The sequence below is a fragment of the Schistocerca serialis genome, chromosome 12 (assembly GCF_023864345.2).
Source record: "Schistocerca serialis cubense isolate TAMUIC-IGC-003099 chromosome 12, iqSchSeri2.2, whole genome shotgun sequence".
Taxonomy (NCBI): domain Eukaryota; kingdom Metazoa; phylum Arthropoda; class Insecta; order Orthoptera; family Acrididae; genus Schistocerca; species Schistocerca serialis.
Window position 1 is genome coordinate 46109551 of NC_064649.1, and position 144179 is coordinate 46253729.

Genomic DNA, 144179 nt, shown 5'->3' on the forward strand with positions numbered 1-144179 from the left:
CACACACACACTAATGACAAACTGCAAGAAGGTACCTGATGAGTAAAAGCTATAGAAAGAACACTGTCATGTTATCTTTCTGCTCTAAAAGCAGAAACACTCTTCAAAAACACTTCCCAATATCTACTGCTCCCAATCTTTTCAATTTTATTTTATTTTTAGGTCAATTTGACCTAATGCTGAGCCGCTATTTAAATATTTCTTGTGAATGTTTCCCAAATTAATCCATTTATTGAAGTGCATCAATATATCATCTGACCACATTCTGTATATCTTGTGTGATGTCAACTATTTTTGCTTTTCCCCCACAAGCAAACCAATTTGTTCTGTAAAGCTGTCTTACTGGTGCCATTTTTATACATTCTATTTTTTTATCAAATAGCTGAGATAACTGAGTATGGATAACCTCAAAAGTTTATTCCTTAACGAAACAATTAATTGGCATTTTTGTTTCATTTACGATGCACCACACAGCATTCAGTGCCATAAATATGAGGAGAATTCAATATGTAGTGCAACAAACATTTCTTTCTCCACAAATTTTGGTCGAGATGTGCGCAATTTGTTGTGGGAAATTGTGGAATATTACCACTTCTGCCACCATAGCTCATCAAGTTTGATAGGTGGCAGTACTGTGTGTAGTCTTCAAAATGGTGTCTGTAACAGAGGAGTATTCCGAGCAGGGAGCTGTCACTGCGTTTCTTGTGGCCGGATGTCTACAGAGACCTGTTAGTGAACAAAAGCACGGTGAGTCATTGGGCAGGCATTCGTCACCATCGCAACAAGGTTAAGCAAACCTATCTAATCTCCCACGTGCCAGCAGCTGCACACAGCTAGGACTCCTACAATCTAGGAACTTGCACTCTCAGTCGAGTTGGGTGACTGTTCACAATCAAAACATTTCACTGTTCAACTGGACATCTGTTGAAGTGATGTCACAGTCATCCACTAGATGGGTTACTCAAAGATGTGTGCCCACTGGATTCCACACCACCTAACAGAAGACCATAAAGAGCAAGGAAGGACCATCTGTGGAGAACTGCTTGCGTGTTACGAGGCTGATGACAATTTTTTGTCAAACATCATCACAGGCGATGAAACATGGGTTCGTCACTCTAAACCGGAAACAAAACTGCATTCCACAGAGTCGTCCCATGCCACTTCTCCGAGGAAAAAGATCAAAGCCGTACACCCGGCCATTAAAGTCACGGCGACAATGTTCTGGAATTCTGAAGGGATTATTCTGTTTCATGTCCTCCCTTGCGGTGCAACAATTAACTGACATTTATTGCGCTACACTCAGGAAATTGAAGAAACGACTTTAGGGTGTTCGTCGCCACAAAAATGCAAACAAAATTCTCCTTCTCCATGACAATCCAAGACCTAAAACAAGCCTATATCCAAGAGGAGCTGCTCACGAAACTGCATTGGACTATTGTTCCTTATACAGCCTACTGACAATCTCACACATTCCGACTTCCATCTGTTTGGCTCAATGCGGCTTGCACTCCGCAGGAAGTATGTGGAAGATGGTGCAGTTATTGGTGCAACAGGATATTCACTCCGATGTCAACCAGCAGAGTGGTACACGCAGGCATACAGGCGCTCCCAGTAAACTGGCATAAGCCCATCGCATTGCCCATAGATTATTTTGAGAAACATGGTTTTACGGAGAAACATGTTTTTACAACCAAGAGAATGGGAAACAATATCGTTACTGGCATCTTAAATAAGAAAGTTGCTTCCAGAAAAAATTTTGTTGCTTTACTTATTGAATGCCCCTCATATTTCCAGTACAGTAACACTTTTTGTTAAGTAAATAAAAACTTTTCTTTAACTATTGTACATAGCACAATCATTAAATCTTAGCATGAAATACACTGGCTGTGCAAGTAAGTTTTAATTGTGTGATAAAAATTGAACTGCTGTTCTTTAAACATTTTTGTTGTTTAAATGTTCAGTGTATTTTTCTTCTTATTTTCTTGCATGTACGAGTACGTGTTAGCAGTGCGTGAGGAAGCACAATGGAAAACAACATTGTAAAACTTTATACATACTTTTGAAGACTTTCACAAGGGCTGGATTGGGTTGGAAGGGGGCAAGTGAAGACTAGGTTAGTCGAACACTTTTTTATTCAGAACACACATTTGAAGAAAAGAAATGTGAGTAGGGATCTTGGCTAGAATCAGACAGCCACTGCTCTGAAATTGCAGTAATATTTGACTAATGGTGTATGGAGCATTTGTTTAAGTGCATCTAAGGAAAATATTTAGCCAACATAGTCTGTACACTGAAACCTTAGCAGGGTTTTTCCTTTAATATAGTAAAGTTGTGTCACAATCATGGCTGAATAGGAAATACAGATAACTGCTGATCATTAGAATGTACCACTCGCTCTCTTTAAATGTGTTTCTGTACTGTGTTACAATCAACATTGTGTTCTGAACTTATTTTGTGTGTAAGTGTCGTTAATATGAAACCACAGGTCGTTAAACCGGCCCCAACAATTATGATCTGTTAACTGAATGCATCATGTGCCGATGTACAACATTCAATGCTCATACAACAGCCATGCACAATTACTAATCTGATGTGGCACTAAAATCATCATTGCACTGCCGTGGTATAGTATTAATAAAGGCTGCTTGAAATGGGTAAGGTTTTATTGTACATGGGAGTGGCAACTCATTAAATAGTGAAGGTGCAAATGCGCAATGTGGATATGCAGATTGCCTTAACTGAAAGTGTCTAAATTATGGTTTGAAGTTTTCTTTCCAAGTTACATCAGAAATATCTCTTCAGTGTTGACCAACCCTAGAATCACAGTGCCATTCTATAGCATCACATCTCCAGTTTATTAGTACACATTGTAACTGCATCTTTTATACGTGTTTGAACAAACAATAAGCTAATAAGTATCACAATAAATTCTGCATCAGTAAGCAGTATGTGCATTATTATTGAAACAGCTATGAGCCCTAATGCAAATGTTTTGTGCATTATATACTCATTGTTATGGGTGTAGTCGAATTAAGTCGAGTGATGCTGAGGGAATTAGATTAGGAAATGAGACACTTAAAGTAGTAAAGGAGTTTTGCTATTTGAGGAGCAAAATAACTGATGATGGTCGAAGTAGAGAGGATATAAAATGGAGACTGGCAATGGCAAGGAACGTTTCTGAAGAAGAGAAATTTGATAACATCGACTATAGATTCAAGTGTCAGAAAAACAATTCTGAAAGTATTTGTATGGAGTGTAGCCATGTATGGAAGTGAAACATGGACGATAAATAGTTTGGACAAGAAGAGAATAGAAGCTTTCGAAAAGTGGTGCTACAAAAGAATGCTGAAGATTAGATGGGTAGATCACATAACTAATGAGGAAGTATTGAATAGGATTGGGGAGAAGAGACGTTCGTGGCACAAAGTGACCAGAAGAAGGGATCGGTTGGTAGGACATGTTCTGAGGCATCAAGGGATCACCAATTTAGTATTGGAGGGCAGCGTGGAGGGTAAAAATCGTATTGGGAGACCAAGAGATGATTCCACTTAGCAGATTCAGAAGGATGTAGGTTGCACAGGATATAGTAGCATGGAGAACTGCATCAAACCAGTCTCAGGACTGAAGACCACAACAACAGTTATGGGTACTTATTAACAGTGTTACTAGGCACATATCATCCTTGTATTTGACTTCACAACAGTGCATGCTGATAGCCAACATACAAATCTTGCTTTTTTGATTAATTTTCATGGTACATAATGTTTTCATCTGTTTAGGGTTGTATGTATTTTATGTACACGAAAATACGTGTGTATTATGGAGCTACTGAGTGCACTTAGGCTCCCATACTGTGTAACACACTATTAACAAGTTGTCAGCTTTTTTCATGTTCCATGTTACCTCATTAATTATTTACAGTGCAGGCATATACTAACTGCTCAACAATTATTCAAGATTGTCATGTTTTGTATTCTACATGCCAAATTCTCACAGATCCAATAAATGTGTGTTCTGTTCGAGCTAATGATGGTGGCGGCTGAGTATGCATAAAGTGTGCTTGCTTGTGTCAATGTGTGCATTTTCTTTGATGAAAAAGCCTTTCGCCAACAGCTGCATGTGTAACAGTCTCTTCATTGGTCTTTATGTTGTGCCTGACCGCAACTCAATGGATCATCTTTACATGTCCTGTAAACAATTCTTTTACGTTTTGTAATAAATGTGCAGAGTCGTTTAAGTTAATTCCACAATGCTTAAAACTTGTGGCAAGAATTGAACATTATTTTATCCAGATTTAAGCTGTGTGTGTGTGTGTGAAAAAAAGGCACGAAAACATTACGTTGTAATTCTCACTATTGTGAACTATGTTGTGCACAATGAAGACGCACATAATTCAGTGCTTGTAATAATCTATGGGCACAATTATCTCGTAACTATTACTATCAATATTTTTCAAATCACACACTAAGAAAAGTTCATGACGAAAACATTATCTGACACTTAAAGTAAATCACATAATCAGGACCTCACAAGTGATTCCAAAGACTCAGAAGAACTCCAAACAGCATATGCAGTACAACAAGAATGATTGCAATTTTCATCTTTGAAAAATTCATGAAGATGATTTTATTTTCAGCCACCTGAAATGGAAGGAATGTATGTATGTATATTTAGATTTACTTCATACACAGAACAATGATTTTTCCTCTTACTATTAATAGAATGTAATCTAGCTATCCATACAGCAGCATCATTCTGCAATCAGCTTCAAACGCTGGTTCTCGAAATTGTCTCAATAGTGTTCTTCAGAAACAATGTCATCTTTCCTTCAGCGATTCCCATTTGAATTCCAAAAGCGCATCTATAATCGACGTAATGCTTTTCTCTCTGAAACGGTTACATTATCGTCTGCAAGCCCTTGTCGCGTGCTGCAATATGCGGAGGGCAAAGAGCTCAGCTGTGAAGACAGAACAATGGCCATGGAATCCGGTATTTGAAACTTTGTGCCTCGACAATAAAGGAACACCCGACCCCGTCATTGGTCTTAGAGCCATCTGTATAAATGAAAGTCATGTCGATGAACTTCGAACGAAGTTCCAAAAAACGGGAGTGGTAGACGGAACCGGGGGTGACCTCTTTTGGGAGCGATTTAGGTCAAGGTGAACGCGGACCTGAGCCTGGAGCCAAGGTGGCGTGCGGCTCTCGCCCACTCGAAAGGTTGCAGGGAGTGAAAAATTAAGGTGTTGAAGGAGGCGACGAAAGCGAACTCCAGGGGGTAGCAGGGCAGAGACATACAACCCGTATTGACGGTCAAGAGAGTCGTCAAAAAAGGAACGATAAGACGGATGGTCGGGCATTGACAGTAGCCGACAGGCATACCGACAAAGCAGTATATCGCGCCGGTAGGTGAGTGGCAATTCGCCAGCGTCAGCGTGAAGACTCTCTACGGGACTGGTATAAAATGCTCCGATCGCAAGTCGTAAACCCCGATGTTGTATGGAGCTGAGGCGGCGTAAGATGGATGGCCGTGCAGAGGAGTATACGAAGCTCCCATAATCCAGCTTGGAGCGGACGATCGACCGATATAGACGAAGTAGGACGGTTCGATCCGCTCCCCACGACAGACCACTGAGAACACGGAGGACATTTAAAGAACGGGTACAACGGGCGGCCAAATATGACACATGTGGAGACCAGCTAAGTTTCCTGTCAAATGTAAGGCCTAAAAATTTGGTTGTCTCCACGATTGGGAGAGCAACGGGACCGAGTCGTAAGGACGGTGGGAGAAACTCTTTGTAGCGCCAGAAGTTAATACAGACCGTCTTCTCGGCAGAAAAACGGAAGCCATTGGCGACACTCCAGGAGTAAAGACGGTCAAGAGAACGCTGAAGACAGCGCTCCAGGACACGTGTACACTGCGCGCTGCAATAGATGGTAAAATCGTCCACGAAAAGGGAGCCTGATACATCAGCTGGGAGGCAATCCATTATTGGCATCCCATTCTCCTGGCGAAAGGTGTCGGACAGGACAGAACCCACACGTACCCTGAACTGTCGATCCATTAAAAAGGAACGAATAAAAAGAGGGAGGCGACCGCGAAGGCCCCATGTATGCATGGTGCGGAGAATGCCCGCCTTCCAACAGGTGTCGTAAGCCTTCTCCAAATCAAAGAGCACAGCCGCGGTCGGGCGCTTCCGCAAGAAGTTATTCATAATGAAGGTCGACAAGGTAACCAGATGGTCAACAGCAGAGCGGCGCCTACGAAATCCACATTGTACATTGGTAAGTAGGCGTCGAGACTCGAGCAGCCAAACCAATCGAGAGTTAACCATTCGCTCCATCACTTTACAGACACAGCTGGTAAGCGAGATAGGTCGATAACTGGAAGGCAAGTGCTTGTCCTTCCCCGGCTTAGGAATCGGGACAACAATAGACTCGCGCCAGCATGCGGGAACATGTCCCTCAATCCAGATGCGATTGTATGTACGAAGAAGAAAACCTTTACCCGCAGGAGAAAGGTTCTTCAGCATCTGAATATGAATAGAATCTGGCCCTGGAGCAGAGGACCGTGATCGGCCAAGTGCGTTTTCGAGTTCCCGCATGGTGAATGGGGCATTATAACTTTCACTATTCGAGGAGCGGAAGTTAGGTGGCCTAGCCTCCTCTGCCTGTTTGCGGGGGAGGAAGGCAGGGTGGTAATGAGCGGAGCTCGAAACCTCTGCGAAAAAGCGGCCGAAGGCATTGGAGACAGCCTCAGGGGCTACAAGGACGTCATTCGCGACCTTCAAGCCAGAAACTGGTGAGTGGACCTTAGTGCCAGATAGCCGGCGCAGGCTACCCCAGACAACAGAAGAAGGAGTAAAACTGTTGAAGGTGCTTGTGAAAGCAGCCCAGCTGGCTTTCTTGCTTTCTTTGATAATACGACGACACTGAGCACGTAATCGTTTATAATTGATACAATTCGCCACTGTAGGGTGGCGTTTAAATGTGCGTAAAGCACGTCGACGAGCACGTAAAGCGTCTCTACATGCCGCGGTCCACCAGGGGACCGGTACGCGACGTGGAGAAGGAGGAGGGTGAGGGATGGAATATTCAGCAGCAGCGAGAATGACTTCCGTGAGGTGTGCGACCTGACGATCGCAGCTTGTAAAGGTTTGATCCTGAAAGGTCGCCCTGGAAGAGAAGAGCCCCCAGTCTGCCTTGGAGATGGTCCAATTAGAGAAGCACGGAGAGGGGGTATGCTGCAGGAGATGGATAACACACGGGAAGTGGTCGCTCGAATATGTATCAGAAAGTGCATACCACTCAAACCGGCGTGCAAGTTGGGGAGTACATATAGAGAGGTCTAAATGGGAATAGGTGTGAGATGTGTCCGAAAGAAAAGTAGGGGCGCCAGTATTGAGGCAGACAAGATCGAGCTGGTTGAAAAGGTCTGCTAACAAGGAGCCCCTCGGGCAGGATGCTGGAGAGCCCCAAAGGGGATGGTGGGCATTGAAGTCTCCTGTTAACAAAAATGGTGCAGGTAGCTGAGCAATAAGTTGCATCACGTCTGCCCTGGTAACGGCAGATGACGATGGAGTGTAAACGGTACAAAAGGAAAACGTAAAAGTGGGGAGAGTAATGCGGATGGCAACTGCCTGCAGGCCGGTGTGCAACGTGATGGGATCGTAGTAAATATCATCCCGGACCAGCAACATAACCCCTCCATGAGCTGGGATACCTACCACAGGGGGTAGGTCAAAACGCACAGAGGTGTAGTGTGCCAAGGCAATTTGATCGCATGGGCGTAGCTTCGTTTCCTGGAGGGCCACGACGAGCGGACGGTGTAAGCGGAGCAGCAACTTCAAGTCCTCTCGGTTGGAGCGAATGCTGCGAATATTCCAGTGAATAAGTGCCATCGTAAGAAAAGGAAGATGAGAGAAGTGGTCACCTCGAAGGCCGCTTAGGGCCTGGCTTCGAGCGAGCACTGCCGCCGCTATCAGTAGGCGGACAGTCATCGTCCATGTGGTCTATAGGGTCATCGGCCATCTCGGGAGGATGGCCGGGAGGGGGAGCTTCCTCCGCCAGTGAACGGCCAGATGTACGGCTACCAGCGGTGCGGCCAGGCGAAACAGATGACGGCCTGGGGCGGCAACCGCTGGGTGGCGCAGGAGAAGGAATGCGCCGTGGCGGAGAAGGAGAACTGTGCTTCCTATGCGCCTTTTTGGAAGGACGTGTAGTGGAAGTACCGGTCGAAGGCTGGGAGGTCGAGGTACGGAGGAAGTCTGCACGGGATGGTTCCTTCTTGAAGGCCCGTGCATCTGACTTCGATGTCTTCGTCTTAGCAGAAGCTGAGGAAGGTGCTCGTGTCTGTGGGGTGATGGGAGGAAGAGTAGACTTCGACCGCGCGATCTTAGCACTGGCCGAACGGACGACCGTGGTGCTGAAGGTCAGATCGCATGTCTGGGTTGCTACCTCCCGGGTAGTCCGAGGAGAGGCGAGGACAGTACTGTATTTCCCCGCTGGGAGCAGCGTGGGCTTCCTACTAGCCAATAGCTTGCGAGCAGCCGAGGTGGACACTTTCTCTTTGACCCGAATTTCTTGGATACAGCGTTCTTCCTTATAGACAGGACAGTCGCGGGAGGATGCGGCATGGTCACCCTGACAGTTCACACAACGAGGAGACGGAGGTGGACAGTCACCCTCATGGGCATCCCTGCCACAAGTGACACATTTAGCCGCATTTGAACAAGACTGTCTAGTGTGATTGAAACGCTGACACTGGTAGCAGCGCGTAGGTGTCGGGACATAGGGGCGAACAGAGATAACCTCGTAGCCCGCCTTGATGCGCGATGGCAGCTTAACACTATCGAAGGTCAAGAAAATTGTCCGGGTCGGTACAAGGTCATTGTTGACCTTTTTCATGACCCTATGGACAGCCGTCACGCCCTGCTCAGCGAGGAATGATTGAAGCTCCTCATCAGTCAATCCGTCGAGGCAGCTAGTATAGACTACACCACGAGACGAGTTCAAAGTTCGGTGGGCCTCCACCCGGACAGGGAACGTGTACAGGAGGGTGGCCCGAAGCAGTTTTTGTGCCTGAAAGGCACTCTCAGTTTCTAGTAATAAGGTGCCGTTTCGCAACCTGGTACAAGATTTGACAGATCCGGCTATGGCATCTACGCCTTTCTGAATAACGAAAGGGTTGACAGAGGAAAAATCCTTTCCGTCCTCAGATCGAGAAACTACGAGGAACTGTGGGGCAGGCGGTAGTACTTTTGTCACTGTTGGCTGGTCACGTTTCCGTTTTTGAGTCGAAGTCGAAAGAGATGGAGTAGAATCCATTGCGGAGGAATCCCCCATGATTGCCAGCGTCTCCGATGGCGCGCTCCATCCTTGTGGGGACCCTCTCAGAGGGCACTCCCGCCTTAGGTGAATGTTTACACCTCAGGTCACACCTCCCGAGAAACAGACGGAGGGACCAATCGGCATGGTCAGAAGGTATCAGCTCAGGCAATCACCCCTCCCCGGGCCTGGCCTTTACCAGGGGGTACGGGCGTGCCTTACATGTCTACCCAGGGCGGGGAATTACGCGTTACCCCGTCACCGGCTACGCGTGCGAACGCATGGGTCGGCCTTCAGGCACGCACAGGGAGGAAGGAAGAAGAGGAAAAAGAAGAGAGAGAGGGAGAAAGAGGACAGACTGTCTCAAACGCCGACGCGGAGACCAGAGAAGGCAAGGAGAAGAAGGTAATGAGAAGGCAAGGAGAAGAAGGTAATGAGAAGGCAAGGAGAAAAGGCAAGGAGAAGGCAAGGAAAAAAAGGCAAGGAGAAGGCAAGGAAAAAAAGGCAATGAGAAGGCAAGGAGAAAAAGGCAATGAGAAGGCAAGGAGAAAAATGCAATGAGAAGGCAAGGAGAAAAAGGCAATGAGAAGGCAAGGAGAAGTCAAGGGAAAGAGTAAGGAAGACAGTGAGGTCGAGAAGAGCAAGGAAAGGAACCAACAAAAGGAAGGAAGAAACGAGAAGTGAAAAACCAAAAAGACCACGATTATAGGTCGTGGAACCGTCCGTCTCAGGACGCAGGCGCTAACTACCCCCGTGAGGGGGATGGACTCCTTTTAGTCGCCTCTTACGACAGGCAGGAATACCGCGGGCTATTCTAATCCCCGGACCCGCAGGGGAAGTTTTTACTACGTATTACCACTTCTCGCACTTTCTCGTGTAATGTGGCAGCCAGGGTCCGGTTCATGCAAAATCTTAAGGTCCTAGGTCAACTACAAGGCAGCAAGAGCGGCCAAAAAACTGAATTTTCAAAAACTAAAACTTGAATTTCTGTGCTCCTTTCTTGGTAACTGCAATAACTTAGAAGTTTCTACTTCATACAGAGTGGTGCGACCGCAAGCCTCGTCACGCGGCATTAGTTGCCAGACGACAAATGTAAACGTTTCCGAGAGAAATGCGTCTAATGTGACGATTTTCAGTTTCGTCATTTCGAAAACAAATGTAGAAAACGTTAGGTTTTCTGCGCTTTTTACTACGCATTACCACTTCTCGCTCTTTCTCGTGTAATGTGGCTGCCAGGGTTCGGTTCATCCAAATCTTAAGGTCCTAGGTCAACTACAAGCAAGCAAGAGCGGCCAAAAACTGAATTTTCAAAAACTAAAACTTGAATTTCTGTGCTCCTTTCTTGGTGACTGCAACAATTTAGAAGCTTCTACTTCGTACAGAGTGGTGCGACCGCAAACCTCATCACGCGGCATTAGTTAACGGACGATAAATGTAAACGTTTCCGAGAGTAATGCGTCCATTGCGACGATTTTCAGTTACGTCGTTTCGAAAACAAATGTAGAAAACGTTAGGTTTTCTGCGGTTTTTACTACGCGTTACCACTTCTCGCTTCTCGCTTTTTCTCGTGTGATGTGGCAGCCAGAGTTCGGTTCATACCAAATCTTAAGGTCCTAGGTCAACTACAAGGCAGCAAAACAGGCCAAAAATTGAATTTTCTAAAACTGAAACTTTAATTTCTGTTCCCCTTTCTTGGTGACTGCAACAACTTAGAAGCTTCTCCTTCGTACAGAGTGGTGCGACCGCAAACCTCGTCACGAGGCATTAGTTGCCAGACGATAAATGTAAACGTTTCCGAGAGAAAAGCATCCAATGTGACGAAATTCAGTTACGTCATTCCGAAAACAAATGTAGAAAACGTTAGGTTTTCTGCGGTTTTTACTACGCATTACCACTTCTCGCTTTTTCTCGTGTAATGTGGCTGCCAGAGTTCAGTTCATGCAATATCTTAAGGTCCAAGGTCAACTACAAGGCAGCAAAAGCAGCCAAAAACTGAATTTTCAAAAACTAAAAGTTGAATTTCTGTGCCCCTTTCTTGGTGACTGCAACTACTTAGAAGTTTCTACTACCTACAGAGTGGTGCGACCGCAAACCTCGTCACGCGCCACTAGTTGCCAGACGATAAATGTAAACGTTTCCGAGAGAAATGCGTTCAACGCGACGATTTCCAGTTACGTCATTTCGAAAACAAATGTAAAAAACGTTCGGTTTTCTGCGGTCTTTACAACGCATTACCACTTCTCGCTTTGTCTCGTGTTATGTGGCTGCCAGGGTTCGGTTCAAGCAAAATTGTAAGGTCCTAGGTCAACTACAAGGCAGCAAAACCGGCCAAAAATTGAATTTTCAAAAACTAAAACTTGAATTTCTGTGCCCCTTTCTTGGTGAATGCAACAACTGAGAAGCTTCAACTTTGTACAGAGTGGTGCAACCGCAAACCTCGTCACGCGGCATTAGTTGCCAGACGATAAATGTAAACGTTTCCGAGAGAAATGCGTCCATTGTAACGATTTTCAGTTACGTCATTTCGAAAACAAATGTAGAGAACGTTAGGTTTTCAGCGGTTTTTACTACGCATTACCACTTCCCGCTTTTTCTCGTGTAATGTGGCTGCCAGGGTTCAGTTCATGCAAAATCTTAAGGTCCTAGGTCAACTACAAGCCAGCAAAAGCGGCCAAAAACTGAATTTAAAAAAACAAACTTGAATTTCTGTGCCCCTTTCTTGGTGACTGCGACAAGTTAGAAGCTTCTACTTCGTACAGAGTGGTGCGACCGCAAACCTCGTCACGCGGCATAAGTTGCCAGACGATAAATGTGAACGTTTCCGAGAGAAATGCGACCAATGTGCCTATTTCCAGTTACATCATTACGAAAACAAATGTAGGAAACGTTAGGTTTTCTGCGGTTTTTACTACGCATTACCACTTCTCGCTTTTTATCGTGTAATGTGGCTGCCAGAGTTCGGTTCATGCAAATTCTTAAGGTCATATGTCAACTACAAGGCAGCAAAAGCGGCCAAAAACTGAATTTTTATAAACTGAAACTTGAATTTCTGATGTGTCGGTAGCTGGGCAAACACCTTGTAGTTCGAGATGGCTGAAAATGCACGCTAGACTAACGCAGACGGGCGTGAAGTACTGGAACAGGCTACGTAATTAATGGTAAGAAGAATAGTACGTAGCTGGATTAATACTTATCTTTAATCAATCATTGTGGTACATCGCTCTTGACTATACACAGGAGACTTTAATTACAATCACTGTAAGGCTAATGGCGCCTTGCTAGTACGTAGCCATTAACTTAGCTGAAGGCTATTCTGTCTCTCGGCTAATGAGAGAGAAAGGCTTCGTACATCTAGTCGCTAGCTAGGTTGTCCGTACAACTGGGGCGAGTGCTGTCACGTATCTCGAGACCTGCCTTGGTGGTGGCGCTAGGTCTGCGATTACACAGTGGCGACACGCGGGTCCGACATGTACTAAATGGACCGCGGCCGATTTAAGCTACCACCTAGCAAGTGTGGTGTCAGGCGGTGACACCACAATTTCTGTGCCTCTTGCTTGGTGACTGCAACAACTTAGAAGCTTCTACTTCGTACAGAGTGGTGCGACCGCAAACCTCGTCACGCGGCATTAGTTGCCAGACGATAAATGTAAACGTTTCCGAGAGAAATGCGTCCAATTTGAAGATTTTCAGTTACGTCATTATGAAAACAAATGTAGAAAACGTTAGGTTTTCTGCGGTTCTTACTACACATTGCCACTTCTCGCTTTTTCTCGTGGAATGTGACTGCCAGAGTTCGGTTCATGCAAAATCTTAAGGTCCTAGGTCAACGACAAGGCAACAAAGTCGGCCAAAAACTGAATTTTCAAAACTAAAACTAGAATTTCTGTGCTCGTTTCTTGGTGACTGCAACAACTTAGAAGCCTCTACTTCGTACAGAGTGGTGCGACCGCAGACCTCGTCACGCGGCAATAGTTGCCGCACGATAAATGTAAACGTTTCCGAGAGAAATGCGTCCATTGTGACGATTTTTAGTTACGTCATTTCGAAAACAAATGTAGAAAACGTTAGGTTTTCTGCGGTTTTTACTACGCATTACCACTTCTCGCTTTTTCTCGTGTAATGTGGCTGCCAGGGTACGGTTCATGCAAAATTTTAAGGCCGTAGGTCAACTACAAGCTAGCAAAACCGGCCAAAAACTGAAATTTCAAAAACTAAAACTTGAATTTCTGTGCTCCTTTCTTGGTGACTGCAACAACTTAGAAGCTTCGACTTCGTACAGTGTCTTGCGACCGCAAACCTCGACACGCGGCATTAGTTGCCAGACGATAAATGTAAACGTTTCCGAGAGAAATGCGTTTAATGTGACGATTTCCAGTTACGTCATTTCGAAAACAAATGTATAAAACGTTAGGGTTTCTGAGGTTTTTACTACGCATTACCATTTCTCGCTTTATCTCGTGCAATGTGGCTGCCAGAGTTCGGTTCATGCAAATTCTTAAGGTCATATGTCAACTACAAGACAGCAAAAGCGGCCAAAAACTGAATTTTTATAAACTGAAACTTGAATTTCTGTGCCCCTTGCTTGGTGACTGCAACAACTTAGAAGCTTCTACTTCGTACGGAGTGGTGCGACCGCAAACCTCGTCACGTGGCATTAGTTGCCAGACGATAAATGTAAACGTTTCCGAGAGAAATGCGTCCAATATGACTATTTTCAGTTACGTCATTATGAAAACAAATGTAGAAAACGTTAGGTTTTCTGCGGTTCTTAATACACATTACCACTTCTCGCTTTTTCTCGTGTAATGTGGCTGCCAGTGTTCGGTTCATGTCAAATTTTAAGGTCTTAGGTCAACTACAAAGCAGCAAAACCGGCCAAAAATTGTTCAAAAACTAAAACTTGAATTTCTGTGCACCTTTCTTGGTGACTGCAACAACTTAGAAGCTTCTACATCGTACAGAATGGTGCGACCGCAAACCTCGTCACGCGGCATTAGTTGCCAGACGATAAATGTAAATGTTTCCGAGAGAAATGCGTCCGATGTGAAGATATTCAGTTACGTCATTTCGAAAACAAATGTAGAAAACGTCAGGATTTCTGCGGTTTTTACTAGGCATTACCACTTCTCGCTTTTTCTCGTGTAATGTGGCTGCCAGGGTTCCGTTCATGCAAAATTATAAGGTCCTAGGTCAACTACAAAGCAGCAAAACTGGCCAAAAATTGAATTTTCAAAAACTAAAACTTGAATTTCTGTGCTCCTTTCTTGGTGACTGCAACAACTTACGAACTTCTACATCGTACAGAGTGGTGCGACCGAAGACCTCGTCACGCAGCATTACTTGCCAGACGATAAATGTAAACGGATCTGACAGTAATACGTCCATTGCGAAGATTTTCACTTATGTCATTTCGAAAACAAATGTAGAAAACGTTAGGTTTTTTGCTGTTTTTACTACACATTACCCCTTCTCGCTTTTTCTCGTGTAATGTGGCTGCCAGAGTTCGGTTCATGCAAAGTCCTAGGTCAACTACAAGGTAGCAAAACCGGCCAAAAATTGTTAAAAAACTAAAACTTGAATTTCTGTGCTTCTTTCTTGGTAACTGCAACAACTTAGAAGCTTCTACTTCGTACAGAGTGGTGCGACCGCAAACCTCGTCACGCGGCATTAGTAGCCAGACGATAAATGTAAACGTTTCCGAGAGAAATGCGTCGGATGTGAAGATATTCAGTTACGTCATTTCGAAAACAAATGTAGAAACCGTCAGGATTTCTGCGGTTTTTACGAGGCATTACCACTTCTCGTTTTTTCTCGTGTAATGTGGCTGCCAGAGTTCGGTTCATGCGAAATCTTAAGGTCCTAGGTCAACTACAATGCAGCAATATCGGCCAAATATTGAATTTTCAAAAACTAAAACTAGAATTTCTGGCTCCTTTGTTGCTGACTGCAACAACTTAGAAGTTTCTACTTCGTACAGAGTGGTGCGACCGCAAAACTCATTACGCGGCATTAGTTGCCAGACGATAAATGTAAACGTTTCCGAGAGAAATGCGTCCATTGTGACGATTTTTAGTTACGTCATTTCAAAACAAATGTAGAAAACGTTAGGTTTTCTGTGGTTTTTACTACGCATTACCACTTCTCGCTTTTTCTCGTGTAATGTGGCTGCCAGAGTTCGGTTCATGCAAATTCTTAAGGTCATATGTCAACTAGAAGACAGCAAAAGCGGCCAAAAACTGAATTTTTATAAACTGAAACTTGAATTTCTGTGCCCCTTGCTTGGTGACTGCAACAACTTAGAAGGTTCTACTTCGTACAGAGTGGTGCGACCGCAAACCTCGTCACGCGGCATTAGTTGCCAGACGATAAATGTAAACGTTTCCGAGAGAAATGCGTCCAATATGACGATTTTCAGTTACGTCATTAGGAAAATAAATGTAGAAAACGTTAGAAATTCTGCGGTTTTTGCTACGCATTACCACTTCTCCCTTTTTCTCGTGTAATGTGGCTGCCATGATTCGGTTCATGCAAAATCTTAAAGTCCTAGGTCAACTACAAGGCAGCAAAATCGGCCAAAAATTGAATTTTCAAAAACTAAAACTTGAATTTCTTTGCTCCTTTCTTGGTGACTGCAACAACTTAGAAGTTACTACTTCGTACAGGGTGGTGAGACCGCAAACCTCGTCGCGCGGCAATAGTTGCCAGACGATAAATGTAAACGTTTCCGAGAGAAATGCGTCCAATGTGACGATTACCAGTTACGTCATTTCGAAAACAAATGTAGAAAACGTTAGGTTTTCTGCGGCTTTTACTACGCATTACCATTTCTCGCTTTTTCTCGTGTAATGTGGCTGCCAGAGTTCGGTTCATACAAAATCTTAAGGTCCGAGGTCAACTACAATGCAGCAATATCGGCCAAATATTGAATTTTCAAAAACTAAAACTAGAATTTCTGGCTCCTTTGTTGCTGACTGCAACAACTTAGAAGTTTCTACTTCGTACAGAGTGGTGCGACCGCAAAACTCATTACGCGGCATTAGTTGCCAGACGATAAATGTAAACGTTTCCGAGAGAAATGCGTCCATTGTGACGATTTTTAGTTACGTCATTTCAAAACAAATGTAGAAAAAGTTAGGTTTTCTGTGGTTTTTACTACGCATTACCACTTCTCGCTTTTTCTCGTGTAATGTGGCTGCCAGAGTTCGGTTCATGCAATTTCTTAAGGTCATATGTCAACTAGAAGACAGCAAAAGCGGCCAAAAACTGAATTTTTATAAACTGAAACTTGAATTTCTGTGCCCCTTGCTTGGTGACTGCAACAACTTAGAAGGTTCTACTTCGTACAGAGTGGTGCGACCGCAAACCTCGTCACGCGGCATTAGTTGCCAGACGATAAATGTAAACGTTTCCGAGAGAAATGCGTCCAATATGACGATTTTCAGTTACGTCATTAGGAAAATAAATGTAGAAAACGTTAGGAATTCTGCGGTTTTTGCTACGCATTACCACTTCTCCCTTTTTCTCGTGTAATGTGGCTGCCATGATTCGGTTCATGCAAAATCTTAAAGTCCTAGGTCAACTACAAGGCAGCAAAATCGGCCAAAAATTGAATTTTCAAAAACTAAAACTTGAATTTCTTTGCTCCTTTCTTGGTGACTGCAACAACTTAGAAGTTACTACTTCGTACAGGGTGGTGAGACCGCAAACCTCGTCGCGCGGCAATAGTTGCCAGACGATAAATGTAAACGTTTCCGAGAGAAATGCGTCCAATGTGACGATTACCAGTTACGTCATTTCGAAAACAAATGTAGAAAACGTTAGGTTTTCTGCGGCTTTTACTACGCATTACCATTTCTCGCTTTTTCTCGTGTAATGTGGCTGCCAGAGTTCGGTTCATACAAAATCTTAAGGTCCTAGGTCAACTACAAGGCTGCAAAAGCGTCCAAAAACTGAATTTTCAAAAACCTAAACTTGAATATCTGTGCCCCTTTCTTGGTGACTGAAACAACTTAGAAGCTTGTACTTCGTACAGAGTGGTGCGACCGCAAACAGTGTCACGCGGCATTAGTTGCCAGACGATAAATGTAAATGTTTCCGAGAGAAATGCGTCCATTGTAACGATCTCCAGTTACGGCATTTCGAAAAGAAGTGTAGAAAACGTTAGGTTTGCTGCGGTTTTTACTAGGCATTACCACTTATCGCTTTTTCTCGTTTAATGTGGCTGCCAGGGTTCGGTTCATGCAAAATCTTAAGGTCCTAGGTCAACTACAAGGCAGCAAAAGCGGCCAAAAACTGAATTTTCAAAAACTAAAAGTTGAATTTCTGTGCCACTTTCTTGGTGACTGCAACAATTTAGAACCTTTTACTTCGTAGAGAGTGGTGCGACAGCAAACATCGTCACGCGGCATTAGCTGCCAGACGATAATTGTAAACGTTTCCGAGAGAAATGCGTGCATTGTGAAGATTTCCAGGTGTGTCATTTCGAAAACAAATGTAGAAAACGTCAGGATTTCTGCGGTTTTTACTAGGCATTACCACTTCTCGCTTTTTCTCGTGTTATGTGGCTGCCAGGGTTCAGTTCATGCAAATTCATAAGGTCCTAGGTCAACTACAAGGCAACAAAAGGGGCCAAAAACTTAATTTTCCAAAACTATAACTTGAATTTCTGTGCCACTTTCTTGGTGACACATCGTACAGAGTGGTGCGACCGAAGACCTCGTCACTCAGCATTAGTTGCCAGACGATAAATGTAAACGTATCTGACAGTAATGCGTCCATTGCGAAGATTTTCACTTATGTCGTTTCGAAAACAAATGTAGAAAACGTTAGGTTTTTTGCTGTTTTTACTACACATTACCACTTCTCGCTTTTTCCCGTGTAATGTGGCTGCCAGAGTTCGGTTCATGCAAAATCCTAGGTCAACTACAAGGTAGCAAAACCGGCCAAAAATTGTTCAAAAACTAAAACTTGAATTTCTGTGTTTCTTTCTTGGTGACTGCAACAACTTAGAAGCTTCTACTTCGTACAGAGTGGTGCGACCGCAAACCTCGTCACGCGGCATTAGTAGCCAGACGATAAATGTAAACGTTTCCGAGGAAATGCGTCCAATGTGACGATTTTCAGTTACGTCATTTCGAAAATAAATGTGAAAAACGTTAGGTTTTCTGCGGTTTTTACTACGCATTACCACTTCTCGCTTTTTCTCGTGAAATGTGGCAGCCAGGGTTCGGTTCATGCAAAATCTTAATATCCTACGTCAACTACAAGGCAGCAAAACCGGCCAAAAATTGAATTTTCAAAAACTATAACTTGAATTTTTGTGCTCCTTTCTTGGTGACTGCAACAACTTTCAAGCTTCTACATCGTAAAGAGTGGTGCGACCGCAAACCTCGACACGTGGCATTAGTTGCCAGACGATAAATGTAAACGTATCTGACAGTAATGCTTCCATTGTGATGATTTTCACTTACGTCATTTCGAAAACAAATGTAGAAAACGTTAGTTTTTTTGCTGTTTTTACTACACATTACCACTTCTCGCTTTTCCTCGTGTAATGTGGCTGCCAGAGTTCGGTTCATGCTAAACCTTAAGGTCCTAGGTCAACTACAAGGCAGCAAAACCGGCCAAAAATTGAATTTTCAAAAACTAAAACTTGAATTTCTGTGCTCCTTTCTCGGTGACTGCAACAACTTAGAAGCTTCTACCTCGTACAGAGTGGTGCGACCCCAAACCTCATCACGCGGCATTAGTTGCCAGACGATAAATGTAATCGTTTCCGTGAGAAATGCGTCTATTGTGAAGATTCTCAGTTACGTCATTTCGAAAACAATTGTATAAAACGTTAGGTTTTCTGCGGTTTTTTCTGCGCATTACCACTTCTCGCTTTTTCTCGTGTAATGTGGTTGCCAGGGTTCGGATCATGCTAAATTATAAGGTCGTAGGTCAACAACAAGGAAGCAATAGCGGCCAAATATTGAATTTTCAAAAACAAAAACTTGAATTTCTGTGCACCTTTCTTGGTGACTGCAACAACTTACAAGCTTCTTCATCGTACAGAGTGGTGCGACCGCAAACCTCGTCACGCGGCGTTAGTTGCCAGACGATAAATGTAAACGTATCTGACAGTAATGCGTCCATTGTGAAGATTTTCACTTACGTCATTTCGAAAACAAATGTAGAAATCGTTAGGTTTTTTGCTGTTTTCACTACACATTACCACTTCTCGCATTTTCTCGTGTAATGTGGCTGCCAGAGTTCGGTTCATACAAAATCTTAAGGTCCTAGGTCAACTACAAGGCAGCAAAACCGTCCAAAAATTGTTCAAAAACTAAAACTTGAATTTCTGTGCTCCTTTCTTGGTGACTGCACAACTTAGAAGCTTCTACTTCGTACAGAGTGGTCCGATCGCAAACCTCATCACGCGGCATTAGTTGCCAGACGATAAATATAAACGTTTCCGAGAGAAATGCGTCCTATGTGAAGATTTTCAGTTACGTCATTTCGAAAAAAATGTAGAAAACGCTAGGTTTTCTGCGGTTTTTACTACGTGTTACCAGTTCTCGCTTTTTCTCGTGAAATGTGGCAGCCAGGGTTCGGTTCATGCAAAATCTTAATATCCTAGGTCAACTACAAGGCAGCAAAACCGGCCAAAAACTGAAATTTCAAAAACTAAAACTTGAATTTCTGTGCTCCTTTCTTGGTGACTGCAACAACTTAGAAGCTTCGACTTCGTACAATGTGTTGCGACCGCAAACCTCGACGCGCGGCATTAGTTGCCAGACGATAAATGTAAACGTTTCCGAGAGAAATGCGTCCAATGTGACGATTTCCAGTTACGTCATTTCGAAAACAAATGTATAAAACGTTAGGTTTTCTGCGGTTTTTACTACGCATTACCATTTCTCGCTTTTTCTCGTGTAATGTGGCTGCCAGAGTTCGGTTCATGCAAATTCTTAAGGTCATATGTCAACTACAAGGCAGCAAAAGCGGCCATAAACTGAATTTTTATAAACTGAAACTTGAATTTCTGTGCCCCTTGCTTGGTGACTGCAACAACTTAGAAGCTTCTACTTCGTTCAGAGTGGTGCGACCGCAAACCTCGTCACGCGGCATTAGTTGCCAGACGATAAATGTAAACGTTTCCGAGAGAAATGCGTCCAATATGACTATTTTCAGTTACGTCATTATGAAAACAAATGTAGAAAACGTTAGGTTTTCTGCGGTTCTTAATACACATTACAACTTCTCGCTTTTTCTCGTGTAATGTGGCTGCCAGAGTTCGGTTCGTGTCAAATTTTAAGGTCTTAGGTCAACTACAACGCAGCAAAACCGGCCAAAAACTGAATTTTCAAAAACTAAACCGTGAATTTCTGAGCCCCTTTCTTAGTGACTGTAACAAGTTAGAAGCTTCTACTTCGTACAGAGTGGTGCGACGGCAAACCTCTTCTCGCGGCATTAGTTGCCAGACGATAAATGTAAACGTTTCCGAGAGAAATGCGTCCAATGTGACGATTTCCAGTTGCGTCATTTCGAAAACAAATGTAGAAAACGTTAGGTTTTATGCGGTTTTTACTAAGCATTACCACTTCTCGCTTCTTCTCGTGTAATGTGGTTGCCAGGGTTCGCATCATGATAAATCTTAAGGTCCTAGGTCAACTACAAGGCAGCAATATCGGCCAAATATTGAATTTTCAAAAACTAAAACTAGAATTTCTGGCTCCTTTGTTGCTGACTGCAACAACTTAGAAGTTTCTACTTCGTACAGAGTGGTGCGACCGCAAACCTCATCACGCGGCATTAGTTGCCAGACGATAAATGTAAACGTTTCACAGAGTAAAGCGTCCAATGTGAATATTTCCAGTTACGTCATTTCGAAAACAAATGTAGAAAACGTTAGGTTTGCTGCGGGGTTTTTACTACGCATTACCACTTCTCGCTTTTTCTCGTGTAATGTGGCTGCCAGGGTTCGGTTCATGCAAAATCTTAAGGTCCTAGGTCAACAACAAGGAAGCAATACCGGCCAAATATTGAATTTTCAAAAACTAAAACTTGAATTTCTGTGCTCCTTTCTTGGTGACTGCAACGACTTAGAAGCTTCTACTTCGTACAGAGTGGTGCGACCGCAAACCTCATCACGCGGCATTAGTTGCCAGACGATAAATGTAAGCGTTTCCGTGAGAAATGCGTCCATTGTGAAGATTCTCAGTTACGTCATTTCGAAAACAATTGTATTAAACGTTAGGATTTCTGCGGTTTTTTCTACGCATTACCACTTCTCGCTTTTACTCGTGTAATGTGGTTGCCAGGGTTCGGATCATGCTAAATCTTAAGGTCGTAGGTCAACAACAAGGAAGCAATACCGGCCAAATATCGAATTTTCAAAAACTAAAACTTGAATTTCTGTGCTCCTTTCTTGGTGACTGCAACAACTTACAAGCTTCTACATCGTTCAGAGTGCTGCGACCGCAAACCTCGTCACGCGGCATTAGTTGCCAGACGATAAATGTAAACGTTTCCGAGAGAAATGCGTCCGATGTGAAGATATTCAGTTACGTCATTTCGAAAACAAATGTAGAAAACGTCATGATTTCTGCGGTTTTTACTAGGCGTTACCACTTCTCGCTTTTTCTCGTGTAATGTGGCTGCCAGGGTTCCGTTCATGCAAAATCTTAAGGTCCTAGGTCAACTACAAAGCAGCAAAACCGGCCAAAAATTTAATTTTCAAAAACTAAAACTGAAATTCTGTGCTCCTTGCTTGGTGACTGAAACAACTTAGAAGCTTCTACATCGTACAGAGTGGTGCGACCGCAAACCTCGTCACGCGGCATTAGTTGCCAGACGATAAACGTAAACGTTTCCGAGAGAAATGCGTCCAATTCGACGATTTTCAGTTACGTCATTTCAAAACAAATGTAGAAAATGTTAGGTTTTCTGCGGTTTTTACTACGCATTACCACTTCTCGCTTTTTCTCGTGAAATGTGGCAGCCAGGGTTCGGTTCATGCAAAATCTTAATATCCTAGGTCAACTACAAGGCAGCAAAACCGGCCAAAAACTGAAATTTCAAAAACTAAAACTTGAATTTCTGTGCTCCTTTCTTGGTGACTGCAACAACTTAGAAGCTTCGACTTCGTACAGTGTGTTGCGACCGCAAACCTCGACACGCGGCATTAGTTGCCAGACGATAAATGTAAACGTTTCCGAGAGAAATGCGTCCAATGTGACGATTTCCAGTTACGTCATTTCGAAAACAAATGTATAAAACGTTAGCTTTTCTGCGGTTTTTACTACGCATTACCATTTCTCGCTTTTTCTCGTGTAATGTGGCTGCCAGAGTTCGGTTCACGCAAATTCTTAAGGTCATATGTCAACTACAAGGCAGCAAAAGCGGCCAAAAACTGAATTTCTATAAACTGAAACTTGAATTTCTGTGCCCCTTGCTTGGTGACTGCAACAACTTAGAAGCTTCTACTTCGTACAGAGTGGTGCGACCGCAAACCTCGTCACGCGGCATTAGTTGCCAGACGATAAATGTAAACGTTTCCGAGAGAAATGCGTCCAATATGACTATTTTCAGTTACGTCATTATGAAAACAAATGTATAAAACGTTAGGTTTTCTGCGGTTCTTAATACACATTACCACTTCTCGCTTTTTCTCGTGTAATGTGGCTGCCAGAGTTCGGTTCATGTCAAATTTTAAGGTCTTAGGTCAACTACAACGCAGCAAAACCGGCCAAAAACTGAATTTTCAAAAACTAAACCGTGAATTTCTGAGCCCCTTTCTTAGTGACTGTAACAAGTCAGAAGCTTCTACTTCGTACAGAGTGGTGCGACCGCAAACCTCATCTCGTGGCATTAGTTGCCAGACGATAAATGTAAACGTTTCCGAGAGAAATGCGTACATTGTGACGATTTTTAGTTACGTCATTTCGAAAACAAATGTAGAAAACGTTAGGTTTTCTGTGGTTTTTACTACGCATTACCACTTCTCGCTTTTTCTCGTGTAATGTGGCTGCCAGAGTTGGGTTCATGCAAAATCTTAAGGGCCTAGGTCAACTACAAGTCAGCAAAACAGGGCCAAAAATTGAATTTTGAAAACTAAAACTTGAATTTCTGTGCTCCTTTCTTGGTTACGGCAACAACTTAGAAGCTTCTACTTCGTACAGAGTGATGCGATCTCAAACGTCGTCACGCACCATTAGTTGCCAGACGATAAATGTAAACGTTTCCGAGAGAAATGCGTCCAATGTGACGATTTCCAGTTACGGCATTTCGAAAAGAAGTGTAGAAAACGTTAGGTTTGCTGCCGTTTTTACTAAGCATTACCACTTATCGCTTTTTCCCGTTTAATGTGGCTGCCAGGGTTCGGTTCATGCAAAATCTTAAGGTCCTAGTCAACTACAAGGCAGCAAAAGCAGCCAAAAACTGAATTTTCAAAAACTAAAACTTGAATTTCTGTGCCTCTTTCTTGGTGACTGCACAACTTAGAAGCTTCTACTTCGTACAGAGTGGTGCGATCGCAAACCTCATCACGCGGCATTAGTTGCCAGACGATAAATATAAACGTTTCCGAGAGAAATGCCTCCTATGTGAAGATTTTCAGTTACGTCATTTCGAAAACAAATGTATAAAATGTTAGGTTCTCTGCGGTTTTTACTACGCATTACCACTTCTCGCTTTTTCTCGTGAAATGTGGCTGCCAGGGTTCGGTTCATGCAAAATCTTAATATCCTAGGTCAACAACAAGGCAGCAAAACTGGCCAAAAATTGAATTTTCAAAAACTAAAACTTGAATTTCTGTGCTCCTTTCTTGGTGACTGCAACAACTTACAAGCTTCTACATCGTACAGAGTGGTGCGACCGAAGACCTCGTCACGCAGCATTAGTTGCCAGACGATAAATGTAAACGTATCTGACAGTAATGCGTCCATTGCGAAGATTTTCACTTATGTCATTTCGAAAACAAATGTAGAAAACGTTAGGTTTTTTGTTGTTTTTACTACACATTACCACTTCTCGCTTTTTCTCGTGTAATGTGGCTGCCAGAGTTCGGTTCATGCAAAATCCTAGGTCAACTACAAGGTAGCAAAACCGGCCAAAAATTGTTCAAAAACTAAAACTTGAATTTCTGTGCTTCTTTCTTGGTGACTGCAACAACTTAGAAGCTTCTACTTCGTACAGAGTGGTGCGACCGCAAACCTCGTCACGCGGCATTAGTAGCCAGACGATAAATGTAAACGTTTCCGAGAGAAATGCGTCGGATGTGAACATATTCAGTTACGTCATTTCGAAAACAAATGTAGAAACCATCAGGATTTCTGCGGTTTTTACTAGGCATTACCACTTCTCGCTTTTTATCGTGTAATGTGGCTGCCAGGGTTCGGTTCATGCAAAATATTAAGGTCCTAGGTCAAATACAAAGCAGCAAAACCGGCCACAAATTGAATTTTCAAATACTAAAACTGAAATTCTGTTCTCCTTTCTTGGTGACTGAAACAACATAGAAACTTCTACATCGTACAGAGTGGTGCGACCGCAAACCTCGTCACGCGGCATTAGTTGCCAGACGATAAATGTAAACGTTTCCGAGAGAAATGGGTCCAATGTGACGATTTTCAGTTACGTCATTTCGAAAACAAATGTGGAAAACGTTAGGTTTTCCGCGGTTTTTACTACGCATTACCACTTCTCGCTTTTTCTCGTGAAATGTGGCAGCCAGGGTTCGGTTCATGCATAATTTTAATATCCTAGGTCAACTACAATGCAGCAAAACCGGCCAAAAATTGAATTTTCAAAAACGAAAACTTGAATTTCTGTGCTCCTTTCATGGTGACTGCAACAACTTTCGAGCTTCTACATCGTACAGAGTGGTGCGACCGCAAACCTCGTCACGCGGCATTAGTTGCCAGACGATAAATGTAAACGTATCTGACAGTAATGCTTCCATTGTGATGATTTTCACTTACGTCATTTCGAAAACAAATGTAGAAAACGTTAGGTTTTTTTCCGTTTTTACTACACATTACCACTTCTCGCATTTTATCGTGTAATAAGGCTGCCAGAGTTCGGTTCATGCAAAATCTTAAGGTCCTAGGTCAACTACAATGCAGCAATATCGGCCAAATATTGAATTTTCAAAAACTAAAACTAGAATTTCTGGCTCCTTTGTTGCTGACTGCAACAACTTAGAAGTTTCTACTTCGTACAGAGTGGTGCGACCGCAAACCTCGTCACGCGGCATTAGTTGCCAGACGATAAATGTAAACTTTTCTGAGAGTAAAGCGTCCAATGTGACGATTTCCAGTTACGTCATTTCGAAAACAAATGTAGAAAACGTTAGTTTTTTTGCTGTTTTTACTACACATTACCACTTCTCGCTTTTCCTCGTGTAATGTGGCTGCCAGAGTTCGGTTCATGCTAAACCTTAAGGTCCTAGGTCAACTACAAGGCAGCAAAACTGGCCAAAAATTGAATTTTCAAAAACTAAAACTTGAATTTCTGTGCTCCTCTCTCGGTGACTGCAACAACTTACAAGCTTCTACCTCGTACAGAGTGGTGCGACCGCAAACCTCATCACGCGGCAATAGTTGCCGCACGATAAATGTAAACGTTTCCGAGAGAAATGCGTCCAATGTGACGATTTCCAGTTACGTCATTTCGAAAATAAATGTAGAAAACGTTAGGTTTTCTGCGGTTTTTAATACGCATTACCACTTCTCGCTTTTTCTCGTGAAATGCGGTTGCCAGGGTTCGGTTCATGCAAAATCTTAATTTCCTAGGCCAATTACAAGGCAGCAAAACCGGCCAAAAATTGAATTTTCAAAAACTAAAACTTGGAATACTGTGCTCCTTTCTCGGTGACTGCAACAACTTAGAAGCTTCTACCTCGTACAGAGTGGTGCGACCGCAAACCTCATCACGCGGCATTAGTTGCCAGACGATAAATGTAAGCGTTTCCGTGAGAAATGCGTCCATTGTGAAGATTCTCAGTTACGTCATCTTGAAAACAATTGTATAAAACGTTAGGTTTCCTGCGGTTTTTTCTACGCATTACCACTTCTCGCTTTTTCTCGTGTAATGTGGTAGCCAGGGTTCGGATCATGCTAAATTATAAGGTCGTAGGTCAACAACCAGGAAGCAATAGCGGCCAAATATTGAATTTTCAAAAACTAAAACTTGAATTTCTGTGCTCTTTTCTTGGTGACTGCAACAACTTACAAGCTTCTTCATCGTACAGAGTGGTGCGACCGCAAAATTCGTCACGCGGCATTAGTTGCTAGACGATAAATGTAAACGTATCTGACAGTAATGCGTCCATTGTGAAGATTTTCACTTACGTCATTTCGAAAACAAATGTAGAAATCGTTAGGTTTTTTGCTGTTTTCACTACACATTACCACTTCTCGCATTTTCTCGTGTAATGTGGCTGCCAGAGGTCGGTTCATGCAAAATCTTAAGGTCCTAGGTCAACTACAAGGCAGCAAAACCGGCCAAAAATTGTTCAAAAACTAAAACTTGAATTTCTGTGCTCCTTTCTTGGTGACTGCAACAACTTCGTACAGAATGGTGCGACCGCAAGCCTCTTCACGCGGCATTAGTTGCCAGACGATAAATGTAAACGTTTCCGAGAGAAATGCGTCCGATGTGTAGAAATTTAGTTACGTCATTTCGAAAACAAATGTAGAAAACGTCAGGATTTCTGCGGTTTTTACTAGGCATTACCACTTCTCGCTTTTTCTCGTGTAATGTGGCTGCCAGGGTTCGGTTCATGCAAAATCTTAAGGTCCTAGGTCAACTAGAAGGCAGCAAAACCGGCCAAAAATTTAATTTTCAAAAACTAAAACTGAAATTCTGTGCTCCTTGCTTGGTGACTGAAACAACTTAGAAGCTTCTACATCGTACAGAGTGGTGCGACCGCAAACCTCGTCACGCGGCTTTAGTTGCCAGACGATAAATGTAAACGTTTCCGAGAGCAATGCGTCCAATTCGACGATTTTCAGTTACGTCATTTCGAAAACAAATGTAGAAAATGTTAGGTTTTCTGCGGTTTTTACTACGCATTACCACTTCTCGCTTTTTCTCGTGTTATGTGGCTGCCAGGGTTCAGTTCATGCAAATTCTTAGGGTCCTAGGTCAACTACAAGGCAACATAAGCGGCCAAAAACTGAATTTTCCATAACTATAACTTGAATTTCTGTGCCTCTTTCTTGGTGACTGCACAACTTAGAAGCATCTACTTCGTACAGAGTGGTCCGATCGCAAACCTCATAACGCGGCATTAGTTGCCAGACGATAAATATAAACGTTTCCGAGAGAAATGCGTCCTATGTGAAGATTTTCAGTTACGTCATTTCGAAAACAAATGTAGAAAACGTTAGGTTTTCTGCGGTTTTTAATACGCATTACCAGTTCTCGCTTTTTCTCGTGAAATGTGGCAGCCAGGGTTCGGTTCATGCAAAATCTTAATATCCTAGGTCAACTACAAGGCAGCAAAACCGGCCAAAAACTAAAATTTCAAAAACTAAAACTTGAATTTCTGTGGTCCTTTCTTGGTGACTGCAACAACTTAGAAGCTTCAACTTCGTACAGTGTGTTGAGACCGCAAACCTCGACACGCAGCATTAGTTGCCAGACGATAAATGTAAACGTTTCCGGGAGAAATGCGTCCAATGTGACGATTTCCAGTTACGTCATTTCGAAAACAAATGTATAAAACGTTAGGTTTTCTGCGGTTTTTACTACGCATTACCATTTCTCGCTTTTTCTCGTGTAATGTGGCTGCCAGAGTTCGGTTCATGCAAATTCTTAAGGTCATATGTCAACTACAAGGCAGCAAAAGCGGCGATAAACTGAATTTTTATAAACTGAAACTTGAATTTCTGTGCCCCTTGCTTGGTGACTGCAACAACTTAGAAGCTTCTACTTCGTACAGAGTGGTGCGACCGCAAACCTCGTCACGCGGCATTAGTTGGCAGACGATAAATGTAAACGTTTCCGAGAGAAATGCGTCCAATATGACTATTTTCAGTTACGTCATTATGAAAACAAATGTAGAAAACGTTAGGTTTTCTGCGGTTCTTAATACACATTACCACTTCTCGCTTTTTCTCGTGTAATGTGGCTGCCAGAGTTCGGTTCTTGTCAAATTTTAAGGTCTTAGGTCAACTACAACGCAGCAAAACCGGCCAAAAACTGAATTTTCAAAAACTAAACCGTGAATTTCTGAGCCCCTTTCTTAGTGACTGTAACAAGTTAGAGGCTTCTACTTCGTACAGAGTGGTGCGACCGCAAACCTCATCTCGCGGCATTAGTTGGCAGACGATAAATGTAAACGTTTCCGAGAGAAATGCGTCCAATATGACGATTTTCAGTTACGTCATTAGGAAAACAAATGTAGAAAACGTTAGGATTTCTGCGGTTTTTGCTACGCATAACCACTTCTCCCTTTTTCTCGTGTAATGTGGATGCCAGGATTCGGTTCATGCAAAATCTTAAAGTCCTAGGTCAACTACAAAGCAGCAAAACCGGCCAAAAATTGAATTTTCAAAAACTAAAACTTGAATTTCTGTGCTCCTTTCTTGGTGACTGCAACAACCTAGAAGCCTCTACTTCGTACAGAGTGGTGCGACCGCAGACCTCGTCACGCGGCAATAGTTGCCGCACGATAAATGTAAACGTTTCCGAGAGAAATGCGTCCATTGTGACGATTTTTAGTTACGTCATTTCGAAAACAAATGTAGAAAACGTTAGGTTTTCTGTGGTTTTTACTACGCATTACCACTTCTCGCTTTTTCACGTGTAATGTGGCTGCCAGAGTTGGGTTCATGCAAAATCTTAAGGGCCTAGGTCAACTACAAGTCAGCAAAACAGGGCCAAAAATTGAATTTTTGAAAAATTAAAACTTGAATTTCTGTGCTCCTTTCTTGGTTACTGCAACAACTTAGAAGCTTCTACTTCGTACAGAGTGATGCGACCTCAAACGTCGTCACGCACCATTAGTTGCCAGACGATAAATGTAAACGTTTCCGAGAAAAATGCGTCCATTGTGACGATTTTCAGTTACGTCATTTCGAAAACAAATGTAGAAAACGTTAGGTTTTTTGTTGTTTTTACTACACATTACCACTTCTCGCATTTTCTCGTTTAATGTGGCTGCCAGAGTTCGGTTCATGCAAAATCTTAATTTCCTAGGTCCATTACAAGGCAGCAAAACCGGCCAAAAATTGAATTTTCAGAAACTAAAACTTGGAATACTGTGCTCCTTTCTTGGTGACTGAAACAACTTAGAAGCTTCTACTTCGTACAGAGTGGTGCGACCGCAAACAGTGTCACGCGGCATTAGTTGCCAGACGATAAATGTAAATGTTTCCGAGAGATATGCGTCCAATGTGACGATTTCCAGTCACGGCATTTCGAAAAGAAGTGTAGAAAACGTTAGGTTTGCTGCGGTTTGTACTAGGCATTACCACTTATCGCTTTTTCTCGTTTAATGTGGCTGCCAGGGTTCGGTTCATGCAAAATCTTAAGGTCCTAGGTCAACTACAAGGCAGCAAAAGCGGCCAAAAACTGAATTTTCAAAAACTAAAACTTGAATTTCTGTGAAACTTTCTTGGTGACTGCAACAATTTAGAAGCTTTTACTTCGTAGAGAGTGGTGCGACCGCAAACATCGTCCCGCTGCATTCGCTGCCAGACGATAATTGTAAACGTTTCCGAGAGAAATGCGTCCATTGTGAAGATTTCCAGTTGCGTCATTTCGAAAACAAATGTAGAAAACGTTAGGTTTTCTGCGGTTTTTACTAAGCATTACCACTTCTCGCTTTTTCTCGTGTAATGTGGTTGCCAGGGTTCGCATCATGCTAAATCTTAAGGTCCTAGGTCAACTACAAGGCAGCAATATCGGCCAAATATTGAATTTTCAAAAACTAAAACTAGAATTTCTGGCTCCTTTGTTTCTGACTGCAACAACTTAGAAGTATCTACTTCGTACAGAGTGGTGCGACCGCAAACCTCATCACGCGGCATTAGTTGCCAGACGATAAATGTAAACGTTTCCCAGAGTAAAGCGTCCAATGTGAAGATATCCAGTTACGTCATTTCGAAAACAAATGTAGAAAACGTTAGGTTTGCTGCGGGGTTTTTACTACGCATTACCACTTCTCGCTTTTTCTCGTGTAATGTGGCTGCCAGGGTTCGGTTCATGCAAAATCTGAAGGTCCTAGGTCAACAACAAGGAAGCAATACCGGCCAAATATTGAATTTTCAAAAACTAAAACTTGAATTTCTGTGCTCCTTTCTTGGTGACTGCAACAACTTAGAAGCTTCTACTTCGTACAGAGTGGTGCGACCGCAAACCTCATCACGCGGCATTAGTTGCCAGACGATAAATGTAAGCGTTTCCGTGAGAAATGCGTCCATTGTGAAGATTCTCAGTTACGTCATTTCGAAAACAATTGTATTAAACGTTAGGTTTTCTGCCGTTTTTTCTACGCATTACCACTTCTCGCTTTTACTCGTGTAATGTGGTAGCCAGGGTTCGGATCATGCTAAATCTTAAGGTCGTAGGTCAACAACAAAGAAGCAATACCGGCCAAATATCGAATTTTCAAAAACTAAAACTTGAATTTCTGTGCTCCTTTCTTGGTGACTGCAACAACTTACAAGCTTCTACATCGTTCAGAGTGCTGCGACCGCAAACCTCGTCACGCGGCATTAGTTGCCAGACGATAAATGTAAACGTTTCCGAGAGAGATGCGTCCGATGTGAAGATATTCAGTTACGTCATTTCGAAAACAAATGTAGAAAACGTCAGGATTTCTGCGGTTTTTACTAGGCATTACCACTTCTCGCTTTTTCTCGTGTAATGTGGCTGTCAGGGTTCCGTTCATGCAAAATCTTAAGGTCCTAGGTCAACTACAAAGCAGCAAAACCGGCCAAAAATTTAATTTTCAAAAACTAAAACTGAAATTCTGTGCTCCTTGCTTGGTGACTGAAACAACTTAGAAGCTTCTACATCGTACAGAGTGGTGCGACCGCAAACCTCGTCACGCGGCATTAGTTGCCAGACGATAAATGTAAACGTTTCCGAGAGAAATGCGTCCAATTCGACGATTTTCAGTTACGTCATTTCGAAAACAAATGTAGAAAATGTTAGGTTTTCTGCGGTTTTTACTACGCATTACCACTTCTCGCTTTTTCTCGTGTTATGTGGCTGCCAGGATTCAGTTCATTCAAATTCTTAAGGTCCTAGGTCAACTACAAGGCAAAAAAAGCGGCCAAAAACTGAATTTTCCAAAACTATAACTTGAATTTCTGTGCCTCTTTCTTGGTGACTGCACAACTTAGAAGCTTCTACTTCGCACAGAGTGGTCCGACCGCAAACCTCATCACGCGGCATTAGTTGCCAGACGATAAATATAAACGTTTCCGAGAGAAATGCGTCCTATGTGAAGATTTTCAGTTGCGTCATTTCGAAAACAAATGTAGAAAACGTTAGGTTTTCTGCGGTTTTTACTACGCATTACCACGTCTCGCTTTTTGTCGTGAAATGTGGCAGCCAGGGTTCGGTTCATGCAAAATCTTAATATCCTAGGTCAACTACAAGGCAGCAAAACCGGCCAAAAACTGAAATTTCAAAAACTAAAACTTGAATTTCTGTGCTCCTTTCTTGGTGACTGCAACAACTTAGAAGCTTCGACTTCGTACAGTGTGTTGCGACCGCAAACCTCGACACGCGGCATTAGTTGCCAGACGATAAATGTAAACGTTTCCGAGAGAAATGCGTCCAATGTGACGATTTCCAGTTACGTCATTTCGAAAACAAATGTATAAAACGATAGGTTTTCTGCGGTTTTTACTACGCATTACCATTTCTCGCTTTTTCTCGTGTAATGTGGCTGCTAGAGTTCGATTCATGCAAATTCTTAAGGTCATATGTCAACTACAAGGCAGCAAAGGCGGCCAAAAACTGAATTTTTATAAACTGAAACTTGAATTTCTGTGCCCCTTGCTTGGTGACTGCAACAACTTAGAAGCTTCTACTTCGTACAGAGTGGTGCGACCGCAAACCTCGTCACGCGGCATTAGTTACCAGACGATAAATGTAAACGTTTCCGAGAGAAATGCGTCCAATATGACTATTTTCAGTTACGTCATTATGAAAACAAATGTAGAAAACGTTAGGTTTTCTGCGGTTCTTAATACACATTACCACTTCTCCCTTTTTCTCGTGTAATGTGGCTGCCAGGATTCGGTTCATGCAAAATCTTAAAGTCCTAGGTCAACTACAAGACAGCTAAACCGGCCAAAAATTGAATTTTCAAAAACTAAAACTTGAATTTCTGTGCTCCTTTCTTGGTGACTGCAACAACTTAGAAGCCTATACTTCGTACAGAGTGGTGCGACCGCAGACCTCGTCACGCGGCAAAAGTTGCCGCACGATAAATGTAAACGTTTCCGAGAGAAATGCGTCCATTGTGACGATTTTCAGTTATGTCATTTCGAAAACAAATGTAGAAATCGTTAGGTTTTTTGTTGTTTTTACTACACATTACCACTTCTCGCATTTTCTCGTGTAATGTGGCTGCCAGAGTTTGGTTCATGCAAAATCTTAATTTCCTAGGTCAATTACAAGGCAGAAAAACCGGCCAAAAATTGAATTTTCAGAAACTAAAACTTGGAATACTGTGCTCCTTTCTTGGTGACTGAAACAACTTAGAAGCTTCTACTTCGTACAGAGTGGTGCGACCGCAAAAAGTGTCACGCGGCATTAGTTGCCAGACGATAAATGTAAACGTTTCCGAGAGAAATGCGTCCAATGTGACGATTTCCAGTTACGGCATTTCGAAAAGAAGTGTAGAAAACGTTAGGTTTGCTGCGGTTTTTACTAGGCATTACCACTTATCGCTTTCTCCCGTTTAATGTGGCTGCCAGGGTTCGGTTCATGCAAAATCTTAAGGTCCTAGGTCAACTACAAGGCAGCAAAAGCGGCCAAAAACTGAATTTTCAAAAACTAAAACTTGAATTTCTGTGCCTCTTTCTTGGTGACTGCACAACTTAGAAGCTTCTACTTCGTACAGAGTGGTGCGATCGCAAACCTCATCACGCGGCATTAGTTGCCAGACGATAAATATAAACGTTTCCGAGAGAAAAGCGTCCTATGTGAAGATTTTCAGTTACGTCATTTCGAAAACAAATGTAGAAAACGTTAGGTTTTCTGCAGTTTTTACTACGCATTACCACTTCTCGCTTTTTCTCGTGAAATGTGGCTGCCAGGGTTCGGTTCATGCAAAATCTTAATATCCTAGGTCAACAACAAGGCAGCAAAACTGGCCAAAAATTGAATTTTCAAAAACTACAACTTGAATTTCTGTGCTCTTTTCTTGGTGACTGCAACAACTTACAAGCTTCTACATCGTACAGAGTGGTGCGACCAAAGACCTCGTCACGCAGCATTAGTTGCCAGGCGATAAATGTAAACGTATCTGACAGTAATGCGTCCGGTGCGAAGATTTTCACTTATGTCATTTGGAAAACAAATGTAGAAAATGTTAGGTTTTTTGCTGTTTTTACTACACATTACCACTTCTCGCTTTTTCTCGTGTAATGTGGCTGCCAGAGTTCGGTTCATGCAAAATCCTAGGTCAACTACAAGGTAGCAAAACCGGCCAAAAATTGTTCAAAAACTAAAACTTGAATTTCTGTGCTTCTTTCTTGGTGACTGCAACAACTTAGAAGCTTCTACTTCGTACAGAGTGGTGCGACCGCAAACCTCGTCACGCGGCATTAGTAGCCAGACGATAAATGTAAACGTTTCCGAGAGAAATGTGTCGGATGTGAAGATATTCAGTTACGTCATTTCGAAAACAAATGTAGAAACCGTCAGGATTTCTGCGGTTTTTACTAGGCATTACCACTCCTCGCTTTTTCTCGTGTAATGTGGCTGCCAGGGTTCGGTTCATGCAAAATATTAAGGTCCTAGGTCAAATACAAAGCAGCAAAACCGGCCACAAATAGAATTTTCAAATACTAAAACTGAATTTCTGTTCTCCTTCCTTGGTGACTGAAACAACATAGAAGCTTCTACATCGTACAGAGTGGTGCGACCGCAAACCTCGTCACGCGGCATTAGTTGCCAGACGATAAATGTAAACGTTTCCGAGAGAAATGGGTCCAATGTGACGATTTTCAGTTACGTCATTTCGAAAACAAATGTGGAAAACGTAAGGTTTTCCGCGGTTTTTACTACGCATTACCACTTCTCGGTTTTTGTCGTGAAATGTGGCAGCCAGGGTTCGGTTCATGCAAAATCTTAAGGTCCTAGGTCAACTACAATGCAGCAAAACCGGCCAAAAATTGAATTTTCAAAAACTAAAACTTGAATTTCTGTGCTCCCTTCATGGTGACTGCAACAACTTTCAAGCTTCTACATCGTACAGAGTGGTGCGACCGCAAACCTCGTCAGGCGGCATTAGTTGCCAGACGATAAATGTAAACGTATCTGACAGTAATGCTTCCATTGTGATGATTTTCAGTTACGTCATTTCGAAAACAAATTTAGAAAACGTTAGGTTTTTTGCTGTTTTTACTACACATTACCACTTCTCGCATTTTATCGTGTAATAAGGCTGCCAGAGTTCGGTTCATGCAAAATCTTAAGGTCCTAGGTCAACTACAATGCAGCAATATCGGCCAAATATTGAATTTTCAAAAACTAAAACTAGAATTTCTGGCTCCTTTGTTGCTGACTGCAACAACTTAGAAGTTTCTACTTCGTACAGAGTGGTGCGACCGCAAACCTCGTCACGCGGCATTAGTTGCCAGACGATAAATGTAAACTTTTCTGAGAGTAAAGCGTCCAATGTGACGATTTCCAGTTACGTCATTTCGAAAACAAATGTAGAAAACGTTAGTTTTTTTGCTGTTTTTACTACACATTACAACTTCTCGCTTTTCCTCGTGTAATGTGGCTGCCAGAGTTCGGTTTATGCTAAACCTTAAGGTGCTAGGTCAACTAGAAGGCAGCAAAACCGGCCAAAAATTGAATTTTCAAAAACTAAAACTTGAATTTCTGTGCTCCTTTCTCGGTGACTGCAACAACTTACAAGCTTCTACCTCGTACAGAGTGGTGCGACCGCAAACCTCATCACGCGGCATTAGTTAGCAGACGATAAATGTAAACGTTAACGGGAGAAATGCGTCCAATGTGACGATTTCCAGTTACGTCATTTCGAAAATAAATGTAGAAAACGTTAGGTTTTCTGCGGTTTTTAATACGCATTACCACGTCTCGCTTTTTCTCGTGAAATGCGGCTGCCAGGGTTCGGTTCATGCAAAATCTTAATTTCCTAGGCCAATTACAAGGCAGCAAAACCGGCCAAAAATTTAATTTTCAAAAACTAAAACTTGGAATACTGTGCTCCTTTCTTGGTGACTGAAACAACTTAGAAGCTTCTACTTCGCACAGAGTGGTGCGACCGCAAACAGTGTCACGCGGCATTAGTTGCCAGACGATAAATGTAAACGTTTCCGAGAGAAATGCGTCCAATGTGACGATTTCCAGTTACGGCATTTCGAAAAGAAGTGTAGAAAACGTTAGGTTTGCTGCGGTTTTTACTAGGCATTACCACTTATCGCTTTTTCTCGTGTAATGTGGCTGCCAGAGTTCGGTTCATCCAAAATCTTAAGGTCCTAGGTCAACTACAAGGCAGCAAAAGCGGCCAAAAACTGAATTTTCAAAAACTAAAACTTGAATTTCTGTGCCACTTTCTTGGTGACTGCAACAATTTAGACGCTTTTACTTCGTAGAGAGTGGTGCGACCGCAAACATCGTCAAGCGGCATTAGCTGCCAGACGATAATTGTAAACGTTTCCGAGAGAAATGCGTCCATTGTGAAGATTTCCAGTAGCTTCATTTCGAAAACAAATGTAGAAAACGTTAGGTTTGCTGCGGTTTTTACTACGCATTACCACTTCTCGCTTTTTCTTGTGTAATGTGGTTGCCAGGGATCGCATCATGCTAAATCTTAAGGTCCTAGGTCAATTACAAGGCAGCAATATCGGCCAAATATTGAATTTTCAAAAACTAAAATTAGAATTTCTGGCTCCTTCGTTGCTGACTGCAACAACTTAGAAGTTTCTACTTCGTACAGAGTGGTGCGACCGCAAACCCCATCACGCGGCATTAGTTGCCAGACGATAAATGTAAACGTTTCACAGAGTAAAGCGTCCAATGTGACGATTTCCAGTTACGTCATTTCGAAAACAAATGTAGAAAACGTTAGGTTTGCTGCGGTTTTTACTACGCATTACCACTTCTCATTTTTTTCTCGTGTAATGTGGCTGCCAGGGTTCGGTTCATGCAAAATCTTAAGGTCCTAGGTCAACCACAAGGAAGCAATACCGGCCAAATATTGAATTTTCAAAAACGAAAACTTGAATTTCGGTGCTCCTTTCTTGGTGACTGCAACAACTTACAAGCTTCTTCATCGTACAGAGTGGTGCGACCGCAAACCTCATCACGCGGCAATAGTTGCCAGACGATAAATGTAAGCGTTTTCGTGAGAAATGCGTCCATTGTGAAGATTCTCAGTTACGTCATCTCGAAAACAATTGTATAAAACGTTAGGTTTTCTGCGTTTTTCTACGCATTACCACTTCTCGCTTTTTCTCGTGTAATGTGGTAGCCAGGGTTCGGATCATGCTAAATTATAAGGTCGTAGGTCAACAACCAGGAAGCAATAGCGGCTAAATATTGAATTTTCAAAAACTAAAACTTGAATTTCTGTGCTCCTTTCTTGGTGACTGCAACAACTTACAAGCTTCTTCATCGTACAGAGTGGTGCGACCGCAAACCTCGTCACGCGGCATTAGTTGCCAGACGATAAATGTAAACGTATCTGACAGTAATGCGTCCATTGTGAAGATTTTCACTTACGTCATTTCGAAAACAAATGTAGAAATCGTTAGGTTTTTTGCTGTTTCCACTACACATTACCACTTCTCGCATTTTCTCGTGTAATGTGGCTGCCAGAGGTCGGTTCATGCAAAATCTTAAGGTCGTAGGTCAACTACAAGGCAGCAAAACCGGCCAAAAATTGTTCAAAAACTAAAACTTGAATTTCTGTGCTCCTTTCTTGGTGACTGCAACAACTTAGAAGCTTCTACTTCGTACAGAATGGTGCGACCGCAAGCCTCGTCACGCGGCATTAGTTGCCAGACGATAAATGTAAACGTTTCCGAGAGAAATGCGTCCAATTCGAAGATTTTCAGTTACGTCATTTCGAAAACAAATGTAGAAAACGTTACGTTTTCTGCGGTTTTTTACTACGCATTACCACTTCTCGCTTTTTCTCGTGAAATGTGGCAGCCAGGGTTCGGTTCATGCAAAATCTTAATATCCTAGGTCAACTACAAGGCTGCAAAACCAGCCAAAAAATGAATTTTCAAAAACTAAAATTAGAATTTCTGTGCTCCTTTCTTGGTGACTGCAACAACTTACAAGCTTCTACATCGTACAGATTGGTGCGACCGAAGACCACGTCACGCGGCATTAGTTGCCAGACGATAAATGTAAACGTATCTGACAGTAATGCGTCCATTGAGAAGATTTTCACTTACGTCATTGCGAAAACAAATGTAGAAAACGTTATGTTTTCTGCGGTTTTTACTACGCATTATCACTTCTTGCTTTTTCTCGTGTAATGTGGCTGCCAGGGTTCGGTTCATGCAAAATCGTAAGGTCCTAGGTCAACTACAAGGCAGCAAAACCGGCAAAAAATGAAATTTTCAAAAACTAAAACTTGAATTTCTGAGCTCCTTTCTTGGTGACTGCAACAACTTAGAAGATTCTACTTCTTACAGAGTGGTGCGACCGCAAACCTCGTCACGCGGCATTAGTTGCCAGACGATAAATGTAAACGTTTCCGAGAGAAATGCGTCCTATGTGTTGATTTCCAGTCACGTCAATTCGAAAACAAATGTAGAAAACGTTAGGTTTTCTGCGGTTTGTACTATGCATTACCACTTCTCGCTTTTTCTCGTGTAATGTGGCTGCCAGGGTTCGGTTCATGGAAAATCTTAAGGTCCTAGGTCAACTACAAGGCTGCAAAAACGGCCAAAAACTGAATTTTCAGAAACTAAAACTTGAATTTCTGTGCCCCTTTCTTGGTGACTGCGACAACTTAGTAACTTCTACTTCGTACAGAGTGGTGCGAAAGCAATCCTCATCACGCGGAATTAGTTGCCAGACAATAAATGTAAACGTTTCCGAGAGAAATGCGTCCATTGTGACGATTTCCAGTTGCGTCATTTCGAAAACAAGTGTAGAAAACGTTAGGTTTTCTGCGGTTTTTACTATGCATAACCACTTCTCGATTTTACTCGTGTAATGTGGCTGGCAGGGTTCGCTTCATCCAAAATCTTTAGGTCCTAGGTCAACTACAAGGCAGCAATACCGGCCTAAAACTCAATTTTAAAAAAACTAAAACTTGAAATTCGGTGCTCCCTTCTTGGTGAATGAAGCAACTTAGAAGCTTCTACTTCGTACAGAGTGGTGCGACCGCAAACATCGTCATGCGGCATTAGCTGCCAAACGACAAATGTAAACGTTTCCGAGAGAAATGCGTCCAGTGTGACGATTTCCAGTTACGTCATTTCGAAAACAAATGTAGAAAACGTTAGGTTTTCTGCAGTTTTTACTACGCATTACCACTTCTCGCTTTTACTCGTGTAATGTGGCTGCCAGGGTTCGCTTCATGCAAAATCTTAAGGTCCTAGGTCAACTACAAGGCAGCAATACCGGCCCAATAATGAATTTTCAAAAACTAAAACTTGAATTTCTGTGCCCCTTTCTTGGTGACTGCAACAACTTAGAAGCTTCTACTTCGTACAGAGTGGTGCGACCGCAAACCTCGTCACGCGGCATTAGTTGCCAGACGATAAATGTAAATGTTCCCGAGAGAAATGCATCCATTGTGACGATTTTCAGTTACGACATTTCGAAAACAAATGTAGAAAACGTTAGGTTTTCTGCGGTTTTTACTACGCATTACCACTTCTCGCTTTTTCACGTGTAATGTGGCTGCCAGGGTTCGGTTCATGCAAAATCTTAAGGTCCTAGGTCAACTACAAGGCAGCAATACCGGCCAAAAATTGAATTTTCATAAACCAAAACTTGAAATTCTGTGCTGCTTTCTTGGTGACTGAAACATCTTAGAAGCTTCTACTTCGTAGTGAGTGGTGCGTCCGCAAACATCGTCAAGAGGCATTAGCTGCCAGACGATAAATGTAAACGTTTCCGAGAGATATGCGTCCATTGTGACGATTTCCAGTTGCGTCATTTCGAAAACAAGTGTAGAAAACGTTAGGTTTTCTGCGGTTTTTACTATGCATTACCACTTCTCGCTTTTTCCCGTGTTATGTGGCTGCCAGTGTTCGCTTCATGAAAAATCTTAAGGTCCTAGGTCAACTACAAGGCAGCAATATCGGCCAAATATTGAATTTTCCAAAACTAAAAGTTGAATTTCTGAGCTCCTTTCTTGGTGACTGCAACAACTTAGAAGCTTATACTTCGTACAGAGTGGTGCGACCGCAAACCTCATCACGCGTCGTTGGTTGCCAGACGATAAATATAAACGTTTCCGCGAAAATTGCGTCCACTGTGAAGATTTTCAGTTACGTCATTTCGAAAACAAATGTAGAAAACGTTAGGTTTTCTGCGGTTTTTACTACGCATTACCACTTCTCGCTTTTTCTCGTGTAATGTGGCTGCCAGGGTTCGGTTCATTCAAAATCTTAAGGTCCTAGGTCAACTACAAGGCGGCAAAAGCGGCCAAAAACTGAATTTTCATAAACTAAAACTTGAATTTCTGTGCCCCTCTCTTGGTGACTGCAACAACTTAGAAGCTTCTACTTCGTAAAGAGAGGTGCGACAGCAAACCGCATCACGCGGCATTAGTTGACAGACGATAGATATAAACGTTAACGAGAGAAATGCGTCCATTGTTAAGTTTTTCAGTTACGTCATTTCGAAAACAAATGTAGAAAACGTTAGGTTTTCTGCGGTTTTTACTACGCATTACCACTTCTCGCTTTTTCTCGTGCAATGCGGCTGCCAGGGTTCTGTTCACGCAAAATCTTAGGGTCCTAGGTCAACTACAAGGCAGCAAATACGGCCAAAAATTTAATTTTCAAAAACAAAAACTTGAAATTCTGTGCTCCTTTCTTGGTGACTGAAACATCTTAGAAGGTTCTACTTCGTAGAGAGTGGTGCGTCCGCAAACATCGTCACGCAGCATAGCCGCAAGACGATAAATGTAAACGTTTCCGAGAGATATGCGTCCATTGTGACGATTTCCAGTTGCGTCATTTCGAAAACAAGTGTAGAAAACGTTAGGTTTTCTGCGGTTTTTACTACGCATTACCACTTCTCGCTTTTTCTCGTGCAATGTGGCTGCCATGGTTCGCTTCATGCAAAATCTTAAGGTCCTATGTCAAATACAAGGCTGCAATATCGGCCTAATATTGAATTTTCAAAAACTAAAACTTGAATTTCTGTTCTCCTTTCTTGGTGACTGCAAGAACTTAGAAGCTTCTACTTCATACAGAGTGGTGCTACCGCAAACCTCATCACGCGGCATTAGTTGCCAGACGATAAATGTAAACGTTTCTGAGAGATAAGCGTCCAATGTGACGATTTCCAGTTACGTCATTTCGAAAACAAATGTAGAAAACGTTAGGTGTTTTGGTGTTTTTACTACGCATTACAACTTCTCGCTTTTTCTCGTGTAATGTGGCTGCCAGGGTTCGGTTCATGCAAAATCTTAAGGCCCTAGGCCAACTACAAGGCAGCAATATCGGCCAAATATTGAATTTCAAAAACGAAAACTAGAATTTCTGACTCCTTTGTTGCTGACTGCATCAACTTAGAAGTTTCTACTTTGTACAGAGTGGTGCGACCGCAAACCGCATCACGCGGCATTAGTTGCCAGACGATAAATGTAAACGTTTCTGAGAGTAAAGCGTCCAATGTGACGATTTCCAGTTACGTCATTTCGAAAACAAATGTAGAAAACGTTAGGTTTTTTGCTGTTTTTACTACACAATATCACTTCTCGCTTTTTCTCGTGTAATGTGGCTGCCAGAGTTCGGTTCATGCAAAATCTTAAGGTCCTAGGTCAACTACAAGGCAGCAAAACCGGCAAAAAATTGTTCAAAAGCTAAAACTTGAATTTCTGTGCTCCTTTCTTGGTGACTGCAACAACTTAGAAGCTTCTACTTCGTACAGAGTGGTGCGACCGCAAACCTCGTCACGCGAGATTAGTTGCCAGACGATAAATGTAAACGTTTCCGAGAGAAATGCGTCCGATTTGAAGATATTCAGTTACGTCATTTCGAAAACAAATGTAGAAAATGTTAGGTTTTCTGCGGTTTTTACTACGCATTACCACTTCTCGCTTTTTCTCGTGTAATGTGGCAGCCAGGGTTCGGTTCATGCAAAATCTTAATATCCTAAGTCAATTACAAGGCAGCAAAACCGGCCAAAAATTGAATTTTCAAAAACTAAACCTGAATTTTTGTGCTCCTTTCTTGGTGACTGCAAAAGTTTAGAAGCTTCTACTTCATACAGAGTGGTGCGACCGCAAACCTCATCACGCGGCATTAGTTGCCAGATGATAAATGTAAACGTTTCTGAGAGTAAAGCGTCCAATGTGACGATTTCCAGTTACGTCATTTCGAAAACAAATGTAGAAAACGTTAGGTGTTTTGGTGTTTTTAATACGCATTACAACTTCTCGCTTTTTCTCGTGTAATGTGGCTGCCAGTGTTCAGTTCATGCAAAATCTTAAGGTCCTAGGTCAACTACAAGGCAGCAAAAGCAGCGAAAAATTGAATTTTCAAAAGCTAAAACTTGAATTTCTGTGCTCCTTTCTTGGTGACTGCAACAACTTAGAAGCTTCTACTTAGTACAGAGTGGTGCGGCCGCAAACCTCGTCATGCGGCATTAGTTGCCAGACGATAAATGTAAACGTTTCCGAGAGAAATGCGTCCATTGTGACGATTTCCACTTACGTCATTTCGAAAAGAAATGTAAAAAACGTTAGGTTATCTCCGGTTTTTACTACGAATTTGCACTTCTCGCTTTTTCTCGTGTAATGTGGCTGCCAGGGTTCGGTTCATGCAAAATCTTAAGGTCCTAGGTCAACTACAAGGCTGCAAAGCCGGCCAAAAAATGAATTTTCAAAAACTAAAATTTGAATTTCTGTGCTCCTTTCTTGGTGACTGCAACAACTTACAAGCTTCTACATCGTACAGAGTGGTGCGACCGAAGACCTCGTCACGCGGCATTAGTTGCCAGACGATAAATGTAAACGTATCTGACAGTAATGCGTCCATTGTGAAGATTTTCACTTACGTCGATACGAAAACAATGTAGAAAACGTTAGGTTTTCTGCGGTTTTTACTACGCATTATCACTTCTTGCTTTCTCTCGTGTAATGAGGCTGCCAGGGTTCGGTTCATGCAAAATCTTAAGGTCCTAGGTCAACTACAAGGCAGCAAAACCGGCAAAAAATGAAATTTTCAAAAACTAAAACTTGAATTTCTGTGCTCCTTTCTTGGTGACTGCAACAACTTAGAAGCTTCTACTTCTTACAGAGTGGTGCGACCGCAAACCTCGTCACGCGGCATTAGTTGCCAGACGATAAATGTAAACGTTTCCGAGAGAAATGCGTCCTATGTGTTGATTTCCAGTCACGTCAATTTGAAAACAAATGTAGAAAACGTTAGGTTTTCTGCGGTTTGTACTATGCATTACCACTTCTAGCTTTTTCTCGTGTAATGTGGCTGCCAGGGTTCGGTTCATGGAAAATCTTAAGGTCCTAGGTCAACTACAAGGCTGCAAAAGCGGCCAAAAACTGAATTTTCAAAAACTAAAACTTGAATTTCTGTGCCCCTTTCTTGGTGACTGCAACAACTTAGTAACTTCTACTTTGTACAGAGTGGTGCGAAAGCAATCCTCATCACGCGGAATTAGTTGCCAGACAATAAATGTAAACGTTTCCGAGAGAAATGCGTCCATTGTGACGATTTCCAGTTGCGTCATTTCGAAAACAAGTGTAGAAAACGTTAGGTTTTCAGCGGTTTTTACTATGCATTACCACTTCTTGCTTTTACTCGTGTAATGTGGCTGCCAGGGTTCGCCTCATGCAAAATCTTAAGGTCCTAGGTCAACTACAAGGCAGCAATACCGGCCTTAAACTCAATTATAAAAAAACTAAAACTTGAAATTCGGTGCTCCTTTCTTGGTGACTGAAGCAACTTAGAAACTTCTACTTCGTACAGAGTGGTGCGACCGCAAACATCGTCATGCGGCATTAGCTGCCAAACGACAAATGTAAACGTTTCCGAGAGAAATGCGTCCAATGTGACGATTTCCAGTTACGTCATTTCGAAAACAAATGTAGAAAACGTTAGGTTTTCTGCAGTTTATACTACGCATTACCACTTCTCGCTTTTACTCGTGTAATGTGGCTGCCAGGGTTCGCTTCATGCAAAATCTTAAGGTCCTAGGTCAACTACAAGGCAGCAATACCGGCCCAATAATGAATTTTCAAAAACTAAAACTTGAATTTCTGTGCCCCTTTCTTGGTGACTGCAACAACTTAGAAGCTTCTACTTCGTACAGAATGGTGCGACCGCAAACCTCGTCACGCGGCATTAGTTGCCAGACGATAAATGTAAATGTTTCCGAGAGAAATGCGTCCATTGTGACGATTTTCAGTTACGTCATTTCGAAAACAAATGTGGAAAACGTTAGGTTTTCTGCGGTTTTTACTACGCATTACCACTTCTCGCTTTTTCTCGTGTAATGTGGCTGCCAGGGTTCGGTTCATGCAAAATCTTAAGGTCCTAGGTCAACTATAAGGCAACAATACCGGCCAAAAATTGAATTTTCATAAACCAAAATTTGAAATTCTGTGCTCCTTTCTTGGTGACTGAAACATCTTAGAAGCTTCTACTTCGTAGTGAGTGGTGCGTCCGCAAACATCGTCAAGCGGCATTAGCTGCCAGACGATAAATGTAAACGTTTCCGAGAGATATGCGTCCATTGTGACGATTTCCAGTTGCGTCATTTCGAAAACAAGTGTAGAAAACGTTAGGTTTTCTGCGGTTTTTACTATGCATTACCACTTCTCGCTTTTTCCCGTGTTATGTGGCTGCCAGGGTTCGCTTCATGAAAAATCTTAAGGTCCTAGGTCAACTACAAGGCAGCAATATCGGCCAAATATTGAATTTTCCAAAACTAAAAGTTGAATTTCTGTGCTCCTTTCTTGGTGACTGCAACAACTTAGAAGCTTATACTTCGTACAGAGTGGTGCGACCGCAAACCTCATCACGCGGCATTAGTTGCCAGACGATAAATGTAAATGTTTCCGAGAGAAATGCGTCCATTGTGAAGATTTTCAGTTACGTCATTTCGAAAGTAAATGTGGAAAACGTTAGGTTTTCTGCGGTTTTTACTACGCATTACCACTTCTCGCTTTTTCTCATGTAATGTGGCTACCAGGGTTCGGTTCACGCAAAATCGTAAGGTCCTAGTTCAACTACAAGGCAGCAAAAGCGGCCAAAAACTGAATTATCAAAAACTGAAACTTGAATTTCTGTGCCCCTTTCTTGGTGACTGCAACAACTTAGAAGCTTCTACTTCGTACAGAGTGGTGCGACCGCAAACCTCGTCACGCGAGATTAGTTGCCAGACGATAAATGTAAGCGTCCGAGAGAAATGCGTCCATTGTGACGATTTCCACTTCCGTCATTTCGAAAAGAAATGTAAGAAACGTTAGGTTATCTGCGGTTTTTACTACGAATTTGCCCTTCTCGCTTTTTCTCGTGTAATGTGGCTGCCAGGGTTCGCTTCATGCAAAATCTTAAGGCCCTAGGCCAACTACAAGGCAGCAATATCGGCCAAATATTGAATTTCAAAAACGAAAACTAGAATTTCTTACTCCTTTGTTGCTGACTGCATCAACTTAGAAGTTTCTACTTTGTACAGAGTGGTGCGACCGCAAACCGCATCACGCGGCATTAGTTGCCAGACGATAAATGTTAACGTTTCTGAGAGTAAAGCGTCCAATGTGACGATTTCCAGTTACGTCAATTCGAAAACAAATGTAGAAAACGTTAGGTTTTTTGCTGTTTTTACTACACAATATCACTTCTCGCTTTTTCTCGTGTAATGTGGCTGCCAGAGTTCGGTTCATGCAAAATCTTAAGGTCCTAGGTCAACTACAAGGCAACAAAAGCGGCCAAAAACTGAATTTTTCCAAAATAATAACTTGAATTTCTGTGCCTCTTTCTTGGTGACTGCGCAACTTAGAAGCTTCTACTTCGTACAGAGTGGTGCGACCGCAAACCTCATCACGTGGCATTAGTTGCCAGACGATAGATGTAAACGTTAAAGGGAGAAATGCGTCCAATGTGAAGATTTTCAGTTATGTCATTTCGTAAACAAATGTAGAAAACGTTAGGTTTTCTGCGGTTTTTACTACGCATTACCACTTCTCGCTTTTTCTCATGTAATGTGGCTACCAGGGTTCGGTTCATGCAAAATCGTAAGGTCCTAGGTCAACTACAAGGCAGCAAAACCGGCAAAAAATTGTTCAAAAGCTAAAACTTGAATTTCTGTGCTCCTTTCTTGGTGACTGCAACAACTTAGAAGCTTCTACTTCGTACAGAGTGGTGCGACCGCAAACCTCGTCACGCGAGATTAGTTGCCAGACGATAAATGTAAACGTTTCCGAGAGAAATGCGTCCGATTTGAAGATATTCAGTTACGTCATTTCGAAAACAAATGTAGAAAATGTTAGGTTTTCTGCGGTTTTTACTACGCATTACAACTTCTCGCTTTTTCTCGTGTAATGTGGCTGCCAGGGTTCAGTTCATGCAAATTCTTAAGGTCCTAGGTCAACTACAAGGCAACAAAAGCGGCCAAAAACTGAATTTTTCCAAAATTATAACTTGAATTTCTGTGCCTCTTTCTTGGTGACTGCACAACTTAGAAGCTTCTACTTCGTACAGAGTGGTGCGACCGCAAACCTCATCACGTGGCATTAGTTACCAGACGATAAATGTAAACGTTAACGGGAGAAATGCGTCCAATGTGAAGATTTTCAGTTATGTCATTTCGTAAACAAATGTAGAAAACGTTAGGTTTTCTGCGGTTTTTACTACGCATTACCACTTCTCGCTTTTTCTCGTGAACTGTGGCAGCCAGGGTTCGGTTCATGCAAAATCTTAATATCCTAAGTCAATTATAAGGCAGCAAAACCGGCCAAAAATTGAATTTTCAAAAACTAAAACTTGAATTTCTGTGCTCCTTTCTTGGTGACTGCAAAAACTTAGAAGCTTGTACTTCATACAGAGTGGTGCGACCGCAAACCTCATCACGCGGCATTAGTTGCCAGATGATAAATGTAAACGTTTCTGAGAGTAAAGCGTCCAATGTGACGATTTCCAGTTACGTCATTTCGAAAACGAATGTAGAAAACGTTAGGTGTTTTGGTGTTTTTAATACGCATTACAACTTCTCGCTTTTTCTCGTGTAATGTGGCTGCCAGGGTTCGGTTCATGCAAAATCTTAAGGTCCTAGGTCAACTACAAGGCAGCAAAAGCAGCGAAAAATTGAATTTTCAAAAACTAAAACTTGAAATTCTGTGCTCCTTTCTTGGTGACTGAAACATCTTAGAAGCTTCTACTTCGTGCAGAGTGGTGCGACCGCAAACCTCGTCATGCGGCATTAGTTGCCAGACGATAAATGTAAACGTTTCCGAGAGAAATGCGTCCATTGTCACGATTTCCACTTACGTCATTTCGAAAAGAAATGTAAAGAACGTTACGTTATCTGAGGTTTTTACTACGAATTTGCACTTCTCGCTTTTTCTCGTGTAATGTGGCTGCCAGGGTTCACTTCATGCAAAATCTTAAGGCCCTAGGCCAACTACAATGCAGCAATATCGGCCAAATATTGAATTTCAAAAACTAAAACTAGAATTTCTGGCTCCTTTGTTGCTGACTGCAACAACATAGAAGTTTCTACTTTGTACAGAGTGGTGCGACCCCAAACCTCATCACGCGGCATTAGTTGCCAGACGATAAATGTAAACGTTTCTGGGAGTAAAGCGTCCAATGTGACGATTTCCAGTTACGTCATTTCGAAAACAAATGTAGAAAACGTTAGGTTAATTGCTGTTTTTACTACACAATACCACTTCTCGCTTTACCTCGGTTAATGTGGCTGCCAGAGTTCATTTCATGCAAAATCTTAAGGTCCTAGGTCAACTACAAGGCACCAAAAGCAGCGAAAAATTGAATTTTCAAAAAATAAAACTTGAAATTCTGTGCTCCTTTCTTGGTGACTGCAACAACTTAGAAGCTTCTACTTCGTACAGAGTGGTGCGACCGCAAACCTCGTCACGCGGCATTGGTTGCCAGACGATAAATGTAAACGTTTCCGAGAGAAAGGCGTCCGATGTGAAGATATTCAGTTACGTCATTTCGATAACAAATGTAGAAAACGTCAGGATTTCTGCTGTTTTTACCAGGCATTACCACTTCTCGCTTTTTCTCGTGTAATGCGGCTTCCAGGGTTCGGTTCATGCAAAACCTTAAGGTCCTAGGTCAACTACAAAGCAGCAAAACCGGCCAAAAATGAATTTTCAAAAACTAAAAATGAATTTCTGTGCCCCTTTCTTGGTGACTGAAACATCATAGAAGCTTCTACATCGTACAGAGTGGTGCGACCGCAAACCTCATCCCGCGGCATTAGTTGACAGACGATAAATATAAATGTTAACGAGAGAAATGCGTCCATTGTGAAGTTTTTCAGTTACGTCATTTCGAAAACAAATGTAGAAAACGTTAGGTTTTCTGCGGTTTTTACTACGCATTACCACTTCTTGCTTTTTCTCGTGTAATGTGGCTGCCAGGGTTCGCATCATGCAAAATCTTAAGGTCCTGGGTCAACTACAAGGCAGCAATATCGGCCTAATATTGAATTTTCAAAACCTAAAACTTGAATTTCTGTGCTCCTTTCTAGGTGACTGCACAAACTTAGAAGCTTCTACTTCATACAGAGTGGTGCGACCGCAAACCTCATCACGCGGCATTAGTTGCCAGACGATAAATGTAAACGTTTCTGAGAGTTAAGCGTCCAATGTGACGATTTCCAGTTACGTCATTTCGAAAACAAATGTAGAAAACGTTAGGTGTTTTGGTGTTTTTACTACGCATTACAACTCTCGCTTTTTCTCGTGTAATGTGACTGCCAGGGTTCGGTTCATGCCAAATCTTATGGTCCTAGGTCAACTACAAGGCAGCAAAAGCAGCGAAAAATTGAATTTTCAAAAACTAAAACTTGAAATTCTGTGCTCCTTTCTTGGTGACGGAAACATCTTAGGAGCTTCTACTTCGTACAGAGTGGTGCGTCCGCAAACCTCGTCATGCGGCGTTAGTCGCGAGACGATAAATGTAAACGTTACCGAGAGAAATGCGTCCATTGTGAAGATTTCCAGTTGCGTCATTTCGAAAACAAATGTAGAAAAATTTAGGTTTTCTGCGGTTTTTACTACGCATTACAACTTCTCGCTTTTTCTCGTGTAATGTGGCTGCCAGAGTTCGGTTCATGCAAAATCTTAAGGTCCTAGGTCAACTACAAGGCAGCAAAAGCGGCAAGAAACTGAATTTTCAAAAACTAAAACTTTAATTTATGTGCCACTTTCTTGGTGACTGCAACCATTTAGAAGCTTTTACTTCGTAGAGAGTGGTGCGACCGCAAACATCGTCACGCGGCATTAGCTGCCAGACGATAATTGTAAACGTTTCCGAGAGAAATGCGCCCATTGTGAAGATTTCCAGTTGCGTCATTTCGAAAACAAATGTAGTAAACGTTAGGTTTTCTGCGGTTTTCACTAAGCATTACCACTTCTCGCTTTTTCTCGTGTAATGTGGTTGCCAGGGTTCGCATCATGCAAAATCTTAAGGTCCTAGGTCAACTACAAGGCAGCAATATCGGCCAAATATTGAATTTTCAAAAACTAAAACTAGAATTTCTGGCTCCTTTGTTGCTGACTGCAACAACTTAGAAGCTTCTACCTCGTACAGAGTGGTGCGACCGCAAACCTCATCACGCGGCATTAGTTGCCAGACGATAAATGTAAACGTTAACGGGAGAAATCCGTCCAATGTGAAGATTTTCAGTTACGTCATTTCGAAAATAAATGTAGAAAACGGTAGGTTTTCTGCGTTTTTTAATACGCAATACACTTCTCGCTTTTTCTCGTGAAATGCGGCTGCCAGGGTTCGGTTCATGCAAAATCTTAATTTCCTAGGTCAATTACAAGGCAGCAAAGCCGGCCAAAAATCGAATTTTCAAAAACTAAAACTTGGAATACTGTGCTCCTTTCTTGGTGACTGAAACAACTTAGAAGCTTCTACTTCGTACAGAGTGGTGCGACCGCAAACAGTGTCACGCGGCATTAGTTGCCAGACGATAAATGTAAACGTTTCCGAGAGAAATGCGTCCAATGTGACGATTTCCAGTTACGGCATTTCGAAAAGAAGTGTAGAAAACGTTAGGTTTGCTGCGGTTTTTACTACGCATTACCACTTCTCGCTTTTTCTCGTTTAATGTGGCTGCCAGGGTTCCGTTCATGCAAAATCTTAAGGTCCTAGGTCAACTACAAGGCAGCAAAAGCGGCCAAAAACTGAATTTTCAAAAACTAAAACTTGAATTTATGTGCCACTTTCTTGGTGACTGCAACAATTTAGAAGCTTTTACTTCGTAGAGAGTGGTGCGACCGCAAACATCGTCACGCGGCATTAGCTGCCAGACGATAATTGTTAACGTTTCCGAGAGAAATGCGTCCATTGTGAAGATTTCCAGTTGCGTCATTTCGAAAACAAATGTAGTAAACGTTAGGTTTTCTGCGGTTTTCACTAAGCATTACCACTTCTCGCTTTTTCTCGTGTAATGTGGTTGCCAGGGTTCGCATCATGCAAAATCTTAAGGTCCTAGGTCAACTACAAGGCAGCAATATCGGCCAAATATTGAATTTTCAAAAAGTAAAACTAGAATTTCTGGCTCCTTTGTTTCTGACTGCAACAACTTAGAAGTTTCTACTTCGTACAGAGTGGTGCGCCCGCAAACCTCATCACGCGGCATTAGTTGCCAGACGATAATTGTAAGCGTTTCCGTGAGAAATGCGTCCATTGTGAAGATTCTCAGTTACGTCATTTCGAAAACAAATGTAGAAAACGTTAGGTTTATTGCTGTTTTTACTACACATTACCACTTCTCGCATTTTCTCGTGTAATGTGGCTGCCAGAGTTCGGTTCATGCAAAATCTTAAGGTCCTAGGTCAACTACAAGGCAGCAAAACCGGCCAAAAATTGTTCAAAAACTAAAACTTGAATTTCTGTGCTCCTTTCTTGGTGACTGCAACAACTTAGAAGCTTCTACATCGTACAGAATGGTGCGACCGCAAACCTCGTCACGCGGCATTAGTTGCCAGACGATAAATGTAAACGTTTCCGAGAGAAAGGCGTCCGATGTGAAGATATTCAGTTACGTCATTTCGAAAACGAATGTAGAAAACTTCAGGATTTTTGCGGTTTTTACTAGGCATTACCACTTCTCGCTTTTTCTCGTGTAATGTGGCTGCCAGGGTTCAGTTCATGCAAAATCTTAAGGCCCTAGGTCAATTACAAAGCAGCAAAACCAGCCAGAAATTTAATTTTCAAAAACAAAAACTGAAATTCTGTGGTCCTTGCTTGGTGACTGAAACAACTTAGAAGCTTCTACATCGTACAGAGTGGTGCGACCGCAAACCTCGTCACGCGGCATTAGTTGCCAGACTATAAATGTAAACGTTTCCGAGAGAAATGCGTCCAATGTGACGATTTTCAGTTACGTCATTTCGAAAACAAATGTAGAAAATGTTAGGTTTTCTGCGGTTTTTACCACGCATTACCACTTCTCGCTTTTTCTCGTGTTATGTCGCTGCCAGGGTTCAGTTCATGCAAATTCTTAAGGTCCTAGCTCAACTACAAGGCCACAAAAGCGGCAAAAAACTGAATTTTCCAAAACTATAACTTGAATTTCTGTGCCTCTTTCTTGGTGACTGCACAACTTAGAAGCCTCTACATCGTACAGAGTGGTGCGATCGAAGACCTCGTCACGCGGCATTACTTGCCAGACGATAAATGTAAACGTATCTGACAGTAATGCGTCCATTGCGAAGATTTTGACTTATGTCATTTCGAAAACAAATGTAGAAATAGTTAGGTTTTTTGCTGTTTTTACTACACATTACCACTTCTCGCTTTTTCTCGTGTAATGTGGCTGCCAGAGTTCGGTTCATGCAAAGTCCTAGGTTAACTACAAGGTAGCAAAACCGGCCAAAAATTGTTCAAAAACTGAAACTTGAATTTCTGTGCTCCTTTCTTGGTGACTGCAACAACTTAGAAGCTTCTACTTCGTACAGAATGGTGCGACCGCAAACCACGTCACGCGGCATTAGTGCCAGACGATAAATGTAAACGTTTCCGAGAGAAATGCGTCCGATGTGAAGATATTCAGTTACGTCATTTCGAAAACAAATGTAGAAAACGTCAGGATTTCTGCGGTTTCTACTAGGCATTACCACTTCTCGCTTTTTCTTGTGTAATGTGGCTGCCAGGGTTCAGTTCATGCAAAATCTTAAGGTCCTAGGTCAACTACAAAGCAGCAAAACCGGCCAAAAATTTAATTTTCAAAAACTAAAACTGAAATTCTGTGGTCCTTGCTTGGTGACTGAAACGACTTAGAAGCTTCTACATCGCACAGAGTGGTGCGACCGCAAACCTCGTCACGCGGCATTAGTTGCCAGACGATAAATGTAAACGTTTCCGAGAGAAATGCGTCCAACTCGACGATTTTCAGTTATGCCATTTCGAAAACAAATGTCGAAAATGTTAGGTTTTCTGCGGTTTTTCCTACGCATTACCACTTCTCGCTTTTACTCGTGTTATGTGGCTGCCAGGGTTCAGTTCATGCAAATTCTTAAGGTCCTAGGTCAACTACAAGGCAACAAAAGCGGCCAAAAACTTAATTTTCCAAAACTATAACTTGAATTTCTGTGCCTCTTTCTTGGTGACTGCAACAACTTACAAGTTTCTACATCGTACAGAGTGATGCGACCGAAGACCTCGTCACGCGGCATTAGTTGCCAGACGTTAAATGTAAACGTATCTGACAGTAATGCGTCCATTGCGAAGTTTTCACTTATGTCATTTCGTAAACAAATGTAGAAAACTTTAGGTTTTTTGCTGTTTTTACTACACATTACCACTTCTCGCTTTTTCTCGTGTAATGTGGCTGCCAGAGTTCGGTTCATGCAAAATCTTAATTTCCTAGGTCAATTACAAGGCAGCAAAACCGGCCAAAAACTGACTTTTCAAAAACTAAAACTTGAATTTCTGTGCCACTTTCTTGGTGACTGCAACAATTTAGAAGCTTTTACTTCGTAGAGAGTGGTGCGACCGCAAACATCGTCACGCGCCATTAGCTGCCAGACGATAATTGTAAACGTTTCCGAGAGAAATGCGTCCATTGTGAAGATTTCCAGTTGCGTCATGTCGAAAACAAATGTAGAAAACGTTAGGTTTTCTGCGGTTTTTACTAAGCATTACCACTTCTCGCTTTTTCTCATGTAATGTGGTTGCCAGGGTTCGCATCATGCTAAATCTCAAGGTCCTAGGTCAACTACAAGGCAGCAATATCGCCCAAATATTGAATTTTCAAAAACTAACACTTGAATTTCTGTGCTCCTTTCTCGGTGACGGCAACAACTTAGAAGCTTCTACCTCATACAGAGTGGTGCGACCGCAAACCTCATCACGCGGCATTAGTTGCCAGACGATAAATGTAAACGTTAACGGGAGAAATCCGTCCAATGTGAAGATTTTCAGTTACGTCATTTCGAAAATAAATGTAGAAACCGTTAGGTTTTCTGAGGTTTTTAATACGCATTACCACTTCTCGCTTTTTCTCGTGAAATGCGGCTGCCAGGGTTCGGTTCATGCAAAATCTTAATTTCCTAGGTCATTTACAAGGCAGCAAAACCCGTAAAAAATTGAATTTTCGAAAACTATAACTTGGAATACTGTGCTCCTTTCTTGATGACTGAAACAACTTAGAAGCTTCTACTTCGCACATAGTGTTGCGACCGCAAACAGTATCACGCGGCATTAGTTGCCAGACGATAAATGTAAACGTTTCCGAGAGAAATGCGTCCATTGTGAAGATTTCCAGTTGCGTCACATCGAAAACAAATGTAGAAAACGTTAGGTTTTCTGCAGTTTTTACTAAGCATTACCACTTCTCGCTTTTTCTCGTGTAATGTGGTTGCCAGGGTTCGCATCATGCTAAATCTTAAGGTCCTAGGTCAACTACAAGGCAGCAATATCGGCCAAATATTGAATTTTCAAAAACTAAAACTAGAATTTCTGGCTCCTTTGTTGCTGAATGCAACAACTTTGAAGTTTCTACTTCGTACAGAGTGGTGCAACCGCAAACCTCATCACGCGGCATTAGTTGCCAGACGATAAATGTAAACGTTTCACAGAGTAAAGCGTCCAATGTGACGATTTCCAGTTACGTCATTTCGAAAACAAATGTAGAAAACGTTAGGTTTGCTGCTGTTTTTACTACGCATTACCACTTCTCGCATTTTCTCGTGTAATGTGGCTGCCAGGGTTCGGTTCATGCAAAATCTTAAGGTCCTAGGTCAACAACAAGGAAGCAATACGTGCCAAATATTGAATTTTCAAAAACTAAAACTTGATTTTTTTTCCTCCTTTCTTGGTGACTGCAACAACTTAGAAGCTTCTACTTCGTACAGAGTGGTGCGACCGCAAACCTCATCACGCGGCATTAGTTGCCAGACGATAAATGTGTTTCCGTGAGAAATGCGTCCATTGTGAAGATTCTCAGTTACGTCATTTCGAAAACAATTGTATAAAACGTTAGGTTTTCTGCGGTTTTTTCTACGCATTACCACTTCTCGCTTTTTCTCGTGTAATGTGGTTGCCAGGGTTCGGATCATGCTAAATTATAAGGTCGTAGGTCAACAACAAGGAAGCAATAGCGGCCAAATATCGAATTTTCAAAAACTAAAACTTGAATTTCTGTGCTCCTTTCTTGGTTACTGCAACAACTTACAAGCTTCTTCATCGTACAGAGTGGTGCGACCGCAAACCTCGTCACGCGGCATTAGTTGCCAGACGATAAATGTAAACGTATCTGACAGGAATGCGTCCATTGTGAAGATTTTCACTTACATCATTTCGAAAACAAATGTAGAAAACGTTAGGTTTTTTGCTGTTTTCACTACACATTACCACTTCTCGCATTTTCTCGTGTAATGTGGCAGCCAGAGTTCGGTTCATGCAAAATCTTAATTTCCTAGGTCAATTACAAGGCAGCCAAACCGGCCAAAAATTGAATTATCAAAAACTGAAACTTGGAATACTGTGCTCCTTTCTTGGTGACTGAAACAACTTAGAAGCTTCTACTTCGCACAGAGTGGTGCGACCGCAAACAGTGTCACGCGGCATTAGTTGCCAGACGATAAATGTAAACGTTTCCGAGAGAAATGCGTCCAATGTGACTATTTCCAGTTACGGCATTTCGAAAAGAAGTATAGAAAACGTTAGGTTTGCTGCGGTTTTTACTAGGCATTACCACTTATCGCTTTTTCTCGTTTAATGTGGCTGCCAGGGTTCAGTTCATGCAAAATCTTAAGGACCTAGGTCAACTACAAGGCAGCAAAAGCGGCCAAAAACTGAATTTTCAAAAACTAAAACTTGAATTTCTGTGCCACTTTCTTGGTGATTGCAACAATTTAGAAGCTTTTACTTCGTAGAGAGTGGTGCGACCGCAAACACCGTCACGCGGCATTAGCTGCCAGACGATAATTGTAAACGTTTCCGAGAGGAATGCGTCCATTGTGAAGATTTCCAGTTGCGTCATTTCGAAAACAAATGTAGAAAACGTTAGGTTTTCTGCGTTTTTTACTAAGCATTACCACTTCTCGCTTTTTCTCGTGTAATGTGGTTGCCAGGGTTCGCATCATGCTAAATCTTAAGGTCCTAGGTTAACTACAAGGCAGCAATATCGGCCAAATATTGAATTTTCAAAAACTAAAACTAGAATTTCTGGCTCGTTTGTTGCTGACTGCAACAACTTAGAAGTTTCTACTTCGTACAGAGTGGTGCGACCGCAAACCTCATCACGCGGCATTAGTTGCCAGACGATAAATGTAAACGTTTCACAGAGTAAAGCGTCCAATGTGACGATTTCCAGTTACGTCATTTCGAAAACAAATGTAGAAAACGTTAGGTTTGCTGCTGTTTTTACTACGCATTACCACTTCTCGCATTTTCTCGTGTAATGTGGCTTCCAGAGTTCGGTTCATGCAAAATCTTAAGGTCCTAGGTCAACTTCAAGGCAGCAATATCGGCGTAATATTGAATTTTCTAAAACTAAAACTAGAATTTCTGACTTCTTTGTTGCTGACTGCAACAACTTAGAAGTTTCTACTTCGTACAGAGTGGTGCGACCGCAAAACTCATTACGCGGCATTAGTTGCCAGACGATAAATGTAAACGTTTATGAGAGTAAAGTGTCCAATGTGACGATTTCCAGTTACGTCATTTCGAAAACAAATGTAGAAAACGTTAGTTTTTTTGCTGTGTTCACTACACATTACCACTTCTCGCCTTTCCTCGTGTAATGTGGCTGCCAGAGTTCGGTTAATGCTAAACCTTAAGGTCCTAGGTCAACTTCAAGGCAACAAAACCGGCCAAAAATTGAATTTTCAAAAACTAACAGTTGAATTTCTGTGCTCCTTTCTCGGTGACTGCAACAACTTAGAAGCATCTACCTCGTACAGAGTGGTGCGACCGCAAACCTCATCACGCGGCATTAGTTGCCAGACGATAAATGTAAACGTTAACGCGAGAATCCCGTCCAATGTGAAGATTTTCAGTTAAGTCATTTCGAAAATAAATGTAGAAAACGTTAGGATTTCTGAGGTTTTTATTACGCATTACCACTTCTCGCTTTTTCTCGTGAAATGCGGCTGCCAGGGTTCGGTTCATGCAAAATCTTAATTTCCTAGTTCAATTACAAGGCAGCAAAACCCGTAAAAAATTGAATTTTCAAAAACTATAACTTGGAATACTGTGCTCCTTTCTTGGTGACTGAAACAACTTAGAAGCTTCTACTTCACACAGAGTGGTGCGACCGCAAACAGTATCACGCGGCATTAGTGGCCAGACGATAAATGTAAACGTTTCCGAGAGAAATGCGTCCAATGTGACGATTTCCAGTTACGGCATTTCGAAAACAAATGTAGAAAACGTTAGGTTTTCTGCGGTTTTTACTAAGCATTACCACTTCTCGCTTTTTCTCGTGTAATGTGGTTGCCAGGGTTCGCATCATGCTAAATCTTAAGGTCCTAGGTCAACTACAAGGCAGCAATATCGGCCTAATATTGAATTTTCAAAAATTAAAACTTGAATTTCTGTGCTACTTTATTGGTGACTGAAACATCTTAGAAGGTTCTACTTCGTAGAAAGTGGTGCGTCCGCAAACATCGTCACGCGGCATTAGCTGCAAGACGATAAATGTAAACGTTTCCGATAGATATGCGTCCATTGTGACGATTTTTAGTTACGTCATTTCGAAAACAAATGTAGAAAACGTTAGGTTTTCTGTGGTTTTTACTACGCATTACCACTTCTCGCTTTTTCTCGTGTAATGTGGCTGCCAGGGTTCAGTTCATGCAAATTCTTAAGGTCCTAGGTCAACTACAAGGCAACAAAAGCGGCCAAAAACTGAATTTTTCCAAAACTATAACTTGAATTTCTCTGCCTCTTTCTTGGTGACTGCACAACTTAGAAGCTTCTACTTCGTACAGAGTGGTGGGACCGCAAACCTCATCACGCGGCATTAGTTGCCAGACGATAAATGTAAACGTTAACGGGAGAAATGCGTCCAATGTGAAGATTTTCAGTTATGTCATTTCGAAAACAAATGTAGAAAACGTTAGGTGTTTTGGTGTTTTTACTACGCATTACAACTTCTCGCTTTTTCTCGTGTAATGTGGCTGCCAGGGTTCGCTTCATGCAAAATCTTAAGGTCCTAGGTCAACTACAAGGCAGCAATATCAGCCTAATATTGAATTTTCAAAAACTAAAACTTGAATTTCTGTGCTCCTTTCTTGGTGACTGCAAAAACTTAGAAGCTTCTACTTCATACAGAGTGGTGCGACCGCAAACATCGTCACGCGGCATTAGCTGCCAGACGATAATTGTAAACGTTTCCGAGAGAAATGCGACCATTGTGAAGATTTCCAGTTGCGTCATTTCGAAAACAAATGTAGAAAACGTTAGGTTTTCTGCGGTTTTTACTAAGCATTACCACTTCTCGCTTTTTCTCGTGTAATGTGGTTGCCAGGGTTCGCATCATGCTAATTCTTAAGGTCCTAGGTCAACTACAAGGCAGCAATATCGGCCAAATATTGAATTTTCAAAAACCAAAACTAGAATTTCTGGCTCCTTTGTTGCTGACTGCAACAACTTAGAAGTTTCTACTTCGTACAGAGTGGTGCGACCGCAAAACTCATCACGCGGCATTAGTTGCCAGACGATAAATGTAAACGTTTCACAGAGTAAAGCGTCCAATGTGACGATTTCCAGTTACGTCATTTCGAAAACAAATGTAGAAAACGATAGGTTTGCTGCAGTGTTTACTACGCATTACCACTTCTCGCTTTTTCTCGTGTAATGTGGCTGCCAGGGTTCGGTTCATGCAAAATCTTAAGGTCCTAGGTCAACAACAAGGAAGCAATACCGGCCAAATATTGAATTTTCAAAAACTAAAACTTGAACTTCTGTGCTCCTTTCTTGGTGACTGCAACAACTTAGAAGCTTCTACTTCGTACAGAGTGGTGCGACCGCAAGACTCGTCACGCGGCATTAGTTGCCAGACGATAAATGTAAACGTTTCCGAGAGAAATGCGTCCGATTTGAAGATATTCAGTTACGTCATTTCGATAACAAATGTAGAAAACGTTAGGTTTTCTGCGGTTTTTACTACGCATTACCACTTCTCGCTTTTTCTCGTGTAATGTGGCTGCCAGGGTTCAGTTCATGCAAATTCTTAAGGTCCTAGGTCAACTACAAGGCAACAAAAGCGGCCAAAAACTGAATTTTTCCAAAACTATAACTTGAATTTCTCTGCCTCTTTCTTGGTGACTGCACAACTTAGAAGCTTCTACTTCGTACAGAGTGGTGCGACCGCAAACCTCATCACGCGGCATTAATTGCCAGACGATAAATGTAAACGTTAACAGGAGAAATGCGTCCAATGTGAAGATTTTCAGTTATGTCATTTCGAAAACAAATGTAGAAAACGTTAGGTTTTCTGCGGTTTTTACTATGCATTACCACTTCTCGCTTTTAGTCGTGAACTGTGGAAGCCAGGGTTCGGTTCATGCAAAATCTTAATATCCTAAGTCAACTACAAGGCAGCAATACCGGCCAAAAATTGAATTTTCAAAAACTAAAACTTGAATTTTTGTGCTCCTTTCTTGGTGACTGCAACAACTTACATGCTTCTACATCGTACAGAGTGGTGCGACCGAATACATCGTCACGCGGCATTAGTTGCCAGACGATAAATGTAAACGTATCTGACAGTAATGCGTCCATTGTGAGGATTTTCACTTACGTCATTTCGAAAATAAATGTAGAAAACATTAGGTTTTCTGCGGTTTTTACTATGCATTATCACTTCTTGCTTTTTCTCGTGTAATGTTGCTGCCAGGGTTCGCTTCATGCTAAATCTTAAGGTCCTAGGTCAACTACAAGGCAGCAATATCGGCCTAATATTGAATTTTCAAAAATTAAAACTTGAATTTCTGTGCTCCTTTATTGGTGACTGAAACATCTTAGAAGGTTCTACTTCGTAGAAAGTGGTGCGTCCGCAAACATCGTCACGAGGCATTAGCTGCAAGACGATAAATGTAAACGTTTCCGATAGATATGCGTCCATTGTGACGATTTTTAGTTGCGTCATTTCGAAAACAAATGTAGAAAACGTTAGGTTTTCTGTGGTTTTTACTACGCATTACCACTTCTCGCTTTTTCTCGTGTAATGTGGCTGCCAGGGTTCGCTTCATGCAAAATCTTAAGGTCCTAGGTCAACTACAAGGCAGCAATATCAGCCTAATATTGAATTTTCAAAAACTAAAACTTGTATTTCTGTGCTCCTTTCTTGGTGACTGCAAAAACTTAGAAGCTTCTACCTCGTACAGAGTGGTGCGACCGCAAACCTCATAACGCGGCATTAGTTGCCAGACGATAAATGTAAACGTTAACGGGAGAATCCCGTCCAATGTGAAGATTTTCAGTTAAGTCATTTCGAAAATAAATGTAGAAAACGTTAGGTTTTCTGAGGTTTTTATTACGCATTACCACTTCTCGCTTTTTCTCGTGAAATGCGGCTGCCAGGGTTCGGTTCATGCAAAATCTTAATTTCCTAGTTCAATTACAAGGCAGCAAAACCCGTAAAAAATTGAATTTTCAAAAACTATAACTTGGAATACTGTGCTCCTTTCTTGGTGACTGAAACAACTTAGAAGCTTCTACTTCACACAGAGTGGTGCGACCGCAAACAGTATCACGCGGCATTAGTGGCCAGACGATAAATGTAAACGTTTCCGAGAGAAATGCGTCCAATGTGACGATTTCCAGTTACGTCATTTCGAAAACAAATGTAGAAAACGATTGGTTTGCTGCAGTGTTTACTACGCATTACCACTTCTCGCTTTTTCTCGTGTAATGTGGCTGCCAGGGTTCGCTTCATGCAAAATCTTAAGGCCCTAGGCCAACTACAATGCAGCAATATCGGCCAAATATTGAATTTCAAAAACTAAAAATAGAATTTCTGGCTCCTTTGTTGCTGACTGCAACAACATAACAGTTTCTACATTGTACAGAGTGGTGCGACCCCTAACCTCATCACGCGGCATTAGTTGCCAGACGATAAATGTAAACGTTTCTGTGAGTAAAGCGTCCAATGTGACGATTTCCAGTTACGTCATTTCGAAAACAAATGTAGAAAACGTTAGGTTTTTTGCTGTTTTTACTACACAATACCACTTCTCGCTTTACCTCGGTTAATGTGGCTGCCAGAGTTCGGTTCATGCAAAATCTTACGGTCCTAGGTCAACTACAAGGAAGCAATATCGGCCTAATATTGAATTGTCTAAAACTAAACCTTGAATTTCAGTGCTCCTTTCATGGTGACTGCAACAATTTAGAAGCTTCTACTTCGTACAGAGTGGTGCGACCGCAAACCTCGTCACGCGGCATTAGTTGCCAGACGATAAATGTAAACGTTTCCGAGAGAAAGGCGTCCAATGTGAAGATATTCAGTTACGTCATTTCGATAACAAATGTAGAAAACGTCAAGATTTCTGCTGTTTTTACTAGGCATTACCACTTCTCGCTTTTTCTCGTGTAATGCAGCTTCCAGGGTTCGGTTCATGCAAAACCTTAAGGACCTAGGTCAACTACAAAGCAGCAAAACCGGCCAAAAATGAATTTTCAAAAACTAAAACTGAATTTCTGTGCTCCTTTCTTGGTGACTGAAACATCTTAGAAGCTTCTACATCGTACAGAGTGGTTCGACCGCAAACCTCATCCCGCGGCATTAGTTGACAGACGATAAATATAAAGGTTAACGAGAGAAATGCGTCCATTGTGAAGTTTTTCAGTTACGTCATTTCGAAAACAAATGTAGAAAACGTTAGGTTTTCTGCGGTTTTTACTACGCATTACCACTTCTCCCTTTTTCTCGTGTAATGTGGCTGCCAGGGTTCGCTTCATGCAAAATATTAAGCTCCTAGGTCAACTACAAGGCAGCAATATCGGCCTAATATTGAATTGTCAAAAACTAAAACTTGAATTTCAGTGCTCCTTTCATGGTGACTGCAAAAACTTAGAAGCTTCTACTTCAAACAGAGTGGTGCGACCGCAAACCTCATCACGCGGCATTAGTTGCCAGACGATAAATGTAAACGTTTCACAGAGTAAAGCGTCCAATGTGACGATTTCCAGTTACGTCATTTCGAAAACAAATGTAGAAAACGATAGGTTTGCTGCAGTGTTTACTACGCATTACCACTTCTCGCTTTTTCTCGTGTAATGTGGCTGCCAGGGTTCGGTTCATGCAAAATCTTAAGGTCCTAGGTCAACAACAAGGAAGCAATACCGGCCAAATATTGAATTTTCAAAAACTAAAACTTGAACTTCTGTGCTCCTTTCTTGGTGACTGCAACAACTTAGAAGCTTCTACTTCGTACAGAGTGGTGCGACCGCAAGACTCGTCACGCGGCATTAGTTGCCAGACGATAAATGTAAACGTTTCCGAGAGAAATGCGTCCGATTTGAAGATATTCAGTTACGTCATTTCGATAACAAATGTAGAAAACGTTAGGTTTTCTGCGGTTTTTACTACGCATTACCACTTCTCGCTTTTTCTCGTGTAATGTGGCTGCCAGGGTTCAGTTCATGCAAATTCTTAAGGTCCTAGGTCAACTACAAGGCAACAAAAGCGGCCAAAAACTGAATTTTTCCAAAACTATAACTTGAATTTCTCTGCCTCTTTCTTGGTGACTGCACAACTTAGAAGCTTCTACTTCGTACAGAGTGGTGCGACCGCAAACCTCATCACGCGGCATTAATTGCCAGACGATAAATGTAAACGTTAACAGGAGAAATGCGTCCAATGTGAAGATTTTCAGTTATGTCATTTCGAAAACAAATGTAGAAAACGTTAGGTTTTCTGCGGTTTTTACTATGCATTACCACTTCTCGCTTTTAGTCGTGAACTGTGGAAGCCAGGGTTCGGTTCATGCAAAATCTTAATATCCTAAGTCAACTACAAGGCAGCAATACCGGCCAAAAATTGAATTTTCAAAAACTAAAACTTGAATTTTTGTGCTCCTTTCTTGGTGACTGCAACAACTTACATGCTTCTACATCGTACAGAGTGGTGCGACCGAATACATCGTCACGCGGCATTAGTTGCCAGACGATAAATGTAAACGTATCTGACAGTAATGCGTCCATTGTGAGGATTTTCACTTACGTCATTTCGAAAATAAATGTAGAAAACATTAGGTTTTCTGCGGTTTTTACTATGCATTATCACTTCTTGCTTTTTCTCGTGTAATGTTGCTGCCAGGGTTCGCTTCATGCTAAATCTTAAGGTCCTAGGTCAACTACAAGGCAGCAATATCGGCCTAATATTGAATTTTCAAAAATTAAAACTTGAATTTCTGTGCTCCTTTATTGGTGACTGAAACATCTTAGAAGGTTCTACTTCGTAGAAAGTGGTGCGTCCGCAAACATCGTCACGAGGCATTAGCTGCAAGACGATAAATGTAAACGTTTCCGATAGATATGCGTCCATTGTGACGATTTTTAGTTGCGTCATTTCGAAAACAAATGTAGAAAACGTTAGGTTTTCTGTGGTTTTTACTACGCATTACCACTTCTCGCTTTTTCTCGTGTAATGTGGCTGCCAGGGTTCGCTTCATGCAAAATCTTAAGGTCCTAGGTCAACTACAAGGCAGCAATATCAGCCTAATATTGAATTTTCAAAAACTAAAACTTGTATTTCTGTGCTCCTTTCTTGGTGACTGCAAAAACTTAGAAGCTTCTACCTCGTACAGAGTGGTGCGACCGCAAACCTCATAACGCGGCATTAGTTGCCAGACGATAAATGTAAACGTTAACGGGAGAATCCCGTCCAATGTGAAGATTTTCAGTTAAGTCATTTCGAAAATAAATGTAGAAAACGTTAGGTTTTCTGAGGTTTTTATTACGCATTACCACTTCTCGCTTTTTCTCGTGAAATGCGGCTGCCAGGGTTCGGTTCATGCAAAATCTTAATTTCCTAGTTCAATTACAAGGCAGCAAAACCCGTAAAAAATTGAATTTTCAAAAACTATAACTTGGAATACTGTGCTCCTTTCTTGGTGACTGAAACAACTTAGAAGCTTCTACTTCACACAGAGTGGTGCGACCGCAAACAGTATCACGCGGCATTAGTGGCCAGACGATAAATGTAAACGTTTCCGAGAGAAATGCGTCCAATGTGACGATTTCCAGTTACGTCATTTCGAAAACAAATGTAGAAAACGATTGGTTTGCTGCAGTGTTTACTACGCATTACCACTTCTCGCTTTTTCTCGTGTAATGTGGCTGCCAGGGTTCGCTTCATGCAAAATCTTAAGGCCCTAGGCCAACTACAATGCAGCAATATCGGCCAAATATTGAATTTCAAAAACTAAAAATAGAATTTCTGGCTCCTTTGTTGCTGACTGCAACAACATAACAGTTTCTACATTGTACAGAGTGGTGCGACCCCTAACCTCATCACGCGGCATTAGTTGCCAGACGATAAATGTAAACGTTTCTGTGAGTAAAGCGTCCAATGTGACGATTTCCAGTTACGTCATTTCGAAAACAAATGTAGAAAACGTTAGGTTTTTTGCTGTTTTTACTACACAATACCACTTCTCGCTTTACCTCGGTTAATGTGGCTGCCAGAGTTCGGTTCATGCAAAATCTTACGGTCCTAGGTCAACTACAAGGAAGCAATATCGGCCTAATATTGAATTGTCTAAAACTAAACCTTGAATTTCAGTGCTCCTTTCATGGTGACTGCAACAATTTAGAAGCTTCTACTTCGTACAGAGTGGTGCGACCGCAAACCTCGTCACGCGGCATTAGTTGCCAGACGATAAATGTAAACGTTTCCGAGAGAAAGGCGTCCAATGTGAAGATATTCAGTTACGTCATTTCGATAACAAATGTAGAAAACGTCAAGATTTCTGCTGTTTTTACTAGGCATTACCACTTCTCGCTTTTTCTCGTGTAATGCAGCTTCCAGGGTTCGGTTCATGCAAAACCTTAAGGACCTAGGTCAACTACAAAGCAGCAAAACCGGCCAAAAATGAATTTTCAAAAACTAAAACTGAATTTCTGTGCTCCTTTCTTGGTGACTGAAACATCTTAGAAGCTTCTACATCGTACAGAGTGGTTCGACCGCAAACCTCATCCCGCGGCATTAGTTGACAGACGATAAATATAAAGGTTAACGAGAGAAATGCGTCCATTGTGAAGTTTTTCAGTTACGTCATTTCGAAAACAAATGTAGAAAACGTTAGGTTTTCTGCGGTTTTTACTACGCATTACCACTTCTCCCTTTTTCTCGTGTAATGTGGCTGCCAGGGTTCGCTTCATGCAAAATATTAAGCTCCTAGGTCAACTACAAGGCAGCAATATCGGCCTAATATTGAATTGTCAAAAACTAAAACTTGAATTTCAGTGCTCCTTTCATGGTGACTGCAAAAACTTAGAAGCTTCTACTTCAAACAGAGTGGTGCGACCGCAAACCTCATCACTCGGCATTAGTTGCCAGATGATAAATGTAAACGTTTCTGAGAGTTAAGCGTCCAATGTGACGATTTCCAGTTACGTCATTTCGAAAACAAATGTAGAAAATGTTAGGTGTTTTGGTGTTTTTACTACGCATTACAACTTCTCGCTTTTTCTCGTGTAATGTGGCTGCCAGGGTTCGGTTCATGCAAAATCTTAAGGTCCTAGGTCAACTACAAGGCAGGAAAAGCAGCGAAAAATAGAATTTTCAAAAACTAAAACTTGAAATTCTGTGTTCTTTTCTTGGTGACTGAAACATCTTAGAAGCTTCTACTTCGTACAGAGTGGTGCGTCCGCAAACCTCGTCATGCGGCATTAGTTGCCAGACGATAAATGTAAACGTTTCCGAGAGAAATGCGTCCATTGTGAAGATTACCAGTTGCGTCATTTCGAAAACAAATGTAGAAAACGTTAGGTTTTCTGCGGTTTTTGCTACGCATTACAACTTCTCGCTTTTTCTCGTGTAATGTGGTTGCCAGAGTTCGGTTCATACAAAATCTTAAGGTCCTAGGTCAACTAAAAGGCTGCAAAAGCGTCCAAAAACTGAATTTTCAAAAACCAAAACTTGAATATCTGTGCCCCTTTCTTGGTGACTGCAATATCTTAGAAGCTTCTACTTCGTACAGAGTGGTGCGACCGCAAACCTCGTCAGGTGACATTAGTTGCCAGACGATAAATGTAAACGTTTCCGAGAGAAATGCGTCCATTGTGACGATTTTCAGTTACGTCATTTCGAAAACATATGTAGAAAACGTTAGGTTTTTTGCGGTTTTTACTACGCATTACCACTTCTCGCTTTTTCTCGTGTAATGTGGCGGCCAGAGTTCGGTTCATGCAAAATTTTAAGTTCCCAGGTCAACTACAAGGCTGCAAAAGCGGCCAAAAACTGAATTTTCAAAAACTAAAATTTGAACTTCTGTGCTCCTTTCTTGGTGACTGCAACAACTTAGAAGCTTCTACTTCGTACAGAGTGGTGCGACCGCAAACCTCATCGCGCGGCATTAGTTGCCAGACGATAAATGTAAACTTTGCCGAGAGAAATGCGTCCATATTGACGATTTTCAGTTACGTCATTTCGAAAACAAATGTAGAAAACGTTAGGTTTTCTGCGGTTTTAGCTACGCATTACAACTTGTCGCTTTTTCTCGTGGAATGTGACTGCCAGTGTTCGGTTCATGCAAAATCTGAAGGTCCTAGGTCAACCACAAGGCAACAATGTCGGCCAAAAACTGAATTTTCAAAAACTAAAACTAGAATTTCTGTGCTCGTTTCTTGGTGACTGCAACAACTTAGAAGCCTCTACTTCGTACAGAGTGGTGCGACCGCAGACCTCGTCACGCGGCAATAGTTGCCGCACGATAAATGTAAACGTTTCGGAGAGAAATGCGATTTTTAGTTACGTCATTTCGAAAACAAATGTAGAAAACGTTAGGTTTTCTGTGGTTTTTACTACGCATTACAACTTCTCTCTTTTTCTCGTGTAATGTGGCTGCCAGAGTTCGGTTCATGCAAAATCTTAAGGTCCTAGGTCAACTACAAGTCAGCAAAATAGGTCCAAAATTTGAATTTTGAAAAACGAAAACTTGAATTTCTGTGCTCCTTTCTTGGTTACTGCAACAACTTAGAAGCTTCTACTTCGTACAGAGTGATGCGACCTCAAACGTCGTCACGCACCATTAGTTGCCAGACGATAAATGTAAACGTTTCCGAGAGAAATGCGTCCATTGTGACGATTTTCAGTTACGTCATTTCGAAAAGAAATGTAGAAAACGTTAGGTTTTCTGCGGTTTTAACTACGCATTACAACTTGTCGCTTTTTGTCGTGGAATGTGACTGCCAGTGTTCGGTTCATGCAAAATCTTAAGGTCCTAGGTCAACAACAAGGCAACAAAGTCGGCCAAAAACTGAATTTTCAAAAACTAAAACTTGAATTCCTGTGCTCCTTTCTTGGTTACTGCAATAACTTAGAAGCTTCTACTTCGTACAGAGTGATGCGACCTCAAACGTCGTCACGCACCATTAGTTGCCAGACGATAAATGTAAACGTTTCCGAGAGAAATGCGTCCATTGTGACGATTTTCAGTTACGTCATTTCGAAAAGAAATGTAGAAAACGTTAGGTTTTCTGCGGTTTGTACTACGCATTACCACTTCTCGCTTTTTATCGTGTAATGTGGCTGCCAGGGTACGGTTCATGCATAATTTTAAGGTCCTACGTCAACTACAAGGCAGCAAAACCGGCCAAAAACTGAAATTTCAAAAACTAAAACTTGAATTTCTGTGCTCCTTTCTTGGTGACTGCAACAACTTAGAAGCTTCGACTTCGAATAGTGTGTTGCAAACGCAAATCTTGTCACGCGGCATTAGTTGCCAGATGATAAATGTAAACGTTTCCGAGAGAAATGCGTTCAATGTGACGATTTCCAGTTACGTCATTTCGAAAACAAATGTAGAAAACGTTAGGTTTTTTGCTGTTTTTACTGCACATTACCACTTCTCGCATTTTCTCGTGTAATGTGGCTGCCAGAGTTCGGTTCATGCAAAATCTTAAGGTCCTAGGTCAACTACAAGGCAGCAATATCGGCCAAATATTGAATTTTCAAAAACGAAAACTAGAATTTCTGGCTCCTTTGTTGCTGACAGCAACAACTTAGAAGTTTCTACTTCGTACGGAGTGGTGCGACCACAAAACTCATTACGCGGCATTAGTTGCCAGACGATAAATGTAAACGTTACCGAGAGAAATGCGTCCATTGTGAACATTTCCAGTTGCGTCATTTCGAAAACAAATGTAGAAAACGTTAGGTTTTCTGCGGTTTTTACTACGCATTACAACTTCTCGCTTTTTCTCGTGTAATGTGGCTGCCAGAGTTCGGTTCATACAAAATCTTAAGGTCCTAGGTCAACTACAAGGCTGCAAAAGCGTCCAAAAACTGAATTTTCAAAAACCAAAACTTGAATATCTGTGCGCCTTTCTTGGTGACTGCAATATCTTAGAAGCTTCTACTTCGTACAGAGTGGTGCGACCGCAAACCTCGTCACGCGACATTAGTTGCCAAACGATAAATGTATACGTTTCCGAGAGAAATGCGTCCATTGTGAAGATTTTCAGTTACGACATTTCGAAAACAAATGTAGAAAACGTTAGGTTTTCTGCGGTTTTTACTACGCATTACAACTTTTCGCTTTTTCTCGTGCAATGCGGCTGCCAGGGTTCTGTTCATGCAAAATCTTAAGGTCCTAGGTCAACCACAAGGCAGCAAATACGGCCAAAAATTTAATTTTCAAAAACAAAAACTTGAAATTCTGTGCTCTTTTGTTGGTGACTGAAACATCTTAGAAGGTTCTACTTCGTAGAGAGTGGTGCGTCTGCAAACATCGTCACGCAGCATTAGCTGCAAACGATAAGTGTAAACGTTTCCGAGAGATATGCGTCCATTGTGACGATTTCCAGTTGCGTCATTTCGAAAACAAATGTAGAAAACGTTAGGTTTTCTGCGGTTTTTACTACGCATTACCACTTCTCGCTTTTTCTCGTGTAATGTGGCTGCCAGGGTTCGCTTCATGCAAAATCTTAAGGTCCTATGTCAACTACAAGGCAGCAATATCGGCCTAATATTGAATTTTCAAAAACTAAAACTTGAATTTCCGTGCTCCTTTCTTGGTGACTGCAAAAACTTAGAAGCTTCTACTTCATACAGAGTGGTGCTACCGCAAACCTCATCACGCGGCATTAGTTGCCAGACGATAAATGTAAACGTTTCTGAGAGTTAAGCGTCCAATGTGACGATTTCCAGTTACGTCATTTCGAAAACAAATGTAGAAAATGTTAGGTGTTTTGGTGTTTTTACTACGCATTACAACTTCTCGCTTTTTTTCGTGTAATGTGGCTGCCAGGGTTCGGTTCATGCAAAATCTTAAGGTCCTAGGTCAACTACAAGGCAGCAAAAGCAGCGAAAAATTGAATTTTCAAAAACTAAAACTTGAAATTCTATGCTCCTTTCTTGGTGACTGAGACATATTAGAAGCTTATACTTCGTACAGAGTGGTGCGTCCGCAAACCTCGTCATGCGGCATTAGTTGCCAGACGATAAATGTAAACGTTTCCGAGAGAAATGCTTCCATTGTGACGATTTCCACTTACGTCATTTCGAAAAGAAATGTAAGAAACGTTAGGTTATCTGCGGTTTTTACTACGAATTTGCACTTCTCGCTTTTTCTCGTGTAATGTGGCTTCCAGGGTTCGCTTCATGCAAAATCTTAAGGCCCTAGGCCAACTACAAGGCAGCAATATGGGCCAAATATTGAATTTCAAAAACTAAAACTAGAATTTCTGACTCCTTTGTTGCTGACTGCAACAAATTATAGGTTTCTACTTTGTACAGAGTGGTGCGACCGCAAACCTCATCACGCGGCATTAGTTGCCAGACGATAAATGTAAACGTTTCTGAGAGTAAAGCGTCCAATGTGACGATTTCCAGTTACGTCATTTCGAAAACAAATGTAGAAAACGTTAAGTTTTTTGCTGTTTTTACTACACAATATCACTTCTCGCTTTTTCTCGTGTAATGTGGCTGCCAGAGTTCGGTTCATGCAAAATCTTAAGGTCCTAGGTCAACTACAAGGCAGCAAAACCCACAAAAAATTGTTCAAAAGCTAAAACTTGAATTTCTGTGCTCCTTTCTTGGTGACTGCAACAACTTAGAAGCTTCTACTTCGTACAGAGTGGTGCGACCGCAAACCTCGTCACGCGGCATTAGTTGCCAGACGATAAATGTAAACGTTTCCGAGAGAAATGCGTCCGATTTGAAGATATTCAGTTACGTCATTTCGATAACAAATGTAGAAAACGTCACGATTTCTGCGGTTTTTACTAGGCATTACCACTTCTCGCTTTTTCTTGCGTTATGCGGCTTCCAGGGTTCGGTTCATGCAAAACCTTAAGGTCCTAGGTCTACTACAAAGCAGCAAAACCGGCCAAAAATGAATTTTCAAAAACTAAAACTGAACTTCTGTGCTCCTTTCTTGGTGACTGAAACATCTTAGAAGCTTCTACATCGTACAGAGTGGTGTGACCGCAAACCTCGTCACGCGGCATTAGTTGCCAGACGATAAATGTAAACGTTTCCGAGAGAAATGCGTCCAATGTGACGATTTTCAGTTACGTCATTTCGAAAACAAATGTAGAAAATGTTAGGTTTTCTGCGGTTTTTACTATGCATTACCACTTCTCGCTTTTTCTCGTGTAATGTGGCTGCCAGGGTTCAGTTCATGCAAATTCTTAAGGTCCTAGGTCAACTACAAGGCAACAAAAGCGGCCAAAAACTGAATTTTTCCAAAACTATAACTTGAATTTCTGTGCCTCCTTCTTGGTGACTGCACAACTTAGAAGCTTCTACTTCGTACAGAGTGGTGCAACCGCAAACCTCATCACGCGGCATTAGTTGCCAGACGATAAATGTAAACGTTAACGGGAGAAATGCGTCCAATGTGAAGATTTTCAGTTATGTCATTTCGAAAACAAATGTAGAAAACGTTAGGTTTTCTGCTGTTTTTACTACGCATTACCACTTCTCGCTTTTTCTCGTGAACTGGGGCAGCCAGGGTTCGGTTCATGCAAAATCTTAATATCCTAAGTCAACTACAAGGCAGCAAAACCGGCCAAAAATTGAATTTTCAAAAACTAAAACTTGAATTTTTGTGCTCCTTTCTAGGTGACTGCAACAACTTACATGCTTCTACATCGTACAGAGTGGTGCGACCGAAGACCTCGTCACGCGGCATTAGTTGCCAGACGACAAATGTAAACGTATCTGACAGTAATGCGTCCATTGTGAAGATTTTCACTTACGTCATTTCGAAAACAAATGTAGAAGACATTAGGATTTCTGCGGTTTTTACTATGCATTATCACTTCTTGCCTTTTCTCGTGTAATGTGGCTGCCAGGGTTCGCTTCATGCAAAATCTTAGGGTCCTAGGTCAACTACAAGGCAGCAATATCGGCCTAATATTGAATTTTCAAAAACTAAAACTTGAATTTCTGTGCTCCTTTATTGGTGACTGAAACATGTTAGAAGGTTCTACTTCGTAGAAAGTGGTGCGTCCGCAAACATCGTCACGCGGCATTAGCTGCAAGACGATAAATGTAAACGTTTCCGAGAGATATGCGTCCATTGTGGCGATTTCCAGTTGCGTCATTTCGAAAACAAATGTAGAAAACGTTAGGTTTTCTGCGGTTTTTACTACGCATTACCACTTCTTGCTTTTTCTCGTGTAATGTGGCTGCCAGGGTTCGCTTCATGCAAAATCTTAAGGTCCTAGGTCAACTACAAGGCAGCAATATCGGCCTAATATTGAATTTTCAAAAACTAAAACTTGAATTTCTGTGCTCTTTTCTTGGTGACTGCAAAAACGTAGAAGCTTCTACTTCATACAGAGTGGTGCGACCGCAAACCTCATCACGCGGCATTAGTTGCCAGACGATAAATGTGAACGTTTCCGAGAGAAATGCGTCCGATGTGAAGATATTCAGTTACGTCATTTCGATAACAAATTTAGAAAACGTCAGGATTTCTGCTGTTTGTACTAGGCATTACCACTTCTCGCTTTTTCTCGTGTAATGCGGCTTCCAGGGTTCGGTTCATGCAAAACCTTGAGGTCCTAGGTCAACGACAAAGCAGCAAAACCGGCCAAAAATGAATTTTCAAAAACTAAAACTGAATTTCTGTGCTCCTTTCTTGGTGACTGAAACATCTTAGAAGCTTCTACATCGTACAGAGTGGTGCGACCGCAAACCTCATCCCGCGGCATTAGTTGACAGACGATAAATATAAACGTTAACGAGAGAAATGCGTCCATTGTGAAGATTTTCAGTTACGTCATTTCGAAGACAAATGTAGAAAACGTTAGGTTTTCTGCGGTTTTTACTACGCATTACCACTTCTCGCTTTTTCTCGTGCAATTCGGCTGCCAGGGTTCGGTTCATGCAAAATCTTAAGGTCCTAGGTCATCTACAAGGCAGCAAAAGCAGCGTAAAATTGAATTTCAAAAAACTAAAACTTAAAATTCTGTGCTCCTTTCTTGGTGACTGAAACATCTTAGAAGCTTCTACTTCGTACAGAGTGGTGCGGCCGCAAACCTCGTCATGCGGCATTAGTTGCCAGACAATAAATGTAAACGTTTCCGAGAGAAATGCGTCCATTGTGACGATTTCCACTTACGTCATTTCGAAAAGAAATGTAAAAAACGTTAGGTTAGCTGCGGTTTTTACAACGAATTTGCACTTCTCGCTTTTTCTCGTGTAATGTGGCTGCCACGGTTCGCTTCATGCAAAATCTTAAGGCCCTAGGCCAACTACAAGGCAGCAATATCGGCCAAATATTGAATTGCAAAAACTAAAACTAGAATTTCCTGCTCCTTTGTCGCTGACTGCCACAACTTAGAAGTTTCTACTTTGTACAGAGTGGTGCGACCGCAAACCTCATCACGCGGCATTAGTTGCCAGACGATAAATGTAAACGTTTCCGAGAGAAATGCGTCCAATGTGAAGAATTTCAGTTACGTCATTTCGAAAACAAATTTAGAAGACGTTAGGTTTTCTGCGGTTTTTACTACGCATTACCTCTTCTCGCTTTTTATCGCGTAATGTGGCTGCCAGGGTTCGGTTCATGCCAATTCTTAAGGTCCTAGTCAACTACAAGGCAACAAAAGCGGCCAAAGACTGAATTTTCAAAAACTAAAACTTGAATTTCTGTGCCTCTTTCTTGGTGACTGCAACAACTTAGAAGCTTCTACTTTGTACAGAGTGGTGCGACTGCAAATCTCGTCACGCGGCATTAGTTGCCAGACGATAAATGTAAACGTTTCCGAGAGAAATGCGTCCGATGTGAAGATATTCAGTTACGTCATTTCGAAAACAAATGTAGAACACGTCAGGATTTCTGCGGTTTTTACTACGCATTAAAACTTCTTGCTTTTCCTCGTGAACTGTGGCACCCAGGGTTCGGTTCATGCACAATCTTAATATCCTAAGTCAACTACAAGGCAGCAAAACCGGCCAAAAATTGAATTTTCAAAAACTAAAACTTGAATTTTTGTGCTCCTTTCTTGGTGACTGCAACAACTTACAAGCTTCTACATCGTACAGAGTGGTGCGACCGAAGACCTCGTCACGCGGCATTAGTTGCCAGACGATAAATGTAAACGTATCTGACCGTAATGCGTCCATTGTGAAGATTTTCACTTACGTCATTTCGAAAACTAATGTAGAAAACATTAGGTTTTCTGCGGTTTTTACTACGCATTATCACTTATTGCTTTTTCTCGTGTAATGTGGCTGCCAGGGTTCGCTTCATGCAAAATCTTAAGGTCCTAGGTCAACTACAATGCAGCAATATCGGCCTAATATTGAATTTTCAAAAACTAAAACTTGAATTTCTGTGCTACTTTCTTGGTGACTGAAACATCTTAGAAGGTTCTACTTCGTAGAAAGTGGTGCGTCCGCAAACATCGTCATGCGGCATTAGCTGCAAGACGATAAATGTAAACGTTTCTGAGAGATATGCGTCCGTCGTGACGATTTCCAGTTGCGTCATTTCGAAAACAAATGAAGAAAACGTTAGGTTTTCTGCGGTTTTTACTACGCATTACCACTTCTCGCTTTTTCTCGTGTAATGTGGCTGCCAGGGTTCGCTTCATGCAAGATCTTAAGGTCCTACGTCATCTACAAGGCAGCAATATCGGCTAAATATTGAATTTTCAAAAACTAAAACTTGAATTTCTGTGCTCCTTTCTTGATGACTGCAAAAACTTAGAAGCTTCTACTTCATACAGAGTGGTGCGACCGCAAACCTCATCACGCGGCATTAGTTGCCAGATGATAAATGTAAACGTTTCTGAGAGTAAAGTGTCCAATGTGACGATTTCCAGTTACGTCATTTCGAAAACAAATGTAGAAAACGTTAGGTGTTTTGGTGTTTTTACTACGCATTACAACTTCTCGCTTTTTCTCGTGTAATGTGACTGACAGGGTTCGGTTCATGCAAAATCGTAAGGTCCTAGGTCAACTACAAGGCAGCAAAATCAGCGAAAAATTGAATTTTCAAAAACTAAAACTTGAAATTCTGTGCTCCTTTCTTGGTGACTGAAACATCTTAGAAGCTTCTACTTCGTACAGAGTGGTGCGTCCGCAAACCTCGTCATGCGGCATTAGTTGCCAGACGATAAATGTAAACGTTTCCGAGAGAAATGCGTTCATTGTGACGATTTCCACTTACGTCATTTCGAAAAGAAATGTAAAAAACGTTAGGTTATCTGCGGTGTTTACTACGAATTTGCACTTCTCGCTTTTTCTCGTGAAATGTGGCTTCCAGGGTTCGCTTCATGCAAAATCTTAAGGCCCTAGCCAACTACAAGGCAGCAATATCGGCCAAATATTGAATTTCAAAAACTAAAACTAGAATTTCTGGCTCCTTTGTTGCTGACTGCAACAACTTAGAAGTTTCTACTTTGTACAGAGTGGTGCGACCCCAAACCTCATGACGCGGCATTAGTTGCCAGACGATAAATGTAAATGTTTCTGAGAGTAAAGCGTCCAATGTGACGATTTCCAGTTACGTCATTTCGAAAACAAATGAAGTAAAAACGTTAGGTTTTTTGCTGTTTTTACTACACAATACCACTTCTCGCTTTTTCTCGTGTAATGTGGCTGCCAGAGTTAGGTTCATGCAAAATCTTAAGGTCCTAGGTCAACTACAAGGCAGCAATGTCGGCCTAATATTGAATTTTCAAAAACTAAAACTTGAAGTTCTGTGCTCCTTTCTTGGTGACTGCAAAAACTTAGAAGCTTCTACTTCATACAGAGTGGTGCGACCGCAAACCTCATCACGCGGCATTAGTTGCCAGACGATAAATATTAACGTTAACGAGAGAATTGCGTCCATTGTGAAGTTTTTCAGTTACGTCATTTCGATAAACAAATGTAGAAAACGTTAGGTTTTCTGCGGTTTTTACTACGCATTACCACTTCTCGCTTTTTCTCGTGTTATGTGGCTGCCAGGGTTCGCTTCATGCTAAATCTTAAGGCCCTACGCCAACTACAAGGCAGCAATATCGGCCAAATACAGAATTTCAAAAACTAAAACTAGAATTTCTGGCTCCTTTGTTGCTGACTCCAACAACTTAGAAGTTTCTACTTTGTACAGAGTGGTGCGAACCCAAACCCCATCACGCGGCATTAGTTGCCAGACGATAAATGTAAACGTTTCTGAGAGTAAAGCGTCCAATGTGACGATTTCCAGTTACGTCATTTCGAAAACACATGTAGAAAACGTAAGGTTTTTTGCTGTTTTTACTACACAATACCACTTCTCGCTTTTTCTCGTGTAATGTGGCTGCCAGAGTTCGGTTCATGGAAAATCTTAAGGACCTAGGTCAACTACAAGGCAGCAAAACCGGCAAAAAATTGTTCAAATACTAAAACTTGAATTTCTGTGCTCCTTTCTTGGTGACTGCAACAACTTAGAAGCTTCTACTTCGTACAGAGTGGTGCGACCGCAAACCTCGTCACGCGGCACTAGTTGCCAGACGATAAATGTAAACGTTTCCGTGAGAAACGCGTCCGATGTGAAGATATTCAGTTACGTCATTTCGAAAACAAATTTAGAAAACGTCAGGATTTCTGCTGTTTTTACTAGGCATTACCACTTCTCGCTTTTTCTCGTGTAATGCAGCTTCCAGGGTTCGGTTCGTGCAAAACCGTAAGGTCCTAGGTAACTACAAAGCAGCAAAACCGGCCAAAAATGAATTTTCAAAAACTAAAACTGAATTTCTGAGCTCCTTTCTTGGTGACTGAAACATCTTAGAAGCTTCTACATCGTACAGAGTGGTGCGACCGCAAACCTCGTCACGCGGCATTAGTTGCCAGACGATAAATGTAAACGTTTCCGAGAGAAATGCGTCCAATGTGAAGATTTTCAGTTACGTCATTTCGAAAACAAATTTAGAAAACGTTAGGTTTTCTGCGGTTTTTACCACGCAGTACCACTTCTCGCTTTTTCTCGTGTAATGTGGCTGCCAGGGTTCCGTTCATGCAAATTCTTAAGGTCCTTGGTCAACTACAAGGCAACAAAAGCGGCCAAAGACTGAATTTTCAAAAACTAAAACTTGAATTTCTGTGCCTTTTAATTGGTGACTGAAACAACTTAGAAGCTTCTACTTCGTACAGAGTGGTGCGACCGCAAACCTCGTCACTCGGCATTAGTTGCCAGACGATAAAGGTATACGTATCCGAGAGAAATGCATCCGATGTGAAGATATTCAGTTACGTCATTTCGAAAACGAATGTAGAAAACGTCAGGATTTCTGCGGTTTTTACTAGGCATTACCAGTTCTCGCTTTTTCTCGTGTAATGTGGCTGCCAGGGTTCGGTTCATGCAAAATCTTAAGGTCCTAGGTCAACTACAAAGCAGCAAAACCGGCCAAAAATTTAATTTTCAAAAACTAAAACTGAACTTTTGTGCTGCTTTCTTGGTGACTGAAACAACATAGAAGCTTCTACATCGTACAGAGTGGTGCGACAGCAAACCTCGTCACGCGTCATTATTTGCCAGACGATAAATGTAAATGTTTTCGAGAGAAATGCGTCCAATGTGACGATTTTCAGTTACGTCATTCCGAAAACAAATGTGGAAAACGTTAGGTTTTCTGCGGTTTTTACTACGCATTACCACTTCTCGCTTTTTCTCGTGTAATGTGGCTGCCACAGTTCGGTTCATGCAAAATCTTAAGGTCCTAGGTCAACTCCAAGGCTGCAAAAGCGTCCAAAAACTGAATTTTCAAAAACTAAAACTTGAACTTCTGTGCCCCTATCTAGGTGACTGCAACAACTTAGAAGCTTCTACTTCGTACAGAGTGGTGCGACCGCAAACCACGTCACGCGGCATTAGTTGCCAGACGATAAATGTAAGCGTTTCCGAGAGAAATGCGTCCATTATTAAGATTCTCAGTTACGTCATTTCGAAATCAAATGTATAAAACGTTAGGTTTTCTGCGGTTTTTACTACGCATTACCACTTCTCGTTTTTTCTCGTGTAATGCGGTTGCCAGGGTTCGGACCATGCTAAATCTTAAGGTCCTAGGTCAACAACAAGGAAGCAATACTGGCCAAATATTGAATTTTCAAAAACTAAAACTTGAATTTCTGTCTCCTTTCTTGGTGACTGCAACAAGTTACAAGCTTCTACATCGTACAGAGTGGTGCGACCGCAAACCTCGTCACGCGGCATTAGTTCCAGACGATAAATGTAAACGTTTCCGAGAGAAATGCGTCCGATGTGAAGATATTCAGTTACGTCATTTCGATAACAAATGTAGAAAACGTCAGGATTTCTGCGGTTTTTACTAGGGATTACCACTTCTCGCTTTTTCTCGTGTAATGTGGTTGCCAGGGTTCGGTTCATGCAAAATCTTAAGGTCCTAGGTCAACTACAAAGCAGCAAAACCGGCCAATAATTTAATTTTCAAAAACTAAAACTGAAATTCTGTGCTCCTTTCTTGGTGACTGAAACAACTTAGAAGCTTCTACATCGTACAGAGTGGTGCGACCGCAAACCTCGTCACACGGCATTAGTTGCCAGACGATAATTGTAAACGTATCCGAGAGAAATGCGTCCATTATGAAGATTCTCAGTTACGTCATTTCGAAATCAAATGTATAAAACGTTAGGTTTTCTGCGGTTTCTACTACGCATTACCACGTCTCGCTTTTTCTCGTGTAATGCGGTTGCCAGGGTTCGCATAATGCTAAATCTTAAGGTCCTAGGTCAACTACAAGGCAGCAAAATCGGCCAAATATTGAATTTTCAAAAACTGAAACTAGAATTTCTGGCTCCTTTGTTACTGACTGCAACAACTTAGAAGTTTCGACTTCGTACAGAGTAGTGCGACCGCAAACCTCATCACGCGGCATTAGTTGCCAGACGATAAATGTTAACGTTTCTGAGAGTAATGCGTCCAATGTGACGATTTCCAGTTACGTCAATTCGAAAACAAATGTAGAAAACGTTATTTTTTTTGCTGTTTTTACTACACATTACCACTTCTCGCTTTTCCTCGTGTAATGTGGCTGCCAGAGTTCGGTTCATGCAAAATCTTAAGGTCCTAGGTCAACTACTAGGTTGCAAAAGCCGCCAAAAACTGAATTTTCAAATACTAAAACTTGAATTTCTGTGCTCCTTTCTTGGTGACTGCAACAACTTAGAAGCTTCTACCTCGTACAGAGTGGTGCGTCGGCAATCGTCGTCACGCGCCATTAGTTGTAAGACGATAAGTGTAAACGTTTCCGAGAGAAATGCGTCCAATGTGACGATTTTTAATTACGTCATTTCGAAAACAAATGTAGAAAACGTTAGGTTTTCTGCGGTTTTTTCTACGCATTACCACTTCTCGCTTTTTCTCGTGAAATGTGGCTGTCAGTGTTCGGTTCATGCAAAATCTTAAATTCCTAGGCCAACTACAAGGCAGCAAAACCGGCCAAAAATTGAATTTACAAACACTAAAACTTAAATTTATGTGCTCCTTTCTTGGTGACTGAAACAACTTAGAAGCTTCTCCTTCGTACAGAGTGGTGCGACCGCAAACATCGTCACGCGGCATTAGTTGCCAGACGATAAACGTAAAGGTTTCCGAGAGAAATGCGTCCGATGTGAAGATATTCAGTTACGTCATTTCGAAATCAAATGTAGAAAACGTCAGGATTTCTGCGGTTTTTACTAGGCATTACAACTTCTCGCTTTTTCTCGTGTAATGCGGCTGCCAGGGTTCAGTTCATGCAAAACCTTAAGGTCCTAGGTCAACTACGAGGCAGCAAAAGCGGCCAAAAACTGAATTTTCATACACTAAAACTTGAATTTCAGTGCCCCTCTCTTGGTGACTGGAACAACTTAGAAGCTTCTACTTCGTACAGAGTGGTGCGACCGCAAACATCGTCACGCGGCATTAGTTGCCAGACGATAAATGTAAACGTTTCCGAGAGAAATGCGCCCAATGTGACGATTTCCAGTTACGGCATTTCGAAAACAAGTGTAGAAAACGTTAGGTTTGCTGCGGTTTTTACTACGCATTACTACTTATCGCTTTTTCTCGTGTAATGTGGCTGCCAGGGTTCGGTTCATGCTAAATCTTAAGGTCCTAGGTCAACAACAAGGAAGCACTACCGGCCAAATATTGAATTTTCAAAAACTAAAACTTGAATATCTGTGCTCCTTTCTTGGTGACTGCAACAACTTACAAGCTTCTACATCGTACAGAGTGGTGCGACCGCAAACCTCGTTCCGCGGCATTAGTTGCCAGACGATCAATGTAAACGTATCTGACAGTAATGCGTCCATTGTGAAGATTTTCACTTACCTCATTTCGAAAACAAATGTAGAAATAGCTAGGTTTTCTGCGGTTTTTACTACGTAGTAACACTTCTCGCTTTTTCTGGTGTAATGTGGCTGCATGAGGTCGGTTCATGCAAAATCTTAAGGTCCTAGGTCAACTATAAGGCGGCAATACCGGCCAAAAATTGAATTTTCAAAAACTAAAACCTGAATATCTGTGATCCTTTCTTGGTGACTGCAACAATTTAGAAGCTTCTACTTCGTACAGAGTGGTGTGACCGCAAACCTCATCACGCGGCATTAGTTGCCAGACAATAAATGTAAACTTTTCCGAGAGAAATGCGTCCATTGTGACGATTTCCAGTTACGTCATTTCGAAAACAAATGTAGAAAACGTTAGGTTTTCTGCGGTTTTTACTACGCATTACAACTTCTCGCTTTTTCTCGTGTAACGTGGCTACCAGATTTGGGTTCATGCAAAATCTGAAGGACTTAGGACAACTACAAGGCAGCAATAACGGCAGAAAACTGAATTTTCTAAAACTAAAACTTGAATTTCTGTGCCCCTTTCTTGGTGACTGCAACAACTTAGAATCTTCTACTTCGTACAGACTGGTGCGACCGCAAACCTCATCACGCGGCATTAGTTGCCAGACGATAAATGTAAACGTTTCCGAGAGGAATGCGTCCATTGTGAATATTTTCAGTTACGTCATTTCGAAAACAAATGTAGAAAACGTTAGGTTTTCTGCGGTTTTTAAAACGCATTACCACTTCTCGCTTTTTCTCGTGTAATGTGGCTGCCAGAGGTCGGTTCATGCAAAATCTTAAGGTCCTAGGTCAAATAAAAGGAAGCAATACCGGCCAAAAATTGAATTTTAAAAAACTAAAACTTGAATTTCTGTGCTCCTTTCTTGGTAACTGCAACAACTTAGAAGCTTCTACTTCGTACAGAGTGGTGCGACCGCTAACGTCGTCACGCGGCATTAGTTGCCAGACGATAAATGTAAACGTTTCCGAGAGAAATGCGTCCATTGCGACGATTTTCAGTTACGTAATTTCGAAAACGAATGTAGAAAACGTCAGGTTTCCTGCGGTTTTAGCTACGCATTACCACTTCTCGCTTTTTCTCGTGTAATGTGGTTGCCAAAGTTCGGTTCGTGCAAAATCTTAAGGTCGTAGGTCAACTACAAGGCAGCAAACAGGACAAAAATTGAATTTTCAAAAACTAAAACTTGATGTTCTGTGCTCCTTTCTTGGTGACTGCAACAACTAAGAAGCTTCTACTTCGTACAGAGTGGTGCGCCCGCAAACGTCATCACGCGTCATTAGTTGCCAGACAATAAATATAAACGTTTCCGAGAGAAAAGCGTCCATTGCGACGATTTTCAGTTACGTCATTCCGAAAACAAATCTAGAAAACGTTTGGTTTTCTGCGGTCATTGCCTCGCATTACTACTTCTCGCTCCCTCTCGTGTAATGTCTCTGCCAGAGGTCGGTTCATGCAAAATCTTAAGGTCCTAGGACAAATACAAGGCAGCAAAACCAGCCAAAAATTGAATTTTCAAAAACTAAAACCTGAAGTTCTGTGCTCCTTTCTTGGTGACTGCAACAACTTAGAAGCTTCTACTTCGTACAGAGTGGTGCGACCGCAAACCTCATCACGCGGCATCAGTTGCCAGACGATAAATGAAAACGTTTCCGAGAGAAATGCGTCCGATGTGATTATTTTCGTTTATGTCATTTCGAAAACAAATGTAGAAAACGTTAGGTTTTCTGCGGTTTTTACTACGCATTACCACTTCTCGCTTTTTCTCGTGTAATGTGGCTGCCAGAGGTCGGTTCATGCAAAATCTTAAGATCCTAGGTCAACTACAAGGCTGCAATATCGGCCAAAAATTGAATTTTCAAAAACTAAAACTTGAATTTCTGTGCTCCTTTCTTGGTAACTGCAACAACTTAGAAGCTTCTACTTCGTACAGAGTGTTGCGACCGCAAACGTCGTCATGCGGCATTAGTTGCCAGACGATAAATGTAAACGTTTCCGAGAGAAATGCGTCCAATGTGACGATTTTCAGTTACGTCGTTTCGAAAACAAATGTTGAAAACGTTATGTTTTCTGGGTTTTAACTACACATTACCACTTCTACCTTTTTCTCGTGTAATGTGGATGCCAGAGTTCGGTTCATGCAAAATCTTAAAGACCTAGGTCAACTACAAGGGTGCAATACCGGCCAAAAATTGAATTTTCAAAAACTAAAACTTGAATTTCTGTGCTCCTTTCTTCGTAACTGCAACAACTTAGAAGCTTCTACTTCGTACAGAGTGGTGCGACCGCAAACCTCATCACGCGGCATTAGTTGCCAGACGATAAATGAAAACGTTTCCGAGAGAAATGCGTTCATTGTGATTATTTTCATTTACGTCATTTCGAAAACAAATGTAGAAAACGTTAGGTTTTCTGCGGTTTTTGCTACGCATTACCACTTCTTGCTTTTTCTCGTGTACTGTGGCTGCCAGAGGTCGGTTCATGCAAAATCTTAAGGTCCTAGGTCAACTACAAGACAGCAATCCCGGCAAAAAATTGAATTTTAAAAAACTAAAACTTGAATTTCTGTGCTCCTTTCTTGGTAACTGCAACAACTTAGAAGCTTCTACTTCGTACAGAGTGGTGCGACCGCAAACCTCGTCACGCGGCATTAGTTGCCAGACGATAAATGTAAACGTTTCCGAGAGAAATGCGTCCAATGTGACGATTTTCAGTTACGTCATTTCGAAAACAATGTAGAAAACGTTATGTTTTCTGCGGTTTTAACTACACATTACCACTTCTCGCTTTTTCTCGTGTAATGTGGCTGCCAGAGGTCGGTTCATGCAGAATCTTAAGATCCTAGGTCAACTACAAGGCTGCAGTACCGGCCAAAAATTGAATTTTCAAAAACTAAAACTTGAATTTCTGTGCTCCTTTCTTGGTAACTGCAACAACTTAGAAGCTTCTACTTCGTACAGAGTGGTGCGACCGCAAACCTCATCACGCGGCATTAGTTGCCAGACGATAAATGAAAACGTTTCCGAGAGAAATTCGTTCATTGCGACGATTTTCAGTTACGTCATACCGAAAACAAATCTAGAAAACGTTAGGTTTTCTGTGGTTATTGCCTCGCATTACCACTTCTCGCTTTCTCTCGTGTAATGTGGCTGCCAGAGGTCGGTTCATGCAAAATCTTAGGGTCCTAGGTCAACTACAAGGCAGCAAAACCGGCCAAAAATTGAATTTTCAAAAACTAAGACTTGAAGTTCTGTGCCCTATTCTTGGTAACTGCAACAACTTAGAAGCTTCTACTTCGTACAGAGTGGTGCGACCGCAAACCTCATCACGCGGCATTAGTTGCCAGACGATAAATGAAAACGTTTCCGAGAGAAATGCGTTGATTGTCATTATTTTCATTTACGTCTTTTCGAAAACAAATAAAGATAACGTTAGGTTTTCTGCGGTTTTTGCTACGCATTACCACTTCTCGCTTTTTCTCGTGTAATGTGGCTGCCAGAGTTCGGTTCATGCAAAATCTTAAAGACCTAGGTCAACTACAAGTGTGCAAAAACGGCCAAAAACTGTATTTTCAAAAAGTTAAACTTGAATTTCTGTGCCCCTTTCTTGGTGACTGCAACAACGTAGAAGCTTCTACTTCGTACAGAGTGGTGCCACCGTAAACCTCATCACGCGGCATCAGTTGCCAGACGATAAATGAAAACGTTTCCGAGAGAAATGCGTCCGATGTGATTATTTTCATTTACGTCATTTCGAAAACAAATGTAGAAAACGTTAGGTTTTCTGCGGTTTTTACTACGCATTACCACTTCTCGCTTTTTCTCGTGTAATGTGGCTGCCAGAGGTCGGTTCATGCAAAATCTTAAGATCCTAGGTCAACTACAAGGCTGCAATATCGGCCAAAAATTGAATTTTCAAAAACTAAAACTTGAATTTCTGTGCTCCTTTCTTGGTAACTGCAACAACTTAGAAGCTTCTACTTCGTACAGAGTGTTGCGACCGCAAACCTCGTCACGCGGCATTAGTTGCCAAACGATAAATGTAAACGTTTCCGAGAGAAATGCGTCCAATGTGACGATTTTCAGTTACGTCGTTTCGAAAACAAATGTTGAAAACGTTATGTTTTCTGGGTTTTAACTACACATTACCACTTCTACCTTTTTCTCGTGTAATGTGGCTTCCAGAGTTCGGTTCATGCATTATCTTAAAGACCTAGGTCAATTACAAGGGTGCAATACCGGCCAAAAATTGAATTTTCAAAAACTAAAACTTGAATTTCTGTGCTCCTTTCTTCGTAACTGCAACAACTCAGAAGCTTCTACTTCGTACAGAGTGGTGCGACCGCAAACCTCATCACGCGGCATTAGTTGCCAGACGATAAATGAAAACGTTTCCGAGAGAAATGCGTTCATTGTGATTATTTTCATTTACGTCATTTCGAAAACAAATGTAGAATACGTTAGGTTTTCTGCGGTTTTTGCTACGCATTACCACTTATCGCTTTTTCTCGTGTACTGTGGCTGCCAGAGGTCGGTTCATGCAAAATCTTAAGGTCCTAGGTCAACTACAAGACAGCAATCCCGGCAAAAAATTAAATTTTAAAAAACTAAAACTTGAATTTCTGTGCTCCTTTCTTGGTAACTGCAACAACTTAGAAGCTTCTACTTCGTACAGAGTGGTGCGACCGCAAACCTCGTCACGCGGCATTAGTTGCCAGACGATAAATGTAAACGTTTCCGAGAGAAATGCGTCCAATGTGACGATTTTCAGTTACGTCATTTCGGAAACAAATGTTGAAAACGTTATGTTTTCTGCGGTTTTAACTACACATTACCACTTCTCGCTTTTTCTCGTGTAATGTGGCTGCCAGAGGTCGGTTCATGCAGAATCTTAAGATCCTAGGTCAACTACAAGGCTGCAGTACCGGCCAAAAATTGAATTTTCAAAAACTAAAACTTGAATTTCTGTGCTCCTTTCTTGGTAACTGCAACAACTTAGAAGCTTCTACTTCGTACAGAGTGGTGCGACCGCAAACCTCATCACGCGGCATTAGTTGCCAGACGATAAATGAAAACGTTTCCGAGAGAAATTCGTTCATTGCGACGATTTTCAGTTACGTCATACCGAAAACAAATCTAGAAAACGTTAGGTTTTCTGTGGTTATTGCCTCGCATTACCACTTCTCGCTTTCTCTCGTGTAATGTGGCTGCCAGAGGTCGGTTCATGCAAAATCTTAGGGTCCTAGGTCAACTACAAGGCAGCAAAACCGGCCAAAATTTGAATTTTCAAAAACTAAAACTTGAAGTTCTGTGCCCCATTCTTGGTAACTGCAACAACTTAGAAGCTTCTCCTTCGTACAGAGTGGTGCGACCGCAAACCTCATCACGCGGCATTAGTTGCCAGACGATAAATGAAAACGTTTCCGAGAGAAATGCGTTCATTGTGATTATTTTCATTTACGTCATTTCGAAAACAAATGTAGAAAACGTTAGGTTTTCTGCGGTTTTTGCTACGCATTACCACTTCTCGCTTTTTCTCGTGTACTGTGGCTGCCAGAGGTCGGTTCATGCAAAATCTTAAGGTCCTAGGTCAACTACAAGACAGCAATCCCGGCAAAAAATTGAATTTTAAAAAACTAAAACTTGAATTTCTGTGCTCCTTTCTTGGTAACTGCAACAACTTAGAAGCTTCTACTTCGTACAGAGTGGTGCGACCGCAAACCTCGTCACGCGGCATTAGTTGCCAGACGATAAATGTAAACGTTTCCGAGAGAAATGCGTCCAATGTGACGATTTTCAGTTACGTCATTTCGAAAACAAATGTTGAAAACGTTATGTTTTCTGCGGTTTTAACTACACATTACCACTTCTCGCTTTTTCTCGTGTAATGTGGCTGCCAGAGTTCGGTTCATGCAAAATCTTAAAGACCTAGGTCAACAACAAGGGTGCAAAAGCTGCCAAAAACTGAATTTTCAACAAGTAAAACTTGAATTTCTGTACCCCTTTCTTGGTGACTGCAACAACTTAGAAGCTTCTACTTTGTACAGAGTGGTGCGACCGCAAACGTCGTCACGCGGCATTAGTTGCCAGACGATATATGTAAACGTTTCGAGAGAGATGCGTCCATTGTGATGATTTTCCGTTACGTCATTTCGAAAACGAATGTAGAAAACGTTAGGTTTTCTGCGGTTTTAGCTACGCATTACCACTTCTCGCCTTTTCTCGTGTAATGTGGCTGTCAAAGATCGGTTCGTGCAAAATCTTAAGGTCCTAGGTCAACTACAAGGCAGCAAAACAGGCCAAAAACTGAATTTTCAAAAACTAAAACTTGAAGTTCTGTGCTCCTTTCTTGGTGACTGCAACATCTTAGAAGCTTCTACTTCGTCCAGAGTGGTGCGCCCGCAAACCTCATCACGAGGCATTAGTTGCCAGACAATAAATATAAGCGTTTCCGAGAGAAATCCATTCATTGTGATTATTTTCATTTACGTCATTTCCAAAACAAATGTAGAAAACGTTAGGTTTTCTGCGGTTTTTACTAGGCATTACCACTTCTCGCTTTTTCTCGTGTAATGTGGCTGCCTGAGGTCGGTTCATGCAAAATCGTAAGGTCCTAGGTCAACCACAAGGCTGCAATACCGGCCAAAAAATGAATTTTCAAAAACTTAAACGTGAATTTCTGTGCCCCTTTCTTGGTGACTGCAACAATTTAGAAGCTTCTACTTCGTACAGAGTGGTGCGACCGCAAAACTCGTCACGGGGCATTAGTTTCCAGACGATAAAAGTAAACGTTTCCGAGAGAAATGCGTCCAATGTGACGATTTTCAGTTAAGTCATTTCGAAAACAAATGTGGAAAACGTTAGGTTTTCACCGGTTATTGCTACGCATTACCACTTCTCGCTTTTTCTCGAGTAATGCGGGTGCCAGAGTTCGGTTCATGCAAAATCGTAAGGTCCTAGGTCAACTCCAAGGCTGCAAAAGCGTCCAAAAACTGAATTTTCAAAAACTAAAACTCGAACTTCTGTGCCCCTATCTAGGTGACTGCAACAACTTAGAAGTTTCTACTTCGTACAGAGTAGTGCGATGGAAAACCTCATCACGCGGCATTAGTTGCCAGACGATAAATGTAAACTTTTCCGAGAGAAATGCATCCATTGTGAAGATTTTCAGTTACGTCATTTCGAAAACAAATGTAGAAAAAGCTAGGTATTCTGCGGTTTTTACTACGTAGTAACACTTCTCGCTTTTTCTCGTGTAATGTGGCTGCCAGAGGTCGGTTCACGCAAAATCCTAAGGTCCTAGGCCAACTATAAGGCAGCAATACCAGCCAAAAATTGAATTTTCAAAAACGAAAACTTGAATATCTGTGCTCCTTTCGTGGTGACTGCAACAATTTAGAAGCTTCTACCTCGTACAGAGTGGTGCGACCGCAAACCTCGTCACGTGGCATTAGTTGCCAGACGATAAATGTAAACGTTTCCGAGAGAAATGCGTCCAATGTGACGATTTTCAGTTACGTCATTTCGAAAACAAAAGTAGAAAACGTTAGGTTTTCTGCGGTTTTTACTACGCATTACCACTTCTCGATTTTTCTCTTGTAATGTGGCTGTCAGAGTTCGGTTCATGCAAAATCCTAAGGTCCTAGGTCAACTGCAAGGCTGCAATATCGGCCAAAAACTGAATTTTCAAAAACTGAAACTTGAATTTCTGTGCTCAATTCTTGGAGACTGCAACAACTTAGATGCTTCTACTTCGTACAGAGTGGTGCGACTGCAAACCACGGCACGCGGCGTTAGTTGCCAGACGATAAATGTAAACGTTTCCGAGAGAAAAGCGTCCAATGTGACGATTTCCAGTTACGTCATTTCGAAAACAAATGTAGAAAACGTTTGGTTTTCTGCGGTTTTTACTACGCATTACCACTTCTCGCTTTTTCTCGTGTAATGTGGCTGCCACAGTTCGGTTCATGCAAAATCTCTAGGTCCTAGGTCAACTACAAGGCTGCAATACCGGCCAAAAAATGAATTTTCAAAAACTAAAGCTTGAATTTCTGTGCTCCTTTCTTGGTAACTGCAACAACTTAGAAGCTTCTACTTCGTACAGAGTGGTGCGACCGCAAACCAAGTCACGTGGCATTAGTTGCAAGACGATAAATGTAAACGTGTCCGAGAGAAATGCGTCCATTGTGACGATTTTCAGCTACGTCATTTCGAAAACGAATGTAGAAAGCGTTAGGTTTTCTGCGGTTTTAGCTACGCATTACCACTTCTCGCCTTTTCTCGTGTAATGTGGTTGCCAAAGTTCGGTTCGTGCAATATCTTAAGGTCCTAGGTCAACTACAAGGCAGCAAAACAGGCCAAAAATTGAATTTTCAAAAACTAAAACTTGGAGATCTGTGCTCCTTTCTTGGTGACTGCAACAACTTAGAAGCTTCTACTTCGCACAGAGTGGTGCGCCCGCAAACCTCATCACGCGGCATTAGTTGCCAGACAATAAATATAAACGTTTCCGAGAGAAATGCGTCCAATGCGACGATTTTCAGTTACGTCATTTCGAAAACAAATGTAGAAAACGTTAGGTTATCTGTGGTTTTTACTACGAATTACCACTTCTCGCTTTTTCTCGAGTACTGTGGCTGCCATAGTTCGGTTCATGCAAAATCTTAAGGTCCTAGGTCAACTACAAGGATGGAAAAGCGGGCAAAAACTGAATTTTCAAAAAGTAAAACTTGAATTTCTGTGCCCCTTTCTTGGTGACTGCAACAACTTAGAAGCTTCTACTTCGTACAGAAAGGTGCGACCGCTAACCTCATCACGCGGCATTAGTTGCCAGACGATAAATGTAAACGTTTCAGAGAGAAATGCGTTCATTGTTATTATTTTCATTTACGTCATTTCGAAAACATATATAGAAAACGTTAGGTTTTCTGCGGTTTTTACTAGGCATTACCACTTCTCGCTTTTTCTCGTGTAATGAGGCTGCCAGAGGTCGGTTCATGCAAAATCTTAAGGTCCTAGGTCAACTACAAAGCTGCAATAACGACCAAAAATTGAATTTTCAAAAACTAAAACTTGAATTTCTGTGCTCCTTTCTTTGTAACTGCACCAACTTAGAAGCTTCTACTTCGTACAGATTGGTGCGACCGCAATCCTCGTCACGCAGCATTAGTTGCCAGAAGATAAATGTAAACGTTTCCGAGAGAAATGCGTCCTATGTGTCGATTTCCAGTTACGTCATTTCGAAAACAAATGTTGAAAACGTTATGTTTTATGCGGTTTTAACTACACATTAGCACTTCTCCCTTTTTCTCCTGTAATGCGGCTGCCAGAGTTCGTTTCATGCAAAATCGTAAGGTCCTAGGTCAACTACAAGGCAGCAATACCGGCCAAAAAATGAATTTTCAAAAACTTAAACGTGAATTACTGTTCCCCTCTCTTGGTGACTGCAACAACTTAGAAGCTTCTACTTCGTACAGAGTGGTGCGACCGCAATCTTCGTCACGCAGCATTAGTTGCCAGAAGATAAATGTAAACGTTTCCGAGAGAAATGCGCCCTATGTGTCGATTTCCAGTTACGTCATTTCGAAAACAAATGTAGAAAACGTTAGGTTATCTGTGGTTTTTACTACGAATTACCACTTCTCGCTTTTTCTCGAGTAATGTGGCTGCCAGAGTTCGGTTCATGCAAAATCTTTAGGTCAACTACAAGGGTGCAAAAGCGGCCAAAAACTGAATTTTCAAAAAGTAAAACTTGAAATTCTGTGCCCCTTTCTTGGTGACTGTAACAACTTAGAAGCTTCTACTTCGTACAGAGTGGTGCGACCGCAAACCTCATCACGCGGCATTAGTTTCCAGACGGTAATTGTAAACGTTTCTGAGAGTAATGCGTCCAATGTGACGATTTCCAGTTACGTCATTTCGAAAACAATTGTAGAATACGTTAGAATTTCTGCGGTTTTTACTACTCATTACCACTTCTCGCTTTTTCTCGTGTATTGTGGCTGCCAGGGTTCGGTTCATGCAAAATCTTAAAGTCCTAGGTCAACTACAAGGCTGGAAAAGCGGCCAAAAACTGAATTTTCAAAAACTAAAACTTTAACTTCTGTGCCCTTATCTAGGTGACTGCAACAATTTAGAAGTTTCTACTTCGTACAGAGTAGTGCGACGGCAAACCTCATCACGCGGCATTAGTTGTCAGACGATAAATGTAAACCTTTCCGAGAGAAATGCATCCATTGTGAAGATTTTCAGTTACGTCATATCGAAAACAAATGTAGAAAAAGCTAGGTTTTCAGCGGTTTTTACTACGTAGTAAAACTTCTCGCTTTTTCTCGTCTAATGTGGCTGCCAGAGGTCGGTTCATGCATAATCTTAACGTCCTAGGTCAACTATAAGGCAGCAATACCGGCCAAAAATTGAATTTTCAAAAACTAAAACTTGAATAACTGTGCTCCTTTCTTGGTGACTGCAAGAATTTAGAAGCTTCTACTTCGTACATAGTGGTGTGATCGCAAACCTCATCACGCGGCATTAGTTGCAGACGGTAATTGTAAACGTTTCCGAGAGTAATGCGTCCAATGTGACGATTTCCAGTTACGTCATTTCGAAATCAATTGTAGAATGCGTTAGGATTTCTGCGGTTTTTACTACGCATTACCTCATCTCGCATTTTCCAGTGTAATGTGGCTGCCAGGGTTCGGTTCATGAAAAATCTTAATGTCCTAGGTCATCTACAAGGCTGCAATACAGGCCAAACATTGAATTTTCAAAAACTAAAACTTGAATTTCTGTGCTCCTTCCTTGGTAACTGCAACAACTTAGAAGCTTCTACTTCGTACAGAGTGGTGCGACCGCAAACCTCGTCACATGGCATTAGTTGCCAGACGATAAATGTAAACGTTTATGAGAGAAATGCGTCCAATGTGACGATTTTCAGTTACGTCAATTCGAAAACAAATGTAGAAAACGTTATGTTTTCTGAGGTTTTAACTACACATTACCACTTCTCGCTTTTTCTCGTGTAACGTGGCTGCCAGAGTTCGGTTCATGCAAAATCGTAAGGACATATATTGGCTCTGAGCACTATGCGACTCAACTTCTGAGGTCATCAGTCGCCTAGAACTTAGAACTAATTAAAGCTAACTAACCTAAGGACATCACACACATCCATGCCCGAGGCAGGATTCGAACCTGCGACCGTAGCGGTTACGCGGTTCCAGACTGAAGCGCCTTTAACCGCACGGCCACACCGGCCGGCAAAATCTTAAGGACCTAGGTCAAATACAAGGGAGCAATACCGGCAGAAAACTGAATTTTCAAAAACTAAAACTTGAATTTCTGTGCCCCTTTCTTGGTGACTGCAACAACATAGAATCTTCTACTTCGTACAGATTGGTGCGACCGCAAAACTCATCACGCGGCATTAGTTGCCAGACGATAAATGTAAACGTTTGCGAGAGGAATGCGTCCATTGTGAATAATTTCAATTACGTCATTTCGAAAACAAAAGTAGAAAACGTTAGGTTTTCTGCGGTTTTTACTACGCATTACAACTTCTCGATTTTTCTCGTGTAATGTGGCTGGCAGAGTTCGGTTCATGCAAAATCCTAAGGTCCTAGGTCAACTACAAGGCTGCAAAAGCGGCCAAAAACTGAATTTTCATAAACTGAGACTTGAATTTCTGTGCTCCTTTCTTGGAGACTGCAACAACTTAGAAGCTTCTACTTCGTACAGAATAGTGCGACTGCAAACCTCGGCTCGCGGCGTTAGTTGCCAGACGATAAATGTAAACGTTTCCGAGAGAAATGCGTCCATTGTGAAGATTTTCACTTACGACGTTTCGAAAACAAATGTAGAATACGTTAGGTTTTTTGCTGTTTTTACTACGCATTACCACTTCTCGCTTATTCTCGTGTAATGTGGCTGCCAGAGGTCGGTTCATGCAAAATCTTAAGGTCCTAGGTCAACTACAAGGCAGCAATACCGGCCACAAATTGAATTTTCAGAAACTTAAACTTGAAGTTTTGTGCTCCTTTCTTGGTGACTGCAACAACTTAGAAGCTTTTACTTCGTACAGAAAGGTGCGACCGCAAACCTCATCACGCGGTAATAGTTGCCAGACGATAGCGAGAAGTGGTAATTCGTAGTAAAAACCGCAGAGAACATAACGTTTTCTACATTGTTTTCGTATCGACGTAACTGAAAATCTTCACAATGGATGCATTTCTCACGGAAACGTTTACATTTATTGTCTGGCAACCAATGCCGCGTGCTGAGGTTTGCGGTCGCACCACACTGTACGAAGTAGAAGCTTCTAAGTTGTTGCAGTCACCAAGAAAGAGGCACAGAAATTCAAATTTTAGTTTTTGAAAATTCAGTTTTTGGCTTCTTTTGCTGCCTTGTAGTTGACCTAGGACCTTAAGATTTTGCATGAACCGAACTCTGGCAGCCACATTACACGAGAAAAAGCGAGAAGTGGTAATTCGTAGTAAAAACCGCAGAAAACATAACGTTTTCTACATTGTTTTCGTATCGACGTAACTGAAAATCTTCACATTGGACGCATTACTCTCAGAAACTCTTACATTTATCGTCTGGCAACTAATGCCGCGTGATGACGTTTGCGGTCGCACCACTCTGTACGAAGTAGAAGCTTCTAAGTTGTTGCAGTCACCAAGAAAGAGGCACAGAAATTCAAGTTTTAGTTTTTGAAAATTCAGTTTTTGGCTGCTTTTGCTGCCTTGTAGTTGACCTAGGACCTTAAGATTTTGCATGAACCGAACTCTGGCAGCCACATTACACGAGAAAAAGCGAGAAGTGGTAATTCGTAGTAAAAACCGCAGAAAACATAACGTTTTCTACATTGTTTTCGTATCGACGTAACTGAAAATCTTCACAATGGATGCATTTCTCACGGAAACGTTTACATTTATTGTCTGGCAACCAATGCCGCGTGCTGAGGTTTGCGGTCGCACCACACTGTACGAAGTAGAAGCTTCTAAGTTGTTGCAGTCACCAAGAAAGAGGCACAGAAATTCAAATTTTAGTTTTTGAAAATTCAGTTTTTGGCTTCTTTTGCTGCCTTGTAGTTGACCTAGGACCTTAAGATTTTGCATGAACCGAACTCTGGCAGCCACATTACACGAGAAAAAGCGAGAAGTGGTAATTCGTAGTAAAAACCGCAGAAAACATAACGTTTTCTACATTGTTTTCGTATCGACGTAACTGAAAATCTTCACATTGGACGCATTACTCTCAGAAACTCTTACATTTATCGTCTGGCAACTAATGCCGCGTGATGACGTTTGCGGTCGCACCACTCTGTACGAAGTAGAAGCTTCTAAGTTGTTGCAGTCACCAAGAAAGAGGCACAGAAATTCAAGTTTTAGTTTTTGAAAATTCAGTTTTTGGCTGCTTTTGCTGCCTTGTAGTTGACCTAGGACCTTAAGATTTTGCATGAACCGAACTCTGGCAGCCACATTACACGAGAAAAAGCGAGAAGTGGTAATTCGTAGTAAAAACCGCAGAAAACATAACGTTTTCTACATTGTTTTCGTATCGACGTAACTGAAAATCTTCACATTGGACGCATTACTCTCAGAAACGTTTACATTTATCGTCTGGCAACTAATGCCGCGTGATGACGTTTGCGGTCGCACCACTCTGTACGAAGTAGAAGCTTCTAAGTTGTTGCAGTCACCAAGAAAGAGGCACAGAAATTCAAGTTTTAGTTTTTGAAAATTCAGTTTTTGGCTGCTTTTGCTGCCTTGTAGTTGACCTAGGACCTTAAGATTTTGCATGAACCGAACTCTGGCAGCCACATTACACGAGAAAAAGCGAGAAGTGGTAATTCGTAGTAAAAACCGCAGAAAACATAACGTTTTCTACATTGTTTTCGTATCGACGTAACTGAAAATCTTCACATTGGACGCATTACACTCAGAAACGTTTACATTTATTGTCTGGCAACTAATGCCGCGTGCTGAGGTTTGCGGTCGCACCACTCTGTACGAAGTAGAAGCTTCTAAGTTGTTGCAGTCACCAAGAAAGAGGCACAGAAATTCAAGTTTTAGTTTTTGAAAATTCAGTTTTTGGCTGCTTTTGCTGCCTTGTAGTTGAATTAGGTCCTTAAGATTTTGCATGAACCGAACTCTGGCAGCCACATTACACGAGAAAAAGCGAGAAGTGGTAATTCGTAGTAAAAACCGCAGAAAACATAACGTTTTCTACATTGTTTTCGTATCGACGTAACTGAAAATCTTCACATTGGACGCATTACTCTCAGAAACGTTTACATTTATTGCCTGGAAACTAATGCCGCGTGCTGAGGTTTGCGGTCGCACCACTCTGTACGAAGTAGAAGCTATTAAGTTGTTGCAGTCACCAAGAAAGAGGCACAGAAATTCAAGTTTTTGTTTTTGAAAATTCAGTTTTTGGCTGCTTTTGCTGCCTTGTAGTTGACCTAGGACCTTAAGATTTTGCATGATCCGAACTCTGGCAGCCACATTACACGAGAAAAAGCGAGAAGTGGTAATTCGTAGTAAAAACCGCAGAGAACATAACGTTTTCTACATTGTTTTCGTATCGACGTAACTGAAAATCTTCACATTGGACGCATTACTCTCAGAAACGTTTACATTTATTGTCTGGCAACTAATGCCGCGTGCTGAGGTTTGCGGTCGCACCACTCTGTACGAAGTAGAAGATTCTAAGTTGTTGCAGTCACCAAGAAAGAGGCACAGAAATTCAAGTTTTAGTTTTTGAAAATTCAGTTTTTGGCTGCTTTTGCTGCCTTATAGTTGACCTAGGAAAACTAAGATTTTGCATGAACCGAACTCTGGCAGCCACATTACACGAGAAAAAGCGAGAAGTGGTAATTCGTAGTAAAAACCGCAGAAAACATAACGTTTTCTACATTGTTTTCGTATCGACGTAACTGAAAATCTTCACATTGGACGCATTACTCTCAGAAACGTTTACATTTATTGTCTGGCAACTGATGCCACGTGCTGAGGTTTGCGGTCGCACCACTCTGTACGAAGTAGAAGCTTCTAAGTTGTTGCAGTCACCAAGAAAGAGGCACAGAAATTCAAGTTTTAGTTTTTGAAAATTCAGTTTCTGGCTGCTTTTGCTGCCTTGTAGTTGACCTAGGACCTTAAGATTTTGCATGAACCGAACTCTGGCAGCCACATTACACGAGAAAAAGCGAGAAGCGGTAATTCGTAGTAAAAACCGTTAAAAACATAACGTTTTCTACATTGTTTTCGTATCGACGTAACTGAAAATCATCACATTGGACGCATTACTCTCAGAAACGTTTACATTTATTGTCTGGCAACTAATGCCGCGTGCTGAGGTTTGCGGTCGCACCACTCTGTACGAAGTAGAAGCTTCTAAGTTGTTGCAGTCACCAAGAAAGAGGCACAGAAATTCAAGTTTTAGTTTTTGAAAATTCAGTTTTTGGCTGCTTTTGCTGCCTTGTAGTTGACCTAGGACCTTAAGATTTTGCATGAACCGAACTCTGGCAGCCACATTACACGAGGAAAAGCGAGAAGTGGTAATTCGTAGTAAAAACCGCAGAAAACATAACGTTTTCTACATTGTTTTCGTATCGACGTAACTGAAAATCTTCACATTGGACGCATTACTCTCAGAAACGTTTACATTTATTGTCTGGCAACTAATGCCGCGTGCTGAGGTTTGCGGTCGCACCACTCTGTACGAAGTAGAAGCTATTAAGTTGTTGCAGTCACCAAGAAAGAGGCACAGAAATTCAAGTTTTAGTTTTTGAAAATTCAGTTTTTGGCTGCTTTTGCTGCCTTGTAGTTGACCTAGGACCTTAAGATTTTGCATGAACCGAACTCTGGCAGCCACATTACACGAGAAAAAGCGAGAAGTGGTAATTCGTAGTAAAAACCGCAGAAAACATAACGTTTTCTACATTGTTTTCGTATCGACGTAACTGAAAATCTTCACATTGGACGCATTACTCTCAGAAACGTTTACATTTATTGTCTGGCAACTAATGCCGCGTGCTGAGTTTTGCGGTCGCACCACTCTGTACGAAGTAGAAGCTTCTAAGTTGTTGCAGTCACCAAGAAAGAGGCACAGAAATTCAAGTTTTAGTTTTTGAAAATTCAGTTTTTGGCTGCTTTTGCTGCCTTGTAGTTGACCTAGGACCTTAAGATTTTGCATGAACCGAACTCTGGCAGCCACATTATACGAGAAAAAGCGAGAAGTGGTAATTCGTAGTAAAAACCGCAAAAAACATAACGTTTTCTACATTGTTTTCGTATCGACGTAACTGAAAATCTTCACATTGGACGCATTACTCTCAGAAACGTTTACATTTATCGTCTGGCAACTAATGCCGAGTGATGACGTTTGCGGTCGCACCACTCTGTACGAAGTAGAAACTTCTAAGTTGTTGCAGTCACCAAGAAAGAGGCAAAGAAATTCAAGTTTTAGTTTTTGAAAATTCAGTTTTTGGCTGCTTTTGCTGCCTTGTAGTTGACCTAGGACCTTAAGATTTTGCATGAACCGAACTCTGGCTGCCACATTACACGAGAAAAAGCGAGAAGTGGTAATTCGTAGTAAAAACCACAGAAGACATAACGTTTTCTACATTGTTTTCGTATCGACGTAACTGAAAATCTTCACATTGGACGCATTACTCTCAGAAACGTTTACATTTATCGTCTGGCAACTAATGCCGCGTGATGACGTTTGCGGTCGCACCACTCTGTACGAAGTAGAAACTTCTAAGTTGTTGCAGTCACCAAGAAAGAGGCACAGAAATTCAAGTTTTTGTTTTTGAAAATTCAGTTTTTGGCTGCTTTGCTGCCTTGTAGTTGACCTAGGACCTTAAGATTTTGCATGAACCGAACTCTGGCAGCCACATTACACGAGAAAAAGCGAGAAGTGGTAATTCGTAGTAAAAACCGCAGAAAACATAACGTTTTCTACATTGTTTACGTATCGACGTAACTGAAAATCTTCACATTGGACGCATTACTCTCAGAAACGTTTACATTTATCGTCTGGCAACTAATGCCGCGTGATGACGTTTGCGGTCGCATCACTCTATACGAAGTAGAAGCTTCTAAGTTGTTGCAGTCACCAAGAAAGAGGCACAAAAATTCAAGTTTTAGTTTTTGAAAATTCAGTTTTTGGCTGCTTTTGCTGCCTTGTAGTTGACCTAGGACCTTACGATTTTGCATGAACCGAACTCTGGCTGCCACATTACACGAGAAAAAGCGAGAAGTGGTAATTCGTAGTAAAAACCGCAGAAAACATAACGTTTTCTACATTGTTTTCGTATCGACGTAACTGAAAATCTTCACATTGGACGCATTACTCTCAGAAACGTTTACATTTATCGTCTGGCAACTAATGCCGCGTGCTGAGGTTTTCGGTCGCACCACTCTGTACGAAGTAGAAGCTTCTAAGTTGTTGCAGTCACCAAGAAAGAGGCACAGAAATTCAAGTTTTAGTTTTTGAAAATTCAGTTTTTGGCTGCTTTTGCTGCCTTGTAGTTGACCTAGGACCTTAAGATTTTGCATGAACCGAACTCTGGCAGCCACATTACACGAGAAAAAGCGAGAAGTGGTAATTCGTAGTAAAAACCGCAGAAAACATAACGTTTTCTACATTGTTTTCGTATCGACGTAACTGAAAATCTTCACTTTGGACGCATTACTCTCAGAAACGTTTACATTTATTGTCTGGCAACTAATGCCGCGTGCTGAGGTTTGCGGTCGCACCACTCTGTACGAAGTAGAAGCTATTAAGTTCTTGCAGTCACCAAGAAAGAGGCACAGAAATTCAAGTTTTAGTTTTTGAAAATTCAGTTTTTGGCTGCTTTTGCTGCCTTGTAGTTGACCTAGGACCTTAAGATTTTGCATGAACCGAACTCTGGCAGCCACATTACACGAGAAAAAGCGAGAAGTGGTAATTCGTAGTAAAAACCGCAGAAAACATAACGTTTTCTACATTGTTTTCGTATCGACGTAACTGAAAATCTTCACATTGGACGCATTACTCTCAGAAACATTTACATTTATTGTCTGGCAACTAATGCAGCGTGATGACGTTTGCGGTCGCACCACTCTGTACGAAGTAGAAGCTTCTAAGTTGTTGCAGTCACCAAGAAAGAGGCACAGAAATTCAAGTTTTAGTTTTTGAAAATTCAGTTTTTGGCTGCTTTTGCTGCCTTGTAGTTGACCTAGGACCTTAAGATTTTGCATGAACCGAACTCTGGCAGCCACATTATACGAGAAAAAGCGAGAAGTGGTAATTCGTAGTAAAAACCGCAGAAAACATAACGTTTTCTACATTGTTTTCGTATCGACGTAACTGAAAATCTTCACATTGGACGCATTACTCTCAGAAACGTTTACATTTATCGTCTGGCAACTAATGCCGCGTGATGACGTTTGCGGTCGCACCACTCTATACGAAGTAGAAGCTTCTAAGTTGTTGCAGTCACCACGAAAGAGGCACAGAAATTCAAGTTTTTGTTTTTGAAAATTCATTTTTTGGCTGCTTTTGCTGCCTTGTAGTTGACCTAGGACCTTACGATTTTGCATGAACCGAACTCTGGCTGCCACATTACACGAGAAAAAGCGAGAAATGGTAATTCGTAGTAAAAACCGCAGAAGACATAACGTTTTCTACATTGTTTTCGTATCGACGTAGCTGAAAATCTTCACATTGGACGCATTACTCCCAGAAACGTTTACATTTATCGTCTGGCAACTAATGCCGCGTGATGACGTTTGCGGTCGCACCACTCTGTACGAAGTAGAAACTTCTAAGTTGTTGCAGTCACCAAGAAAGAGGCACAGAAATTCAAGTTTTTGTTTTTGAAAATTCAGTTTTTGGCTGCTTTTGCTGCCTTGTAGTTGACCTAGGACCTTAAGATTTTGCATGAACCGAACTCTGGCAGCCACATTACACGAGAAAAAGCGAGAAGTGGTAATTCGTAGTAAAAACCGCAGAAAACATAACGTTTTCTACATTGTTTTCGTATCGACGTAACTGAAAATCTTCACATTGGACGCATTACTCTCAGAAACGTTTACATTTATCGTCTGGCAACTAATGCCGCGTGATGACGTTTGCGGTCGCACCACTCTATACGAAGTAGAAGCTTCTAAGTTGTTGCAGTCACCACGAAAGAGGCACAGAAATTCAAGTTTTTGTTTTTGAAAATTCATTTTTTGGCTGCTTTTGCTGCCTTGTAGTTGACCTAGGACCTTAAGATTTTGCATGAACCGAACTCTGGCAGCCACATTACACGAGAAAAAGCGAGAAGTGGTAATTCGTAGTAAAAACCGCAGAAGACATAACGTTTTCTACATTGTTTTCGTATCGACGTAGCTGAAAATCTTCACATTGGACGCATTACTCCCAGAAACGTTTACATTTATCGTCTGGCAACTAATGCCGCGTGATGACGTTGGCGGTCGCACCACTCTGTACGAAGTAGAAACTTCTAAGTTGTTGCAGTCACCAAGAAAGAGGCACAGAAATTCAAGTTTTTGTTTTTGAAAATTCAGTTTTTGGCTGCTTTTGCTGCCTTGTAGTTGACCTAGGACCTTAAGATTTTGCATGAACCGAACTCTGGCAGCCACATTACACGAGAAAAAGCGAGAAGTGGTAATTCGTAGTAAAAACCGCAGAAAACATAACGTTTTCTACATTGTTTTCGTATCGACGTAACTGAAAATCTTCACATTGGACGCATTACTCTCAGAAACGTTTACATTTATCGTCTGGCAACTAATGCCGCGTGATGACGTTTGCGGTCGCACCACTCTATACGAAGTAGAAGCTTCTAAGTTGTTGCAGTCACCACGAAAGAGGCACAGAAATTCAAGTTTTTGTTTTTGAAAATTCATTTTTTGGCTGCTTTTGCTGCCTTGTAGTTGACCTAGGACCTTAAGATTTTGCATGAACCGAACTCTGGCAGCCACATTACACGAGAAAAAGCGAGAAGTGGTAATTCGTAGTAAAAACCGCAGAAAACATAACGTTTTCTACATTGTTTACGTATCGACGTAACTGAAAATCTTCACATTGGACGCATTACTCTCAGAAACGTTTACATTTATCGTCTGGCAACTAATGCCGCGTGATGACGTTTGCGGTCGCATCACTCTATACGAAGTAGAAGCTTCTAAGTTGTTGCAGTCACCAAGAAAGAGGCACAAAAATTCAAGTTTTAGTTTTTGAAAATTCAGTTTTTGGCTGCTTTTGCTGCCTTGTAGTTGACCTAGGACCTTACGATTTTGCATGAACCGAACTCTGGCTGCCACATTACACGAGAAAAAGCGAGAAGTGGTAATTCGTAGTAAAAACCGAAGAAAACATAACGTTTTCTACATTGTTTTCGTATCGACGTAACTGAAAATCTTCACATTGGACGCATTACTCTCAGAAACGTTTACATTTATCGTCTGGCAAATAATGCCGCGTGATGACGTTTGCGGTCGCACCACTCTGTACGAAGTAGAAGCTTCTAAGTTGTTGCAGTCACCAAGAAAGAGGCACAGAAATTCAAGTTTTAGTTTTTGAAAATTCAGTTTTTGGCTGCTTTTGCTGCCTTGTAGTTGACCTAGGACCTTAAGATTTTGCATGAACCGAACTCTGGCAGCCACATTATACGAGAAAAAGCGAGAAGTGGTAATTCGTAGTAAAAACCGCAGAAAACATAACGTTTTCTACATTGTTTTCGTATCGACGTAACTGAAAATCTTCACATTGGACGCATTACTCTCAGAAACGTTTACATTTATCGTCTGGCAACTAATGCCGCGTGATGACGTTTGCGGTCGCACCACTCTATACGAAGTAGAAGCTTCTAAGTTGTTGCAGTCACCACGAAAGAGGCACAGAAATTCAAGTTTTTGTTTTTGAAAATTCATTTTTTGGCTGCTTTTGCTGCCTTGTAGTTGACCTAGGACCTTACGATTTTGCATGAACCGAACTCTGGCTGCCACATTACACGAGAAAAAGCGAGAAATGGTAATTCGTAGTAAAAACCGCAGAAGACATAACGTTTTCTACATTGTTTTCGTATCGACGTAGCTGAAAATCTTCACATTGGACGCATTACTCTCAGAAACGTTTACATTTATCGTCTGGCAACTAATGCCGCGTGATGACGTTTGCGGTCGCACCACTCTGTACGAAGTAGAAACTTCTAAGTTGTTGCAGTCACCAAGAAAGAGGCACAGAAATTCAAGTTTTTGTTTTTGAAAATTCAGTTTTTGGCTGCTTTTGCTGCCTTGTAGTTGACCTAGGACCTTAAGATTTTGCATGAACCGAACTCTGGCAGCCACATTACACGAGAAAAAGCGAGAAGTGGTAATTCGTAGTAAAAACCGCAGAAAACATAACGTTTTCTACATTGTTTTCGTATCGACGTAACTGAAAATCTTCACATTGGACGCATTACTCTCAGAAACGTTTACATTTATCGTCTGGCAACTAATGCCGCGTGATGACGTTTGCGGTCGCACCACTCTATACGAAGTAGAAGCTTCTAAGTTGTTGCAGTCACCACGAAAGAGGCACAGAAATTCAAGTTTTTGTTTTTGAAAATTCATTTTTTGGCTGCTTTTGCTGCCTTGTAGTTGACCTAGGACCTTAAGATTTTGCATGAACCGAACTCTGGCAGCCACATTACACGAGAAAAAGCGAGAAGTGGTAATTCGTAGTAAAAACCGCAGAAGACATAACGTTTTCTACATTGTTTTCGTATCGACGTAGCTGAAAATCTTCACATTGGACGCATTACTCCCAGAAACGTTTACATTTATCGTCTGGCAACTAATGCCGCGTGATGACGTTGGCGGTCGCACCACTCTGTACGAAGTAGAAACTTCTAAGTTGTTGCAGTCACCAAGAAAGAGGCACAGAAATTCAAGTTTTTGTTTTTGAAAATTCAGTTTTTGGCTGCTTTTGCTGCCTTGTAGTTGACCTAGGACCTTAAGATTTTGCATGAACCGAACTCTGGCAGCCACATTACACGAGAAAAAGCGAGAAGTGGTAATTCGTAGTAAAAACCGCAGAAAACATAACGTTTTCTACATTGTTTTCGTATCGACGTAACTGAAAATCTTCACATTGGACGCATTACTCTCAGAAACGTTTACATTTATCGTCTGGCAACTAATGCCGCGTGATGACGTTTGCGGTCGCACCACTCTATACGAAGTAGAAGCTTCTAAGTTGTTGCAGTCACCACGAAAGAGGCACAGAAATTCAAGTTTTTGTTTTTGAAAATTCATTTTTTGGCTGCTTTTGCTGCCTTGTAGTTGACCTAGGACCTTAAGATTTTGCATGAACCGAACTCTGGCAGCCACATTACACGAGAAAAAGCGAGAAGTGGTAATTCGTAGTAAAAACCGCAGAAAACATAACGTTTTCTACATTGTTTACGTATCGACGTAACTGAAAATCTTCACATTGGACGCATTACTCTCAGAAACGTTTACATTTATCGTCTGGCAACTAATGCCGCGTGATGACGTTTGCGGTCGCATCACTCTATACGAAGTAGAAGCTTCTAAGTTGTTGCAGTCACCAAGAAAGAGGCACAAAAATTCAAGTTTTAGTTTTTGAAAATTCAGTTTTTGGCTGCTTTTGCTGCCTTGTAGTTGACCTAGGACCTTACGATTTTGCATGAACCGAACTCTGGCTGCCACATTACACGAGAAAAAGCGAGAAGTGGTAATTCGTAGTAAAAACCGAAGAAAACATAACGTTTTCTACATTGTTTTCGTATCGACGTAACTGAAAATCTTCACATTGGACGCATTACTCTCAGAAACGTTTACATTTATCGTCTGGCAAATAATGCCTCGTGATGACGTTTGCGGTCGCACCACTCTGTACGAAGTAGAAGCTTCTAAGTTGTTGCAGTCACCAAGAAAGAGGCACAGAAATTCAAGTTTTTGTTTTTGAAAATTCAGTTTTTGGCTGCTTTTGCTGCCTTGTAGTTGACCTAGGACCTTAAGATTTTGCATGAACCGAACTCTGGCAGCCACATTACACGAGAAAAAGCGAGAAGTGGTAATTCGTAGTAAAAACCGCAGAAAACATAACGTTTTCTACATTGTTTTCGTATCGACGTAACTGAAAATCTTCACATTGGACGCATTACTCTCAGAAACGTTTACATTTATCGTCTGGCAACTAATGCCGCGTGATGACGTTTGCGGTCGCACCACTCTATACGAAGTTGAAGCTTCTAAGTTGTTGCAGTCACCACGAAAGAGGCACAGAAATTCAAGTTTTTGTTTTTGAAAATTCATTTTTTGGCTGCTTTTGCTGCCTTGTAGTTGACCTAGGACCTTAAGATTTTGCATGAACCGAACTCTGGCAGCCACATTACACGAGAAAAAGCGAGAAGTGGTAATTCGTAGTAAAAACCGCAGAAAACATAACGTTTTCTACATTGTTTACGTATCGACGTAACTGAAAATCTTCACATTGGACGCATTACTCTCAGAAACGTTTACATTTATCGTCTGGCAACTAATGCCGCGTGATGACGTTTGCGGTCGCATCACTCTATACGAAGTAGAAGCTTCTAAGTTGTTGCAGTCACCAAGAAAGAGGCACAAAAATTCAAGTTTTAGTTTTTGAAAATTCAGTTTTTGGCTGCTTTTGCTGCCTTGTAGTTGACCTAGGACCTTACGATTTTGCATGAACCGAACTCTGGCTGCCACATTACACGAGAAAAAGCGAGAAGTGGTAATTCGTAGTAAAAACCGCAGAAAACATAACGTTTTTTACATTGTTTTCGTATCGACGTAACAGAAAATCTTCACATTGGACGCATTACTCTCAGAAACGTTTACATTTATCGTCTGGCAACTAATGCCGCGTGCTGAGGTTTGCGGTCGCACCACTCTGTACGAAGTAGAAGCTTCTAAGTTGTTGCAGTCACCAAGAAAGAGGCACAGAAATTCAAGTTTTAGTTTTTGAAAATTCAGTTTTTGGCTGCTTTTGCTGATTTGTAGTTGACCTAGGACCTTAAGATTTTGCATGAACCGAACTCTGGCAGCCACATTACACGAGAAAAAGCGAGAAGTGGTAATTCGTAGTAAAAACCGCAGAAAACATAACGTTTTCTACATTGTTTTCGTATCGACGTAACTGAAAATCTTCACATTGGACGCATTACTCTCAGAAACGTTTACATTTATTGTCTGGCAACTAATGCCGCGTGCTGAGGTTTGCGGTCGCACCACTCTGTACGAAGTAGAAGCTATTAAGTTGTTGCAGTCACCAAGAAAGAGGCACAGAAATTCAAGTTTTAGTTTTTGAAAATTCAGTTTTTGGCTGCTTTTGCTGCCTTGTAGTTGACCTAGGACCTTAAGATTTTGCATGAACCGAACTCTGGCAGCCACATTACACGAGAAAAAGCGAGAAGTGGTAATTCGTAGTAAAAACCGCAGAAAACATAACGTTTTCTACATTGTTTTCGTATCGACGTAACTGAAAATCTTCACATTGGACGCATTACTCTCAGAAACGTTTACATTTATTGTCTGGCAACTAATGCCGCGTGCTGAGGTTTGCGGTCGCACCACTCTGTACGAAGTAGAAGCTTCTAAGTTGTTGCAGTCACCAAGAAAGAGGCACAGAAATTCAAGTTTTAGTTTTTGAAAATTCAGTTTTTGGCTGCTTTTGCTGCCTTGTAGTTGACCTAGGACCTTAAGATTTTGCATGAACCGAACTCTGGTAGCCACATTATACGAGAAAAAGCGAGAAGTGGTAATTCGTAGTAAAAACCGCAGAAAACATAACGTTTTCTACATTGTTTTCGTATCGACGTAACTGAAAATCTTCACATTGGACGCATTACTCTCAGAAACGTTTACATTTATCGTCTGGCAACTAATGCCGCGTGATGACGTTTGCGGTCGCACCACTCTGTACGAAGTAGAAACTTCTAAGTTGTTGCAGTCACCAAGAAAGAGGCACAGAAATTCAAGTTTTTGTTTTTGAAAATTCAGTTTTTGGCTGCTTTTGCTGCCTTGTAGTTGACCTAGGACCTTAAGATTTTGCATGAACCGAACTCTGGCTGCCACATTGCACGAGAAAAAGCGAGAAGTGGTAATTCGTAGTAAAAACCGCAGAAGACATAACGTTTTCTACATTGTTTTCGTATCGACGTAACTGAAAATCTTCACATTGGACGCATTACTCTCAGAAACGTTTACATTTATCGTCTGGCAACTAATGCCGCGTGATGACGTTTGCGGTCGCACCACTCTGTACGAAGTAGAAACTTCTAAGTTGTTGCAGTCACCAAGAAAGAGGCACAGAAATTCAAGTTTTTGTTTTTGAAAATTCAGTTTTTGGCTGCTTTTGCTGCCTTGTAGTTGACCTAGGACCTTAAGATTTTGCATGAACCGAACTCTGGCAGCCACATTACACGAGAAAAAGCGAGAATTGGTAATTCGTAGTAAAAACCGCAGAAAACATAACGTTTTCTACATTGTTTTCGTATCGACGTAACTGAAAATCTTCACATTGGACGCATTACTCTCAGAAACGTTTACATTTATCGTCTGGCAACTAATGCCGCGTGATGACGTTTGCGGTCGCACCACTCTATACGAAGTAGAAGCTTCTAAGTTGTTGCAGTCACCACGAAAGAGGCACAGAAATTCAAATTTTTGTTTTTGAAAATTCATTTTTTGGCTGCTTTTGCTGCCTTGTAGTTGACCTAGGACCTTAAGATTTTGCATGAACCGAACTCTGGCAGCCACATTACACGAGAAAAAGCGAGAAGTGGTAGTTCGTAGTAAAAACCGCAGAAAACATAACGTTTTCTACATTGTTTACGTATCGACGTAACTGAAAATCTTCACATTGGACGCATTACTCTCAGAAACGTTTACATTTATCGTCTGGCAACTAATGCCGCGTGATGACGTTTGCGGTCGCATCACTCTATACGAAGTAGAAGCTTCTAAGTTGTTGCAGTCACCAAGAAAGAGGCACAAAAATTCAAGTTTTTGTTTTTGAAAATTCAGTTTTTGGCTGCTTTTGCTGCCTTGTAGTTGACCTAGGACCTTACGATTTTGCATGAACCGAACTCTGGCTGCCACATTACACGAGAAAAAGCGAGAAGTGGTAATTCGTAGTAAAAACCGCAGAAAACATAACGTTTTCTACATTGTTTTCGCATCGACGTAACTGAAAATCTTCACATTGGACGCATTACTCTCAGAAACGTTTACATTTATCGTCTGGCAAATAATGCCGCGTGATGACGTTTGCGGTCGCACCACTCTGTACGAAGTAGAAGCTTCTAAGTTGTTGCAGTCACCAAGAAAGAGGCACAGAAATTCAAGTTTTTGTTTTTGAAAATTCTGTTTTTGGCTGCTTTTGCTGCCTTGTAGTTGACCTAGGACCTTAAGATTTTGCATGAACCGAACTCTGGCAGCCACATTACACGAGAAAAAGCAAGAAGTGGTAATTCGTTGTAAAAACCGCAGAAAACATAACGTTTTGTACATTGTTTTCGTATCGACGTAACTGAAAATCTTCACATTGGACCCACGACTCTCAGAAACGTTTACATTTATCGTCTGGCAACTAATGCCGCGTGATGACGTTTGCGGTCGCACCACTCTATACGAAGTAGAAGCTTCTAAGTTGTTGCAGTCACCAAGAAAGAGGCACAGAAATTCAAGTTTTAGTTTTTGAAAATTCAGTTTTTTGCTGCTTTTGCTGCCTTGTAGTTGACCTAGGACCTTAAGATTTTGCATGAACCGAACTCTGGCAGCCACATTACACGAGAAAAAGCGAGAAGTGGTAATTCGTAGTAAAAACCGCAGAAAACATAACGTTTTCTACATTGTTTTCGTATCGACGTAACTGAAAATCTTCACATTGGACGCATTACTCTCAGAAACGTTTACATTTATCGTCTGGCAACTAGTGACGCGTGATGACGTTTGCGGTCGCACCATTCTGTACGAAGTAGAAGCTTCTAAGTTGTTGCAGTCACCAAGAAAGAGGCACAGAAATTCAAGTTTTAGTTTTTGAAAATTCAGTTTTTGGCTGCTTTTGCTGCCTTGTAGTTGACCTAGGACCTTAAGATTTTGCATGAACCGAACTCTGGCAGCCACATTACACGAGAAAAAGCGAGAAGTGGTAATTCGTAGTAAAAACCGCAGAAAACATAACGTTTTCTACATTGTTTTCGTATCGACGTAACTGAAAATCTTCACATTGGACGCATTACTCTCAGAAACGTTTACATTTATCGTCTGGCAACTAATGCCGCGTGATGACGTTTGCGGTCGCACCACTCTGTACGAAGTAGAAGCTTCTAAGTTGTTGCAGTCACCAAGAAAGAGGCACAGAATTTCAAGTTTTAGTTTTTGAAAATTCAGTTTTTGGCTGCTTTTGCTGCCTTGTAGTTGACCTAGGACCTTAAGATTTTGCATGAACCGAACTCTGGCAGCCACATTACACGAGAAAAAGCGAGAAGTGGTAATTCGTAGTAAAAACTGCAAAAAACATAACGTTTTCTACATTGTTTTCGTATCAACGTAACTGAAAATCTTCACATTGGACGCATTACTCTCAGAAACGTTTACATTTATCGTCTGGCAACTAATGCCGCGTGATGACGTTTGCGGTCGCACCACTCTATACGAAGTAGAAGCTTCTAAGTTGTTGCAGTCACCAAGAACGAGGCACAGAAATTCAAGTTTTAGTTTTTGAAAATTCAGTTTTTGGCTGCTTTTGCTGCCTTGTAGTTGACCTAGGACCTTAAGATTTTGCATGAACCGAACTCTGGCAGCCACATTACACGAGAAAAAGCGAGAAGTGGTAATTCGTAGTAAAAACCGCAGAAAACATAACGTTTGCTACATTGTTTTCGTATCGACGTAACTGAAAATCTTCACATTGGACGCATTACTCTCAGAAACGTTTACATTTAAGGTCTGGCAACTAATGCCGGGTGATGACGTTTGCGGTCGCACCACTCTATACGAAGTAGAAGCTTCTAAGTTGTTGCAGTCACCAAGAAAGAGGCACAGAAATTCAAGTTTTAGTTTTTGAAAGTTCAGTTTTTGGCTGCTTTTGCTGCCTTGTAGTTGACCTAGGACCTTAAGATTTTGCATGAACCGAACTCTGGCAGCCACATTACACGAGAATAAGCGAGAAGTGGTAATTCGTAGAAAAACCGCAGAAAACATAACGTTTTCTACATTGTTTTCGTATCGACGTAACTGAAAATCTTCACATTGGACGCATTACTCTCAGAAACGTTTACATTTATCGTCTGGCAACTAATGCCGCGTGATGACGTTTGCGGTCGCACCACTCTATACGAAGTAGAAGCTTCTAAGTTGTTGCAGTCACCAAGAAAGAGGCGCAGAAATTCAAGTTTTAGTTTTTGAAAATTCAGTTTTTTGCTGCTTTTGCTGCCTTGTAGTTGACCTAGGACCTTAAGATTTTGCATGAACCGAACTCTGGCAGCCACATTACACGAGAAAAAGCGAGAAGTGGTAATTCGTAGTAAAAACCGCAGAAAACATAACGTTTTCTACATTGTTTTCGTATCGACGTAACTGAAAATCTTCACATAGGACGCATTACTCTCAGAAACGTTTACATTTATCGTCTGGCAACTAATGCCGCGTGATGACATTTGCGGTCGCACCAATCTGTACGAAGTAGAAGCTTCTACGTTGTTGCAGTCACCAAGAAAGAGGCACAGAAATTCCAGTTTTAGTTTTTGAAAATTCAGTTTTTGGCTGCTTTTGCTGCCTTGTAGTTGACCTAGGACCTTAAGATTTTGCATGAACCGAACTCTGGCAGCCACATTACACGAGAAAAAGCGAGAAGTGGTAATTCGTAGTAAAAACCGCAGAAAACATAACGTTTTCTACATTGTTTTCGTATCGACGTAACTGAAAATCTTCACATTGGACGCATTACTCTCAGAAACGTTTACATTTATCGTCTGGCAACTAATGCCGCGTGATGACGTTTGCGGTCGCACCACTCTATACGAAGTAGAAGCTTCTACGTTGTTGCAGTCACCAAGAAAGAGGCACAGAAATTCAAGTTTTTGTATTTGAAAATTCAGTTTTTGGCTGCATTTGCTGTCTTGTAGTTGACCTAGGACCTTAAGATTTTGCATGAACCGAACTCTGGCAGCCACATTACACGAGAAAAAGCGAGAAGTGGTAATTCGTAGTAAAAACCGCAGAAAACATAACGTTTTCTACATTGTTTTCGTATCGACGTAACTGAAAATCTTCACATTGGGCGCATTACTCTCAGAAACGTTTACATTTATCGTCTGGCAACTAATGCCGCGTGATGACGTTTGCGGTCGCACCACTCTGTACGAAGTAGAAGCTTCTAAGTTGTTGCAGTCACCAAGAAAGAGGCACAGAAATTCAAGTTTTAGTTTTTGAAATTTCAGTTTTTGGCTGCTTTTGCTGCCTTGTAGTTGACCTAGGACCTTAAGATTTTGCATGAACCGAACTCTGGCAGCCACATTACACGAGAAAAAGCGAGAAGTGGTAATTCGTAGTAAAAACCGCAGAAAACATAACGTTTTCTACATTGTTTTCGTATCGACGTAACTGAAAATCTTCACATTGGACGCATTACTCTCAGAAACGTTTACATTTATCGTCTGGCAACTAATGCCGCGTGATGACGTTTGCGGTCGCACCACTCTGTACGAAGTAGAAGCTTCTAAGTTGTTGCAGGCACCAAGAAAGAGGCACAGAAATTCAAGTTTTTGTTTTTGAAAATTCGGTTTTTGGCTGCTTTTGCTGCCTTGTAGTTGACCTAGGACCTTAAGATTTTGCATGAACCGAACTCTGGCAACCACATTACACGAGAAAAAGCGAGAAGTGGTAATTCGTAGTAAAAACCGCAGAAAACATAACGTTTTCTACATTGTTTTCGTATCGACGTAATTGAAAATCTTCACATTGGACGCATTACTCTCAGAAACGTTTACATTTATCGTCTGGCAACTAATGCCGCGTGATGACGTTTGCGTTCGCACCACTCTGTACCAAGTAGAAGCTTCTAAGTTGTTGCAGTCACCAAGAAAGAGGCACAGAAATTCAAGTTTTTGTTTTTGAAAATTCAGTTTTTGGCTGCTTTTGCTGCCTTGTAGTTGACCTAGGACCTTAAGATTTTGCATGAACCGAACTCTGGCAGCCACATTACACGAGAAAAAGAGAGAAGTGGTAATTCGTAGTAAAAACCGCAGAAAACATAACGTTTTCTACATTGTTTTCGTATCGACGTAACTGAAAATCTTCACATTGGACGCATTACTCTCAGAAACGTTCACATTTATCGTCTGGCAACTAATGCCGCGTGATGACGTTTGCGGTCGCACCACTCTGTACGAAGTAGAAGCTTCTAAGTTGTTGCAGTCACCAAGAAAGAGGCACAGAAATTCAAGTTTTAGTTTTTGAAAATTCAGTTTTTGGCTGCTTTTGCTGCCTTGTAGTTGACCTAGGACCTTAAGATTTTGCATGAACCGAACTCTGGCAGCCACATTACACCAGAAAAAGCGAGAAGTGGTAATTCATAGTAAAAACCGCAGAAAACATAACGTTTTCTACATTGTTTTCGTATCGACGTAACTGAAAATCTTCACAATGGATGCATTTCTCACGGAAACGTTTACATTTATTGTCTGGCAACCAATGCCGCGTGCTGAGGTTTGCGGTCGCACCACACTGTACGAAGTAGAAGCTTCTAAGTTGTTGCAGTCACCAAGAAAGAGGCACAGAAATTCAAGTTTTAGTTTTTGAAAATTCAGTTTTTGGCTTCTTTTGCTGCCTTGTAGTTGACCTAGGACCTTAAGATTTTGCATGAACCGAACTCTGGCAGCCACATTACACGAGAAAAAGCGAGAAGTGGTAATTCGTAGTAAAAACCGCAGAAAACATAACGTTTTCTACATTGTTTTCGTATCGACGTAACTGAAAATCTTCACATTGGACGCATTACTCTCAGAAACGTTTACATTTAAGGTCTGGCAACTAATGCCGGGTGATGACGTTTGCGGTCGCACCACTCTATACGAAGTAGAAGCTTCTAAGTTGTTGCAGTCACCAAGAAAGAGGCACAGAAATTCAAGTTTTAGTTTTTGAAAGTTCAGTTTTTGGCTGCTTTTGCTGCCTTGTAGTTGACGTAGGACCTTAAGATTTTGCATGAACCGAACTCTGGCAGCCACATTACACGAGAAAAAGCGAGAAGTGGTAATTCGTAGTAAAAACCGCAGAAAACATAACGTTTTCTACATTGTTTTCGTATCGACGTAACTGAAAATCTTCACAATGGATGCATTTCTCTCGGAAACGTTTACATTTATTGTCTGGCAACTAATGCCGCGTGATGACGTTTGCGGTCGCACCACTCTGTACGAAGTAGAAGCTTCTAAGTTGTTGCAGTCACCAAGAAAGAGGCACAGAAATTCAAGTTTTTGTTTTGAAAATTCAGTTTTTGGCTGCTTTTGCTGCCTTGTAGTTGACCTAGGACCTTAAGATTTTGCATGAACCGAACTCTGGCAGCCACATTACACGAGAAAAAGCGAGAAGTGGTAATTCGTAGTAAAAACCGCAGAAAACATAACGTTTTCTACATTGTTTTCGTATCGACGTAACTGAAAATCTTCACATTGGACGCATTACTCTCAGAAACGATTACATTTATCGTCTGGCAACTAATGCCGCGTGATGACGTTTGCGGTCGCACCACTCTGTACGAAGTAGAAGCTTCTAAGTTGTTGCAGTCACCAAGAAAGAGGTACAGAAATTCAAGTTTTAGTTTTTGAAAATTCAGTTTTTGGTTGCTTTTGCTGCCTTGTAGTTGACCTAGGACCTTAAGATTTTGCATGAACCGAACTCTGGCAGCCACATTACACGAGAAAAAGCGAGAAGTGGTAATTCGTAGTAAAAACCGCAGAAAACATAACGTTTTCTACATTGTTTTCGTATCGACGTAACTGAAAATCTTCACATTGGACGCATTACTCTCAGAAACGTTTACATTTATCGTCTGGCAACTAATGCCGCGTGATGACGTTTGCGGTCGCACCACTCTGTACGAAGTAGAAGCTTCTAAGTTGTTGCAGTCACCAAGAAAGAGGCACAGAAATTCAAGTTTTTGTTTTTGAAAATTCAGTTTTTGGCTGCTTTTGCTGCCTTGTAGTTGACCTAGGACCTTAAGATTTTGCATGAACCGAACTCTGGCAGCCACATTACACGAGAAAAAGCGAGAAGTTATAATTCGTAGTAAAAACCGCAGGAAAACATAACGTTTTCTACGTTGTTTTCGTACCGACGTAACTGAAAATCTTCACAGTGGATGCATTTCTCTCGGAAACGTTTACATTTATTGTCTGGCGACTAATGCCGCGTGCTGAGGATTGCGGTCGCACCACTCTGTACGAAGTAGAAGCTTCTAAGTTGTTGCAGTCACCAAGAAAGAGGCACAGAAATTCAAGTTTTAGTTTTTGAAAATTCAGTTTTTGGCTGCTTTTGCTGCCTTGTAGTTGACCTAGGACCTTAAGATTTTGCATGAACCGAACTCTGGCAGCCACATTACACGAGAAAAAGCGAGAAGTGGTAACTCGTACTAAAAACCGCAGAAAACATACCGTTTTCTACATTGTTTTCATATCGACGTAACTGAAAATCTTCACATTGGACGCATTACTCTCAGAAACGTTTACATTTATCGTCTGGCAACTAATGCTGCGTGATGACGTTTGCGGTCGCACCACTGTGTACGAAGTAGAGCTTCTAAGTTTTTGCAGTCACCAAGAAAGAGGCACAGAAATTCAAGTTTTTGTTTTTGAAAATTCAGTTTTTGGCTGCTTTTGCTGCCTTGTAGTTGACCTAGGACCTTAAGATTTTGCATGAACCGAACTCTGGCAGCCACATTACACGAGAAAAAGCGAGAAGTGGTAATTCGTAGTAAAAACCGCAGAAAACATAACGTTTTCTACATTGTTTTCGTATCGACGTAATTGAAAATCTTCACATTGGACGCATTACTCTCAGAAACGTTTACATTTAGCGTCTGGCAACTAATGCCGCGTGATGACGTTTGCGGTCGCACCACTCTGTACGAAGTAGAAGCTTCTAAGTTGTTGCAGTCACCAAGAAAGAGGCACAGAAATTCAAGTTTTTGTTTTTGAAAATTCAGTTTTTGGCTGCTTTTGCTGCCTTGTAGTTGACCTAGGACCTAAGGATTTTGCATGAACCGAACTCTGGCAGCCACATTACACGAGAAAAAGCGAGAAGTGGTAATTCGTAGTAAAAACCGCAGAAAACATAACGTTTTCTACATTGTTTTCGTATCGACATAACTGAAAATCTTCACAATGGATGCATTTCTCTCGGAAACGTTTACATTTATTGTCTGGCAACTAATGCCGCGTGCTGAGGTTTGCGGTCGCACCACTCTGTACGAAGTAGAAGCTTCTAAGTTGTTGCAGTCACCAAGAAAGAGGCACAGAAATTCAAGTTTTTGTTTTTGAAAATTCAGTTTTTGGCTGCTTTTGCTGCCTTGTAGTTGACCTGGACCTTAAGATTTTGCATGAACCGAACTCTGGCAGCCACATTACACGAGAAAAAGCGAGAAGTGGTAATTCGTAGTAAAAACCGCAGAAAACAAAACGTTTTCTACATTGTTTTCGTATCGACGTAACTGAAAATCTTCACATTGGACGCATTACTCACAGAAACGTTTACATTTATCGTCTGGCAACTAATGCCGCGTGATGACGTTTGCGGTCGCACCACTCTGTACGAAGTAGAAGCTTCTAAGTTGTTGCAGTCACCAAGAAAGAGGCACAGAAATTCAAGTTTTAGTTTTTGAAAATTCAGTTTTTGGCTGCTTTTGCTGCCTTGTAGTTGACCTAGGACCTTAAGATTTTGCATGAACCGAACTCTGGCAGCCACATTACACGAGAAAAAGCGAGAAGTGGTAATTCGTAGTAAAAACCGCAGAAAACATAACGTTTTCTACATTGTTTTCGTATCGACGTAACTGAAAATCTTCACATTGGACGCATTACTCTCAGAAACGTTTACATTTATCGTCTGGCAACTAATGCCGCGTGATGACGTTTGCGGTCGCACCACTCTGTACGAAGTAGAAGCTTCTAAGTTGTTGCAGTCACCAAGAAAGAGGCACAGAAATTCAAGTTTTTGTTTTTGAAAATTCAGTTTTTGGCTGCTTTTGCTGCCTTGTAGTTGACCTAGGACCTTAAGATTTTGCATGAACCGAACTCTGGCAGCCACATTACACGAGAAAAAGCGAGAAGTGGTAATTCGTAGTAAAAACCGCAGAAAACATAACGTTTTCTACATTGTTTTCGTATCGACGTAACTGAAAATCTTCACATTGCACGCATTACTCTCAGAAACGTTTATATTTATCGTCTGGCAACAAATGCCGCGTGATGACGTTTGCGGTCGCACCACTCTGTACGAAGTAGAAGCTTCTAAGTTGTTGCAGTCACCAAGAAAGAGGCACAGAAATACAAGTTTTTGTTTTTGAAAATTCAGTTTTTGGCTGCTTTTGCTGATTTGTAGTTGTTCTAGGACCTTAAGATTTTGCATGAACCGAACTCTGGCAGCCAAATTACACGAGAAAAAGCGAGAAGTGGTAATTCGTAGTAAAAACCGCAGAAAACATAACGTTTTCTACATTGTTTTCGTATCGACGTAACAGAAAATCTTCACAATGGATGCATTTCTCACGGAAACGTTTACATTTATTGTCTGGCAACCAATGCCGCGTGCTGAGGTTTGCGGTCGCACCACTCTGTACGAAGTAGAAGCTTCTAAGTTTTTGCAGTCACCAAGAAAGAGGCACTGAAATTCAAGTTTCAGTTTTTGGCTGCTTTTGCTGCCTTGTAGTTGACCTTGGACCTTAAGATTTTGAATGAACCGAACTCTGGCAGCCACATTACACGAGAAAAAGCGAGAAGTGGTAATTCGTAGTAAAAACCGCAGAAAACATAACGTTTTCTACATTGTTTTCGTATCGACGTAACTGAAAATCTTCACAATGGATGCATTTCTCACGGAAACGTTTACATTTATTGTCTGGCAACCAATGCCGCGTGCTGAGGTTTGCGGTCGCACAACTGTGTACGAAGTAGAAGCTTCTAAGTTTTTGCAGTCACCAAGAAAGAGGCACAGAAATTCAAGTTTTAGTTTTTGAAAATTCAGTTTTTTGCTGCTTTTGCTGCCTTGTAGTTGACCTAGGACCTTAAGATTTTGCATGAACCGAACTCTGGCAGCCACATTACACGAGAAAAAGCGAGAAGTGGTAATTCGTAGTAAAAACCGCAGAAAACATAACGTTTTCTACATTGTTTTCGTATCGACGTAACTGAAAATCTTCACATTGGACGCATTACTCTCAGAAACGTTTACATTTATCGTCTGGCAACTAATGCCGCGTGATGACGTTTGCGGTCGCACCACTCTGTACGAAGTAGAAGCTTCTAAGTTGTTGCAGTCACCAAGAAAGAGGCACAGAAATTCAAGTTTTTGTTTTTGAAAATTCAGTTTTTGGCTGCTTTTGCTGCCTTGTAGTTGACCTAGGACCTTAAGATTTTGCATGAACCGAACTCTGGCAGCCACATTACACGAGAAAAAGCGAGAAGTGGTAATTCGTAGTAAAAACCGCAGAAAACATAACGTTTTCTACATTGTTTTCGTATCGACGTAACTGAAAATCTTCACATTGCACGCATTACTCTCAGAAACGTTTATATTTATCGTCTGGCAACAAATGCCGCGTGATGACGTTTGCGGTCGCACCACTCTGTACGAAGTAGAAGCTTCTAAGTTGTTGCAGTCACCAAGAAAGAGGCACAGAAATACAAGTTTTTGTTTTTGAAAATTCAGTTTTTGGCTGCTTTTGCTGATTTGTAGTTGTTCTAGGACCTTAAGATTTTGCATGAACCGAACTCTGGCAGCCAAATTACACGAGAAAAAGCGAGAAGTGGTAATTCGTAGTAAAAACCGCAGAAAACATAACGTTTTCTACATTGTTTTCGTATCGACGTAACAGAAAATCTTCACAATGGATGCATTTCTCACGGAAACGTTTACATTTATTGTCTGGCAACCAATGCCGCGTGCTGAGGTTTGCGGTCGCACCACTCTGTACGAAGTAGAAGCTTCTAAGTTTTTGCAGTCACCAAGAAAGAGGCACTGAAATTCAAGTTTCAGTTTTTGGCTGCTTTTGCTGCCTTGTAGTTGACCTTGGACCTTAAGATTTTGAATGAACCGAACTCTGGCAGCCACATTACACGAGAAAAAGCGAGAAGTGGTAATTCGTAGTAAAAACCGCAGAAAACATAACGTTTTCTACATTGTTTTCGTATCGACGTAACTGAAAATCTTCACAATGGATGCATTTCTCACGGAAACGTTTACATTTATTGTCTGGCAACCAATGCCGCGTGCTGAGGTTTGCGGTCGCACAACTGTGTACGAAGTAGAAGCTTCTAAGTTTTTGCAGTCACCAAGAAAGAGGCACTGAAATTCAAGTTTCAGTTTTTGAAAATTCAGTTTTTGGCTGCTTTTGCTGCCTTGTAGTTGACCTACGACCTTAAGATTTTGCATGAACCGAACTCTGGCAGCCACATTACACGAGAAAAAGCGAGAAGTGGTAATTCGTAGTAAAAACCGCAGAAAACATAACGTTTTCTACATTGTTTTCGTATCGACGTAACTGAAAATCTTCACATTGGACGCATTACTCTCAGAAACGTTTACATTTATCGTCTGGCAACTAATGCCGCGTGATGACGTTTGCGGTCGCACCACTCTATACGAAGTAGAAGCTTTTAAGTTGTTGCAGTCACCAAGAAAGAGGCACAGAATTTCAAGTTTTAGTTTTTGAAAATTCATTTTTTTGCTGCTTTTGCTGCCTTGTAGTTGACCTAGGACCTTAAGATTTTGAATGAACCGAACTCTGGCAGCCACATTACACGAGAAAAAGCGAGAAGTGGTAATTCGTAGAAAAAACCGCAGAAAACATAACGTTTTCTACATTTGTTTTCGAAATGACGTAACTGAAAATCTTCACAATGGATGCATTTCTCTCGGAAACGTTTACATTTATTGTCTGGCAACTAATGCCGCAAGCTGAGGTTTGCGGTCGCACCACTCTGTACGAAGTAGAAGCTTCTAAGTTGTTGCAGTCACCAAGAAAGAGGCACAGAAATTCAAGTTTTAGTTTTTGAAAATTCAGTTTTTGGCTGCTTTTGCTGCCTTGTAGTTGACCTAGGACCTTAAGATTTTGCATGAACCGAACTCTGGCAGCCACATTACACGAGAATAAGCGAGAAGTGGTAATTCGTAGTAAAAACCGCAGAAAACATAACGTTTTCTACATTTTTTTTCGTATCGACGTAACTGAAAATCTTCACATTGGACGCATTACTCTCAGAAACGTTTACATATATCGTCTGGCAACTAATGCCGCGTGATGACGTTAGCGGTCGCACCACTCTGTACGAAGTAGAAGCTTCTAAGTTGTTGCAGTCACCAGGAAAGAGGCACAGAAATTCAAGTTTTAGTTTTTGAAAATTCAGTTTTTGGCTGCTTTTGCTGCCTTGTAGTTGACCTAGGACCTTAAGTTTTTGCATGAACCGAACTCTGGCAGCCACATTACACGAGAAAAAGCGAGAAGTGGTAATTCGAAGTAAAAACCGCAGAAAACATAACGTTTTCTACATTGTTTTCGTATCGACGTAACTGAAAATCTTCACATTGGACGCATTACTCTCAGAAACGTTTACATTTATCGTCTGGCAACTAATGCCGCGTGATGACGTTTGCGGTCGCACCACTCTGTACGAAGTAGAAGCTTCTAAGTTGTTGCAGGCACCAAGAAAGAGGCACAGAAATTCAAGTTTTTGTTTTTGAAAATTCGGTTTTTGGCTGCTTTTGCTGCCTTGTAGTTGACCTAGGACCTTAAGACTTTGCATGAACCGAACTCTGGCAGCCACATTACACGAGAAAAAACGAGAAGTGGTAATTCGTAGTAAAAACCGCGGAAAACATAACGTTTTCTACATGGTTTTCGTATCGACGTAACTGAAAATCTTCACAATGGATGCATTTCTCTCGGGAACGTTTACATTTATTGTCTGGCAACTAATGCCGCGTGCTGAGGTTTGCGGTCGCACCGCTCTGTACGAAGTAGAAGCTTCTAAGTTGTTGCAGTCACCAAGAAAGAGGCACAGAAATTCAAGTTTTTGTTTTTGAAAATTCAGTTTTTGGCTGCTTTTGCTGCCTTGTAGTAGACCTAGGACCTTAAGATTTTGCATGAACCGAACTCTGGCAGCCACATTACACGAGAAAAAGCGAGAAGTGGTAATTCGTAGTAAAAACCGCAGAAAACATAACGTTTTCTACATTGTTTTCGTATCGACGTAACTGAAAATCTTCACATTGGACGCATTACTCTCAGCAACGTTTACATTTATCGTCTGGCAACTAATGCCGCGTGATGACGTTTGGGGTCGCACCACTCTGTACGAAGTAGAAGCTTCTAAGTTGTTGCAGTCACCAAGAAAGAGGCACAGAAATTCAAGTTTTAGTTTTTGAAAATTCAGTTTTTGGCTGCTTTTGCTGCCTTGTAGTTGACCTACGACCTTAAGATTTTGCATGAACCGAACTCTGGCAGCCACATTACACGAGAAAAAGCGAGAAGTGCTAATTCGTAGTAAAAACCGCAGAAAACATAACGTTTTCTACATTGTTTTCGTATCGACGTAACTGAAAATCTTCACATTGGACGCATTACTCTCAGAAACGTTTACGTTTATCGTCTGGCAACTAATGCCGCGTGATGACGTTTGCGGTCGCACCACTCTGTACGAAGTAGAAGCTTCTAAGTTGTTGCAGTCACCAAGAAAGAGGCACAGAAATTCAAGTTTTAGTTTTTGAAAATTCAGTTTTTGGCTGCTTTTGCTGCCTTGTAGTTGACCTAGGACCTTAAGTTTTTGCATGAACCGAACTCTGGCAGCCACATTACACGAGAAAAAGCGAGAAGTGGTAATTCGTAGTAAAAACCGCAGAAAACATAACGTTTTCTACATTGTTTTCGTATCGACGTAACTGAAAATCTTCACATTGGACGCATTACTCTCAGAAACGTTTATATTTATCGTCTGGCAACAAATGCCGCGTGATGACGTTTGCGGTCGCACCACTCTGTACGAAGTAGAAGCTTCTAAGTTGTTGCAGTCACCAAGAAAGAGGCACAGAAATTCAAGTTTTAGTTTTTGAAAATTCAGTTTTTGGCTGCATTTGCTGTCTTGTAGTTGACCTAGGACCTTACGATTTTGCATGAACCGAACTCTGGCAGCCACATTACACGAGAAAAAGCGAGAAGTGGTAATTCGTAGTAAAAACCGCAGAAAACATAACGTTTTCTACATTGTTTTCGTATCGACGTAACTGAAAATCTTCACATTGGACGCATTACTCTCAGAAACGTTTACATTTATCGTCTTGCAACTAATGCCGCGTGATGACGTTTGCGGTCGCACGACTCTATACGAAGTAGAAGCTTCTAAGTTGTTGCAGTCACCAAGAAAGAGGCACAGAAATTCAAGTTTTAGTTTTTGAAAATTCAGTTTTTGGCTGCTTTTGCTGCCTTGTAGTTGACCTAGGACCTTAAGTTTTTGCATGAACCGAACTCTGGCAGCCACATTACACGAGAAAAAGCGAGAAGTGGTAATTCGTAGTAAAAACCGCAGAAAACATAACGTTTTCTACATTGTTTTCGTATCGACGTAACTGAAAATCTTCACATTGGACGCATTACTCTCAGAAACGTTTATATTTATCGTCTGGCAACAAATGCCGCGTGATGACGTTTGCGGTCGCACCACTCTGTACGAAGTAGAAGCTTCTAAGTTGTTGCAGTCACCAAGAAAGAGGCACAGAAATTCAAGTTTTGTTTTTGAAAATTCAGTTTTTGGCTGCTTTTGCTGATTTGTAGTTGACCTAGGACCTTAAGATTTTGCATGAACCGAACTCTGGCAGCCACATTACACGAGAAATAGCGAGAAGTGGTAATTCGTAGTAAAAACCGCAGAAAACATAACGTTTTCTACATTGTTTTCGTATCGACGTAACTGAAAATCTTCACATTGGACGCATTACTCTCAGAAACGTTTACATTTATCGTCTGGCAACTAATGCCGCGTGATGACGTTTGCGGTCGCACCACTCTGTACGAAGTAGAAGCTTCTAAGTTGTTGCAGTCACCAAGAAAGAGGCACAGAAATTCAAGTTTTTGTTTTTGAAAATTCAGTTTTTGGCTGCTTTTGCTGCCTTGTTGTTGACCTAGGACCTTAAGATTTTGCATGAACCGAACTCTGGCAGCCACATTACACGAGAAAAAGCGAGAAGTGGTAATTCGTAGTAAAAACCGCAGAAAACCTAACGTTTTCTACATGGTTTTCGTATCGACGTAACTGAAAATCTTCACATTGGACGCATTACTCTCAGAAACGTTTATATTTATCGTCTGGCAACAAATGCCGCGTGATGACGTTTGCGGTCGCACCACTCTGTACGAAGTAGAAGCTTCTAAGTTGTTGCAGTCACCAAGAAAGAGGCACAGAAATTCAAGTTTTGTTTTTGAAAATTCAGTTTTTGGCTGCTTTTGCTGATTTGTAGTTGACCTAGGACCTTAAGATTTTGCATGAACCGAACTCTGGCAGCCACATTACACGAGAAATAGCGAGAAGTGGTAATTCGTAGTAAAAACCGCAGAAAACATAACGTTTTCTACATTGTTTTCGTATCGACGTAACTGAAAATCTTCACATTGGACGCATTACTCTCAGAAACGTTTACATTTATCGTCTGGCAACTAATGCCGCGTGATGACGTTTGCGGTCGCACCACTCTGTACGAAGTAGAAGCTTCTAAGTTGTTGCAGTCACCAAGAAAGAGGCACAGAATTTCAAGTTTTAGTTTTTGAAAATTCAGTTTTTTGCTGCTTTTGCTGCCTTGTAGTTGACCTAGGACCTTAAGATTTTGAATGAACCGAACTCTGGCAGCCACATTACACGAGAAAAAGCGAGAAGTGGTAATTCGTAGAAAAAACCGCAGAAAACATAACGTTTTCTACATTTGTTTTCGAAATGACGTAACTGAAAATCTTCACAATGGATGCATTTCTCTCGGAAACGTTTACATTTATTGTCTGGCAACTAATGCCGCAAGCTGAGGTTTGCGGTCGCACCACTCTGTACGAAGTAGAAGCTTCTAAGTTGTTGCAGTCACCAAGAAAGAGGCACAGAAATTCAAGTTTTAGTTTTTGAAAATTCAGTTTTTGGCTGCTTTTGCTGCCTTGTAGTTGACCTAGGACCTTAAGATTTTGCATGAACCGAACTCTGGCAGCCACATTACACGAGAAAAAGCGAGAAGTGGTAATTCGTAGTAAAAACCGCAGAAAACATAACGTTTTCTACATTTTTTTTCGTATCGACGTAACTGAAAATCTTCACATTGGACGCATTACTCTCAGAAACGTTTACATATATCGTCTGGCAACTAATGCCGCGTGATGACGTTAGCGGTCGCACCACTCTGTACGAAGTAGAAGCTTCTAAGTTGTTGCAGTCACCAGGAAAGAGGCACAGAAATTCAAGTTTTAGTTTTTGAAAATTCAGTTTTTGGCTGCTTTTGCTGCCTTGTAGTTGACCTAGGACCTTAAGATTTTGCATGAACCGAACTCTGGCAGCCACATTACACGAGAAAAAGCGAGAAGTGGTAATTCGTAGCAAAAACCGCAGAAAACATAACGTTTTCTACATTGTTTTCGTATCGACGTAACTGAAAATCTTCACATTGGACGCATTACTCTCAGAAACGTTTACATTTATCGTCTGGCAACTAATGCCGCGTGATGACGTTTGCGGTCGCACCACTCTGTACGAAGTAGAAGCTTCTAAGTTGTTGCAGGCACCAAGAAAGAGGCACAGAAATTCAAGTTTTTGTTTTTGAAAATTCGGTTTTTGGCTGCTTTTGCTGCCTTGTAGTTGACCTAGGACCTTAAGACTTTGCATGAACCGAACTCTGGCAGCCACATTACACGAGAAAAAACGAGAAGTGGTAATTCGTAGTAAAAACCGCGGAAAACATAACGTTTTCTACATGGTTTTCGTATCGACGTAACTGAAAATCTTCACAATGGATGCATTTCTCTCGGAAACGTTTACATTTATTGTCTGGCAACTAATGCCGCGTGCTGAGGTTTGCGGTCGCACCGCTCTGTACGAGGTAGAAGCTTCTAAGTTGTTGCAGTCACCAAGAAAGAGGCACAGAAATTCAAGTTTTTGTTTTTGAAAATTCAGTTTTTGGCTGCTTTTGCTGCCTTGTAGTTGACCTAGGACCTTAAGATTTTGCATGAACCGAACTCTGGCAGCCACATTACACGAGAAAAAGCGAGAAGTGGTAATTCGTAGTAAAAACCGCAGAAAACATAACGTTTTCTACATTGTTTTCGTATCGACGTAACTGAAAATCTTCACATTGGACGCATTACTCTCAGCAACGTTTACATTTATCGTCTGGCAACTAATGCCGCGTGATGACGTTTGCGGTCGCACCACTCTGTACGAAGTAGAAGCTTCTAAGTTGTTGCAGTCACCAAGAAAGAGGCACAGAAATTCAAGTTTTAGTTTTTGAAAATTCAGTTTTTGGCTGCTTTTGCTGCCTTGTAGTTGACCTACGACCTTAAGATTTTGCATGAACCGAACTCTGGCAGCCACATTACACGAGAAAAAGCGAGAAGTGCTAATTCGTAGTAAAAACCGCAGAAAACATAACGTTTTCTACATTGTTTTCGTATCGACGTAACTGAAAATCTTCACATTGGACGCATTACTCTCAGAAACGTTTACGTTTATCGTCTGGCAACTAATGCCGCGTGATGACGTTTGCGGTCGCACCACTCTGTACGAAGTAGAAGCTTCTAAGTTGTTGCAGTCACCAAGAAAGAGGCACAGAAATTCAAGTTTTAGTTTTTGAAAATTCAGTTTTTGGCTGCTTTTGCTGCCTTGTAGTTGACCTAGGACCTTAAGTTTTTGCATGAACCGAACTCTGGCAGCCACATTACACGAGAAAAAGCGAGAAGTGGTAATTCGTAGTAAAAACCGCAGAAAACATAACGTTTTCTACATTGTTTTCGTATCGACGTAACTGAAAATCTTCACATTGGACGCATTACTCTCAGAAACGTTTATATTTATCGTCTGGCAACAAATGCCGCGTGATGACGTTTGCGGTCGCACCACTCTGTACGAAGTAGAAGCTTCTAAGTTGTTGCAGTCACCAAGAAAGAGGCACAGAAATTCAAGTTTTTGTTTTTGAAAATTCAGTTTATGGCTGCTTTTGCTGATTTGTAGTTGACCTAGGACCTTAAGATTTTGCATGAACCGAACTCTGGCAGCCACATTACACGAGAAAAAGCGAGAAGTGGTAATTCGTAGTAAAAACCGCAGAAAACCTAACGTTTTCTACATTGTTTTCGTATCGACGTAACTGAAAATCTTCACAATGGACGCATTACTCTCAGAAACGTTTACATTTTTCGTCTGGCAACTAATGCCGCGTGATGAGGTTTACGGTCGCACCACTCTGTACGAAGTAGAAGCTTCTAAGTTGTTGCAGTCACCAAGAAAGAGGCACAGAAATTCAAGTTTTTGTTTTTGAAAATTCAGTTTTTGGCTGCTTTTGCTGCCTTGTAGTTGACCTAGGACCTTAAGATTTTGCATGAACCGAACTCTGGCAGCCACATTACACGAGAAAAAGCGAGAAGTGGTAATTCGTAGTAAAAACCGCAGAAAACATAACGTTTTCTACATTGTTTTCGTATCGACGTAACTGAAAATCTTCACATTGGACGCATTACTCTCAGAAACGTTTACATTTATCGTCTTGCAACTAATGCCGCGTGATGACGTTTGCGGTCGCACCACTCTATACGAAGTAGAAGCTTCTAAGTTGTTGCAGTCACCAAGAAAGAGGCACAGAAATTCAAGTTTTAGTTTTTGAAAATTCAGTTTTTGGCTGCTTTTGCTGCCTTGTAGTTGACCTAGGACCTTAAGTTTTTGCATGAACCGAACTCTGGCAGTCACATTACACGAGAAAAAGCGAGAAGTGGTAATTCGTAGTAAAAACCGCAGAAAACATAACGTTTTCTACATTGTTTTCGTATCGACGTAACTGAAAATCTTCACATTGGACGCATTACTCTCAGAAACGTTTATATTTATCGTCTGGCAACAAATGCCGCGTGATGACGTTTGCGGTCGCACCACTCTGTACGAAGTAGAAGCTTCTAAGTTGTTGCAGTCACCAAGAAAGAGGCACAGAAATTCAAGTTTTGTTTTTGAAAATTAAGTTTTTGGCTGCTTTTGCTGATTTGTAGTTGACCTAGGACCTTAAGATTTTGCATGAACCGAACTCTGGCAGCTACATTACACGAGAAATAGCGAGAAGTGGTAATTCGTAGTAAAAACCGCAGAAAACATAACGTTTTCTACATTGTTTTCGTATCGACGTAACTGAAAATCTTCACATTGGACGCATTACTCTCAGAAACGTTTACATTTATCGTCTGGCAACTAATGCCGCGTGATGACGTTTGCGGTCGCACCACTCTGTACGAAGTAGAAGCTTCTAAGTTGTTGCAGTCACCAAGAAAGAGGCACAGAAATTCAAGTTTTTGTTTTTGAAAATTCAGTTTTTGGCTGCTTTTGCTGCCTTGTTGTTGACCTAGGACCTTAAGATTTTGCATGAACCGAACTCTGGCAGCCACATTACACGAGAAAAAGCGAGAAGTGGTAATTCGTAGTAAAAACCGCAGAAAACCTAACGTTTTCTACATTGTTTTCGTATCGACGTAACTGAAAATCTTCACATTGGACGCATTACTCTCAGAAACGTTTATATTTATCGTCTGGCAACAAATGCCGCGTGATGACGTTTGCGGTCGCACCACTCTGTACGAAGTAGAAGCTTCTAAGTTGTTGCAGTCACCAAGAAAGAGGCACAGAAATTCAAGTTTTGTTTTTGAAAATTCAGTTTTTGGCTGCTTTTGCTGATTTGTAGTTGACCTAGGACCTTAAGATTTTGCATGAACCGAACTCTGGCAGCCACATTACACGAGAAATAGCGAGAAGTGGTAATTCGTAGTAAAAACCGCAGAAAACATAACGTTTTGTACATTGTTTTCGTATCGACGTAACTGAAAATCTTCACATTGGACGCATTACTCTCAGAAACGTTTACATTTATCGTCTGGCAACTAATGCCGCGTGATGACGTTTGCGGTCGCACCACTCTGTACGAAGTAGAAGCTTCTAAGTTGTTGCAGTCACCAAGAAAGAGGCACAGAAATTCAAGTTTTTGTTTTTGAAAATTCAGTTTTTGGCTGCTTTTGCTGCCTTGTTGTTGACCTAGGACCTTAAGATTTTGCATGAACCGAACTCTGGCAGCCACATTACACGAGAAAAAGCGAGAAGTGGTAATTCGTAGTAAAAACCGCAGAAAACCTAACGTTTTCTACATTGTTTTCGTATCGACGTAACTGAAAATCTTCACATTGGACGCATTACTCTCAGAAACGTTTACATTTATCGTCTGGTAACTAATGCCGCGTGCTGAGGTTTGCGGTGGCACCACTCTGTACGAAGTAGAAGCTTCTACGTTGTTGCAGTCACCAAGAAAGAGGCACAGAAATTCAAGTTTTTGTTTTTGAAAATTCAGTTTTTGGCTGCTTTTGCTGCCTTGTAGTTGACCTAGGACCTTACGATTTTGCATGAACCGAACTCTGGCAGCCACATTACACGAGAAAAAGCGAGAAGTGGTTATTCGTAGTAAAAACCGCAGAAAACATAACGTTTTCTACATTGTTTTCGTATCGACGTAACTGAAAATCTTCACATTGGACGCATTACTCTCAGAAACGTTTACATTTATCGTCTGGCAACTAATGCCGCGTGATGACGTTTGCGGTCGCACCACTTTGTACGAAGTAGAAGCTTCTAAGTTGTTGCAGTCACCAAGAAAGAGGCACAGAAATTCAAGTTTTTGTTTTTGAAAATTCAGTTTTTGGCTGCTTTTGCTGCCTTGTAGTTGACCTACGACCTTAAGATTTTGCATGAACCGAACTCTGGCAGCCACATTATACGAGAAAAAGCGAGAAGTGCTAATTCGTAGTAAAAACCGCAGAAAACATAACGTTTTCTACATTGTTTTCGTATCGACGCAACTGAAAATCTTCACATTGGACGTATTACTCTCAGAAACGTTTACATTTATCGTCTGGCAACTAATGCCGCGTGATGACGTTTGCGGTCGCACCACTCTGTACGAAGTAGAAGCTTCTAAGTTGTTGCAGTCACCAAGAAAGAGGCACAGAAATTCAAGTTTTTGTTTTTGAAAATTCAGTTTTTGGCTGCTTTTGCTGATTTGTAGTTGACCTAGGACCTTAAGATTTTGCATGAACCGAACTCTGGCAGCCACATTACACGAGAAAAAGCGAGAAGTGGTAATTCGTAGTAAAAACCGCAGAAAACCTAACGTTTTCTACATTGTTTTCGTATCGACGTAACTGAAAATCTTCACAATGGACGCATTACTCTCAGAAACGTTTACATTTTTCGTCTGGCAACTAATGCCGCGTGATGACGTTTGCGGTCGCACCACTCTGTACGAAGTAGAAGCTTCTAAGTTGTTGCAGTCACCAAGAAAGAGGCACAGAAATTCAAGTATTAGTTTCTGAAAATTCAGTTTTTGGCTGCTTTTGCTGCCTTGTAGTTGACCTAGGACCTTAAGATTTTGCATGAACCGAACTCTGGCAGCCACATTACACGAGAAAAAGCGATAAGTGGTAATTCGTAGAAAAAACCGCGGAAAACATAACGTTTTCTACATTGTTTTCGTATCGACGTAACTGAAAATCTTCACATTGGACGCATTACTCTCAGAAACGTTTACATTTATCGTCTGGCAACCAATGCCGCGTGATGACGTTTGCGGTCGCACCACTCTGTACGAAGTAGAAGCTTCTAAGTTGTTGCAGTCACCAAGAAAGAGGCACAGAAATTCAAGTTTTTGTTTTTGAAAATTCAGTTTTTGGCTGCTTTTGCTGCCTTGTTGTTGACCTAGGACCTTAAGATTTTGCATGAACCGAACTCTGGCAGCCACATTACACGAGAAAAAGCGAGAAGTGGTAATTCGTAGTAAAAACCGCAGAAAACCTAACGTTTTCTACATTGTTTTCGTATCGACGTAACTGAAAATCTTCACATTGGACGCATTACTCTCAGAAACGTTTACATTTATCGTCTGGTAACTAATGCCGCGTGCTGAGGTTTGCGGTGGCACCACTCTGTACGAAGTAGAAGCTTCTAAGTTGTTGCAGTCACCAAGAAAGAGGCACAGAAATTCAAGTTTTTGTTTTTGAAAATTCAGTTTTTGGCTGCTTTTGCTGCCTTGTAGTTGACCTAGGACCTTAAGATTTTGCATGAACCGAACTCTGGCAGCCACATTACACGAGAAAAAGCGAGAAGTGGTTATTCGTAGTAAAAACCGCAGAAAACATAACGTTTTCTACATTGTTTTCGTATCGACGTAACTGAAAATCTTCACATTGGACGCATTACTCTCAGAAACGTTTACATTTTCGTCTGGCAACTAATGCCGCGTGATGACGTTTGCGGTCGCACCACTCTGTACGAAGTAGAAGCTTCTAAGTTGTTGCAGTCACCAAAAAAGAGGCACAGAAATTCAAGTTTTTGTTTTTGAAAATTCAGTTTTTGGCTGCTTTTGCTGCCTTGTAGTTGACCTACGACCTTAAGATTTTGCATGAACCGAACTCTGGCAGCCACATTACACGAGAAAAAGCGAGAAGTGCTAATTCGTAGTAAAAACCGCAGAAAACATAACGTTTTCTACATTGTTTTCGTATCGACGCAACTGAAAATCTTCACATTGGACGCATTACTCTCAGAAACGTTTACATTTATCGTCTGGCAACTAATGCCGCGTGATGACGTTTGCGGTCGCACCACTCTGTACGAAGTAGAAGCTTCTAAGTTGTTGCAGTCACCAAGAAAGAGGCACAGAAATTCAAGTTTTTGTTTTTGAAAATTCAGTTTTTGGCTGCTTTTGCTGCCTTGTAGTTGACCTAGGACCTTAAGTTTTTGCATGAACCGAACTCTGGCAGCCACATTACACGAGAAAAAGCGAGAAGTGGTAATTCGTAGTAAAAACCGCAGAAAACATAACGTTTTCTACATTGTTTTCATACCGACGTAACTGAAAATCTTCACATTGGACGCATTACTCTCAGAAACGTTTATATTTATCGTCTGGCAACAAATGCCGCGTGATGACGTTTGCGGTCGCACCACTCTGTACGAAGTAGAAGCTTCTAAGTTGTTGCAGTCACCAAGAAAGAGGCACAGAAATTCAAGTTTATGTTTTTGAAAATTCAGTTTTTGGCTGCTTTTGCTGATTTGTAGTTGACCTAGGACCTTAAGATTTTGCATGAACCGAACTCTGGCAGCCACATTACACGAGAAAAAGCGAGAAGTGGTAATTCGTAGTAAAAACCGCAGAAAACCTAACGTTTTCTACATTGTTTTCGTATCGACGTAACTGAAAATCTTCACAATGGACGCATTACTCTCAGAAACGTTTACATTTTTCGTCTGGCAACTAATGCCGCGTGATGACGTTTGCGGTCGCACCACTCTGTACGAAGTAGAAGCTTCTAAGTTGTTGCAGTCACCAAGAAAGAGGCACAGAAATTCAAGTTTTAGTTTTTGAAAATTCAGTTTTTGGCTGCTTTTGCTGCCTTGTAGTTGACCTAGGACCTTAAGTTTTTGCATGAACCGAACTCTGGCAGCCACATTACACGAGAAAAAGCGAGAAGTGGTAATTCGTAGTAAAAACCGCAGAAAACATAACGTATTCTACATTGTTTTCGTATCGACGTAACTGAAAATCTTCACATTGGACGCATTACTCTCAGAAACGTTTATATTTATCGTCTGGCAACTAATGCCGCGTGATGACGTTTGCGGTCGCACCACTCTGTACGAAGTAGAAGCTTCTAAGTTGTTGCAGTCACCAAGAAAGAGGCACAGAAATTCAAGTTTTTGTTTTTGAAAATTCAGTTTTTGGCTGCTTTTGCTGCCTTGTTGTTGTCCTAGGACCTTAAGATTTTGCATGAACCGAACTCTGGCAGCCACATTACACGAGAAAAAGCGAGAAGTGGTAATTCGTAGTAAAAACCGCAGAAAACCTAACGTTTTCTACATTGTTTTCGTATCGACGTAACTGAAAATCTTCACATTGGACGCATTACTCTCAGAAACGTTTACATTTATCGTCTGGTAACTAATGCCGCGTGCTGAGGTTTGCGGAGGCACCACTCTGTACGAGGTAGAAGCTTCTAAGTTGTTGCAGTCACCAAGAAAGAGGCACAGAAATTCAAGTTTTTGTTTTTGATAATTCAGTTTTTGGCTGCTTTTGCTGCCTTGTAGTTGACCTAGGACCTTAAGATTTTGCATGAACCGAACTCTGGCAGCCACATTACACGAGAAAAAGCGAGAAGTGGTTATTCGTAGTAAAAACCGCAGAAAACATAGCGTTTTCTACATTGTTTTCGTATCGACGTAACTGAAAATCTTCACATTGGACGCATTACTCTCAGAAACGTTTACATTTATCGTCTGGCAACTAATGCCGCGTGATGACGTTTGCGGTCGCACCACTCTGTACGAAGTAGAAGCTTCTAAGTTGTTGCAGTCACCAAGAAAGAGGCACAGAAATACAAGTTTTAGTTTTTGAAAATTCAGTTTTTGGCAGCGTTTGCTGCCTTGTAGTTGACCTAGGACCTTAAGATTTTGCATGAACCGAACTCTGGCAGCCACATTACACGAGAAAAAGCGAGAAGTGGTAATTCGTAGTAAAAACCGCAGAAAACATAACGTTTTCTACATTGTTTTCGTATCGACGCAACTGAAAATCTTCACATTGGACGCATTACTCTCAGAAACGTTTACATTTATCGTCTGGCAACTAATGCCGCGTGATGACGTTTGCGGTCGCACCACTCTGTACGAAGTAGAAGCTTCTAAGTTGTTGCAGTCACCAAGAAAGAGGCACAGAAATTCAAGTTTTTGTTTTTGAAAATTCAGTTTTTGGCTGCTTTTGCTGCCTTGTAGTTGACCTAGGACCTTAAGTTTTTGCATGAACCGAACTCTGGCAGCCACATTACACGAGAAAAAGCGAGAAGTGGTAATTCGTAGTAAAAACCGCAGAAAACATAACGTTTTCTACATTGTTTTCATACCGACGTAACTGAAAATCTTCACATTGGACGCATTACTCTCAGAAACGTTTATATTTATCGTCTGGCAACAAATGCCGCGTGATGACGTTTGCGGTCGCACCACTCTGTACGAAGTAGAAGCTTCTAAGTTGTTGCAGTCACCAAGAAAGAGGCACAGAAATTCAAGTTTATGTTTTTGAAAATTCAGTTTTTGGCTGCTTTTGCTGATTTGTAGTTGACCTAGGACCTTAAGATTTTGCATGAACCGAACTCTGGCAGCCACATTACACGAGAAAAAGCGAGAAGTGGTAATTCGTAGTAAAAACCGCAGAAAACCTAACGTTTTCTACATTGTTTTCGTATCGACGTAACTGAAAATCTTCACAATGGACGCATTACTCTCAGAAACGTTTACATTTTTCGTCTGGCAACTAATGCCGCGTGATGACGTTTGCGGTCGCACCACTCTGTACGAAGTAGAAGCTTCTAAGTTGTTGCAGTCACCAAGAAAGAGGCACAGAAATTCAAGTTTTAGTTTTTGAAAATTCAGTTTTTGGCTGCTTTTGCTGCCTTGTAGTTGACCTAGGACCTTAAGTTTTTGCATGAACCGAACTCTGGCAGCCACATTACACGAGAAAAAGCGAGACGTGGTAATTCGTAGTAAAAACCGCAGAAAACATAACGTATTCTACATTGTTTTCGTATCGACGTAACTGAAAATCTTCACATTGGACGCATTACTCTCAGAAACGTTTATATTTATCGTCTGGCAACTAATGCCGCGTGATGACGTTTGCGGTCGCACCACTCTGTACGAAGTAGAAGCTTCTAAGTTGTTGCAGTCACCAAGAAAGAGGCACAGAAATTCAAGTTTTTGTTTTTGAAAATTCAGTTTTTGGCTGCTTTTGCTGCCTTGTTGTTGTCCTAGGACCTTAAGATTTTGCATGAACCGAACTCTGGCAGCCACATTACACGAGAAAAAGCGAGAAGTGGTAATTCGTAGTAAAAACCGCAGAAAACCTAACGTTTTCTACATTGTTTTCGTATCGACGTAACTGAAAATCTTCACATTGGACGCATTACTCTCAGAAACGTTTACATTTATCGTCTGGTAACTAATGCCGCGTGCTGAGGTTTGCGGAGGCACCACTCTGTACGAGGTAGAAGCTTCTAAGTTGTTGCAGTCACCAAGAAAGAGGCACAGAAATTCAAGTTTTTGTTTTTGATAATTCAGTTTTTGGCTGCTTTTGCTGCCTTGTAGTTGACCTAGGACCTTAAGATTTTGCATGAACCGAACTCTGGCAGCCACATTACACGAGAAAAAGCGAGAAGTGGTTATTCGTAGTAAAAACCGCAGAAAACATAGCGTTTTCTACATTGTTTTCGTATCGACGTAACTGAAAATCTTCACATTGGACGCATTACTCTCAGAAACGTTTACATTTATCGTCTGGCAACTAATGCCGCGTGATGACGTTTGCGGTCGCACCACTCTGTACGAAGTAGAAGCTTCTAAGTTGTTGCAGTCACCAAGAAAGAGGCACAGAAATACAAGTTTTAGTTTTTGAAAATTCAGTTTTTGGCAGCGTTTGCTGCCTTGTAGTTGACCTAGGACCTTAAGATTTTGCATGAACCGAACTCTGGCAGCCACATTACACGAGAAAAAGCGAGAAGTGGTAATTCGTAGTAAAAACCGCAGAAAACATAACGTTTTCTACATTGTTTTCGTATCGACGTAACTGAAAATCTTCACATTGGACGCATTACTCTCAGAAACGTTTATATTTATCGTCTAGCAACAAATGCCGCGTGATGACGTTTGCGGTCGCACCACTCTGTACGAAGTAGAAGCTTCTAAGTTGTTGCAGTCACCAAGAAAGAGGCACAGAAATTCAAGTTTTAGTTTTTGAAAATTCAGTTTTTGGCTGCTTTTGCTGATTTGTAGTTGACCTAGGACCTTAAGATTTTGCATGAACCGAACTCTGGCAGCCACATTACATCAGAAAAAGCGAGAAGTGGTAATTCGTAGTAAAAACCGCAGAAAACATAACGTTTTCTACATTGTTTTCGTATCGACGTAACTGAAAATCTTCACAATGGATGCATTTCTCACGGAAACGTTTACATTTATTGTCTGGCAACCAATGCCGCGTGCTGAGGTTTGCGGTCGCACCACTCTGTACGAAGTAGAAGCTTCTAAGTTGTTGCAGTCACCAAGAAAGAGGCACAGAAATTCAAGTTTTAGTTTTTGAAAATTCAGTTTTTGGCTGCTTTTGCTGCCTTGTAGTTGACCTAGGACCTTAAGATTTTGCATGAACCGAACTCTGGCAGCCACATTACACGAGAAAAAGCGAGAAGTGGTAATTCGTAGTAAAAACCGCAGAAAACATAACATTTTCTACATTGTTCTCGTATCGACGTAACTGAAAATCTTCACATTGGACGCATTACTCTCAGAAACGTTTACATTTATCGTCTGGCAACTAATGCCGCGTGATGACGTTAGCGGTCGCACCACTCTGTACGAAGTAGAAGCTTCTAAGTTGTTGCAGTCACCAAGAAAGAGGCACAGAAATTCAAGTTTTAGTTTTTGAAAATTCAGTTTTTGGCTGCTTTTGCTGCCTTGTAGTTGACCTAGGACCTTAAGATTTTGCATGAACCGAACTCTGGCAGCCACATTACACGAGAAAAAGCGAGAAGTGGTAATTCGTAGTAAAAACCGCAGAAAACATAACGTTTTCTACATTGTTTTCGTATCGACGTAACCGAAAATCTTCACATTGGACGCATTACTCTCAGAAACGTTTACATTTATCGTCTGGCAACTAATGCCGCGTGATGACGTTTGCGGTCGCACCACTCTGTACGAAGTAGAAGCTTCTAAGTTGTTGCAGGCACCAAGAAAGAGGCACAGAAATTCAAGTTTTTGTTTTTGAAAATTCGGTTTTTGGCTGCTTTTGCTGCCTTGTAGTTGACCTAGGACCTTAAGATTTTGCATGAACCGAACTCTGGCAGCCACATTACACGAGAAAAAACGAGAAGTGGTAATTCGTAGTAAAAACCGCGGAAAACATAACGTTTTCTACATGGTTTTCGTATCGACGTAACTGAAAATCTTCACAATGGATGCATTTCTCTCGGAAACGTTTACATTTATTGTCTGGCAACTAATGCCGCGTGCTGAGGTTTGCGGTCGCACCACTCTGTACGAAGTAGAAGCTTCTAAGTTGTTGCAGTCACCAAGAAAGAGGCACAGAAATTCAAGTTTTTGTTTTTGAAAATTCAGTTTTTGGCTGCTTTTGCTGCCTTGTAGTTGACCTAGGACCTTAAGATTTTGCATGAACCGAACTCTGGCAGCCACATTACACGAGAAAAAGCGAGAAGTGGTAATTCGTAGTAAAAACCGCAGAAAACATAACGTTTTCTACATTGTTTTCGTATCGACGTAACTGAAAATCTTCACATTGGACGCATTACTCTCAGAAACGTTTACATTTATCGTCTGGCAACTAATGCCGCGTGATGAAGTTCGCGGTTGCACCACTCTGTACGAAGTAGAAGCTTCTAAGTTGTTGCAGTCACCAAGAAAGAGGCACAGAAATTCAAGTTTTTGTTTTTGAAAATTCAGTTTTTGGCTGCTTTTGCTGCCTTGTAGTTGACCTAGGACCTTAAGATTTTGCATGAACCGAACTCTGGCAGCCACATTACACGAGAAAAAGCGAGAAGTGGTTATTCGTAGTAAAAACCGCAGAAAACATAACGTTTTCTACATTGTTTTCGTATCGACGTAACTGAAAATCTTCACATTGGACGCATTACTCTCAGAAACGTTTACATTTATCGTCTGGCAACTAATGCCGCGTGATGACGTTTGCGGTCGCACCACTCTGTACGAAGTAGAAGCTTCTAAGTTGTTGCAGTCACCAAAAAAGAGGCACAGAAATTCAAGTTTTTGTTTTTGAAAATTCAGTTTTTGGCTGCTTTTGCTGCCTTGTAGTTGACCTAGGACCTTAAGTTTTTGCATGAACCGAACTATGGCAGCCACATTACACGAGAAAAAGCGAGAAGTGGTAATTCGTAGTAAAAACCGCAGAAAACATAACGTTTTCTACATTGTTTTCGTATCGACGTAACTGAAAATCTTCACATTGGACGCATTACTCTCAGAAACGTTTATATTTATCGTCTGGCAACAAATGCCGCGTGATGACGTTTGCGGTCGCACCACTCTGTACGAAGTAGAAGCTTCTAAGTTGTTGCAGTCACCAAGAAAGAGGCACAGAAATTCAAGTTTTTGTTTTTGAAAATTCAGTTTTTGGCTGCTTTTGCTGATTTGTAGTTGACCTAGGACCTTAAGATTTTGCATGAACCGAACTCTGGCAGCCACATTACACGAGAAAAAGCGAGAAGTGGTAATTCGCAGTAAAAACCGCAGAAAACCTAACGTTTTCTACATTGTTTTCGTATCGACGTAACTGAAAATCTTCACAATGGACGCATTACTCTCAGAAACGTTTACATTTATCGTCTGGCAACTAATGCCGCGTGATGACGTTTGCGATCGCACCACTCTGTACGAAGTAGAAGCTTCTAAGTTGTTGCAGTCACCAAGAAAGAGGCACAGAAATTCAAGTTTTAGTTTTTGAAAATTCAGTTTTTGGCTGCTTTTGCTGCCTTGTAGTTGACCTAGGACCTTAAGATTTTGCATGAACCGAACTCTGGCAGCCACATTACACGAGAAAAAGCGAGAAGTGGTAATTCGTAGTAAAAACCGCAGAAAACATAACGTTTTCTACATTTGTTTTCGAAATGACGTAACTGAAAATCTTCACAATGGATGCATTTCTCTCGGAAACGTTTACATTTATTGTCTGGCAACTAATGCCGCAAGCTGAGGTTTACGGTCGCACCACTCTGTACGGAGTAGAAGCTTCTAAGTTGTTGCAGTCACCAAGAAAGAGGCACAGAAATTCAAGTTTTTGTTTTTGAAAATTCAGTTTTTGGCTGCTTTTGCTGCCTTGTAGTTGACCTAGGACCTTAAGATTTTGCATGAACCGAACTCTGGCAGCCACATTACACGAGAAAAAGCGAGAAGTGGTAATTCGTAGTAAAAACCGCAGAAAACATAACGTTTTCTACATTGTTTTCGTATCGACGTAACTGAAAATCTTCACATTGGACGCATTACTCTCAGAAACGTTTACATTTATCGTCTGGCAACTAATGCCGCGTGATGACGTTTGCGGTCGCACCACTATGTACGAAGTAGAAGCTTCTAAGTTGTTGCAGTCACCAAGAAAGGGGCACCGAAATTCAAGTTTTAGTTTTTGAAAATTCAGTTTTTGGCTGCTTTTGCTGCCTTGTAGTTGACCTAGGACCTTAAGATTTTGCATGAACCGAACTCTGGCAGCCACATTACACGAGAAAAAGCGAGAAGTGGTAATTCGTAGTAAAAACCGCAGAAAACCTAATGTTTTCTACATTGTTTTCGTATCGACGTAACTGAAAATCTTCACATTGGACGCATTACTCTCAGAAACGTTTACATTTATCGTCTGGCAACTAATGCCGCGTGATGACGTTTGCGGTCGCACCACTCTGTACGAAGTAGAAGCTTCTAAGTTGTTGGAGTCACCAAGAAAGAGGCACAGAAATTCAAGATTTTGTTTTTGAAAATTCCGTTTTTGGCTGCTTTTGCTGCCTTGTAGTTGACCTAGGACCTTAAGATTTTGCATGAACCAACTCTGACAGCCACATTACACGAGAAAAAGCGAGAAGTTATAATTCGTAGTATAAACCGCAGAAAACATAACGTTTTCTACATTGTTTTCGTATCGACGTAACTGAAAATCTTCACATTGGACGCATTACTCTCAGAAACGTTTACATTTATCGTCTGGCAACTAATGCCGCGTGATGACGTTTGCGGTCGCACCACTCTGTACGAAGTAGAAGCTTCTAAGTTGTTGCAGGCACCAAGAAAGAGGCACAGAATTTCAAGTTTTTGTTTTTGAAAATTCGGTTTTTGGCTGCTTTTGCTGCCTTGTAGTTGACCTACGACCTTAAGATTTTGCATGAACCGAACTCTGGCAGCCACATTACACGAGAAAAAACGAGAAGTGGTAATTCGTAGTAAAAACCGCAGAAAACATAACGTTTTCTACATTGTTTTCGTATCGACGTAACTGAAAATCTTCACAATGGATGCATTTCTCACGGAAACGTTTACATTTATTGTCTGGCAACCAACGCCGCGTGCTGAGATTTGCGGTCGCAACACTCTGTACGAAGTAGAAGCTTCTAAGTTGTTGCAGTCACCAAAAAAGAGGCACAGAAATTCAAGTTTTAGTTTTTGAAAATTCAGTTTTTGGCTGCTTTTGCTGCCTTGTAGTTGACCTAGGACCTTACGATTTTGCATGAACCGAACGCTGGCAGCCACATTACACGAGAAAAAGTGAGAAGTGGTAATTCGTAGTAAAAACCGCAGAAAACATAACGTTTTCTACATTGTTTTCGTATCGACGTAACTGAAAATCTTCACATTGGACGCATTACTCTCAGAAACGTTTACATTTATCGTCCGGCAACTAATGCCGCGTGATGACGTTTGCGGTCGCACCACTCTGTACGAAGTAGAAGCTTCTAAGTTGTTGCAGTCACCAAGAAAGAGGCACAGAAATTCAAGTTTTAGTTTTTGAAAATTCAGTTTTTGGCTGCTTTTGCTGCCTTGTAGTTGACCTAGGACCTTAAGATTTTGCATGAACCGAACTCTGGCAGCCACATTACACGAGAAAAAGCGAGAAGTGGTAATTCGTAGTAAAAACCGCAGAAAACCTAACGTTTTCTACATTGTTTTCGTATCGACGTAACTGAAAACCTTCACATTGGTCGCATTACTCTCAGAAACGTTTATATTTATCGTCTGGCAACAAATGCCGCGTGATGACGTTTGCGGTCGCACCACTCTGTACGAAGTAGAAGCTTCTAAGTTGTTGCAGTCACCAAGAAAGAGGCACAGAAATTCAAGTTTTTGTTTTTGAAAATTCAGTTTTTGGCTGCTTTTGCTGATTTGTGGTTGACCTAGGACCTTAAGATTTTGCATGAACCGAACCCTGGCAGCCACATTACACCAGAAAAAGCGAGAAGTGGTAATTCGTAGTAAAAAACGCAGAAAACATAACGTTTTCTACATTGTTTTCGTATCGACGTAACTGAAAATCTTCACAATGGATGCATTTCTCACGGAAACGTTTACATTTATTGTCTGGCAACCAACGCCGCGTGCTGAGATTTGCGGTCGCAACACTCTGTACGAAGTAGAAGCTTCTAAGTTGTTGCAGTCACCAAGAAAGAGGCACAGAAATTCAAGTTTTAGTTTTTGAAAATTCAGTTTTTGGCTGCTTTTGCTGCCTTGTAGTTGACCTAGGACCTTAAGATTTTGTATGAACCGAACCCTGGCAGCCACATTACACGAGAAAAAGCGAGAAGTGGTAATTCGTAGTAAAAACCGCAGAAAACATAACGTTTTCTACATTGTTTTCGTATCGACGTAACTGAAAATCTTCACATTGGACGCATTACTCTCAGAAACGTTTACATTTATCGTCTGGCAACTAATGCCGCGTGATGACGTTTGCGGTCGCACCACTCTGTACGAAGTAGAAGCTTCTAAGTTGTTGCAGTCACCAAGAAAGGGGCACAGAAATTCAAGTTTTAGTTTTTGAAAATTCAGTTTTTGGCTGCTTTTGCTGCCTTGTAGTTGACCTAGGACCTTAAGATTTGCATGAATCGAACTCTGGCAGCCACATTACACGAGAAAAAGCGAGAAGTTATAATTCGTAGTAAAAACCGCAGAAAACATAACGTTTTCTACATTGTTTTCGTATCGACGTAACTGAAAATCTTCACAATGGATGCATTTCTCTCGGAGACGTTTACATTTATTGTCTGGCAACTAATGCCGCGTGCTGAAGTTTGCGGTCGCACCACTCTGTACGAAGTAGAAGCTTCTAAGTTGTTGCAGTCACCAAGAAAGAGGCACAAAAATTCAAGTTTTAGTTTTTGAAAATTCAGTTTTTGGCTGCTTTTGCTGCCTTGTAGTTGACCTAGGACCTTAAGATTTTGCATGAACCGAACTCTGGCAGCCACATTACACGAGAAAAAGCGAGAAGTGGTAATTCGTAGTAAAAACCGCAGAAAACATAACGTTTTCTACATTGTTTTCGTATCGACGTAACTGAAAATCTTCACATTGGACGCATTACTCTCAGAAACGTTTACATTTATCGTCTGGCGACTAATGCCGCGTGATGACGTTTGCGGTCGCACCACTCTGTACGAAGTAGAAGCTTCTAAGTTGTTGCAGTCACCAAGAAAGAGGCACAGAAATTCAAGTTTTAGTTTTTGAAAATTCAGTTTTTGGCTGCTTTTGCTGCCTTGTAGTTGACCTAGGACCTTAAGATTTTGCATGAACCGAACTCTGGCAGCCACATTACACGAGAAAAAGCGAGAGGAGGTAATTCGTAGTAAAGACCGCAGAAAACATAACGTTTTCTACATTGTTTTCGTATCGACGTAACTGAAAATCTTCACAATGGATGCATTTCTCTCGGAAACGTTTACATTTATTGTCTGGCAACTAGTGCTGCGTGCTGAGGTTTGCGGTCGCACCACTCTGTACGAAGTAGAAGCTTCTAAGTTGTTGGAGTCACCAAGAAAGAGGCACAGAAATACAAAGCTTTTGTTTTTGAAAATTCAGTTTTTGGCTGCTTTTGCTGCCTTGTAGTTGACCTAGGACCTTAAGATTTTGCATGAACCGAACTCTGGCAGCCACATTACACGAGAAAAAGCGAGAAGTGGTAATTCGTAGTAAAAACCGCAGAAAACATAACGTTTTCTACATTGTTTTCGTATCGACGTAACTGAAAATCTTCACATTGGACGCATTACTCTCAGAAACGTTTACATTTATCGTCTGGCAACTAATGCCGCGTGATGACGTTTGCGGTCGCACCACTCTGTACGAAGTAGAAACTTCTAAGTTGTTGCAGTCACCAAGAAAGAGGCACAGAAATTCAAGTTTTAGTTTTTGAAAATTCAGTTTTTGGCTGCTTTTGCTGCCTTGTAGTTGACCTAGGACCTTAAGATTTTGCATGAACCGAACTCTGGCAGCCACATTACACGAGAAAAAGCGAGAGGAGGTAATTCGTAGTAAAGACCGCAGAAAACATAACGTTTTCTACATTGTTTTCGTATCGACGTAACTGAAAATCTTCACAATGGATGCATTTCTCTCGGAAACGTTTACATTTATTGTCTGGCAACTAGTGCTGCGTGCTGAGGTTTGCGGTCGCACCACTCTGTACGAAGTAGAAGCTTCTAAGTTGTTGGAGTCACCAAGAAAGAGGCACAGAAATACAAAGCTTTTGTTTTTGAAAATTCAGTTTTTGGCTGCTTTTGCTGCCTTGTAGTTGACCTAGGACCTTAAGATTTTGCATGAACCGAACTCTGGCAGCCACATTACACGAGAAAAAGCGAGAAGTGGTAATTCGTAGTAAAAACCGCAGAAAACATAACGTTTTCTACATTGTTTTCGTATCGACGTAACTGAAAATCTTCACATTGGACGCATTACTCTCAGAAACGTTTACATTTATCGTCTGGCAACTAATGCCGCGTGATGACGTTTGCGGTCGCACCACTCTGTACGAAGTAGAAACTTCTAAGTTGTTGCAGTCACCAAGAAAGAGGCACAGAAATTCAAGTTTTAGTTTTTGAAAATTCAGTTTTTGGCTGCTTTTGCTGCCTTGTAGTTGACCTAGGACCTTAAGATTTTGCATGAACCGAACTCTGGCAGCCACATTACACGAGAAAAAGCGAGAAGTGGTAATTCGTAGTAAAAACCGCAGAAAACATAACGTTTTCTACATTGTTTTCGTATCGACGTAACTGAACATCTTCACAATGGATGCATTTCTCACGGAAACGTTTACATTTATTGTCTGGCAACCAATGCCGCGTGCTGAGGTTTGCGGTCGCACCACTCTGTACGAAGTAGAAGCTTCTAAGTTGTTGCAGTCACCAAGAAAGAGGCACAGAAATTCAAGTTATAGTTTTTGAAAATTCAGTTTTTGGCTGCTTTTGCTGCCTTGAAGTTGACCTAGGACCTTAAGATTTTGCATGAACCGAACTCTGGCAGCCACATTACACGAGAAAAAGCGAGAAGTGGTAATTCGTAGTAAAAACCGCAGAAAACATAACGTTTTCTACATTGTTTTCGTATCGACGTAACTGAAAATCTTCACATTGGACGCATTACTCTCAGAAACGTTTACATTTATCGTCTGGCAACTAATGCCGCGTGATGACGTTTGCGGTCGCACCACTCTGTACGAAGTAGAAGCTTCTAAGTTGTTGCAGTCACCAAGAAAGAGGCACAGAAATTCAAGTTTTTGTTTTTGAAAATTCAGTTTTTGGCTGCTTTTGCTGCCTTGTAGTTGACCTAGGACCTTAAGATTTTGCATGAACCGAACTCTGGCAGCCACATTACACGAGAAAAAGCGAGAAGTGGTAATTCGTAGTAAAAACCGCAGAAAACATAACGTTTTCTACATTGTTTTCGTATCGACGTAACTGAAAATCTTCACAATGGATGCATTTCTCACGGAAACGTTTACATTTATTGTCTAACAACCAATGCCGCGTGCTGAGGTTTGCGTTCGCACCACTCTGTACGAAGTAGAAGCTTCTAAGTTGTTGCAGTCACCAAGAAAGAGGCACAGAAATTCAAGTTTTTGTTTTTGAAAATTCAGTTTTTGGCTGCTTTTGCTGCCTTGTAGTTGACCTAGGACCTTAAGATTTTGCATGAACCGAACTCTGGCAGCCACATTACACGAGAAAAAGCGAGAAGTGGTAATTCGTAGTAAAAACCGCAGAAAACATAACGTTTTCTACATTGTTTTCGTATCGACGTAACTGAAAATCTTCACATTGGACGCATTACTCTCAGAAACGTTTACATTTATCGTCTGGCAACTAATGCCGCGTGATGACGTTTGCGGTCGCACCACTCTGTACGAAGTAGAAGCTTCTAAGTTGTTGCAGTCACCAAGAAAGGGGCACAGAAATTCAAGTTTTAGTTTTTGAAAATTCAGTTTTTGGCCGCTTTTGCTGCCTTGTAGTTGACCTAGGAGCTTAAGATTTGCATGAACTGAACTCTGGCAGCCACATTACACGAGAAAAAGCGAGATGTTACAATTCGTAGTAAAAACCGCAGAAAACATAACGTTTTCTGCATTGTTTTCGTATCGACGTAACTGAAAATCTTCACAATGGATGCATTTATCTCGGAAACGTTTACATTTATTGTCTGGCAACTAATGCCGCGTGCTGAGGTTTGCGGTCGCACCACTCTGTACGAAGTAGAAGCTTCTAAGTTATTGCAGTCACCAAGAAAGAGGCACAGAAATTCAAGTTTTAGTTTTTGAAAATTCAGTTTTTGGCTGCTATTGCTGCCTTGTAGTTGACCTAGGACCTTAAGATTTTGCATGAACCGACCTCTGGCAGCCACATTACACGAGAAAAAGCGAGAAGTGGTAATTCGTAGTAAAAACCGCAGAAAACATAACGTTTTCTACTTTGTTTTCGTATCGACGTAACTGAAAATCTTCACATTGGACGCATTACTCTCAGAAACGTTATCATTTATCGTCTGGCAACTAATGCCGCGTGATGACGTTTGCGGTCGCACCACTCTGTACGAAGTAGAAGCTTCAAAGTTGTTGCAGTCACCAAGAAAGAGACACAGAAATTCAAGTTTTTGTTTTTGAAAACTCAGCCTTTGGCTGCTTTTGCTGCCTTGTAGTTGACCTAGGACCTTAAGATTTTGCATGAACCGAACTCTGGCAGCCACATTACACGAAAAAAAGCGAGAAGTGGTAATTCGTAGTAAAAACCGCAGAAAACATAACGTTTTCTACATTGTTTTCGTATCGACGTAACTGAAAATCTTCACAATGGATGCATTTCTCACGGAAACGTTTACATTTATTGTCTGGCAACCAATGCCGCGTGCTGAGGTTTGCGGTCGCACCACTCTGTACGAAGTAGAAGCTTCTAAGTTGTTGCAGTCACCAAGAAAGAGGCACAGAAATTCAAGTTTTTGTTTTTGAAAATTCAGTTTTTGGCTGCTTTTGCTGCCTTGTAGTTGACCTAGGACCTTAAGATTTTGCATGAACCGAACTCTGGCAGCCACATTACACGAGAAAAAGCGAAAAGTGGTAATTCGTAGTAAAAACCGCAGAAAACATAACGTTTTCTACATTGTTTTCGTATCGACGTAACTGAAAATCTTCACATTGGACGCATTACTCTCAGAAACGTTTACATTTATCGTCTGGCAACTAATGCCGCGTGATGACGTTTGCGGTCGCACCACTCTGTACGAAGTAGAAGCTTCTAAGTTGTTGCAGTCACCAAGAAAGGGGCACAGAAATTCAAGTTTTAGTTTTTGAAAATTCAGTTTTTGGCTGCTTTTGCTGCCTTGTAGTTGACCTAGGACCTTAAGATTTGCATGAACCGAACTCTGGCAGCCACATTACACGAGAAAAAGCGAGATGTTATAATTCGTAGTAAAAACCGCAGAAAACATAACGTTTTCTACATTGTTTTCGTATCGACGTAACTGAAAATCTTCACAATGGATGCATTTCTCTCGGAAACGTTTACATTTATTGTCTGGCAACTAATGCCGCGTGCTGAGGTTTGCGGTCGCACCACTCTGTACGTAGTAGAAGCTTCTAAGTTATTGCAGTCACCAAGAAAGAGGCACAGAAATTCAAGTTTTTGTTTTTGAAAATTCAGTTTTTGGCTGCTTTTGCTGCCTTGTAGTTGACCTAGGACCTTAAGATTTTGCATGAACCGAACTCTGGCAGCCACATTACACGAGAAAAAGCGAGAAGTGGTAATTCGTAGTAAAAACCGCAGAAAACATAACGTTTTCTACATTGTTTTCGTATCGACGTAACTGAAAATCTTCACATTGGACGCATTACTCTCAGAAACGTTTACATTTATCGTCTGGCAACTAGTGCCGCGTGATGACGTTTGCGGTCGCACCACTCTGTACGAAGTAGAAGCTTCTAAGTTGTTGCAGTCACCAAGAAAGAGGCACAGAAATTCAAGTTTTAGTTTTTGAAAATTCAGTTTTTGGCTGCTTTTGCTGCCTTGTAGTTGACCTAGGACCTTAAGATTTTGCATGAACCGAACTCTGGCAGCCACATTACACGAGAAAAAGCGAGAAGTGGTAATTCGTAGTAAAAACCGCAGAAAACATAACGTTTTCTACATTGTTTTCGTATCGACGTAACTGAAAATCTTCACATTGGACGCATTACTCTCAGAAACGTTTACATTTATCGTCTGGCAACTAATGCCGCGTGATGACGTTTGCGGTCGCACCACTCTGTACGAAGTAGAAGCTTCTAAGTTGTTGCAGTCACCAAGAAAGAGGCACAGAAATTCAAGTTTTTGTTTTTGAAAACTCAGCCTTTGGCTGCTTTTGCTGCCTTGTAGTTGACCTAGGACCTTAAGATTTTGCATGAACCGAACTCTGGCAGCCACATTACACGAAAAAAAGCGAGAAGTGGTAATTCGTAGTAAAAACCGCAGAAAACATAACGTTTTCTACATTGTTTTCGTATCGACGTAACTGAAAATCTTCACATTGGACGCATTACTCTCAGAAACGTTTACATTTATCGTCTGGCAACTAATGCCGCGTGATGACGTTTGCGGTCGCACCACTCTGTACGAAGTAGAAGCTTCTAAGTTGTTGCAGTCACCAAGAAAGAGGCACAGAAATTCAAGTTTTAGTTTTTGAAAATTCAGTTTTTGGCTGCTTTTGCTGCCTTGTAGTTGACCTAGGACCTTAAGATTTTGCATGAACCGAACTCTGGCAGCCACATTACACGAGAAAAAGCGAGAAGTGGTAATTCGTAGTAAAAACCGCAGAAAACATAACGTTTTCTACATTGTTTTCGTATCGACGTAACTGAAAATCATCACATTGGACGCATTACTCTCAGAAACGTTTACATTTATCGTCTGGCAACTAATGCCGCGTGATGACGTTTGCGGTCGCACCACTCTGTACGAAGTAGAAGCTTCTAAGTTGTTGCAGTCACCAAGAAAGGGGCACAGAAATTCAAGTTTTAGTTTTTGAAAATTCAGTTTTTGGCCGCTTTTGCTGCCTTGTAGTTGACCTAGGAGCTTAAGATTTGCATGAACTGAACTCTGGCAGCCACATTACACGAGAAAAAGCGAGATGTTACAATTCGTAGTAAAAACCGCAGAAAACATAACGTTTTCTGCATTG